Source organism: Gigantopelta aegis, chromosome 3 (assembly GCF_016097555.1).
Source record: "Gigantopelta aegis isolate Gae_Host chromosome 3, Gae_host_genome, whole genome shotgun sequence".
Lineage (NCBI taxonomy): Eukaryota > Metazoa > Mollusca > Gastropoda > Neomphalida > Peltospiridae > Gigantopelta > Gigantopelta aegis.
Window position 1 is genome coordinate 90,928,679 of NC_054701.1, and position 122,917 is coordinate 91,051,595.

General features: G+C 36.3%; 3 protein-coding genes and 1 long non-coding RNA gene across 9 annotated transcripts; 2 read left to right on the plus strand and 2 right to left on the minus strand.

The window, feature by feature from the left end:
• The first annotated feature begins 4,061 nt into the window (after positions 1-4,061).
• On the plus strand, positions 4,062-60,741 carry LOC121369316 (WASH complex subunit 4-like). 3 transcript variants are annotated; one of them, XM_041494296.1, is made up of 29 exons: positions 4,062-4,327; positions 4,970-5,109; positions 14,116-14,281; positions 15,520-15,587; positions 15,703-15,785; positions 16,200-16,242; positions 16,939-17,042; positions 17,418-17,538; positions 20,629-20,746; positions 22,277-22,404; positions 22,674-22,834; positions 25,075-25,080; positions 28,823-28,940; positions 30,268-30,393; positions 30,999-31,106; positions 32,877-32,967; positions 33,759-33,814; positions 39,476-39,555; positions 40,962-41,067; positions 41,463-41,579; positions 49,139-49,307; positions 51,042-51,196; positions 52,075-52,149; positions 52,904-53,746; positions 54,898-54,990; positions 55,450-55,540; positions 56,108-56,155; positions 56,831-56,843; positions 59,098-59,233. In XM_041494296.1, exons 1-28 carry the CDS (start codon positions 4,267-4,269, stop codon positions 56,836-56,838), a joined length of 3,483 nt encoding a protein of 1,160 aa, XP_041350230.1. In that variant the 5' UTR covers positions 4,062-4,266; the 3' UTR covers positions 56,839-56,843; positions 59,098-59,233. The 3 variants fall into 3 exon arrangements, with proteins under 3 accessions (XP_041350230.1, XP_041350228.1, XP_041350229.1); XM_041494294.1 differs by lacking the exon at positions 56,831-56,843 and having other exon boundaries at positions 59,098-60,741; XM_041494295.1 differs by lacking the exons at positions 25,075-25,080; positions 56,831-56,843 and having other exon boundaries at positions 59,098-60,741.
• LOC121369317 lies at positions 35,365-37,790 on the minus strand. The gene is made up of 2 exons (XR_005957602.1): positions 37,196-37,790; positions 35,365-36,534 (listed from the first exon to the last, which is right to left on the minus strand). It is a non-coding gene; the product is annotated as an uncharacterized LOC121369317 (long non-coding RNA).
• Positions 60,742-62,686: 1,945 nt separating the features above from the next.
• On the plus strand, positions 62,687-95,527 carry LOC121369319 (ribonuclease P protein subunit p14-like). 4 transcript variants are annotated; one of them, XR_005957603.1, is made up of 8 exons: positions 62,687-62,818; positions 64,884-64,987; positions 67,776-67,857; positions 69,903-69,979; positions 70,426-70,504; positions 81,043-81,108; positions 88,398-88,444; positions 94,067-95,527. XR_005957603.1 is itself a non-coding variant. In XM_041494298.1 (7 exons), the coding sequence occupies exons 2-6, from the start codon at positions 64,908-64,910 to the stop codon at positions 81,097-81,099; spliced, it is 375 nt and encodes a 124-aa protein (XP_041350232.1). In that variant the 5' UTR covers positions 62,687-62,818; positions 64,884-64,907; the 3' UTR covers positions 81,100-81,108; positions 94,067-95,527. The 4 variants fall into 4 exon arrangements, 3 of the variants coding, with proteins under 3 accessions (XP_041350232.1, XP_041350234.1, XP_041350233.1); XM_041494298.1 differs by lacking the exon at positions 88,398-88,444; XM_041494300.1 differs by lacking the exons at positions 88,398-88,444; positions 94,067-95,527 and adding an exon at positions 84,254-84,452.
• A 926-nt stretch (positions 95,528-96,453) lies between these two features.
• On the minus strand, positions 96,454-114,302 carry LOC121369318. The gene is made up of 2 exons (XM_041494297.1): positions 112,921-114,302; positions 96,454-97,584 (listed from the first exon to the last, which is right to left on the minus strand). The coding sequence occupies exons 1-2, from the start codon at positions 114,206-114,208 to the stop codon at positions 97,568-97,570; spliced, it is 1,305 nt and encodes a 434-aa protein (XP_041350231.1). The 5' UTR covers positions 114,209-114,302; the 3' UTR covers positions 96,454-97,567.
• Positions 114,303-122,917: the final 8,615 nt, after the last annotated feature.

A 122,917-nucleotide genomic window follows, 5' to 3' on the forward strand; every position in this document is an offset into this window, starting at 1 on the left:
TAGCATAAATCCAAAATGGCCGCCAACGAGACCAATATTTGGCTCCGAAATCGAAATATTTGCATAACTTTATAACTATATATGTACTACAGAAATATTATATTTGCATCTATATACTATAAAAGATATCACAATAAGCAATTAAAACCAACTTTTGACTACTCATAATTAACCTTGTAGGCACAGTATATAATGTTCAGCACTTTCTCTGGAGCAACAGGCCTGTCAGTTTCAATTGGAACAAGCAGTCCCTCCCTGTACGGCCATCTCCATTCAGTTGGTGACAACTCTTTCCCCTGTCATTGCTGGACAGTATGGTATGCTCTAAAGCTATGATATTTTCCAGCTACTGAAGTTCGAGGGAGTGATTCTATCTTAACACCAGATGATGATAAAGATGCTTTATGGACAGATCGAAAATACATGACATAACGATGCTTGTCCAGTGACTTCGACCTAACTGCTCCATATAGCTTTAGCAGAAATAACTCTCGAACACTTGCTATATGATTGTGAGAGTGTTAGACTGAAAAAGACACCCAAACAGTCCTAGTTGTCACATCATCAACCTGTGCAAGAGCCTTCTTCTTCCCTTGATTGTAGAGGGCAGACACTGTATCACGCCCTATGATTGCATGTACAAACATCAGTTGTTGTTTGACGTTGCTAAAAGTTGCTTAAATTTCACCTGTACATTATACTTGCAATGGGTTGTGCCCAGAAAGCATATATAGATTCATGTTTGAGGTGGCGTGTGCAACCATCATCACCAGCAAATCAGTGTCAGTCGTCACACCAACAACAGGCGAATTTTGTGTTTGGGCAGTATCCATGTCAGTTGATGCAATCAACCAGTCAGAATCTGCGATGCTATGCTTCACAGCCAGACCTACTCCCTTAAATTTTCCAATCAATGTTTTGGTTAAGCAATCTTTATTTTTGCCATTTCACCAAAAAGCCTGTTTAGATGTTATAGTTTTCATTTCAAAATCAAAGACTATATCAGCTGATGTGTTCTTCTGTGCTCATCGCTGTTGTTCAGCAGATTTTATTGAGGTTGCACTGCCATATCCATCAAACACTAAGACAGGATCTGGCCCATAGTGTTCAAGCACATATGATACATAGTGGTCACAGATTTGGTCATATGTGGCACCAGTACGCCAAGGCAAGCTTTGTAGGAGGCGACCTCCATCAAGGATGAAGCGTGCGTCATAAGAAAGTTAAAGGTGGACACTTACTTTCGACTTTAGGATGTTACCAAGAACACTCTTCGTGTTTTTCCTCATAATCCCTTTATCAAATAAGGAGAGTGGCTATTTGGCAAACTTGTGAAGGAGATAAGCTTCCATCTCAGAATTATCCTTAATCACACATGTAACCCTCAAGAATAACAATGTGCTATTTACCTCCAACTCAACACCACGGATAGTGATACGTTTTTGTTTTTTTAACCACTGATGCTGGTCACTCTGTCGTTTCTCTTCAACTTCATGTTGGCATACATTTGCCCAGTAACAGCCGAAACGGCTTTTATGCCAAGCGTAACAACTTGATCCGCATTAACACACTTCCCAGCAATGACACCACTTGCTACACAGATCAACGAGTTATTGTGCTCCCCTTAGAAGAATGGAGAATCCACTTCCAGCCGTCTTTTCCATATCGTGCTGTGCTACTGACATGAAGGTCCACATGCTTGTCAGAGGTGTTACAATGCACACCTGTAAAGTTTTGAAGACATCACAGATTGGGATACAGCGGGGCTTAACATGCAACCATTTGCTCAGGGTGCTGTCTGTAATTCCTCGATCATGTGCCATACCTCCAGAGGTTTTCAGCAATTGCATCAAATCTTGTTCCATTGTTTGGTCACTGACGTTTTAACTCCAGAATTTATCTGTTCTTCGAATGGTAAAATAACCTCTCTTGATGAAGGTATAATACTGCTTAGCAGACATGATATCCATCAGCCCATTCATCTGATCAAGGTAGAGATGGGCAGATATGCCATATGCGATATGACTAGCAGCATGGAACAAGGGGATCATTTCACTGACTACAGTGTGCTCCGCTCGGATAAAACGCCTAATGAGGGACACTTGTTTCAAATATTCAACCCAAAGTTTACCCGTTCTACTTTGAGTGGCTGCATCTTCCATCAGACTATCCATAATATGTGTGAGCTTTTGGACATATTCATCATTGCCCACAAAGTCAGTGGAACATTGACCATCCAGCAGACATTTTTGTATAGTCTGGAGACGAGTGAGATTTATGCTACTGAGACATCCAGGTGTCTGTAGTAATTTGGACACAATAGCTACTGATAACAAAAGATGGGCGCGGAGTGCACGAGCATACGTATGGCCTGTCATCATATGGATGACAGTATTTGGAGCATAAACAGTTGCCCACAGATCTTCTAAACCACTGCCACCCATTACATATCCAATTGACCCCATATACGACATGAGTAAGTGAAATTGCCAAATTCTTAAAAACAATTTTATTGAGCTCTGGGAAAGACGATGTCACAATTTCGATTGCCTTGATGTACAGGGATTGGTCAAATGTGACAGGACAAACACCGAGTGAATGCTTTTCGGACAACTTTTGTGCAAAACACAAAGCAGAATAGATAGTTTTAGGTTGAGATGAGTCCTGGTTAATGAATGGCAAGATCTGAATCTTACTTTTCTCATGATTATCTCCTCTCACAGCACATTGCATGAATCTACTCCATAATGAACATTGTGAAACAGGGATGCCAAGTGAGAAACTTGCTAACCAGATACTATCCAAGCATTTAGACACTTTCAGGATATGTGGGTTTGGTTTGGGAGGTTCAAGAGGCCCAATCACGATGGACTTCAATCATGGGGCAGTGGGCTTTTTGTACACTTTGATTTGTACTTTTCTAAATTGACCTGTTTGGACAAAAGTCATGACTTTTTGAGTTGACCTAGGAATGGCAGGCTGGTCTACTTTCTCACCTGTAGAGGTAAAACATGCAATACCACCAAGAACGTGCCAAGTGCACTGTAAGGTTCTAACATTGATGTCAGCATTGTCATATATAAAATTTACAAGATCACCCTCAATATCATACAACTGCTCATCTGTAAGAAATGCATGATACAGACGCTGAAACTGCAAATGACAAGCTACTCAATATATCAACCAGTTCTCGAGATTCATACAAGTTGGGGTCTATCTTCTTCATTTATAGTACATTGCATTAGGAAACGAAATGTAAATGACATTTAGCTAATGCTATGCATATTTCCATATTTGTCCTTATATGGGTTGGCGGCCATTTTGTTTATTAAAAATCAAATGGAAAAATACTAGCCAATCCATCAGAAGGTACTCCTACAATGCTAAAAGGGTAAATTATTATTGCCCAACAAATAAATGATAGTGAAATTAGTAACATATTTAGTCCACTGGTCAAACAATGTTATAAAACAAGAACAAGAAAATTTATACGCAAGGTCAAAATTCACTTGCAAGGTCATAATTCACACACATGCTGAACAAAAACAGACATTTTGTGTTTTGCCCTATCTCCATTTATCAAGATTTTGTTTGTAAAACCCCTCTTCAGTTTAATGTATTGTGAATTATGTATTATTATAGCTCTAAAGTAAAGAAATGCCTGGTTTTTTTGCCGATTATTAGCTTTGTTAGTAGCCATCTTGGATTATTTCAGATGGAATTGAAACATATTTGCACACACTGGATTCAGCACACTCCAAACATGGATTTACGTTCTGAAGCCTGTGGTTGAGCAGTTATTGTGCTTCTGGAGTTTTCCCATTTATCGCTGATGGTAATGGCGGCCATCTTGAATTTTAAAAAATGCCACAGGGTATAATTTGCAGAACTTTATGATGTTGGTACAGGTATGACTTTCTGGAGCTTTAATGAAAATTTCAGCTTTCTACTAATTTTTTCCAGGTTATATGCTAATGCTCCTATGGGAAAGGAAAATAAATTTACGAACAAAACGGAAATAATGGTCACATGACGTAAGTCACATGATTTTTATTGTGTACTTCCGTTTTCTGGAGAAGTTTTAAGAATTAAAGTTATGATGTTAATAAATCTAGAAACATGTAGCTAATTATTTCAAATGTGGCATTGCATCATTGGTAATTTTTACACTGTGGTACAATCTGATATATTATTTAAAATCCCCGCTTCGAATACGCCGAGCTGTACGATTAAGTTGACGAAAAGGAGGTGGGGCCATTCATCAACATGGCTGCAAAAGCAACAACTGCAGATTGGGAATTTGACAAATTTGACGACGGTTCATTAAGTATGTGATATGTTGTATGTTGAGTCAATCAGTCATTTAAGTATCATGCTGTGGATAAATTCATTTAGTAACACGAATTAGCTCAACTATTTTCTAATCCTAATCTGTTTTGGTTTAGTTTTTTTAATGTAAAAATATGGCTAGACTGTCCTTAGTGATGAAACTGTCAGTTTTCAAAAGTTAAATTATTACTAAATTCCTGTCATATCGCACTGTAACACATTTTTTGAAATTGATGAATCCTGACCCGTCCGGAGCACTTGCCTGGCAAAATATTAATGTTTAATTCAAGTTCAACTGAATGTGCCCAATTCTGTCGGTCCACTAAAGATTCTACAATAAAAAAAAACCTTTCCTAGTAACTTAAATTATTTGGTTATAATTTTTTATGGGAATATAGTTGAAGGTATAACGTTCTCATTTTAAAGGAAAAGTTAAACAATTGTGATAATTAGCCAAAATTATTGTAATAATCCGATTTTGTTTAGCCTAAATGAGTGAAGTAATAAAAACCCCAACACAGTAACAGTTTATTCAGCTGAGTTGAACCTCGGACTGAGGCTCCTTCTATAGTATTGTTAATTAGACCTCATGGCATCTTATATTTTTTTTAGCTTAAGATGTGATACCTGTTGTTTATAGAAATTGTTGGTGAACTGCAGCTGAGGAAATATGGAAAGTTCCTTGAAGATTATGCATCACAGCTAAAGGAGATAGAAGATGCTCTTGATGAGTCTATTGGAGACTGCTGGGATATGACCCTTGATCCAATAGCTCTACAGGTACACACATCGAAAGCAAAGAAATATTTGTTTCTTGATACATCAGGACATTTTAAAACTTTCTTTATTGTCTAAACAATAGCAAATTTTAAACAACTGGCAAATTTTATTTTAATTTGGTGAAAGAATTTCATGCTACGGTTGATATTTTGTTGAAAATAATGGTGTGTTTCTGCAATTTGTGGAGTACATTAGACCATTTGGCAAAATGTTCTGTACACACAGAGCTAGCCCTGGATTACTGAGCACATTATTTGGTCCAGTTAGTGAGAAAACAAACCGGTTGCCACTACATAAGCTACTCTTACCAAACAGCAAGAAGAAATCTTTTATTGTACAGTTTCATACCTGTAGTCAGAACAGCACATACCCAGGTACCACAGCCTTTTATTTACCAATGATGGTTGGGATTGGTTGCTGTTGCCCATGACATCTAAGGCAGGCTCTCTGCCAACGAGTTACATATTATCCTATGTATTGATGTAGTGGTGGTGTATCTCAGCTGTCGGAAGCACTTGTTAAATACACTGTTTTGAGTGTGCATGACTGAGCAGTTTTACATTAATATATACAAATGTATGTTTTTATATTCATACAGACTTAATTGTATTATCATCTTTAACACTGTGCATTTAATTTACTTTGCCTTTGTTGTCCTAATATAATGGTCTGAACATGTTTATTGGTCTTATCAAAGATGAAAATTCAACTGATTTTTCAGTAGTGTTAAACTTTGGTGCCACTTGAAATCTGTCCCTGTCCCTGTTTTTCTTTGCTAAAAGCTCTCAGAAACTCCATTCTTTTAAAGACCCTTCAATGTTTTTCATTTTTTCCCCTTTCTAATATCATTTTCATACTTGTTTTAATCTAACATAAGATCATAACATACTGATGTCCAAAAGAAACTGTACATACATAAAATTTTAATCTTTTGATAACCAATTTCAAAACCACTGTATTTTTTATATCTAGTTTTCTTCTGACGGTGTCAACATTTAGTTGACGAAACGTTGAGATTTTAAACTTGTGGTTTTAAACAGAGACATTACTTTTATTTTATATATATATATCTTCTGATTTGTACATATAGTATTTGTTGTGTTAAAGAATTCATTGTGTAATGAAATTATATAGGTAGTATTAGCCTTTATCACCCACCTGGTATAGTGGTGTCGTACAAATACGGTACACACCACGAGGGTCGTACCGGATGTACGTCTTTTCATTGGTTGGACAGTAAGTCTACCGGGACTTTTTTTTTCATTCATGACAAATTACGTTGTCAACATTCCACAACTTTTACTATATATTTCATTCATTTTTTTCTGTAATAAAAATATACATGTATATATGTAAAACTGGGACGACCAGACAGGTAGCGAGCTGGTTTGGGGACGAAATATGGATTAAAAAAAAAAACGGAAGTAGAACAAACTATTTTGTTAAGCGGCGACCTTTGGGACATACCGTAGTGCACAGTCTCGTCATATCATTCCGCCACAGTGTAAAATGTTTACATATTCGAAATGCAAGAATTTCTATTTTTTATGACAAATATTCAATTGTTTGAAGGTAGGTAATAAATAAAATACCACACTCGTTTTCGCTAGACATCATTTTTACGAAACTCGTGAAATTCCCAAGGTATCTGACCTCACTTTCATTCGGTCAGATACCTTGGGAAGTTCACTCGTTTCGTAAAAATGATATCTAGCGAAAACTCGTATAGTATTCTATATTGAGCTGTATTATCAGGATTCATGAATTTTATCGATTATTTTTGCACTGTTAAATCATCGACAACGTGAAATTCAATTTGCACGTGCATGCATGGTTCGACATGTTCCGTGTAGTATTCAGTCAATTTGTTTTACTTGTCTTACTGACATTGTTGTCAAGTGAACGAAAACGCTTCAAAATTTGTAAAATAATTAACGTTTTTTACATTGTAGCATTTTTAGTATGCCAAGAATACCCAATAATTTACGCGAACGGGCGATTGGCATGCTTGATGCTGGCATGTCGACAGAAGATGTTGCAAGGCATGTTGGGAGTTCTAGTCGAGTGATACGCGTAAGATTTCGAACGACAGGAAGCACCAACGACTTGCCACGTCGTTGACGTTCGCATGTTACAACGCGTGGTCAAGACCACTATATCATGAACACGCATTTGCGCAATCGATTCCAAACTGCTACTGCTGCTAACACACCTGGCCTTCATAATAACCGAATCAGTGGGCAAACTGTTCGTAATCGTTTGCGGGAGAACGGTTTACATGCACGACGTCCTTACGTCAGATGCGTTTTAACGCAACGTCATCGTCTTAATTGGGCACGTGTACACACTCTTTGAATACGGCGACGCTGGAATACCGTTCTTTTTTCCGGATGAATCCAGATTTTCTTTACAACGTGGTGATGGCAGGGTGCGCGTCTACCGTAGGAGAAATGAACGCTATGCTGACTGTTGTGTTCTTGAACGAGATCGTTTCGGGGGTGGGGTTTGTGTCATGGTCTGAGCAGCCATTGCCCATGGTTATCGTTCACCACTAGTCGTCATTGATGGCAATTTAAATGCTCAACGTTACCGCGATGACATTCTCGCTCATCACGTCATTCCTCTGTTCCATAACAATGCCAACATCTCGATTTTTCAGCATGATAATGCCACATCTCATACAGCTAGAGACACTGTAAATTTTCTTAGGACAAATAACATTGATTTCATTGATGACTGGCCCGCTAAAAGTCCTGATCTCAACCCATCGAGCATGTCTGGGATAGTCTGGACAGACGATTGAGGCGTCGTCCCAACCCACCCGCTAACGTCAACGAACTTAGCCAAGCGGTCATTTAGGAATGGAACAATATTCCACAGGCAAAAATCAACACTTTAGTCAATTATATGCGCCTGCGATGCACTGCAGTGGTCAATTCAAGAGGTGGTCATACCCGTTATTAAGTGGGTTTTTTTTTTATTTTTTAACCCCTACCACATTTGGTCAAAATTTCTCCCAGTTTCTGTTAACCTATGGCCATGATTTTTGCACCAAACGATGCATCATGGAACACTCTTTAAACGCATATATAACAATTATTCGCCCGGTTTGTTTTCATCAAGTTATGTTCAAGCAAAGTTAGCGGAAGTTTCTTATTTTGTTCAGTATATATACGTATGTATATACGTGTGTATATATGTATATATATATATGTGTATATATATATGTATATATGTGTATATATATATGTATATATGTGTGTATATATATATGTATGTATATATGTGTGTATATATGTGTGTATCTATATGTGTATATCTATGTGTGTATATATGTATATATGTATGTATGTATGTATATATATATATGTATGTATATATATGTATGTATATATATATATGTATGTATATATATGTATGTATATATATATATATATATATATATGTATATATATATATGTATGTATATATATATATATATATATATATATATATATATATATGTATGTATATATATATATATATATATATGTATATATATATATGTATGTATATATATATATGTATATATATATATGTATATATATATGTATGTATATATATATATGTATATATATATATGTATATATATATATATATATATGTATATATATATGTATCAGGGGTGGGGAAAAATAAAATTGTCAATCGGTCCCGCTTGATGTCTTCATTAACGGGGGGGGGGGGGGGGGGGAGGGGGGGAGAGGGGGAAAAAGAAAGGAATAAAATAATAACATTTTTTTATCACCTCAGTGGGAAAAAACCACCCCACAAATTGTATATATTTTACATAATGGAATAAATAATATAAAAAAGGAATAAAAGTTATGAATTTAAATCCCATATATGTATAAAAAGTACGAGTATTCAGTACTGTGTCCTGAAAATTCATAAAAGATCGCACCGTTGAAGCGTTTGACAGCCTAAGCTAGCACATGTTTAGACAAAGAGATTAATAACGTCATCACTGATTGGATGAAATCTGACCTCTACTGGCTCTTGAGATAACCAGTACATGTAGCTGTTCTGCTTACTCCCACTTGTTAACAAGAAAGTGGAAACCTTTTGTTAATTTTAAAATCCTTTATAATTATTGGATAGACTACATTGAACAGTCAACAATAAATACATTTATTGATTATTTCAGTATATTTTATGCTATTTCAAGCAGTTTGTATTGCACAAAAGTCTCTTGCTTCCGACAGGGACACTCGACCCGACAAAGCTCCGTACATAGGTGTTGACAGGTGTTGATTGTAACCAGTTGCAAACTCTGGGTCCTTTGTTTTAATTGGAGTGTAATACCTTGATGGCTCTCTCACCAAGAATGGTGTTATTGTTAACGTCTGTTTTATCTCTTGACTGGCTCAGCAACTTTGACAAAATTAATGTTTAGCCTAGTGGCTGTGGATTGACACTACTGTAGGTCCGACTTCAGTGACTGACGATATATACTTAGGCAGACTTTAAAATCACAGACGTCCGAAACACAAGCTATACTGACTACTATTTATTTATTATTTTAAATCATGCATGAGATACCGATGTCTGGGCAGGCCGGTCCACTTGACGGATAAGAATTTGTTCCAATAACAGAAATGGACAGGTGGTTCGGACCGACAAGAATGACAAAAGTGGGACCGGCAAACAAACGTTTTTAAAAAATAATTTCGGTCTCAGAGATCGAGAATCGGTCCCAGACCGGCAGAAAAGGCCTTTTCCCCACCCCTGATATGTATATATGTATATATATATGTATATATGTATATATGTATATGTATATATATATATGTATATGTATATATATATATGTATATATATATGTATGTATGTATGTATGTATGTATATATATATATATATATATATATATATATATATATACTCTTCAAAAGAAGAAACGCAAAACCACATTGTCGTAACATTTGGAGAATTGATTTAATTATTGAATGGTGAGTCCGATAATTACCAAATGTTGCAGGATTGTTCACAATTCACTCTAGTCCATTGTGAGTAAGTGATAGGACACACCACCAAGGTCATCTGGAGTCAATACCGGGTGTGGCCTCCGCGTGTGTTGACAACTGCCTGGCACCGCCTGCCCATTGAAGCAACCAGAGTACGGATGACGTCCCGGGGGATGGTGGCCCACTCGGCCTGCAAGGCTGCTGCCAGCTCGGGCAGGGTCTGGGGTTGTGGTTGTCGCTGTTGGAGGCGTCGGTCCAACTCGTCCCATAGATGCTCAATTGGGTTCAAATCCGGTGATATATCGATGGCCAAGGAAGGACATTAATGTTGTTGTTCTGTAGGAAAGCCGTTGTGAGACGTGCTGTGTGAGGCCTGGCATTGTCATGTTGGAACACTGTGTTGTCGTTGGCCATAACTGGAACGATGTGTGGCCGGAGGATCTGGTCAATGTAGCCCTGTGCATTCAGGTTGCCCTGCACGTGGACCAGGTCAGTTCTGCCAGTGTGTGAGATGGCTGCCCACACCATGACACTACCCCCGCCGAATCTGTCCACTTCCTGCACGCAGTTTGCCACATAACGTTCACCACGACGCCTATACACGCGACATCTTCCATCATGACGTCGGAACAGAAATCGGGACTCGTCACTGAACCACACCTGTCTCCATCGCAGTTGAGGCCATTGTCGATGAATCTGGCACCACTGCAGTCGGAGTCGACGGTGTTGTGGTGTTAAGATGACACCTCGAACTGGACGTCTGGCACGAATTCCTACCTCATGTAGGCGGTTCCGTACGGTCTGGTCGGATATCCTGCGCAAACCTGGTATTGCTGCGGCTGTGGAGGTGGCAGTAGTCAATCGTTCCCGAAGGTGGCGTACCCGGATGTAGCGGTCCTGCCCGGGGGTAGTGACCCGTGGTCGACCGGATCTAGGGAGGTCACATGTTGATCCATGTTGCTGGTAACGGTCCCACGGTCTGGAGATGGTACTTGGGGACACATGGAATGCCGTGGCAACGGCCGTTCTGGATTCGCCTGCGTCTAGTCGGCCGATGGCATTGTTTCTCTGCGGTTCACGGAGACGTGGCATGTCCTGGATTGTCAACTGTTGGCCAGATACAGAGGCCAGGCAAGCGAACACCCTGCACTTTTATACTGTCGGTGTTCATGTTGCACGTGCAGACAACGCACGTGCAGTGGTGACATGGTTTGCACGTGGCTGCGTTTTTGCGAATATTCACATTTTGGAACTTTATTGTACAGTAGATGCGTTTTATCGAATGTAACCGTGGGAATGTGTTTGGGACATGCAATGACCTTATATTCACAAAGCATGAACCGGTAGGAAACATAAAATCGGAGTTATAACCCATTTGTACCCTTTTGCGTTTCTTTTTTTGAAGAGTATATATATATATATATATGTATATATATATATATATGTATATATATATGTATATATATATATATATATATATATATATATATGTATATATATATGTATATATATATATATATGTATATATATATGTATATGTATATATATGTGTATATATATATATATATATATATATATGTGTATATATATATATATGTGTATATATATGTATATATCGTTGCACTTGTCACCTCTCCCCATGACTGTTTAACAAATCTTAACGCCTGTCTCAAGTTGACCACTTGCGCTTCCCATCTTCAACACATTTTAGAAAGACCTCGATAATCCAGACAGTATGGTTTTTTTTTAAAACGTCCGGACTAACGAATTTCCGGAGTACTGAATCGTCCATAGAGTAATCTCCCTTGAATTACAAACCACTAATAAAAAAAGTAAAAAATATAAAATTCAACTACACATTTTATTTTTAAAACATACATTGTATACAGTACACAGCTTTGGTTCCCGTAGTTTCAGTGCTTTATAAAATATTCTGTGATGATTGGTTGTCTAACCGAACAGTTTGATTCAAACGACATCTGCATCTTTAATACAAGTTCTAAGTTCGATTCATCTCCAATGGTTTCAAAGTACCTCACAAGCGATTCAATATGCTGTCTTGCGTCATTTGCTGAAGGGGCTTCGTGTGGTAAAACATCATTGTCATCGTCGTCACTGGGTTCAGCCGGTTCATCTGGTGTTGTTTGTTCACCTACAAGTTGCAGTATGTCGCCATATTCCTCCGCTGTCAGAACAGAACCTCCTTCGTCAGCGGAATTTTGATAGGACTTCAACAAATCACGTAACTCGGAAAGCACCAAATCATCTTCATCTTCGTCAGTATCGGGAAGGATATCTACATGCTTGTAACAGTTGCGAATCGTTGCACTTGTCACCTCTCCCCATTACTGTTTAACAAATCTTAACACCTGTCTCAAGTTGACCACTTGCGCTTTCCCATCTTCAACACATTTTAGAAAGAGCCGAACTAAATACCTTCTGTAGTGAGCTTTGAACACACGAATTATACCGCCATCCATTGGCTGGATGTGTGCAGTGGTATTTGGGGGAAGAAAATGCACTTTCACATGAGACAATGCCGTATCTTTACATGAATGACTGACAGCATTATCAACAAAGAGAATCACATGTTGGCCGCGTGACTTCATTTGCCGATCAAATGCTCTCAGCCAATCACAAAACAGATCTGAAGTCATCCACGCCTTTTTGTTGTTTCGGTATCGCACATACACCAGATTAAAATCACTGCCAAAACAACGTGGCTGTCATGCTTTCGCGATCACAAACAGTTTGATTTTGATATCCCCCGTAGCATTAGCACACAACTCAATTATTATCCTTTCTTTTGAACGTTTCACACCTTTCACTGGTTTAGACACTAATGTATAGTTTGGCCCTAGTTTGAAGAAAAGTCCAGTTTCATCCAAATTGAAAATATCCTGAAGCTCGTAACTTTTCAATACTTCTTTCAGTTCTTCCCTTCCCTTAACAACTGCAGTTTTGTGGGCGCTTTACGCTTCACCTTCATACACACGCTTGATAACATTATGGCGAGACTTGAAACGTACTAACCACCCCCAGGAGTAGGCAAAATCAGTGATGTTTATTTTTTCTCCCAGATTTTTGGCTTTTTCTATCAACATTTGATCGTTAATAGCTGCATTTTTGCTAGACATGTCACTTAACCATAAGTACAACGCCTCTTCTAACTTTTGGTTCTTGGCATTTCGAAACCGTGAGAGTGACGCTTCGTCCTCTGCAATCTTCAGCCATTTTTCTTTATTTTTGAGAATGTCACCAATCGTTGATTTTCCGATTTCGTGACCAAAGGTGTTACCAAAATGTTTTGACATGCTGTCTAGACTGGCTTTCGTATTCGTTAGTTTGTACTGACATATTTCTCGTTTCTCAAATGCTGTAATTTCGTGACGTTTTCGTTTTTTCTGTTGGCTAGCCATGACAATAAAAAGCGATTTGTGTCAAAGTAACATCCACGGATGTTTTATGCAATCTCCAGTTGATTACTGTTGCTCAAACCAGCATTACGAAGCATAAACAATTCCTATTAATTAACTGTTCAAAGGCATGTGTTAACGACCGCAGATAAGTGAACACTACGCAGCCAAGCTTCAAACAAAACCGAGGTGTGATACCCTGTGCAGCCATGTTGACGGCTACGGTTCACACAACAATGGTGCAGTTACTAATTAATCTGCGATCAAACGATTTCAAGTTCTTAAATGGCCTCCGGTTAAACGAAGCATTAAGCTGTTATTTTTTACAGTTCGTTTTGAATAATGGCCGTCCGGTTCCGGAAGCCGAATTTCCGGATTAACGAACACATTTACAACATAAGAAGTTCGTTTTTTGGTTTTGCTGTCCGTAAGGTGGGGTTTCCGGATTATCGAGGTTTCACTGTATATATATGTGTATGTGTATGTGTATGTGTATGTGTATGTGTATATATATATATATTGAGGAATCATATCAGAACAAAAAGTGAATTTAAATATGAAATAAAGTTTTCACTTTATTTGTCAGGTCTTGCCATATGAACAGACTAACCTGTTGCAGTTGATTCGAACAGACAACAAAATCCTCAACAAGGTGCTCACTGTGTTGGCAGCGTTATGTTGTGAGCTGGACGCGTTGAAGCATGAAGCGGAAACTAAGTTCTACAATGCTCTGCTCTTCTATGGTGAAGGTGGTAAGTTCTTCTGTACAGACCGGCCTCGGTGGCGTCGTGGCAGGCCATCGGTCTACAGGCTGGTAGGTACTGGGTTCGGATCCCAGTCGAGGCATGGGATTTTTAATCCAGATACCGACTCCAAACCCTGAGTGAGTGCTCCGCAAGGCTCAATGGGTAGGTGTAAACCACTTGCACCGACCAGTGATCCATAACTATGGTTTGTGCTATCCTGCCTGTGGGAAGCGCAAATAAAAGATCCCTTGCTGCCAATCGGAAGAGTAGCCCATGTAATGGCGACAGCGGGTTTCTTCTCAAAATCTGTGTGGTCCTTAACCATATGTCTGACGCCATATAACCGTAAATAAAATGTGTTGAGTGCGTCGTTAAATAAAACATTTCCTTTCCTTTCCTTTCTTCTGTACAGCTGACAATTCTGTAGGGTTGGCTATGTTTGTCTAGAACTCCTTCTCGCCCTCCCTCCCTTCTTGGTTGGTCACACTGAAGTTCTGGATAGGAACAGTGTCTCTTCCTAAATAAAACCTACTAAATAAACCTGTTAAGCTTAAGCCCAACCTCCCACCTTACCTCCTTAGGGCTAATATTCTTTTTGTTTAAATTTTATTATGTTTAATTTTTGAACTGCCCAATGTAAATTAGTAGTGACTAAAATTATAATAAATATATATATTTTTTTCTTCTCTTTTTTTAATAATAATTAAATGTTTTTTAGCGCTTTTAATTTTTAAAATTATTATTATTAAAGTCCCAATTCCCCTTTTGTATAATAGTTCTAAATTGTCCATTCCTATTCTGTCCCGGACCAGACCACTGGCTATCCAGAGGCCAGACCAGGGATAGACATGTCCCCCCCCAAAACTTAAGTCGTTTTGGGGCATGTTAAAAGGGTACTCTCTCTGTCAGTAAGTAGAAAGAACATCGGTCTGAAATAGGCTATTGAGTACAGATAGATTCCACCACAAATAAAAAGGTGCCAATCACACTGTACCAAGATGGTAAAGCATCCTTTTCATTGGTTAATTGGTTTTAATCTCATCATTCAGGAGGTTAGTTGCTGGTGATTACATGTAACATGACCGTGTTGTTGTTTTTAAATCTGACAACGTTGTTGTTGTTTAAATGTAACATGTCTGTTTTGTTTTTCAGAACCTGAGACAGGGCTGGAGGAAGGAGATGCACAGGTTCAGATGGGGAGAATTATTGTTGTTTAAATGTAACATGTCTGTTTTGTTTTTCAGAACCTGAGACAGGGCTGGAGGAAGGAGATGCACAGGTTCAGATGGGGAGAATTATTCCCCTTTTACAGGTATGTTAACATTTGGATGTTAGGTGTATGTAAGATTTGCAAGATTTAGCATTTTTTAGTTGAATTTCTGTAATCTAACCCCTGCTTGTTTTTAAATCTCTTGATATGTTTTCAGGAACTGTCGTGTTTTGTTTCGCGGTCATATGAAGTTGTGAAGAATGTGGTTCAGCAGTTTTCCTGTCTTTACTCGTTGGCAAGGTTGGGTTTCTTATCACTGGTTGTTCTTTATAAAACTGTTTAAAATTAGAACCATAAAAAATAACTTTATAGTTTTAAATATGATAGATTATGATCACAAAGATATACATTTAAACAAGATGCCAAAACCATTTTCTATAGCCATAAATTTTCATAGTTTTTCTGAATTTGTTTGACTCTTATAGGAACAAGTAAATTTATAATTTTTGTTTATGAAAACATTTTTAAAATTTGCTCCATATTTTAATGCTTCAGTGTTCCTTGAATGTTTGTACGTGTAACTTATTTGGCATCCTATAAACAGGTGCTAATTTTTGTCTTTGAAAATTGAAATATCTTAGTCAAAGAAAATTGACATTTGACCTTATTTTAGGAAGCTGGTAGCCTATCAATAATACACTGATTTCCTTTCAGTGCTGGACCTAAGATGATAGACATGACTGATGTACACGTTCCAGTAAGTTTAATTTAACAAATACAGTGTTCATTTTTAATTATGTGACCACCTCATTAATTAATATGTTGGTGTAATAAGCAGATAATCATATTTAAAGTGGTTAGAACTATAAAATGTGAATTGGAATGATGCATACCCAGAGCACCAACACATACCAATAGTTTAACAGATAAAAGCCTCTTAATTTTAGCATTGATTAAAAACCATGATTATTCCTGCTAGCTGGAAGCGGTCAAATGTCATTCTGGCTGTTTGTGCCCACTCAAGCCCACCCACATCATGTCGAGTAATAAGTGAACTGCAGATAATCCTGTCAGTCCAGGGTATACAAGCATGGAGTAGAAAGAAACTAAACTAAGACCACGAATGCTAAAAGGAGAGCGAGGAAGAGTGTTTTTTAAGACAACTGTTCCAGCTGTTCCAACACAATTACTACTAATTCACTTAAGTTATCTGATTCGTCTTGTATATAATTCACATTAGCTGATCATTTGATTTTTAGTTGTGTTATACATCAGCATGTGGTTAATTAAATATTTTAGTTCAAAAATACAAATGAAACACAGCAATAAGCAAGGAATGCTAACTGTTTTTGGAATGTTTTGACTTGTTTACATTATAAAAGTAATGCAAGAGTTGTTTTTTGACTTGTTTTACAATTATAAAAGTAATGAAGAGTTGTGTTTTAACTTGTAGGTTGTTTTTCTGCATCTTGGTGGTCTGCTAGAAGTCCTGATCACACTGGATGAGATTATTGATAACCATGCGACTCTCAAGGAACACTGGACCCTCTATAAGAGGTGGGTATTAAATTAAATAATGTATGTCTCAAATCTCTTCATGACAGTTGAGCAGTTGCTCCCGCTTGCCTCATACTCGTCAAAAGATAGGAAGCGGTGAGTGATTATACACTTGACTTTCATCATGAAGCTTTATTATTTGTCATTATGATGCTTATTTTTAAATATATCGTCCTGCTCTCCTTATGTGAATATTTCCAGTTGTCCTGTTATTGGTAGAAAAAAAGGTACATATTTTAAAACCATGGGTCTTTAAGATATTGTGTGTATTTCGTTCTTGTCAGTTTGACATGATCCCACAATGTTTTGTAACTATGAGTGATGTAGAGAAAGTTCCATGTTAAAATGTTGTCTCTGCTGTGTTTTGTGTATCAGAATGGTGAAGTCGGTCCGGCATGACCCCACCAAGTTCAGTGCGTCTGGAGATAAGCTGCGTCCATTTGAGAAACTCATGATGATGCTGGAGGGAAGACTGCTCGATGGGATGATCTTTCAGGTCAGCAAATAATCATCCGTTGTCTAGTAGGCCTACAGCATTTGATCTTCATCCGTCACATATCTAGAGATACTTCCTGAACCTGTAATGCAAACATTAAGCTGAAACTCACGTAGATGTAATTATGCATGTATTTGAAACTGTTCTCAGCTTGTGCTTATAAAACTTTTAGAGTCCAGACTCAATCTCTAATGAAGTCACACTCATACAATTTGTATGGCATTGCCATGACGTTAAAGTCTCAGACTCTATTAGAGCAGTCTGCGAAATTAGCCAGGTGCCCCATGCCCGAGACGTGTAGAAATCGCAACAGACGTGTAAATTTTCCAATCTCACATGCCCAACAGGAAATGTTTTTTCCAAATACTTTTAAAGTTATGAATTTTTTACACCGGAAATGAAAGTCGTCTAGAAGCAGACAGAAATTCACATTTTCGCTTTACTGACATCTCGGGTTTATGACGGGTCGGCCGATCGATACCTCGCCCCTGGTATCACTAGATACTGGAAAGGAAATTTTTGTTTCCTCACCCCGGGTCGTTTCATCCTAATTTTTTGTATAGATGTTTATACTACAAGTGCATGCATTAGATCATAAAATTTTGTATAAAATCACGTGTCCTGTTGCTCGGTAAGAAATCTACAATTTTGGAGTGAAACGACCCACCCCCAGACCTTTTTCACACATTCTGCCCGATACCCATATTTATGGCTGGTGCGAACGGGAATTAGGGCGAAACGATCCGATACTGTCGCTTAGGTCATTTCCTGTTAACAAATGAAAACAACTGCATGACAACATGTCGAGTTTCTTGCGATATGTCGAGGGTGCAAAGCCGGGGAAGAAACGGCCATCTGAATGACAGGCGTCATCAAAAACAGAGTATGAAGCAAAAAGAAAACATAGCTTCCAGCCGCTATGGTTGAACAACCGCCAATGGTTGAAATACGACGGCGAGAAAATGTTTAGTACGGCCTGTACTGATTTTGGTACCGACGTAGATTCGGCGTTTGTAAAGGGGTCAAACCACTTTCGACTCGAGTCCATCAAGCAGCATGAGGCTTCAAAAGTACATGGTAGGGCAAATGAAAAATGCATCGCAAAATCTGCCCCTTTATCACAAAGCAAGGCAGCTGAGTGTCTTTATAATTTGAAAAAGGCCGACTATGACAGACTTACAATAAATTTGGCATAAATGGGCATCTAGAAGTTCATTCAGGCGATTAAGTTTTACAAGCCCACTTGCCCAAGGGCAAGTGTCTCAAAAAGTTTTTCGTGAAGACTGTTAGAATATCGAGTCAAGACTCAAAAGGTTTATAAGCATGGTGCCTGGTGAATGTGTTTGTCAATGTGTTTTGTGTTTTTAAATCCCCCACTACCTTGCCTTGTGATGTGACAAGAACATGTTCTTTGTGAACAGTGTTCAATACATAGTCTCTCTTGTTTTACAAAGTAATGGTGCAGTTATCTCCCTTGACCATACAAAAATGTACATAAACCAGAGTCAGACCTGTCAACCTTAAGTCAAGAGAAAGCAGGAGGTGTGTGTTGAAAAAGCAGGAGATTTTGTCAAAAAGCAGGAGATTTTTTAAATTCACACAATTTAACCCAAAATCGCAAGATTTAAAAAAAAACATTATTACAATAACTTATATGAATACTATATAATGTCATATATACTTCTTAACCTTAGATCTTGGCATTAATTTTTTTTTTTTTTTATTAAAAATGTTTTTTTTGTTTTTTTGTTTTTTTTAAGTTTAAAAAATATTATTATGATTTAATGCATACTTAAATTATTATTTTTATTTTTATCCAAAAATGTTAAGAACATGAACAAGAAATAAAAAAATTAATTAGTACATTTCCGGTATTAACTTACAGCCTTACAGGTTGCATTACATTATCATTTGTGGTACCTAAGTACCAAAGACAAATTTATATAAATCTTATAAATTAATATTCAATTTTTACTATAATGAGGAACAGTGGCGTGGTACTTATTTAAAATCATTATAATGATGCAATAAACATTGTATTTTCATTAATCATAAGTAAAACCTCATTACTGACATCGCGTGAAATATACCGGAATTATACCCATTTCCGTGAGTAACTTTATGTCATTGTTAAACACAACATTTTTTAATTGTACAAAAATAATTTCTTGAAGTGTACCCTTATAACCAACATTTTACTGCACAAACATACAAAATTAACTGACACAAGTATGTATATACAGCTAATTGGTCTTTTCGTTGTCTTGTGACATGTGATTTTAACATGCATCGTGTGTATCGCTGTCAACTCGGAGTCTGGCAGTTCAGATTCGTCATAGTTGCATTATGTAATCCAGTGGGAAGATATTTTACAATTCAGAGGTGTTATTAGAACTAAATTGGATATATATTTTTTTTTATATGGCAACACTGAATGTCTATACACAGCCTGTTGAATTAGTGGCAACATGCTTCGTAGCCATTACGATGACAACAAACATTATAATAACACGTCATTTTATAAACTCCATGTGCTTTTTTAACAATATAAATAGGCTATCCCACAATTCTCACTTCGGCAAAGGTTAAACAGTCGGGACAATTCGGCCTGTTACATTCTCAGAAACCGAAAGTAGTCGACATTTTCCGAATGAGAAAAAAAGGCAGAGTTACTTCCCTTATGTTATTTTGACAAAAGAGGATCGATTTTTTTTTATGCTTACAAAAATGTCATTTAACAGGAGAAATTGTCTCCCGCACAGGGAAAAGGAGATTTGATCAAATACCGGGAGACTCCTGCGGAATCTGGGAGGGTTGACAGGTCTGACCAGAGTGATTAATAATACAATTCTTAAATGATTTTAAAACATTTTGTCTTAACACACACATAACTGAAATAATCTTAGTCATTTGATTTCTCGGTCTTGCTTCACATATGATTACACTGTAGTTAGGACTGTTTATTTTTATTAAGGGCATAATTTCCAAAGCACTGTTTTCATCCCATGATTTTAAACACACCCATGCCTAACTCATTCAGTGTACTTTCTTTGAATTCCGTTTTCTAGATCACATATTGTTGTTTTCCAGAACTGCGTGGAGCAGATCTTTGATGACACCAAGGTTAATGTGTCCAAGAATGGGTCGTTTGCTGAAGAGTTTGCCATCAACATTCGAGATATCGTCGTTGATTTGGAGAGCCGAATTGGTAACACTTCATTGGATAGTGTATGGTAGACCTGATTCCACAGTATATTATTAACTAGGTCCCTAGTCCACGAAGGAAGGAAATGTTTTTATTTAACGACGCACTAAACATATTTTATTTATGGTTATATGTCGTGAAACATATGGTTAAGGACCACGCATATATTGAGAGAGGAAACCCGCTGTTGCCACAAAAAGGGCCACTCTTTTCGATTAGCAACAAGGGATCTTTTATATGCACCATCCCACAGACAGGATATTACATACCACAGTCTTTGTTACACCAGTTGTGAAGCACTGGCTGGAACGAGAAATAGCCCAATGGGTCCACCGACGGGGATCGATCCTAGACTGACCGTGCATCAAGCAACTGCTATACCACTTAGCTACGTCTCGCCCCTGTTCCACGATGCAATCTTAGAACTATATAGTCATGCACTTAAGGTGATTTTAGTGTTACGATCACTTGGTGGAATTAGGCACAGGTTTCTGTATGACAGGCTCCTGCTCATCTCGTACTAGCACAAAGATGGAAACAGAAACACCTTTCATTATTTAGCTTTTTTTATTAGGCTGCCTTGACAAAGTAAAAATGTTAGACATAGGTATCACTTTTCCAGTGGAATCAACTTTTGTGTCTAGCTCCAGCATTTAAAAACTAAATATGTTATCAATGTTACGTCACAAATTATTTCTTTATTCACTGAATTAGTTTATTAGTATCCGTTTGTGTCTGGTTTCTGATCTGTTGTTTGTTTACAGGTGAGATGAATGAGGTACCACTTTCTGTCTGGTTTCTGATCTGTTGTATTTGTTTATATGTGAGGTGAATGAGGTAAATCAGAGATACCACTTTGTGTCTGGTTTCTAATCTGTTGTATTTGTTTACAGGGGAGGTGAATGAGATAGATCACAGATACACAAAGATACCACTTTGTGTCTTGTTTCTGATCTGTTGTATTTGTTTACATGGGAGGTGAATGAGGTAGATCAGAGATATCACTTTGTGTCTGGTTTCTAATCTGTTGTATTTGTTTACAGGGGAGGTCAATGAGGTAGATCAGAGATACCACTTTGTGTCTGGTTTCTAATCTGTTGTATTTGTTTACAGGAGAGGTGAATGAGATAGATCAGAGATCCCACTTTGTGTCTGGTTTTTGATCTGTTGTGTTTGTTTACAGGGGAGGTGAATGAGGTAGATCAGAGATACCACTTTGTGTCTGGTTTCTGATCTGTTGTGTTTGTTTACAGGTGAGGTGAATGAGGTAGATCAGAGCTACCACTTTGTGTCTGGTTTCTAATCTGTCGTATTTGTTTACAGGGGAGGTGAATGAGATAGATCAGAGATCCCACTTTGTGTCTGGTTTTTGATCTGTTGTGTTTGTTTACAGGGGAGTTGAATAAGATAGATCAGAGATACCACTTTGTGTCTGGTTTCTAATCTGTTGTATTTGTTTACAGGGGAGGTGAATGAGGTAGATCAGAGATACCACTTTGTGTCTGGTTTCTGATCTGTTGTGTTTGTTTACAGGAGAGATGAATGAGGTAGATCAGAGATACCAGTTTGTTGGACTGTGTGGACTGTACATCCTTCACTTTCAAATATTTCGAGTCCTTGACAAACGTCTGTTCAAGTCTATCTGGGATGTGTACAAAAAGGTAATTTATATTTTTAACATGTATTTAGAATTCTCTGCAAGTAACTCTTAATTGTTTTGAAATTAAGTGTTAATGATTTTTTGAAACAAGTCTTTATAATTATCTTACAAGCTTTATTATATATGTATTAAATGTTTTGATAATCAATATTTTATAATGATTTCTAAATTTAAATCCAATCTGGCTTTTTTCCAATCATATCTGTAGAGAGTGAAATACAATGTTTAACAACAATAAGTGTATAATAATCCGTGTCTCTGTTGTGACAGATTCCTTGTATCCATCTCATTGGCAACGTGGTGTGGTTTCCTAATGACTTCCTCACAAACAAACTTCCCAACCTAGCCCAGTTTCTCGACCGTAAGGCACTGTCGGCAGTTCTCCCCGCCCAGCAGGCCTGGCTCGCCCAGAAAACCCAGATGTTAACCAGGTATTACACACACACACACACACACACACACACACACTATTCAATATCAGTGTTAACTTACAGTTGCATATGTACACTTTTCCTGTCCGTTTTCTGTGAATCTAGGAATATGTGAATTACTGACATAATGTGTCTGTCATGTCTGTGTTTCCATCTTATTCACAAATCGTGTGTGATCACGGATGTTCAGAATCTCACAAGAAATGACGTAATACGTAAGAAAACATCGTCATCAATATTAATTCAACAAGTCTTAAACTGACCCGTGTCCTTTTGAAAGTTGTTTTTATAAATATGCCTTCATGGATGGGTATAAATGCATGTATATGGAAACAATGAACAAAAACAATGGCTTTGCATATATCCAGCAATACATGCATGTGGAAATGTAGCTTCATCTATTATATAATACAGCATATATCTAACTAGATATTACAAATATACAGTTAAAGCCGCTGACACTAGTTATTATGCAGTGTAAATTGATTTCAGTTAATATAGCTTTTTTCCCGTAATCTTAGTCATTACTTAAAGCTTTTGCTTCAGTTGTTCATTTTGTCAAATTCAATGTGTTTCTGGTTATTTAGCTGTTAGCTGCTCAGAATTAGTTTCATATCAAATAAAAAGATATGTATTTTGGAATCTATGTCCATCAGCTTATAAAATCAAGCCAATGCATCGCGACTGGTATATCAAAGGCCTTGGTATGTGCTATCTTGTCTGTGTATGGTGCATATAAAAGATCCCTTGCTATTAATGGAAAAATTTAGAGGGTTTCCTCTCTAAGACTATATGTCAGAATTACTCAGTGTTTCACATCCAATAGCCGATGATTAATAAATCAGTGTTCTAGTGGTGTTGTATGTGTATCAAAATGTGTTCATATGTATAATGCTGTATATATGTAGCAATGTATTATAATAATAAATATACTATTCAATATTGACTTTTTTCCCAATATATAAGACAGCTTATATATAACCAGGTTTTACAGATACTGTATTATTCAATATCAAAGAGTTGTCAAATATACTTGATTGTAGCATACTAATAACCAAACTACTACTGAGAATAAGTTTGTTATTCAATATATAATGGTGAATACTTGTATATATATTCATTATTTTTAGGTTTTTTGCTTAACCTTAAATTACTATTATTAATGATCATTTGGAAAAATGTGACCCTAGCATGAAGTTTGATGTATATGTAACACAGAGGTTTATGCAGCCTTTACATCTCACACCCTTTGGTAAAATCTTGCACAATACACTAGCATATTAACTCTCTGAAATTTATAATCTAATTGTATGTAACAAACTAATCTGCTTTTATAAATAACTGTGAGCAGTATCACTTAAAATGTAAATTGTCACTACCGGTACTTTAATTGGTCAGTTTGATCTGTACCTTTGGGTTTTAGATCTCATTAATTTTGGGCACACCAGATATATTTTTATGTTCTGAGCAAAGCAAGTTTTTTTTTAGTGCATTAATGTTATCAACAACTACTGAAGGATTGTAGATATTCAAAATTTCATTTCAAGTTATTTCATCTCATTAAAGCATAATATTTCAGTTGTTTTGATGTCAACACTTTTATACTTTATTTGAGCATACTTATTTTGATGCGATCTAAAACCCGCATCTGTAAATTAATAGTATGTTTTATATTTTTGTCTCACCTTAACAAAGTATCAGTATTACTTTTCTGATGATGGTTTAGTTTTATTTCTCACAAACCATAAGTCCTAGACAATGAAACTTTGTTTATAGTTGCACTTATATATGATCTTAATGCAATTAAAATTATTTTAATTTTTTTAAATTAAAATACTTTAGTGTTTAGGTCAATGTTAAGAAACTTAATTAAATTTTATAGTTGCTTCTCTGAATCTTATGTTAGTGCATATTTAAAATATTTTGAATTTAAATTCAATTTAATTTCTTTTTAAAACCTTTAAAAAATGTTTATCATGCAATGAGATGAACATCTGTAGATGCAACAATACTTGACATGGAATGTTTATTGTTCATGAAACATGTAATTCCGTGGAATTCTTGTTTAAATTGTTAATCAGATGAATCAGAAATTGTTTTGTTAGTGACTGTAGCTGACTGCGTACTGAATGGATTTTATATTCAGAATGTATGATGATCTTTCAGTACATACTGCAAGTTTTAGCTTGGTACTAATAAATAATTATTCAAATATTTTCTTATTTTCCTCCTTCCCACAGGACAAGGTTTGTATTCTTCCATTGCTAACAGCCTTTATTAGTTTTTCTTACTAATACATGTTTGCTTTATTAACTGGCAGTATTGAAATAAGTATTTCTCTTAACAGTTCTGTTGAAAAGAACTCTCTTTAAGTCTCAATTAGTATTTTGCCATTCCTTTTGTTTTTTAAATTACAAAATTGGCATTTTCACTTTAAAATATTTCTCACCAGATAACTCATTGTGACTGCATGTTATAGGAGACATGTCCATACTGGAGCCACATAATAATTACTCAGTGGTGTTTTGATTATTATGACATTTTCAAATATTTGTTGTCATTGGAAAGTGCAGCCACCCTTTTAAATACAGTGGGCTGAATGAATGAAGTGTGTTTTTCTTAAATGCAGATGTTTAAGCAGGGTAAATGTATGTAGATATACATATATACGAGAAAAAGAGGCTTTGTATAATTTCAGCTTGCTATATTTTATTTGTGTTAAACATTATTTTAAATAACAGGTTTGAAAGTAATTACTGTATATTTGTTTACACTTTACAGCTTGTATTCACTGAAGGGTGGGGTATAGGCCAGAAGTAGAAAGCTGGTCTTAGGTTCAGTGGGTCATAGGATCAAATCCCTTATTGGACCTGTTGGTGTGGAGGTTTTCAGGCATTCAAACCAATGCCCCACTACTGGCAGGCTTTTTGCCAGAAAATAATTTGAATGTACATAATAACAATAAAACTTAGCGTAAGTGCCATTACTAGGTGGATCTAGGTTTGAATGTTTCAAAATTTGACCCTGTATTTTATATACTTTAACACAGTTTTAACAGCAGTTCCCTACTAGTATCTATACAAATATTACAATGTCACACAAACAGTATATCCAGTAATTGCCACGATTTTAGGGTATGCAATTTTACCTTTGGTACCGTACCCTCTGACAAATCCCTGACTGGTACATTAGAGGTTATGGTATGTGCTGTCCTGTCTGGAAAAGTGTATATAAAAGACCCCTTGTTACTACTTGGTAGGAATAGTCTTTGTTGTGGCAGTAAAAGAAACTGACTGGTACATCAAAGGTTATGGTATGTGCTGTCCTGTCTGTGGGAAATACATATAAAAGACCACTTGCTACTACTTTGTAGGAATAGCCTGTGTGGTGGCAGTTGGTTTTGAACACACACTCAATACCATGTATCGAAACACCCGTATGTTAGACTGTGATTAGCCTTAGTTTAAAATGTTACCAGTGACCAAAGATTGCCTTCCTTTCTTCTACTATCACTTCATTAACGATGTTTCTTCTTTTGTTACTGTGTATTGCTTTATTTAAATATTCACGGTGCCAAGCATAGACATTGCTATCGTTCTTTGTAGTGTTTGTTTTGTTTTAAATTCATCTCACTCACAGCCATTAGAGGGCAGTATCTATTGTGTATCATATATTTTACAGTCATCACTTTAAAAATGAACTAAATTTAAAGGGACATTCCTCACATTGTAACCACGAGAGTAATATCTTTATAGGAGAGGGGTCAAGCCTTTTTGTCCATTAAGTTTCATGTTAATTACATTTCTTTCTTGAACATTCATTTATGCATGCTTGTCAATTTATTTTCATGCTTGTATCCAGTTAAGATTCAAGCATGCTGTCCTGGGCACACACCTTAACTATCTGATCTGTCTGTCCAGAACAGAGGGTTAGTGATTAGCTGTTAGTGATGGATACGTAGGTGAAATAATTTTAAACCTCCCTATAATACTGTAAAACCTCACTCTGGGTGGGAGCCGGTATTGGGGTGTGAACCCAGTACCTACCAATGGGTTAACAGCTTGGTCACTGAGGCTAGTTAATTCTGGTCATTTATAATAATATTTGCAGTAACCCGAGTCAAACAAATTACTTTAAGTAATAATTTCTGTGTGGAAAGCAAATAGTACAAAATGATGCTTTCTGTAACTAACTGGTTTGGTTAATGTCTTATAATATTATCCCAGTCAAGGTATTGACAGATACTGAAAAGATTTATAATATATTGCTCGTGCAAATTTATCATAGTAATGGGAGGAATTAAAATTAATACATGGCTTCAATTTAAAAGTATTGCTTTTGTTATCTCACACTACTGGTGGCTGTTAGAACCATGATAATGCTTTTTATTAGTAATGTTTATAATAAATTAGTAATTCAAGATTTCGGTTTGGAGAAACTAAGTACCTAATTTAAGGATGTTGCTTGTTGTTGGTATAATGTGTGTTTGAGCTGGGACGTTTTTAACTTTCCAGCCTACGGGTCGGGACGTAGCCCAGTGGTAAAGCGCTCACTCGATGCACGGTCAGTCTGTGATTGATCCCTGTCGGTGGGCCCATTGGACTGTTTCTCATTCCAGCCAGTGCACCATGACTGGTATATGAAAGGCTGTGGTATGTACTACCCTGTTTGTGGGATGGTGCATATAAAAGATACCTTTACTGCTAATCGAAAAGAGTAGCCCATGAAGTGGCGACAGCAGGTGTCCTCTCTCAATATCTGTGTAGTCCTTAACCATATGTCTGATGCCATATAACCGTAAATAAAATGTGTAGAGTGCATCGTTAAATGAAACATTTCCTTCCTTCCATTCCAGCCTTGAAATATAAGGTGATTTAACTGGTTGAAAAACCTCTCTTTTTTCATTTCCTCATTTAAGAAAGAGGATCAGTTTTGTTTTCATTTTTAATTTAAAAAAACTAATTAATTAAAACTTCCAAATTAAAGAGTGTATGCTTAAATCCTATTTATCAATGTCAGTTTTTGTGAGAATTCAAGACTGGTTACAATACAAAGAAAGTCTTTATTGAAAGGTTAAACATTTTGAGGCTGGGGAAGGTTTGTTGTTATGTATAGAGTACAGGAAGTTTTCATAGCTCCCAGAATATATCCCAAGTACAGAGCCTTAATCCAATGTATACTTGAATATCATTTCAAGGAAATTATTAAATATATACATTGATTATATAGTTGTTTTGCAAATGATAGAAAAAATTATCACCATAACCAAAATCAGAAAATTGCCATATTTTGAGACCTGACTGTTTATTATTGTTAGTGACCATGTTGATTGTTATTAATAGTGGTTTACTTGTGACTCTTCTGTTATTGTTGGTAATAGTTGGTAATAGCCTGAGTATATGACTGTTTTAACTATTATTGTTGGTCATAGTATCTGACTTGTGACTGTTCTGTTATTGTTGATAGTGTTTGACTTGAGATTTTTTTTTTCTTTTTGTTTTAGTGCATCATGAAATTAAACATTCCTTTTATCCATGTGATTGTTTTAACTATTATTGTGGCTAACAGTATTTTGTGACTGTTTTAACTATTGTTGGTAATAGTCTGTGTTGTGACTGTTTTAACTATTATTGTTGGTATAAGTATCTGTCTTGTGTGTCTTTTCTATTATTGTTGGTAATAGTGTCTAACTTGTGACTGTTCTGTTGGTAATAGTGTGACTGTTTTAAATATTGCTGTTGGTAACAATGTCTGACTTAGACTGTTTTAACTATTACTGTTGGTAACAATGTGTAACTTGAGACAGTTTTAACTATTACTGTTGGTAACAGTGTCTGACTTAGACTGTTTTAACTATTACTGTTGGTAACAGTGTGTGACTTGAGATTGTTTTCACTATTACTGTTGGTAACAGTGTGTAACATGAGACTGTTTTAACTATTACTGTTGGTAACAGTGTCTGACTTGTGACTGTTTCTCTGCTTGTAGAGATGTTCAGACGTACAGTGCCCAGGTAACTGCGTGGATGGTGCGCATGGAGTCGAACCTGTCACGAGGATCTACCCTGATGGAGGACCTCAACAACCGGTGTCTTCTCTTCATCCAGGTAGGAAGCAGGATAACACGTAGAGACTGATAGTCCAATAAATGTTAACTTTCTCTGTAGGGATGGGACAAAACATACTTAAAATGTTTATTCTCTTGGCAAATTAATCACTGAGGTCAGTTCCTATTTTGGGAGGTTACAATTTTTATGGTTCTGTCAAGAAATTCTCGGATTCAGTGCAGGATCCGAATGGCACCTATCGCCCATGCAAACATGTCAGGTTTATGGGAATCGAGCACTGTGATTGGCTGAAATACTTTACGGGTCATTGGGATTACCAGCAAGGTGTGGAAACATTTATACATGTATCATTTAAAAAATATAATAACAATAAAAAAAATATTTAATTTTAAATGAACCGCGGTTTGGTAATTGGGAAATGGTGCACCGAACCGTGGGCCTAAAACGGTGATTTTCAGTAACATCTAATAATCGTCCCATCCCTATTTCTCTGGTTAATTTTGCAAATGGGCATGAAGGCAGCATCTTGAACATATAGAGGATAATAAACAAGTTACCAGTTATTATCAAATTTAGTAAACACACTGAGTGCTTATAGTTCAGAGACTGTGTTTATATCAAAGATTGCTCTATGTAGGGCTTCCAAGAGTCCAAAATATTGGACTCGAGTACTCGAGGGTGAAACTCAACTTAGACTCGAGTACCTGATATTTACACTAGATGATAATGAGACCAAGGAATAAAGTAAACTAGCATTATGCATATTAATTCCAGCGCTGAACATGAATGCCAAATCATGTCATTATATTGTATTCCACACACTCCACTTTTGATTTCCCTCCATGTCTCATAGCCCTATAATATAACTGGCGGCAAGCATAATATGGAAAAATTATGTAAACAAATATAATTAAATGAAAGTCTCTCCCTTGTAAGCAGGGGTGCAGAAATAGAAAAACTTTCATTAGTCTGCCAGACCAAAACCAACTAAAATTTACTAGCCCACCAGAATTTTTACTAGTCCACCAGTCTACAGAACAATATATTAATAACAATATTATAATATACAGTGTCTTCACTTCAAATGATATATATGAATTGACAAAACATCATGTGGCAAACGAAATAAAAAAGATAGACTGTTGGGCTGGTAGTTGCATTTTTTAACTCGTTCGTCAGAATATTTACTCTCATTTGGTGAGCGGGTGAGTACTTTCGGCACCCCTGGTATGGGTACTCGAGTCCTTTGAATGAGCTTGAGTCTTGCTAGACTCAGCCCGTGCCCGTGTACTTGAGTACTCATGGTTGCCTGAACTCTTTGCATGTGATCGTGTACATTATGGTAGTACTGTGTTTATTATTCCAGGGACTTTTCTATGCTTACAATTTGAGTCATCAAATCCGAACACTGATGAATCTTCACGTGGCTCTTCAGAAACCCATGACCAAGACAGCCGTGCTGGCGCTCTGTCGACTCATTGAGCTGCTGAAGGTAACCGTTCATTCGTTCATTCATTCATTTATTCATTAATTTCTTCACTATCATTCTCGCTCTGTAAGCTGATTAAAGTACTGAAGGTAGCTATTTGTTTATTCATTCTTTCATTCAGTCATTAATTCATGTATCAAGTCAGTCTCACTGAGTAAAAAAAGTTAAAGTTTGTTTTGTTTAACAAAACCACGAGAACACATTGATTTTTTAATCATTGGTTATTGCTTGTCAAACATTGGTAATCTTGACATATAGTCTTAGAGAAGAAACCCGCTACATTTTTTCATTGGTAACAAGGATCTTTTATTTGCACCATCCACATACCACAGCCTTTGATATATCAGTCTTGGTGCACTGACTGGAACGAGAAATAGTCCAATGGGCCCACTGACGGGGATCGATCCATGACCAACCGTGAACCAGTCAGTCAGTCAGTCATTCTCCTTCATCCACCGTTTCATATGCTTACAACTTAACTTGATTTGCAAACAGATTTTCCAGCTGAAATAATGAACTTGGTTATATTTATATGTAATAACTATTTTTATGATTGTTGTACTTGGTAATAAGTATGTGCGATAAATATTTCCCTTCTGTATTTTCAGGCTATAGATCACACATTCCATCGACGCACCATGCTTGTTGCAGAGTCGATAAATCACATCATTCAGCACCTGAGTTTCCATGCACTGACTGCCATTGGTATAGCCAAGGTATGTTTACAGATAAGTACTGCTAGCAGCCTGTGGGAGGGGAGGGTGCAGATGAAATCACTTTGATTTACCCTCCAGACCAAGAGCCACAGTTACCATGTGTTGGACATCTCTTGATTCATCCATGGGTGAAGCGTAGCCCAGTAGTACAGCGCTTGCTTGACGTGTGGTCGGTTTGGGATCGATCCCCGTCAGTGGGCCCACTTTGCGCTATTTCTTGCTCCAGCCAGTGCACCACGACTGGTACATCAAAGGCTGTGGTATGTGCTATCCTGTCTATGGGATGGTGCATATAAAAGATCCCTTGCTGCTAATTGAAAAGAGTAGCCCATGAAGTGGCAACAGCAGGTTTCCTCTCTCAATATCTGTGTGGTCCTTAACCATATGTCTGACGCCTTATAACTGTAAATAAAATGTGTTGAGTGTATCGATAAATAAAACACTTTCTTCCTTCCTTCCTCTTGATCTATGAAGTCTATGAAGTGGCGAAAGTTGGCTTCCTCTCTCAATATCTGTGGTCTTTAACCACATGTCCGACGCCATATAACCTTTAATAAAATGTGTAGAGTGTCGTTAAATAAAACATTTCCTTTCTCTTGATTCATGAAAAACCATTGTCCTGCTTACAGATGGAGGTTTCTAGTTCAGTCAACCGGTAGAAAGCTGTCAGAAAGCCTTGTTAGAAAAACCGTCTAGCACACGTCCCCATGATGGCAATGAACCCTTTTCATTGGTTAATTGATTTCAATCATTTAGGAGGTAGAGGCCCATTGCTAGCTGTTCATTCCATAATTAAAGGTAGCATGTGACGTCACACTGAATGCATTCCTTCTAGTTATGTAATATGTATATATATATATATCAGCTGTGAGCAGGATCGTGATGTCATGGTGCCCAAAGGTAGCATGTGACATCACACTGAATGCATTCCTTCTAGTTATGTAATATGTATATATATATATCAGCTGTGAGCAGGATCGTGACGTCATGGTGCCCAAATAAAATGCAGTGAATTTGATATACTAAAATTATACCGGTATGTGTGATTGAACTAGAAACTATTTCTGGCACTCATCCTTTTGTGATATCTGACACTCGTATCAAGGAAATCAGTCCATAAAGCTTGCTTTCAACAATTGATTTTCTTGAGTCTTATGTGAGAAAAACCGTCTACAAAAGAATGTATGCCAGAAACTATTATTCCAGAATTCAATTCCATTAAGTGTTAGCTCACGTGGACGTTTTATGAAATCTATTTTCACTAGCTTTAGTGGCTTAGGTGTTCATATCGTGAGTGACTTACCGGCTCCATTGGAAGGTGTGAGGTCACTACACAGAATTCTCTCTCATTAACCCTTAACATCGGGACAAAAAGTCTAAATAGCTGAAGTGTGTGTCCAGGATTGATTGGATATATGCATCAAAATCATGTTAAATGTACAAAATCTATTTAATGTGCACACCAGTTGATGTACGTATCATTGATGATATTGATGGATATTTTATTAATCCAGTTTTATTAGTCCCCTAACTGGAAGAGACTATAGGTTTCATCTCCTTTTTCTATCTGTCCTTCCGTCCATTTATATGTCTATCTGTTCATCCATCTGTCCCACATAGTTTTTCGGATGTTTTTTTCACAATGCTTTGAGATATTGAGCTAACATTTTGTGTATGTATAGCTTTATCATGTTCTATTAGGGATCAAGTTTGATTTTCATGGCAATTTACTAATTTTTCACAGAGTTATAGCCCTTGTTTTGTTTTCAGAAACGTATAAAATCTGACAAGAAGTACAGCGAGCAGAGACTGGATGTGCTGTCCGCTCTCGTACTGACGGAATCCGCGCTGCACGGCCCAGGTGTGTTCACGCAGTTTATAAACATTTTCACTAGTATTGTCTGTGTCCGCTCTTGTACTGGCGGAATCCACACTGCACGGCCCAGGTGTGTTCACGCAGTTTATAAACATTTTCACTTGTATTGTCTGTGTCCACTCTCGTACTTGTGGAATCCGCGCTACACAACCCATGTGTTTTCACGCAGTTTATAAACATTTTCACTTGTATTGTGTGTAAGTTATTTGCTTATTAAAAACAAAGAATTGAAACAGAATTTATATAAAATTTTAATTACAGTTGAAATTATTGCTGTGTGAAACAAAAATCAATCCATATATCCATAAAACCAATTAGATTGAGACTACTCAAATGTACGTTAGTATAGTACCATCTTTTATAGACCATTGGCATAAATTTCATTTGCATTTGTTCAAGTATATTAATGGGTTTGTTAAAAACTAAAAGACTTTGATTGTTTACATATGTTGTTTGATTATAAAAAAGACATTATCAGCCTTAACTAGAACTGGTCTCACTATATATTCTAAACTAGCACGAATTCTGGATCATTTGTGAGAGAATACTACAGCCTGTACAGACACTTTCTTAATATGTGTTTGACATTTTAATTTTTGTGGTTAAAAACAAATAAGGGTAAACCTTTAGCATGACCACCAATAAATTTGAAATTAGTAAAGGCAATGTTATAATGGCAATACTGTTAAACTATTTGCTATATTCTTCAGTGATATGTTTTATTAGTTTAGTAAAAATGTAATGATCTGTTTTGTTTTTGTTTTCTTGTACTGCAGGAACTAAAGAGCGAAGATTAACAGCAAAACTGGCCCTGGCCTTTGCAAAGAAACTGGTAAATACTGTGGAACTGTTTTTAAACAAATGTAAAATTAATTCTAAAGAGAAGTCCTCTCTAATTCACTTTAAAGAACTTATAATATTATTTTTTTTGTATATAGGTGTGAAATATATTAAACTGCAAATGCCATAAAGTTGATCTTTAGTGAAAGTTGCATTTTTCAATAGAGTAAAAATGTGGGGAAAAACAGTTTGTTTTGTTCAGTGACACCACTAATGCACATTGATTTATGAATTATCGGCTGCTGGATGTCAAACACAGACAGGATTGCACATACGACAGTCTTTGATTAACCAGTCATAGTGCACTGGCTGGAATGAGAAATAGTCCAATGGGTGAAAATGTGGAAGTCATATTCACATTTTCACACTTCCAGTTTTAGGTATTGTTGGTAGTTTGGGTTATCCTAAATACTGAAATACTGGCTGTTAATACCATTTAAAAATATCGGAAGAGTACAATCTACTGTTTTGTCTGCACCAGTACCATCCTGTTTTAAAGTTAGTGCCCACGGCTAGTGTTTTCCCTTGGTTAGAATTTAGAAATGTGTTTTTATAGTGACAATGAACCTGATATCGAGTTCCATGAAATTAGAAATGTGTTTTTATAGTGACAGTGAACCTGATATTGAGTTCCATGAAATTTCTTAAATTATTCATGAGATTGATTCAGACAAACATAAATATGAGAAAACAACTCGCTTCAGAATTTCTTAATATGGCTAAGAATGGCAGTAACTGTCGGGGGGGGGGGGGAAACTGGACATTTTACAACATAGACTGTCGAATGTATTTCTGTCAAATCACAGATTACTCATAATTCATTTTCATATATAATGTAAACACCATTTGAAAATGACAAGAAATTGTCTCTATATGTGTCAGTCTCCATCGGTGGGACCATTTGGTTATTTCTTGTTCTAGCCAGTGCACCACGACTGGTATATCAAAAGCTGTGGTATGTGCTATCCTGTCTCTGGGATGGTACATATAAAAGATCCCTTGCTACTAATAGAAAAATGTAGTGGGTTTTCTCTGACTACTAGTCAAAATTAGCAAATGTTTGACATGCAATAGCTGATGATTGATAAAAAGAACCACAAAACTATATGTATCAGATGATTTTCTTTAGTGTCATGATGACAGGTGATGTATCTATAAAAGAGAAAACACCTCAAGTTTTCTCCAATTTTCTATCAATTTAGTGCAGTTAAATATTCATTAATTAATTTCTACTTATTTCTGTGCGTCTATCCACTTAAGGTTCAAGCATGCTGTCCTGGACATACATCTCCGTAAGCTGGGCTGTGTGTCCAGGACAGAGAGTTAGTGGCTAGTAACCATTGGTGGGAGCCAGTACCAGGATTCGAACCCAGTACCTACCAGGCTTAACCACTACACCACAGAGGTCGGTGCAGTTAAATATTTTTTCATGTCATATTTATTATCCAACTGTCCTTCCAGTGCCTTCTGTTTGCTCTTTTCTGCCATCAGAAGTACAAAATGTCAGACTGATCATAGGTTAGTTATGACAAAACTAAAGAATTTAAAGATAAAAATGACTTTAATCAATATATATGTATATCAGCAATTCTTTTATGTGATCATTGGCACAAGTAAACATATCATGTCACTTCACATTTGTGGTGGTAACAGATAAAAAGGAAACTGGTGATTCTGTGAATAAAAAATAATTTAAAAAAATTAAATAAAAAAATCACAAAAACATTCCATATACTTTATATAAAAATTGTGTTTAATTTTTGTGAATTTATTGATGTATAACAGTCATAAATTGTATAAAATTGCATCATGTAGCAAAGCAGTTTTATACTAACTTTGTGACTGTTAGTGTCTACAGCGAAATCTCTCAAAACTGGACCCTCTAAAAACTGGAATTCCCTCAAACCGGACTTTTTACGGAATCCCTTTTTAAAAAATGAGTATAGAACTTAATCTCTCTAAACTGGATACCTCTTGAAACTTAATCTCTCTAAACTGGATACCTCTTGAAACCGGATATTTTTCTATTTCTAAGGGTGTCCGGTTTAGAGAGGTTTCTCTGTACATTGATAATTTCATAGAAATGAGAAACAGTTCTTATAATTACAAACCATAATTCTATTTTAGTTTCTCGAAGGATGAGAAACAGTTCTTATAATTACAAACCATAATTCTATTGTAGTTTCTCGAAGGATGAGAAACAGTTCTTATAATTACAAACCATAATTCTATTGTAGTTTCTCGAAGGATAACATTAAGTTTTTAGCAATGTCATCCAATCAGAATAGAGTTAGTCATACAACAGCAAACAGTTTGTAATTATTACTAGATGTGTGAATAAAATTACACACACACACACACACACAAAATCAGGAATACGTTGTGGTTTTTGTTTTTTATGAACATTCTTTAGTTTTTGTTACACCAGTGCCATGTCACAATCGCTCTGAGCCCTTTTGATTGGGTTTCCACTCTTTACCTTTCGGTACACCAATGCCGCATCACGACGGCTCCCAGCCCTCTGTTTGGTGCGTCGACTGAGAGACAACACCATCGGTACAGTTGTGCATGGTAGGTCAGGTGGTAACCACGGAGACAGCGAACACATTGGCCGTAAAGATCAAGGTCCCAACTGCAGTCGTCATACGATGTTTTAGCAAGTGACAGCGTACACACTGCACTTAGCAGTATGATTACATGTCGCAAATACATCTAAAAAACAAGTTGTAACACAATTATTTATTTTAGAACTAACTTGTTTAAAATTTTAAATCATAAAATGAATATTTCACATCTATACACTCAAACTATTGACATATTACAATTTGCAGAACAATCATTTCAAAGCATACAAAAATAAAGTTTTGTTTAATGACACCACTAGAGCATATTGATTAATTAATCATCGTCAAACATTTGGTATTTCTGACATATAGTCATCAGAGGAAACCCACTACATTTTATTAATGAAGCAAAGGATCTTTTATATGCACTTTCCCACAGAGAGAAAAGCACATACCACGGTCTTTAACCAGTTGTGGTGCACTGGTTGGAACGAGAAAACCCCCAAATCAGTTGAATGGTAAATGGGACAAAGAAAGATTTCATATCCACACATTACAACTGCATGTACCGTTAACTCTGATGTTTTACTGGAATGTACAGAAGTTATACCTTGCTTACCTAAAAACCATTTCTGTCAGTGATATATTTTAACTATAACACATATTCTGAGTTACAAATATGTTGGAACAAAAAGCAATTTGGACAGTCTTCCAAAGTTTTAATAAGACTTATTTAAAGCATGTTTGCTGAAAATGTTTAATATTTATTTTGTTCATTAGGGTATAACGTAAAAACATTAATTCCTTACCTTGTTATTGTGGTAATGAAACGTCAGTTGGTGTAGTCAGTAGAAACTGGTAGTCAACTTGACACGAGTGTGTGGTAGTATTCTGTAAGACCGTTTGACCCAAGATGCAGTCTGCATACACAAAACACTGCCAGGGAGCTGAAACTCAGCTACAGTTAAACCGGTTTAAGTGTACCTGGTGATTCCAATATGCAGTCACCTATCTATAAAGGACACTTAAAATGCGCACTGTTCACCTGCAAAAGCATGAATTTTAGAATGTTTAGAACATGCAAATATGTTAACCTCTATATAAGGTTCCTGTGTATAAAGAATATGCACAGCAGGATTGTTCAGTGGATGAACTAGACAGGTTTCACTGTACAGTGCATTTCCTGCTGCACATTTCCTACACTTGTTTCAAGATGTTCAAGTAGACATTGGAGTTTCCCGTTTTAAACACAAGAGTTGACATGCATTGAAACATATCAAATAACTATGTTGAGAAGAAATTGTAGCTTTTACTTTGGAAGTGCAGTTTTTGTTTAAGTGAAGAAAAACCTAATTACTGCCCGGATGCTTGTGTTTTTTTAAACTGCTACAACTCATTTTTACTTGGTGGCGTCGTGGTTAGGCCATCGGTCTACAGGCTGGTAGGTACTGGGTTCGGATCCCAGTGAGGCATGGGATTTTTAATCCAGATACCAACTCCAAACCCTGAGTGAGTGCTCCACAAGGCTCAATGGGTAGGTGTAAACCACTTGCACCGACCAGTGATCCATAACTGGTTCAACAAAGGCCATGGTTTGTGCTATCCAGCCTGTGGGAAGCGCAAATAAAAGATCTCTTGCTGCTAATCGGAAAGAGTAGCCCATGCAGTGGTGACAGCGGGTTTCCTCTCAAACTCTGTGTGGTCCTTAAAAATGAATATTGATGTACTTTTCATATAGATCCTATCAGATGAATATTGATGTACTTTTCATATAGATCCTATTAGATGAATATTGATGTACTTTTCATATAGAGCCTATCAGATGAATATTGATGTACTTTTCATATAGAGCCTATTAGATGAATATTGATGTCCTTTTCATATAGAGCCTATTAGATGAATATTGATGTACTTTTCATATAGAGCCTATCAGCTGAATATTGATGTCCTTTTCATATAGAGGCTATCAGATGAATATTGATGTCCTTTTCATATAGAGTATCAGATGAATATTGATGTCCTTTTCATATAGAGCCTATCAGATGAACATTGATGTCCTTTTCATATAGAGCCTATCAGATGAATATTGATGTCCTTTTCATATAGAGCCTATCAGATGAATATTGATGTCCTTTTCATATAGAGCCTATCAGATGAATATTGATGTCCTTTTCATATAGAGCCTATTAGATGAATAGATCCTATCAGATGAATATTGATGTACTTTTCATATAGATCCTATTAGATGAATATTGATGTCCTTTTCATATAGAGCCTATTAGATGAATAGATCCTATCAGATGAATATTGATGTACTTTTCATATAGATCCTATTAGATGAATATTGATGTACTTTTCATATAGAGCCTATCAGATGAATAGATCCTATCAGATGAATATTGACAACTAATGCTTACTTTGTTGTTATGTTCATAATTGTTTGTTTGTTGAATGTTCACAAATGTTTATTTTCAGCTATAATGTTTTTGTCTTGCTTGTGCAGTGGTGACAGCGGGTTTCCTCTCAAACTCTGTGTGGTCCTTAAAGATGAATATTGATGTACTTTTCATATAGAGCCTATCAGATGAATATTGATGTACTTTTCATATAGATCCTATTAGATGAATATTGATGTACTTTTCATATACCGGTAGAGCCTATCAGATGAATATTGATGTACTTTTCATATAGAGCCTATCAGATGAATATTGATGTACTTTTCATATAGATCCTATTAGATGAATATTGATGTACTTTTCATATAGAGCCTATCAGATGAATATTGATGTCCTTTTCATATAGATCCTATTAGATGAATATTGATGTACTTTTCATATAGATCCTATCAGATGAATATTGATGTACTTTTCATATAGAGCCTATGAGATGAATATTGATGTACTTTTCATATAGATCCTATCAGATGAATAGATCCTATCAGATGAATATTGACAACTAATGCTTACTTTGTTGTTATGTTCATATTGTTTTTTTGTTGAATGTTCACAAATGTTTATTTTCAGCTATAATGTTTTTTGTCTTGATTGTTGATAATTTTAATCTGATTTCCATTGTTATTGTTTTTGTAGAAATGTTTTAAAGATGACGAGTTGAGCAATCTGGTAGAAACCCTACGTAAACTGGATATTATTTGTGACCTGAGACAAAAGTAAGTCAGTGTGTTATGTTTAAACTGTATGGGACACAGAAAAATTTAATCCTTCGACAAAACTGCATGTTTGCAAACTACTCTATTGTAACTTTAAAACAAAATCCCAGTGGTAAAGCACTCACTTGATGCACGTTTGTTTTGAAATCGTTCTCCATCGGTGGGCCCATTGGGCTATTTCTCATTCCAGCCATTTGCACCACAACTGGCATATCAAAGGCTGTGGTATGTGCTATCCTGTCTGTGAGATGGTGCATATAAATGATCCCTTGCTACTTATGGTAAAATGTAGACGGTTTTCTCTCTAAGACTATATGTCAAAATTACCAAATGTTTGACATCCATTAGCCGATGATTAATAAATCAATGTGCTCTAGTGGCGTCATTAAACAAAGCAAGCAAACAAAAATTAAAACAAAATGCTGTTAAACACATCTGAGATGTCAATTTGGCCATTTAATTTACAAACATTATTTACTTTTGAAAAATGATGAAGACTATATTAGTAAACTATGGTTCAGTGTTTATGATAACTGTTAATAAGTTGAATTGGCAAATGAAAAAGAGCACATAGATTTATTAATCATCGGCTATTGGATGTCAAACATTTGGTAATTTTGATGTAAAGTCTTAGAGGGGAAACCCGTTACATTTTTTCATTAGTAGCAAGGGATCTTTTATATACACCATCCCACAGACAGGATAGGACATACCACAGCCTTTGATATACCAGTTGAGGTGTACTGGCTGGGAGATTTTGTAAATGAATAAAAAATACAGACCTTGGTGGTGTAGAGGTTAAGCAGTCTGCATTCATTCGTTTCAGTTTATTTTTATGCTTATATCAATTACGGTTCAAGCATGCTATCCTGAGCACACACACCTCAGCTGTCTAGGTAGGACAAGCTGTATACTCTAAGACTAGTGGATGATGGGTCTGTGTCCCACTCAGAGTCCGGTTTAATGGCTCGGTGGGAAGGTATTAGGACACTACGTCGACTTTTCCCCATTAGCCCATTAGGCTATTTCTCGTTCCAGCCAGTGCACCACGACTGGTATATCAAAGGCTGTGGTATGTACTACCCTGTCTATGGGGTGGTGCATATAAAAGATCCCTTGCTGCTAATCGAAAAGAGTAGCCCATGAAATGGTGACAGTGGGTTTCCTCTCTCAATATCTGTGGTCCGTAACCATATGTCTGACGCCATATAACCATAAATACAATGTGTTGAGTGCGTCATTAAATAAAACATTTCTTTCTTTCTTTTATCCCCATTAATACTAAACAATCAAGATAGCTGACGTATGTACACAGGACAGAGTGCTTGCATATGAAAATACATTTTAAGCCAGTAATATTTATAAAAAACCTATGATGTTTGTGTAATGTGTGGAGTTTGTTTCAGGTTACGAGGGGCCTGTGACTGCAGCTTCTTCTACTGGCATCGAGTCATCATGCCCATCTACCTGACAGACTTATGTGAGAACGTCACCGATACACACAGGATACACGTAAGATGTCAGCGTTTACTGTCACAGTCATACAGTCATGAATGTGTGCTTTCTTGTCATGCCTTAACCTGACCTCACACATATTCATACCTGTTTGCATTTTCCCCCCTCATTTCCCATCAAAAAAAAAAATTCAGCATCAACAAAAAACAAACACACACTTAGTCTGACCTAAATAGTATAATGTTCATTTTGTCAAGGGTATCTGGTTTCAGTTAAATATTATGATTTATGAAACAGGGTGAATGGGGTAATTTTTATTAATCACACTTTCATAAGATGTAGATATTTTGCAGTTTGTCTGAGTGTGGTCCTACATTATTTATGATTTTATCTGATGTACAGTTAATGGACTGTAGACTTTTTATTCATGTTTGATGTTTTCACCATTTTAGTACATGATTGGAGCATTACGAGATTGTGTTGTGCCGATGAAGTCTGTTCGACATCTTAATTCACCACAGGACCTACTTAATGCCTTCAACAAGGAAATCACTGGACAACTTAATGAGGTAAGGAAATCACTGGACAACTTAATGAAGTAAGGAAATCACTGGGCAACTTAAAGAGATAAGGAAATCACTGAACAACTTAATGAGGTACGGAAATTACTGGGCAACTTAAAGAGATAAGGAAATTACTGGACAACTTAATGAGGTACGGAAATTACTGGGCAACTTAAAGAGATAAGGAAATCACTGGACAACTTAATGAAGTAAGGAAATCACTGGGCAACTTAAAGAGATAAGGAAATCACTGAACAACTTAATGAGGTACGGAAACTACTGGGCAACTTAAAGAGATAAGGAAATTACTGGACAACTTAAAGAGATAAGGAAATCACTGGACAACTTAAAGAGATAAGGAAATCACTGGGCAACTTAACGAGATACGGAAATTACTGGAAAACTTAGTATGATAAGAAAATCACTGGATAACTTAGTATGATAAGAAAATCACTGGATAACTTAGTAAGATAGGCAATCACTGGACAACTTAGTAAGACATGAAAATCACTGGACTATTTAGTATGATAAGAAAATCACTGGATAACTTAGTAAGATAGGCAATCACTGGACAACTTAGTATTATAAGGAAATCACTGGACAACTTAGTAAGATAAGGAAATCACTGGACAACTTAGTAAGATAAGGAAATCACTGGACAATTTAGTAAGATAAGGAAATCATTGGACAATTTAGTAAGATAAGGAAATCATTGAATAACATAGTAAGATAAGGAAATCACTGGACAACTTAATAACATAAGGAAATCACTGGACAACTTAGTAAGATAAGGAAATCACTGGACAACTTAATAACATAAGGAAATCAGTGGACAACTTAATAACATAAGGAAATCACTGGACAACTTAATAACATAAGGAAATCACTGGACAACTTAGTAAGATAAGAAAATCACTAAACAACTTAGTATTATAAGGAAATCACTAGACAACTTAGTATTATAAGGAAATCACTAGACAACTTAGTATTATACGGAAATCACTGGACAACTTAATAAGATAAGGAAATCACTGGACAACTTAATAAGATAAGGAAATCACTGGACAACTTAATAAGATAAGGAAATCACTGGACAACTTAATAACATAAGGAAATCACTGGACAACTTAATAACATAAGGAAATCACTGGACAACTTAATAAGATAAGGAAATCACTGGACAACTTAATAACATAACGAAATCAGTGGACAACTTAATAACATAAGGAAATCAGTGGACAACTTAGTATTATAAGGATATCGCTGGACAACTTAGTAAAATAAGAAAATCACTGGACAACTTAATAAAATAAGGAAATCAGTGGACAACTTAATAACATAAGGAAATCACTAGACAACTTAGTATTATAAGGAAATCACTAGACAACTTAGTATTATAAGGAAATCACTGGACAACTTAGTATTATAAGGAAATCACTAGACAACTTAGTATTATAAGGAAATCACTAGACAACTTAGTATTATAAGGAAATCACTGGACAACTTAGTATTATACGGAAATCACTGGACAACTTAGTATTATAAGGAAATCACTAGACAACTTAGTAAGATAAGAAAATCACTGGACAGCTTAGTATTATAAGGAAATCACTAGACAATTTAGTATTATAAGGAAATCACTAGACAACTTAGTATTATAAGGAAATCACCGGACAACTTAGTATTATAAGGAAATCACTAGACAACTTAGTATTATAAGGAAATCACTAGACAACTTAGTATTATAAGGAAATCACTAGACAACTTGGTATAAGGAAATCACTGGACAACTTAGTATTATAAGGAAATCACTAGACAACTTAGTAAGATAAGAAAATCACTGGACAACTTAGTATTATAAGGAAATCACTAGACAACTTAGTAAGATAAGAAAATCACTGGACAACTTAGTATTATAAGGAAATCACTAGACAATTTAGTATTATAAGGAAATCACTGGACAACTTAATAAAATAAGGAAATCACTGGACAACTTCGTAAGATAAGGAAATCACTGGACAACTTAGTATTATAAGGAAATCACTGGACAACTTAGTATTATAAGGAAATCACTAGACAATTTAGTATTATAAGGAAATCACTGGACAACTTAATAAAATAAGGAAATCACTGGACAACTTCGTAAGATAAGGAAATCACTGGACAACTTAGTATTATAAGGAAATCACTGGACAACTTAGTATTATAAGGAAATCACTGGACAACTTAATAAAATAAGGAAATCACTAGACAACTTAGTATTATAAGGAAATCACTGGACAACTTAATAACATAAGGAAATCACTGGACAACTTAGTATTATAAGGAAATCACTAGACAACTTAGTATTATAAGGAAATCACTGGACAACTTAATAAAATAAGGAAATCACTGGACAACTTAATAAGATAAGGAAATCACTGGACAACTTAATAACATAAGGAAATCACTGGACAACTTAGTAAGATAAGAAAATCACTGGACAATTTAGTATTATAAGGTAATTACTGGACAACTTAGTATTGTAAGGAAATCACTAGACAACTTAGTATTATAAGGAAATCACTAGACAACTTAGTATTATAAGGAAATCACTAGACAACTTAGATAAGAAAATCACTAGACAACTTAGTATTATAAGGAAATCACTAGACAACTTAGTATTATAAGGTAATTACTGGACAACTTAGATTAAGGAAATCACTAGAAAACTTAGTATTATAAGGAAATCACTGGACAACTTAGTAAAATAAGAAAATCACTGGACAACTTAATAAAATAAGGAAATCACTGGACAACTTAATAAGATAAGGAAATCACTGGACAACTTAATAACATAAGGAAATCACTGGACAACTTAATAAGATAAGGAAATCACTGGACAACTTAATAAGATAAGGAAATCACTGGACAACTTAATAACATAAGGAAATCAGTGGACAACTTAGTATTATAAGGATATCGCTGGACAACTTAGTAAAATAAGAAAATCACTGGACAACTTAATAAAATAAGAAAATCACTGGACAACTTAATAAAATAAGGAAATCACTGGGACAACTTAGTACAATAAGGAAATCACTGGATAACTGTATCAGGGCGACCAACTTTCCAGAATTTTCCAAAAAATCTGGAATTTTTAACCCGTATTCGGAATTCCGGAATTAATGCCATATATCCGGAATTTTTTCCAAATTCGGTATCATTATTTTTTGGGGGAAGCAACCAATTCTGAATATATTGTAAATTTTCTATATTTTTAAATCCTGAGTTTAGTAAACAGTTTATCATTCTGCATTCTCCATTTCAACCTGAACTCTGTATTATCTACAGTTTTGTGCTATTACTGAGACGTTTTTAGCCCTCTTTTTGATAAAAATTCCTATTTCCCCCCTTTTTTTTTTGCACTTTTGACCAGTTTCTTTTTCTTTTTTTCTTTTTTTTAGCGACACCATATTTTTTCTCTTCACACTATTTGCTCTAGATGACTTGCTATGAGGCATATTGTGATATCTGTGGCATAGTCATTGAAATCTGAATATGCAGTTGGGATGCATGGTTACAGGCTTCCAGTTATTAATTTTCACAATACAATATAAAGTCCTCTTATTTATAATTTCTGAATTTATGGATATGTTTCTGTTTTTTGGTAATATCTGATCTTGTTGAAAACTAGAAGGTTGAAAGGATATGGCAACCCTTTAAGTCTAGACCTAGTGACTTTGAGCTACATACTAATTATTTCTTTAGTTCATTATCTGCAGGTAATGGTGCTTTTGAGTTAGCTTGCATGCAGTTGCTCCAGTGAAGCCTGATAAATGCTCAGTTTAGCTTGCTAGCTGGTGGATAGTTGTGTTAAGCTATGTCTCCATGTGCGCGTATGCGTATGCACGAACGTGTGCGTATCTAAAAATTTGCTTATATGTATTTAGATTGTGGTGTGTCCATGTGTACGTATGCATATGTGTGAGAGTCTGCGTAAAACTTACGCACAGAATCGGTACATGTAGCGAATTTTTCTCTACGCTCACGCAGTACGAACACGTAAATTCCATAAAATTATGTCATCGGTGAATTTCCCGCTAAATTTGAAGCTAACATTGTGTGCATCTTTTCGTGATTTCAATCTTTTCAACATTATTATTATTATTATTATTATTAGGCCCCTATTGTTATTATTATTATATATTTATTATTGTTGTTGTTATTATTATTAACTTTTTTATTATTATTATTATTATTAACTTTATTATTATTATTATAACTTTTCCCCTACTCATATTTTGGTGGCCACTTCCTTAACTTACACGTTGTGACGTCGTGCCAAACAAATTACGCATTCTTCTACGCACACATGGAGACAGTCATTACGCATACGCGTACACACACGTTCGCGCATACGCATACGCGCACATGGAGACATAGCTTTACTGTGTGTGATGCATTGAGCTACATACTAATCATTTCTTGTTTTAAACATGTATAGTTTCTGGTGGTGGTCTGCATGTGATGCTGCTTCCTAGATAGTATAAAATCTATTGATGTAATTGCATTGTGTATATACATGTATGGTATTATTTAAAGTTTTCAGCAAACACATTGCAGTAATTGGACTGATCTGTGATTGACCATGATCCTTTTTCAAATTAGACATACTAAATCATTCAAGGTTTCATTATGGGTGGGCAGGGTGGCTATTAGGGGAGTGAGAAGGCCATTAAAAACTTAATTAACATAAAAAAATTAAAAGCTTCGATCTCGGATGATACTAATATATATTACCAATGCAGTACAATACTTCTCATAACCAGTTGATCATAAAACAGAATTTCCTTCTGGTTACATACTTTCAGTTTATAACGTGGTCATTAACTGTTTTAAAATGTTTAATACCACTGGAGAGGATGGCTGTGATAGGTTAAGGTCTCCTTTAAACAAGGTTAAATAAAATGAAAAACAATTACAGTCATCATTTCAGTTATCTGCTCATTGTATATTGGTTCCTATATTATATAAAATATTGAAGAATGATCATGAAAACAGTCAAAACAACTGCTTCACGTCTAAATTGTACAGTCAGGCTGAAGCTGTTAGGGTTACCTCTGATATACTGGTGCATGGTGTCTAAGGAAATAGGACTCGGTGCTCATTTGCAGGTTGTGCTTTGCTTACCGTAACAAGTATTCTATTAAATGTGCACACCTGCAATATCATAATTATTTGACATATTTCTACCAATTCAGTTAGCACACAGCTACTAAATCCAGCTATATTATCCAGTTGATCACATACACACACACACACACACATTGCCATTGCTACTGTTTTTTACGGTCACTGGGCCAGCAATGCCTTGTTGTTTTTTCAGTCAACAGTGATTAATAATACAATTTTTAAATGATTTTAAAACATTTTGTCTAACACACACATAACTGAAATAATCTTAGTCATTTCAGAGTTAAAATTTGACCTTGTAACTTGTATTATTCAATAGCATAAAAAGAATACTGCATTGTGTTGCTTTTTAAAAGTCTTACTCCAAAGAACCAAATTCAACCACTGCATTGTCTGAATAAAAAGTGGTGGATCGGGATGGCTATAAGAGGTGTTGGGAGGTCATCTTAAAACAAAATAAGTGCCTATTTTATTCCTATGATATACACATTGTCTTATTTTCCTGTATTATCTTTTCAATGGTGTTCTATTTCCATATTTAGTTTTTTGAGATGGCTCACTCACTTGACCCCTGCAATATTCTCTATTTTGGGACATTAACTTTTATACAAAATTCCTATTTTCTTCCTATTTTGTGGGCAAAATTCCTATTTTAACCCTATTTTTAGGCAACAAAAATTGCTATTTTTCTATTTTTTTTACTCACTGCTTCACTTGACGGCCTGCTATTGGCTGTATTTGTCAACAGCCAACCAATGAAAATGTTTTTGACAATCGAGTAAACTGAAGCGATGTATGAAATTGGTCTTACTTGTTATGTACATGTAGTTTATGTATTCATTTTAAAGATATTTAAAATATCATATAGTAATTACTACGGGGCAGACATCAGTTCTATGGCAATGCATGCAACTTCGCCACAGTGGGTAAAACTTGAATATATAACAGAACACATGCGATCGTACGAAAACAAAAGAAACAGATTTACAATTCTCTTCTTTTCGTATGCTTTCACATGCAATATTTCCCTAAATAATATTTGTCTACCAGTAATCTGTGACACATTCTTTACATTAATATACCTACCGATCTTGTTTTATTCAAGTAAGTTAAATTATAAACAATATAAAGTTTTACAAACCATTGTTATATTTTGCCGTGATATTTTTCTTTACACTGGCACCCCAAAAGAGCTACTCTAATAGTAATGTAAGCGTAATACAGAACGATAGCCAGTCTTTATGTGGGTACCAGACGTTCGTCCCCAATTTAGTTACCACAAATTAGTTTGACCCCACTGATGAAATAGTGCAAATGTACCTACATAAAAATAACATTGGTCCCAAGTTTTTTTGTCACTTTATTACTAATCTGTAGGTGGGAGTGAAACTGTGCTACACTATTTGCTAATAAAGTGAGGCTTTTAGGGGTTTTTTTTGTTGATGATTTTTTATGTTTGGTCTGTGTGTGTGTGCGTGCGTGCGTGCGTGCTTGTGTGTGATAATGCTGTTAATTGCTGTATTAGGTATAGTAACTTTATTTACACTGATGAATATATTTAGTATGTTTTACTAGACAAGCCATGAAGTAGGCCTATACCTAAAAAGGAAGTAGAAAATTCTGCCACTTATGTGGATTGATTTATACTTTTTATTATTGAATACGTAACATTCCAATAAATAATACAATTTTTTTTATTGTTATGTATCTGTTTGGTTGTTATTTTTTAAATATGTCAAACATGGCACTGTTTAAATTAATTTTCTTATTTTTGCGTGGTTTAAACTATTGTTTTGAAAGGGGCATTTGTGTGCTTAAAAATGAAAATCCCCGAAAAAATATTTCCATTAAGTTGGTGTAACAGTAGGTTTTTCTTCTTCTAGTATTTAATACAGCCTATAGGGCCAGGACATAGCCCAGTGGTAAATCGCTCACTTGATGTGCAGTCTGTTTGGGATCGATCCCTGTCAGTGGGCCCATTCAGCTATTTCTCGTTCCAGCCAGTGCACCACGACTGGTATATCAAAGGCCATGGTATGTGCTATCCTGTCTGTGGGATGGTGCATATAAAAGATCCCTTGCTACTAATGGAAAAATGTTGCAGGTTTCCTCTCTAAGACTATATGTCAAAACTACTGTATAGGTTTAACATCCAATAGCCGATGATTATTAAATAAATGTGCTCTAGTGGTGTTATTAAACAACATAAACTTTTTGATAGATCCCATGTGTCAGGTTATAAACATTGCCTAACATATTAACTATTAATTGTTTTTGGTTTAATAGTGATATACTCAATGATATATCCTCTGTTAGATTGCAGATGTCGACAGTATTTCATATATTATTGTTTTATTTTTGATGTACTAGTAGAGGTTGTTTTTTACTAGTATTTGATAGATCCTTTGTGTCGGGCCATCGAGACTGACCTTCGCCTTCAGATTCACCTTCACCTTCAACTTGATGACCGAAATCCATTCAAGGTCGGCCTGAAGGACTTGTCACATCTGCTCAAAATCCGACCAATCAGGTTCTTTGACAGAGATATCAACATCAAAGGTTTGTAATTTTTTGATAATGTCTTGTTTTAATATTTAGTTGTGATCAATCACTTCAGTGGCTATGTGTCAGGTCTTATTTTTAATATTTAGTCATGAAAATAGCTCCATGTTAGATTACTACATTTCATTATTATTATAATTAATATTTATTATTGTGAATGTGTTGTTTTTATTTATTATTGTTGTGAATGTTTTGTTTTTAATACTTATTGTTGTGAATATGTTGTTTTAATACTTATTATAGTGAATGTCTTGTTTTTAATATATATTATAGTTAATGTGTTGATTTTAATACTTAGAATGAGTTGTTTTTAATACTTATTATAGTGAATGTGTTGTTTTAATACTTATTATAGTGAATGTGTTGTTTTAATACTTATTATAGTGAATGTGTTGTTTTAATACTTATTATAGTGAATGTGTTGTTTCTAATACTTATTTTTGTGAATGTGTTGTTTTCAAATACTTATTACAGTGAATGTGTTGTTTTTAATACTTATTATAGTGAATGTGTTGTCTTTAATACTTATTACAGTGAATGTGTTGTCTTTAATACTTATTATAGTGAATGTGTTGTTTTTAATACTTATTATAGTGAATGTGTTGTCTTTAATACTTATTATAGTGAATGTGTTGTTTTTAATACTTATTATAGTGAATGTGTTGTCTTTAATACTTATTACAGTGAATGTGTTGTCTTTAATACTTATTATAGTGAATGTGTTGTTTTTAATACTTATTACAGTGAATGTGTTGTCTTTAATACTTATTATAGTGAATGTGTTGTTTTTAATACTTATTATAGTGAATGTGTTGTCTTTAATACTTATTATAGTGAATGTGTTGTTTTTAATACTTATTATAGTGAATGTGTTGTCTTTAATACTTATTACAGTGAATGTGTTGTCTTTAATACTTATTATAGTGAATGTGTTGTTTTTAATACTTATTATAGTGAATGTCTTATTTATTATGGTATGGCCTTGTTCGTCTGTATGTCCGTCTTTTAACTTTTTCTTGTCCAGACCATATCTTGCATAGAGATGCATATAGGACCATCAAACCTCACATGTAGGAACAACTTGGGATGGCAGTGTGTCATGTACCATTACTAGGTCACTGTGACCTACTTTTCACAGTCTACTGCAAATAACAGTAAATCCTTGTCCAGATCATATCTTGCATACAGATGCATACAGGACCATCAAACAACATGTAGGAACAACATGGGATGGTGGTTGGTCCAAAACAAACTGTTCATCCATCCCATTGCAAAAATTTCACATAATTAGACTTGAATTGTACAAGGTCCTGTAACATATTGATTAATATAGATATGGTTTTCCATCAAACTCCTGATGGGCGTTTCATGTACCTCACCGATACTCTTGTTAATACTTATTATTGTGAATGTGTTGGTTTTAATACTTATCATAGTGAATGTCTTGTTTTTAATACTTATTATAGTGAATATCTTGTTTTTAATACTTATTATAGTGAATGTGTTGTTTTTAATACTTAGTATAGTGAATATCTTGTTTTTAATGCTTATTATAGTGAATATTTAGTTTTTAATACTTATTATAGTGAATGTGTTGTTTTTAATACTTATTATAGTGAATGTGTTGTTTTTAATACTTAGTATAGTGAATATCTTGTTTTTATTGCTTATTATAGTGAATATTTTGTTTTTAATACTTATTATAGTGAATGTGTTGTTTTCATTATTTAGTTGTGGTGGAGCACTACCTAAACCGGACATTCTACAACCTGACCACTGTTGCCTTGCATGACTGGAAGACGTACGGCGAGATGAGAAACATGGCGGAGCAGAAGTACGGACTCAGTCTGATGGAGTCGCATCTTCCCAGTCAGACTCTAGAACAGGTGGGGACAGACGGACAGAGATTTTCTTTTTGACAATTCACAAACAAAAACTGGTTATGTCCAGTTTCATTATTTTTAGAAAAAACAAGTTGTAAGGTTTAAAAATTCTGGACTTATGGACTTCAAACCATCCCCACCCCAAAAAAAAAAAAAAAAAAAAAAAACTTTTAAAAAGACCTGACCAGTTAAGCCGAATGTCGGTCATTGAAGTTTGATAGTCTTAGGTACAATGTTTCAGATGTTAGCTGTTGGTGGGTTCTGGGTTCACATCCCATTACTGGCTTCCACCCAGAATGAGTTTTAGCAGTTCAGTGGATACACCAACTTGTCTATTACAAACCCTAACCATTAACCCCTGTCCTGGACAGACTGTCCACATAGCTGAGGTGTGTGCCAAGGAAGACTTGTTTGAACCTTAATTAGATATATGCATGAAAAATTTAATTAAAATTTAAATGAAAACCGATTTTCGTTGTTGAAAGATTAATCTGGCAAATAATAAGTAATTACAAGCCATAGTGTTTTTATTTATATAGGTAGTCAGAATATGTTGTTTGCCTGCATCATATTGCAATATATTGTCTAGGGAACGTGTTGTTTAAAATATTGCTGTGTATTTGCAGGGTTTGGATGTGTTGTTTCCCTGCATCATATTGCAATATGTTGTCATGGGAACGTGCTGTTTAAAATATTGCTGTGTATTTGCAGGGTTTGGATGTGTTGTTTGCCTGCATCATATTGCAATATGTTGTCATGGGAATATGCTGTTTAAAATATTGCTGTGTATTTGCAGGGTTTGGATGTGTTGTTTGCCTGCATCGTATTGCAATATGTTGTCATGGGAACATGCCGTTTAAAATATTGCTGTGTATTTGCAGGGTTTGGATGTGTTGGAGATTATGCGAAACATCCACGTGTTTGTGTCCAAGTTTCTCTACAACCTCAATAATCAGGTACTTTGACTTTTGTTTATGCAGTGACCTGTGTCTTTGAAATGCAGATTAAATTCCTTTAATCTTAATGTGGGTTTAACAAATTGTTTTGAGATTATTTTCATATTTTAGGTCTTTGATAAACAAATACAATTGTTGTTTGCTAAAGTTTCTCCAAATATTAAACTTGTTGACAGATTGGTATATAAATTGTCAAATTACAAAATTATTTAAATTGATTTGGTCAGTTAGCAAAGCAAAATATACTAGTATTGGATGTGTTGGCACATTAGTTCACATACTGTCAGATTTGAAAAGTGTCAGTTTCATAATTATGGATGCACCTCATAATATGTAGATTAATATTGGTTTTATTGGATTGAGCTGAAAACAAGCACTGGCTCAAAAGACGCTGACAATGTTTACTTTAGGTGGGATATATCTCGGTGGTAGAGCACTCACCTACGTTGTGATGGTCCTTGGAACAATCACTCTCTGTCACTCAGGTTTTCTGTCATCTCAGCCAGATCCCCTAACTAGTGCATCAAAAATCATCATGTACTATCCTGTCTAAAAGATTCAAGTGCATATAAAAGATCTCTTGCTGCTTTTTAGTAGAAGTAGCCTTTATGATGGCAGTTGATTTCCTCTCTCTCTCTCTCGCAAACCAAGTATCGAAATGACCACACTTTATTCACCAAACAGCTTTGTTTTAAACATTTTTAATAATAAAAGGTGTTACTAAAGACACATTCTTTCCTTTTTTAACTTTCAGATATTTGTAGAAAGAACAAGTAACAACAAACACTTGAACACCATCAACATCCGGCACATCGCAAACTCGATCCGGACTCACGGAATTGGCATCATGAACACCACGGTGAACTTCACCTACCAGTTCCTGCGGAAGAAGTTCTTCATCTTCTCACAGTTCATGTACGACGAGCACATCAAGTCGCGCCTCATCAAGGACTGGAAGTTCTTCCGGGAGAACCACATGCACACCGACCAGAAGTATCCCTTCGAACGGGCAGACAAATTCAACAAGGGGATTCGTAAACTGGGCATGACTCCCGATGGTGAGAGCTACCTGGACCAGTTCCGAACACTCATCACGCAGATCGGCAATGCGATGGGCTACATCCGGATGATCCGGTCGGGAGGACTGCACTGCTGCAGCAACGCAATCCGGTTCATCCCAGATCTCGAGGACATTGTCAGCTTCGAGGAGCTGTGCAAGGAGGAAGGACTTTCTGCCGAGTGTCAGTCTGCGGCCAGGAACCTTGATAACGTTATCGGAAACCTGGCGAAGAATTTTGCAGAAGGAACTGAATATTTTAAGATGCTAGTCGATGTATTTGCGCCGGAGTTCAGGAATCCAAAGAACATGCATCTTCGGAATTTCTTCGTAATTCTTCCGCCTCTGACCATCAACTGGATTGAGCACTCCATCTCCTGTAAGGAAAAGATGAGCCGGAAGAATAAAGTGGGGGCAGCATTCACAGATGACGGGTTTGCAATGGGTCTGGCATACATCCTGAAGCTGCTGGACCAGTACCACGAGTTCGACTCGCTGCACTGGTTCCAGTCCGTGAGAGAAAAGTTCAGTCAGGAAAAGGTGGTTATTTCATGTCATTGTGTCATTTTTATTTCAGTTTGCTCTCTTTTTAAAGTCACAATCTCAAGGGTGTTTTTAAATTATTTAACCAACTAGAATGTATGTTACAATATGGTGAGGTGAGATTTCAGCTTTAATTATTTAATGATGAGTTGAATGATATACCAATTTAATTAAACTTAGCTCCACTGGTTAATTACTATTACCTGTGGATCTAACAGCACCCGGTTGGAGCTCATGTCCAATTGATCTTTCATTCGACCAATCAAAACCTTACTTGCAAAGTCATGCCAGTGATTTGAAAAGAATTTGAAAACATTCGGGATTATGCTGAAGGTATATGAAATGATTCGGGTGAATTACAAAGTATGCTGGAAACTAATTTCAATATAAAATTTTATATAAAATTTGTTTCAAGACAAAAAAAAAGCCCCATGATGGTATAGCCATAAAATCTGTTTATACTAGTATACAATCCAGAGTTTTTTACTGCACTTTCCCACCTGTTTTTTAATGTTGAAATAGACCAACAAGTTCGCCTATTGCATAAATAGTCTCTCCCGAAATTTTTAGAATTTGTATGCTCCCGAATAACACTATAAAAGGCGAAGTGTAATTGGTTGATATTTAAATTGTTATTTATAGATAAAATGTCACCTGGACATGGGAGTCCACACAATTCTGTTAGATCTACTGGTAGACCAGTAGAGCTAATTTTAATCAGATTGATGATATACGTGATATGTATCTCACGGGAAGACATGAGCCAGGTCATATTTATTTTTAATAACTTCAGTTAAGATGCACCAAGGTGCTATTAGCCTGGAATATGAATAAACATGGGCAAATAGTAGCTTAGGTTACCGGGCATTAGAATGTATTCTTTTCTTTTATAAATTGTCTTGTTTTAAATGTTACCATAGCATCTAATTATAAATAATTAAAAACATTGTGGCACATTTTTTATACTTTACAAGACTTTGAATTTTAATTGGTTGAAAGCATTTAGTAAAAATCAATAAAGTTTAGTTTGATATAAAATGTCTTCTATCGGCTCAGATTTTAATAAATTAAAATCATTTTATGTGCAATACCTAAATAAATATTTTTCACTGTAAACAGTTTTTATGATTGTAAACAATGTGTTTCAGGCTCAAATAATGAAACAGCAGAGTGGTCGTGCAGATGAAAAATTGCAGCAGACAATGAGTTTGACAGTGAGACGACTAGATCAATCACAGCAGGTTAGTACAATGAGTTGACCAATCACAGCAGGTCAGTACATGGAGTTGACCAATCACAGCAGAATAGTACATTGAGTTAACCAATCACAGCAATTTAATTCCATGTTCCACATATTAATGTTACAATGTATATTTGTAATCATTAAATATCATAACTTATGATCATACTGTGTGCTAAACTTATTTTGACATTCAAATCTTTGGTATAACCCTTTTGGTTAGACTGCTATATGTAGTTTTCCTGATTTATTTACAATGTTCTTTATAAAACTGTTTCTTTAGCCACTTAAATTTATGCTCAACATTTCAGCAGCCTTCCACTGCCTTCATAAATTGGATTGCAATTCTCTGGTATAGATAATGTCCATACATTGTGATGAAAGCGATAACACGTGTAATTTTTTCCATTTTGGCATTTTCTTTATCATTATGACTTTCTGCTTGTGTCATATTCTTCAGGAGTTTGAGCTGCTGTATTACTCTCTGAGCAGTGCCAGGATTTTCTTCCGTGCTGATCTGACGGCCGCCGAGGAAAAGAAAGAAGATAAAGGTAGAGTAACTTGTTATGAGTCTGTAGTGAGGATAAGTCTTAATGCGAATCTCATGACCATTCTAGAACCAGCCTCAGTGGTTTAGTGGTTAAGCTGTCAGACTTGAGGCTTGTAGGTACTCACTTCACATCCTGAAAGGATTACCAGCTTAGTGGATAGGTGTAAGGCCACTACACTGACTTTCATCTCACTAACCACTGACATCTTACCATTAACCCACTGTACTGGACATAGAGCCCAGGTGGCTGAGGTGTGTCCCCAGGAGAGAGTTCTTGAACCTTAATTGAATATAAGCATGAAAATCAAGCTATAATGAATGAATGAATGAATGAATGAATGATTGAGCCATTGTAGAAAGTGTTAATGTTACTCTTAAAAAAAGAGAAGGTTTTGTCAGACCACAAAGTGTGTTCACCACTCGTTGACTCATTTTGATTCCTTATACTTGTATTGAGGAGTTTGATAATAAAAATGTATTAACATGTATAATATTTATTCATTAACAATAGTGGAGCGTAATTGTTGTTTACAAGTCTTAGACTAATATTTTTTTCTTTTTCATGTAGTGGAAGAAAGTGCTCCATCATCTACAGAAGCAACACAGAATTCTACAGGTTTGTAACTGAAGACATGATGTTTAGTTTAAAATAAATTAGACACATATATTTGGCACCTTAATCAGTCGGTTGATGATTTCTTTCTTCTACCTGTTTGTTAAGTAAAAGATCTCTTGCTGCTAATCGAAAAATGTATCCAGTTTCGTCTGAAGACTTCGAGTTCGAATTACCAAATGTTTGACATCCAATAGCTGATGATGAATTTATCACTGCTCTAATGGTATTGTTAAACTATTAGAACTTAAGCAAGCAAGCTCTCTTATCTGCACATATTCATGGTCATTATTAACCTTCAATATTTATTATCACCATACAAAATGAGCAGCTTTGAGATTGGCCAACAGTCAAAAGTGTACATTGATATTTATTATCATAAGAAAATTAAAATATTCAGCTTGTAACACTTAGTGTTTATAAGCAGCTCCAATTAGTAATACAGATATGTAATATATTGAGTGTAATGTAAATACATATATAATGTTTGAAATTTGGAATGTAGTATAGATAATCAATATATTGTTTTTTCCAGGTCATAATAAAATTAACAAAAATCATCATCATGTCAGTTTGTCTAGAAATAAATATATAATCTCTTCTACAGTTTTTGTTAGAAATATCTTATTCATATCATTTGTTAAACAAGACTTGAACTTGTATAATTATTTCTTGAAGCTTCCTGATGAAGGTAAGCTAGCTAGTAGCAGCTGCATGTTCACCAAGTTCTGTACCTGTTCATATTGGTTCATGGTCATTCACCTTTGTTCTCATTCATTCATTGTGTAATTTAAATACTTGTTACTCTCTTTTGTGTTCATGCATAATATAATTTCTTGTTAGTATTATATGTATTCAACCAGCCAGTTTAGTGAACACATACGCCCTTTAATTTCTGTCACATCTATTGTGGGCATGAGCCTCAATTTTCTAAAGCCTGTCGTATTTAATTACGGAAACAAAGGCTCAGGTTTACAAATTTCATTCACTTTGGACAGGTAATCCATAAATACTTGTAGCTGATTTGGCTTTTTCCAAAGCTTCTTTGGACATATCTGATGTTTTACACTGTTAATTAATATCTCAGCTAATCCCAGATGTGATGACATCCTTTCCTCACCGTTACTCATTTATTAACATTCTTCTCACTCATCTATGGAGTATACCTACTCAGGTATTTGTTATACTCTTCCATTCATGTTCACTTGTTTTTGTTCATATTGGCATTGTAATTTTCATTCTGAAAATCTCTTCCATGTATTTCAAACCTCAATTGCTAATTGTTTGACGTTTTTAAAGACCGTTTAAGGTGATTAATTGTTGGTTTTAACATGATTAATTTATTATGATAAATGCATGAAATGTCAATCATATATTATTACAACATGCATGTAGGCCTATATATATTTTTGTCACATCATATTGTATTGCTTCAGCAGATGCCCATTAGTCCATATTAAGTGGTAGATAACTCAAAATCACAATTGTGTTGGAAATGGTGCCATTAGGTTAAGCTGCTTTTTTATTATTATTAATTTGTTTTATTATTAATATTATTTATTTTTATTTTATTTTTTTATTTTTTGCTTAGCTGTTGTGTATTGGTTCTATAGCTGGGTGTATTTACATATTTATAGTAGTATTTATAATAGCTTGCATTTGTATTAAGACAAAAACAAAACAAAACAAAATCTCTTGGACATCCCCTTCCTTCACTGTTAGTAATTCTTTTTTACCTTAATATTTCTTTCACATAGATAGGACTCATACAAAAATATTTTGCAGTTGTTATGGCTAATACTGTTATATAATAATTAAGTTTTTCTTGTATAAATATATTGTGAACTTTATGCTCCAGCTGTTATTTGTGATTTCATATTGGAAATTCTGATATTCTTTTTGGTCTAAAAATTTTTTTTATTTTCGTTACGTTTTGTCAACCATAATTTGGAAAACATTACATATACTCAGTTGAAGTCAGTGTTATGAATGGGCATTATATTTTTGCTAAAAGTTCTTATTAGTCCCTACCAGTCCAACTGGAGGGGACTATAGGTTTTGTCACTGTACTTCCTGCTGTCTGTCTGTGTCTGTATCCATCTTGTCTGTCTGTCTGTCCATCTCACATACAGATTTCTGAATGTTGTTTTCACAATGCCTTAAGATACTGAGCTTCATCATGTATTTTTACAGATCAAGTTTGACTTTCATGACGATTTACCCATTTTTCACAGAGTTATGGCCATTTGACTTAAGATATATAAAAATGTGTTTTCCAGACTTTTTTGGTCAAATGCCTGAAGATATTGAGATTAAATTTTGTATATAGCTTTATTGTTTACTGTTACAGATCATGTTTAACTTTTACGGCAATTTACCAATTTTTCCCAGTGTTATGGACCTTAAACTTAGGAGATATGAAAATGTATTGGGCCTGTTAGGGGACATGTATTTCTTTAGCAGTACTCCTGGCTTTTTGTGGATAGACATCTCTGTATTTCAGTAAACCATAAATGTATGGAGTATTTAAACAGTTATTTAACAGTTTTAAAATAGACCATGTTACTTTTGTTACCATTGCACAGCATACTTTGATATCCTTTGGCCACATAAAAGTGTTTTTATTCCTCATTTTAACACTTGGAGGTGATCACTCACATTCCTCAACTCTCACCTCGAAAGAGATTGGCAGACCAATTTGCACAAGTTGTATTTGTTGAAAACTAGTAACCCTAAGAAATAAATATTAAACTTTTGTCATTTTAAATAGTAATGAATTGCAAATTTCATTTTACGAGGAGAGTAATTGCTCACTTAGAACCCTTTTGGGAAAAGAGTGATCTGCAGGTTTTCTCTCAATTCAGACCAAGTGTGAAAATAGTCAGATGTTAGATCCTTTCTTTTATTGAAAGTACTTATATATGACTTATTATATTTCACTTCAGATGTTCCTGTAGTCGCGGCTCCTGCTTCAGACGGAGGTGCCCCAGCACCACCAGCACCCCCTCCTCCACCGCCCCCTCCCCCACCTCCCCCTCCTCCACCAATGTAAGCTGAGAAGAGGACTACTAATGAATGCTGTATTAAACAAAGGACAGCGTGTCAGTGTTATATATTAATCCAAGAAGTGTTGTTGGTCAATATTGAAGGTGATAACTGAAAAGTGTGGTTTTGAAAATATTGGTTACCTGACAAGCTGTAACCAAACATAGTATTGGTGCTAATTTCCCAGTCAGTATGTACAAATAATATATTGAAAATCATGTCTTTAGTTTAAAAGAGAGATTAGATGTTAACAATGAGCTGAAGGACATTTGTACCAATGTCATTATACAGCAGACATGTTTATAAATCATGCGTCATTCCCTGTATTAAAAGTATGGAATTGTTTTACAAAACTACATATCAGTGATATTTTGGTGTTGTTGAACATACATAATTAGTGATAGAAACCGAAAGTAATATAAAAATAGTTTTCAGTTATATTATTATTGTGTGGGTTTTTGTGAGGGGGGATTGGTGAGGGGGGGGGGCGGAGTTACTCATTCAGAATCCAAATTTTCTTACAAGATAATGGGTCATGGTGTCTTACTTTTGTGTGCAATTGCTTTCATTAAGATGATGCTTAAAGATGGGTACACCCACCAAATACCAAATACCAAATTGGGCAGAGCCTCCTTTTACAAATAAATATTAAATGTTCCATGTTACGCATGTAGTAAAAATGAATGAGTTATGGAAGGACAAGTCCAGTTGGTATTGAAATATCAATTATAGTCGAATACTTTATCATTTGTCATGTCAGCTACCTAATCTTGTGCTGTGTTGTTGTTATCTGTATACTGTTTCTGTGTCCTATAAACCAGTATTTCGCAAGCCAATGCCCCGTTTTAGACCAAAAACACACCAAAGCTGGGTCTGGGTCTGGCGAGTGGTAAAGATGCAATGTCTGGTGTACTTTGACGTCTGTTACTATTTTTCAATATATGTATATTAACTGCATTATATCTTTAGATTTTATATCTTCTTCTATAAACACCAACAACAATTATAAGAATCCTACTTTGATTAATCTTTCCAGTTGTTTATTAAGATGAAAAATTAAAATATCAATTTGGGAACCAGTCAAAATAGTTTGCAAATGTTAGAGAAAAAATGCTGGCTGAACTTGAGACAGATCCCCCCCCCCCCCCCCCCCCTCCCACACACTCCAGTTACAACCTTTGTATCTACTCCTCTGAATTTATCATGTAAACTAACTGAATATCTTAACGGATATACTGATTATTCGTAACAGACAGACCTGTGTTCAGTTTTACACTATGATACTGAGAGACCTTTCTAACCTACAGAATAAGCTAACTTCATCCTATATAAGTACTGGGTACTGTTATGTTGGATACTACTACAAACAGGACCAGTTATGAACAAATTAACCAAATATGTTACCATATTTCATAGTTTTCACAGTTTCTGTGAATATATTTGTGATGAATATATGCATTTGTTCCAATATTGTTTATTATTTTGTACACTAGAAGTGTATTGGTACATGTTTTATGATGTATTAATTAAAAGGCTCCTGTTTATGCTTTGTTGTGTTGTATGTTTGTTACTATAGATAGATAAACTGGTATGTTAAAGGTACAATGTGGAATATATACATGTATTTTGGTTCATTTGCAAGATCACCCTGTTCTGTTTCATTCTCATGAGGCACCATTTGTCAGTTTCATTTGGCTGCTATGTTTCTGAACTGTTTACATGGAGGTGCAGTGGGTTTTTGTTTTGTTTTTTCAATAATAAAAATAAAAACGCTGGTCTAAGACTCGTCTTATCTAGATGTGGTATAATTTGAATAGACCTACAATAAAGGTTAAGGTAGGAATTGGGCAGATGTAGAATTTCTCTTTGGATGAGATGCAGCTTCAAAGATGGACACCTACGGAAGGCTATTCTAAAGTGTTTGTTGTTGTTTTGCATACTTCCAACAAAAGTTCAGGCACGCTTTACACCACTGAGTCATTAAACTCGCTTTGGTTGGGTGCCAGTATCGGGATGCAAAACTAGTACCTTCCAAAGTGCATTAGAATGTGTTGTATAATAATTATAATATAAACAAGTCTTTTTCCAGAAACACTCTGCCAATCAGATATTCCCCAAATGGTAATAAAATTAATTCAGCGTATATCTGTAACACTGGATTGCAGGGGACCATGAGTACACCTCCACAACACCCCTGCATCCTGGGAATACACAGCTCTCTAATTGCAAGCATTCTACAATTCGAGCATTGAGTTGTTATTAGTATTTGGCAAACAGATCATGCACATTCTGCATTTGGTCAAGGTATTATATTGACAATAAAACTGAAGTTACAGGGCCTATTCCTGTCACATAATACATTCTGAAAACTGATGACCATATAATTTATGTAATATAATTCTTGATTATATTTTTACAATTAATTAAAAAAGAAGAGTACATTTGTGATTCCTGAAAACCTACAAACATTTTGGTCCTTTTTTTTTTTTTTTCAAATTTACTGAGGTTATTAAACTATAACAGCACAATGTATACCAGAAATAATGTCACGCAGTCTCAACTAATAAGTTTAGAACTGAGGAACAATTAAAATTGTTTTGTTTAACGACACCACTAGAGCACAGTTTATTAATCATCAGCTGTTGGATGTCAAACATGGTAATTTTGACATGCAGTCTTAGGAAACCTGCTACATTTTTCATTAGTAATAAGGGATGTGTTACATGTTCCATCCCATAAACAGGATAGCATATACCACAGCCTTTGATATACCAGCTGCAGCAAGAAATTCCAATGAAGAGGTACCGTGGCAGATGAGGACAGGTATATACAATATGCACACATGCACACCTTTTTTTAAATCTAATCCAATCCATGCTTTTGAAAAAAAGAAGAAAAAAGAAACCAAATATATATTTGGGTTTTGGGGCCGTATTGGTAAAATTATGCCTTGATAGCCTGACCGGCCTCGGTGGCGCAGTGGTTAAGCCATTGGACTACAGGCTGGTAGGTACAGGGTTCGCAGCCCAGTACCGGCTCCAACCCAGAGCGAGTTCTTAAGGGCTCAATGGGTAGGTGTAAGGCCACTACACCCTCTTCTCTCTCACTAACCACTAACAAACTAACAACTAACCCACTGTCCTGGACAGGCAGCCCAGATAGCTGAGGTGTGTGCCCAGGACAGCGTGCTTGAACCTTAATTGGATATAAGCACGAAAATAAGTTGAAATCAATCAATCAATCGATAGCCTGACAGGGAAAGTGATGTGGGAAAGAGGTTGCTCGCCCTCCAGAATACACCACTAGTGTATTTGGTGTGATGTGTTTTCGTTTTAATGTCGTGGACACATATTGTTATCAGCTTGGCCCATTACAACTACATATTTATATAATTATTTCAACATAAAAATAATTAAGTACGGTTTACATCATTAAGTTAACTATCGGTATTTGTACTGTGGGATAGGGTGCTTCCAACGACAGGGGAGGAATGTACAATGCAAACAATCTGTAACTTTTCCCGTGAATTTTAGGTTCTATCTTTTAGCAGCAGTTACTTTGCAAGTAACGCATGGTAGGCATCTCCAGTTTGATACATGTAAAAGGATACAATAACCCCAGGTAGAGCTAATGACACTGTTAAATTAAGCTTGATGTGAAACGTAACGCATGGTAGGCACTAGCCCGAGTACTCTGACTGTAAGAGAGCTAGACGGACATTTGGACATAAACACGCGTGTTTATGTCCAAATGTCCGTCTAGCTCTCTTACAGTCAAGAGTACTCGGGCTAGGTAGGCACCTCCAGTTTGATACATATAAAAGGATACAATAACCCCAGGTAGAGCTAATGACACTGTTAAATTAACTTTAAGCTTGACGTGAAATGTAATGCGTGATACGGTTGTTGTAGGGTGCATACCAGAAAATCAAATCCCATAAATTTATTATCATAAAACACTTTTGACAGTAGTGTAAAAGACCCAACTAACTTGATGTTCTAAAACTTGGTAAAAGGCAGACTTACAGTATGTTTTGGTCATGTGTCAGCAGTTGTAGGAATACCATATACACGGTGACCGATGGTAATTGTAGTTTAAATCAAATTGCAAAACAAAAAATTCAGGGTTAAAAAGTGTTTTGTATAACGACACCACTAGAGCACATTGATTTATTAATCATTGACTGTTGGATGTCAAACATTTGGTCATTTTTAACATATATAGTGGTAGAGAGGAAACCTGCTACAGGGGTGCACAAATTGGTTGTCTGTGCACCCGGGACAACCAAAATATGTTGCGGCCAACCATTCATTGTCAAACAGTTGCCGAATGGGCAACCAAGAAAATCGTAAAACAAATATAATGAAAAAAAAAAATTCACGACACTCGGACCGTCACGGGCAATTCAAAAGTATCGGTACTGACAACATGACTGACATGACATAAATATCCACCTTAACGCTGCCATCCACTCAGCATCCACAATGCATGATTTTGGCAAGAGGCATTTGGAAAAGCCATATGCCAGATATTTCGTCCCCAAACTAGCTGGTTCCTACCAATTCTAGCTACGAAATATTTCCTATTCATCGTAAAACCCTTGTTGACGCATCCCAATACTGACGACTTGTGCTTACCAAGTGTGAATTGTTTAAACACCATCTGGCAAGCTTTAGTCTAATTAATAATGAAATATTTCTTAAATGTTGTCATTATTGACTTTACTTCAAAACGAGTTCTGCATTTTGTAAAATGTGTTTTTAATGTTTTAAGTTCTTCATATTTTTATGAATTAAATTGTATATTTGTTAAATGGGTTAGTAATATCGTCAATATAAAATATGTATTTGGTGGCGAAATAATCTGGTAGGGACAAACTAGTAGTATTAAGTAGGGTCGATTTGACATGAGACAAAATGTTTGGTATCACTGAAAATGCGGATCAGGCCTACTACTCGTGATCATCATGTGTACACTGTTTTACAGAGTATTCCGGCGCTTTCTCACTCTAAGGAGCCGTTCAACAATTAAGTAATTCCTGCTGCATTTTTTCATCATTGGAATTGTAGGCATTACTGAATGGTGGGGGTTGTTTGTTAAGAATTATGTATCCTTTTAAAAACAATATCTTGTAATATTACTCGTGTTTAATTTGTTTGATCTCCTACACAGAGGTTAAGCAGTTGTTAAAAATTGCGCTGAATAATGTTGGCTAAAGTATGTCACAATCTTTGGGAATGGTGACAGTTCAAAATTATATTCAGCAACCATCACAATTTCACATTTGCGCATCCCTGCCTGCTACATTTTTTTCATTAGTAGCAAGGGATCTTTTATATGTATCATCCCACAGACAGGATAGCATATACCACAGCCTTTGATATACCAGTCGTGGTGCACTGGCTGGGACGAGGAATAGCCCAGTGGGCCCACCAACGGGGATCGACCCCACAGCGACCGTGCACCAAGCAAGCACTTTACCACTCGGCTATGTCCCACCCTTTTTTTTCAGGGTAAGTCCTGTCATAATAATCTATAGTCCGTCCCACCAGGAATGCCTTTTTTCATAAGTACTATGGAATTTACTACAAGTTATTTATTTTTGAGCCGATTGTTTTGGACTATTTGTTATTGGCTATTTTGATTTTTTGTTATTTAACATGTACCTGTGTATGTTATGTTTTAGTTCACATGAGGACTAATGTGACAGATGTCAGCCATGGCCAACATCACCTACCAGAGAACTGTAAACAAAGGCCACTTGCCATACATGTATCTCAAAGTGAAACTGTAAGTGTTTTTACTCTTTAACAGTTAATCATAATGAACATAATTTACAAAGCCTGTTTATGTCTTACACGCATGTAACTACATACATTTTCAATGCTTAAACACCTACGTTTAAGAAAAACAGGCTTCGTAAATTCGGCCCAATGTGTCATTGTTAGTATTAATATTAAAATAACACTTGTTGGTCAATGTTTCATTAATGCGTTTGTGTGCTTTTCCATATGTGTATTTTCGCAGGCAGATTACTATACAAACTTTGACGTCATTGAAGTGTACTTTTATACTGAAAGTAATTATTTTGCATCATGACGTCACCATGCTGAATAAAACATGCATGAAACATCTCTAATCGGTTAACTTGTTTTCAGTGTGCTAAATGCATGCCCAAATGCTAAATCAGGTATATATGGAAACTGGTATTTGTCTGTACACTGTTGATAAAATTGTGTTAATACCAAGCATTCCTCTGTCAGTCGTGAGTCTATACTCTTTTAGTTCAATTATAAGTATGGGGCAAGATCTTTAGGTCTCTTTCAATATATCTAAATAAGACAGTTACAGGAACAAAGGAAATGGTTTATTTAATGACACACTCAACACATTTTATTTACAGTTATATGGCGTCGGACATATGGTTAAGGACCACACATATATTGACGTAGGAAACTCGCTGTTGCCACTTCATGGGCTACTCTTTTCGATTAGAAGCAAGAGATCTTTTATATGCACCATCCCATAGACAGGATAGCACATACCACAGCCTTTGATGTACCAGTCATGGCGCACTGGCTGGAGCAAGAAATAACCCAATGGGCCTACTGATGGGGATCAATCCCAAACTGACTGCACATCAAGCAAGAGCTTTACCACTGGGCTATGACTCGCCCCAAGACAGTTACAGAGTTATCATATGAGCTTTCGATGACCTTTTGTTTGACCTATAAAAACACTGCAGGCATGAGGTCGTCATAACTGTAAATAAACTGCAAGAATTTGTCTCTGCACCCGCACCATGTTTTTTTAAATTTTTATTACTGATGCATTCCATCCTAGCTAACTAAGGTAAGTCAACTAGGGTTCCAGAAGCAAAGACATGCAGGAAAACCGATACCCAACTATCCAGATAGCCTGAAAACAAACCAAGTAAGCCTACTAAAATCCTATATTTAGGGGGCGGGAATCAAAATTCTTCAAACTAAGTACCTAGATCGGTGAATATATGTATACAATTGCTACTTGCCACCGTTAGTTTCATTTTATTGCATTGGTAATAAAGTTAAGTATGCCAAGCACTAGGCTTTTAAACCAATACCTACACTATAAGGGTTTAACCCTTCAAATTAGATAGCTAGGCTAGTTTAACTCCCCCTCCGTCATTGTATTCAATGCTATACAAGGACGGAGGGGGATGGGTGGTAATGAATGACCGTTGAACTCACTAGAATTGGGACTTAAGACAATAGGTACAACTGTAACACAAAACTAGGATTCACACACAGACTACATGCTCACTGCATCAGTACACAGGGTGCATTGACTAATGATAATGCACCCACCCCCATTTAATGGCCCAGCACGTACTCTAGTAAGGAACCGGACAAAAGAATACCGTTCCGAGTACACAATTGCAATGCAACCGGGGGAAGCTGAACAAAAGAATATCGGTCTCCCCCACCCAAACCCCCAATACTTTCTGCTGGTAATAACTTGGTACTTGGTGATGCCTCGACCAGAAGCGGTCCTATGGGCAACCTAGGGAGACACCACAGCATCGTAAAGGTCTAAAATTAACGAGCTACTCTCGATTCACTAATATCAAAACCTATATTAGCTCGGCCATTTACCTTTCGACCGACCGTTCAAAATTGCGCCAAATTCCCTCAATCAAAATTGCGCACCCTTTTCTCTTTGGCATTTAACTGCTCCATTCAAATTCCATAGCACCACCACTACCCCCACCCGCCTGCTACCGATTTGATCGGGCTGCTGGTGCTCCCTTGCACCTGCCAGTGCAGGCGGTCCCTCCTCTCTCCTCCCCACACCTTTCCTGTCATGGACGGAGTAGCCGGCCAAGGCCGGCTCTTGTGCCCACGACAGGCGTGCGCTATAACAGCTTGTTCTGAATGTGCACGTAAAACCCTATGACATGACATGACAGGTCGTCATTCTTAACTGTGATCATTCCTGCACTACATCATGCTTCCAGCTTCATCTTTAGGTGGGTGGGTTTAGAATGGCTCTTCTGTAAAATGACAGTGTAAATTACAATATGGTGTAAGTATTTGCATTTTTCAAACTCACTCCCCTAGTAAGTCTCCTGATAGTGGTTAGCATCATTTGTTTCTTGTTAAAACGTTTTGTTTGTATTTTGTTTCTACCAATATACTCTAGGCCTACCAAAAAGGTTCGATTTTTATGTACAGTGTACACGCATTTAGTTTTCAAAGTAGCAGTACATAGTAGGCAGTGTTTCTGCCAGAACAAAATTTTGGGGTATGGCGCTATGGAATTCAGTGCAACTACAGTCAATAAAGGGTATGGTGGGCCTCCCCCAGAAAGAAAATTGGTTACGTTTAGGGTTAGGGTTAAGAAAATCATACAGTAATGATAAAGAGTGATTAATTTTGTCAAAATGTTAACTTTAAAAAAAATCGGCACAACAAATTGGGTATGGCGCCATATCCATTTTACCCTCTGGCAAAAATCCTGTTTGGTATAGTTCTGTATTTTAAAAAGGTTACATCATATTGAAATTGTAACACTTATTTGTAATTTGATTGTCTTGCAGTGAGCTGGAGTCTGATTGTCAAGTGACAGTTCTGTATTTTAAATCTACCATTGTGGCTGCCGTAAAGCAAGTGTTTGGTGAGGTAAGTACTTTGTTACTTACACATTGTCACAGGCTGTGTCAAAGATGACCCGTTGTAGATCAATATCGTCTCCAGCATAAGTTGGAGATACTTCTGAGACATGTCGCTGGTCACTAGAGCCATACCATCCAATAAACTAAGGCTGTGTGAAATAGATTGTACTGTGACGTGTGAGTTAACCCAAAACTAATTGCTCTGTGACACATTAGTTAATTGCTGTGCAAGTGCAGTAATTATGTTTTAGGTTTTTTTAAATTGGTTTTTTTTTTAGGATATATGTAAGAAATAGAATACTGTAGAATACTTTATTTTCGCGTTTTTCGCATGTGAATGAAATTCGTGAAAATATATTCCATGTGAAAATAAAGGCTGACAAAAAAAAAAAAAAATATGTAGTCTCATTCAACTATACCACATTAGTTTCCGATGTACGAGGCTAGTAGTAACAAAGCGGTGCTCCCTCCTGTCACGGAACAAACTACAAAACACAAAAGCTGTTTAAAACTTTAAATCAAGAACACGATAAGTACATACATGATAATAAAACAATACTAACACTAAGAAAGCTTTATGCTGTTTTCCTTCACATGTGCTAGCGATCAGTTCATCGGACAGAGTCTACACATGTTCAACGACAGAAGTAAACATGCATTATCACAGTATATTAAAAATGTGGAAGTGAAAAAAATCCGGACTGGGCTATAACAATTATAAGGATTAAGAAAAACTGCATGCGGTAAGCACCTTCTGTAAGCTTATTAACTTGTAAACAATAAAGTCTGGATTGGTTAAAGCAAGAAAACTATTGTTTTATGTGTATAGCACTCGTGTGTACATGTAGGATTAGTTCTACAGATTAGCGTAACAACCAGCAAAACTAAGTTCCGTTTTTAAAACAAAATTATTGACATCTATACATCGGGTTTTTTTATTGATGGGGGTTGGGGGATTCGCGAAAATAAATGTTCGCGAATTGATCCATTTTCATTAAATTGCGAAAATTTGATCACGCGAAAATAAAGTATTCTACAGTACTACAGTCGTGTCCCTTGGATACCATTTATCTTAAAACTCATTGTTTAAAAATGTATCCAGCTCGCATTTACTTGTCAGATACATTTTTTTACACATCTCATAAAATAACTGGTATTCTAAAAGCCACTGATGTAGTATTCTCTATTATTAACCCAGCAGGCACTCATAATGGGGAAAATAAAAATCATAATTTCTCACTGAGAAATTATCATGCATTGGTTTAACGTACACTACTATTGGACGATTTGATGCCAACAAACCAATCACCTTGTTGGTACTAAATATGATGTCATCACAATTTGGCAAAGCACACACAATGACGTCACATAGTTTAAAGCGCTTGCGTTTACGTCTTTCTGGTTTCAGTGTTAAACTTGTAACAAAATGGTAGTTTAATGCAATTCATTATAGATTTGTTTTTTTACAGAATCTATAGAACTTTGGGTTTTGAAAATTATCTATGAACCGTGAATAAAATACAAAGATAAAGTAATATCCAGAACAGTAAATTAGTTTACGTTGTTTCTATACACATGAACGTGTAGCCGATGTAGGCTATATCGAAAATAAAGACTTTTAAAAAACCCAAGTAGCTGGAGTAATAAATAGAATAACAAACTTGGTGCCAGTTATTATCAAATTTATGTCCCTCATGAAATAATTTTTACTAAAGCTCGTGACACTCGGGATATAAATTTGATAGTAACAGGTAACTCGTTTTATTATCCTCTATTTAATTTTAATACAAGATGATGTGTTTTTATAGTTAACTTTTATGACCCAAGCATCTCAGTAAACATAATATATTAATATCTATCTTAGAAATATTTGATATCTATATGATAATAAGGATTTCGATATTAGTATTTTTTAGAAAAATAATAAAATTGGTGTAAATATTGTTGCATGAGAAAAAAGTATGTATTTGTACGTGTATTTATGCTTACAGGAATACACGAATTGTACTGAAGTTATTTTTTTAATAATGTCATTGCGCTTTATTATTGCAGATTGGATCAAGTTTTGTGTTTGACATTCTACAATACTGGGAGCAGAAACGAGAGGCTATTATTCGGGTTCGATACAGGTAAGAATTAAATAAAGTGACCAGGGTTGATAGGTGTCGATTGATTCATGAAAATGTGATAATTTTGAAATCTAATCTTGAAATCAGTCTTGTTAATTAGTCCATTTCTTTGTAAAAAATCTCAGAGGTAATATTGGGTGTAACCATCAGGGAACATTTTGTTTTCAAAATCCTGATTAGCAATATTTTTGGTTAACTGAAAATTGATTAGCAATTACTGTTTAATGTTTTAAAATAGTGTAGCAATCACTGTAACTTATGTAACAAAATATTAAGTTCTTTTTCTTACATTTTGATCACACCACCAACACTGTTATGCTTGTAACTACCAAAAGATTTCAAAATAAATTATGTAGGTCATACGTGGCTGTTTATAGTAGCACTGTTTGAAGACCCAGGTTTTGATTATGAATTCTTGGTAATGTAGATTTCTGTAATTTTTACAGTGATTTTGTGAAGCTGCAAAGTTCATTGACAATGTGTGGATTTTATTCCGGGAAACCTTGTGCCTTCAGACTATTGCAGGTGAGACTGTTTAAGTTCAGGTGTAACTGAAGTTTAGTGTTAGTTTTTTTTATGAACAATGGGAGATAACTCAGTTATAGTTCTAGTTTTTGATGGGATGTATGTCACAAGATTTAAGTCCCCATTGATCGATTCTCGCATCCCGGTACCGGTTCCCACCCAGAGTGAGTTTTAATGACTCAGTGACTGGCCTCGATGGTGTCGTGGTTAAGCTATCGGACAAAAGACTGGTAGGTACAGGGTTTGCAGCTCCAACCCAGAGCAAGTTCTTAAGGGCTCAATGGGTACTATAATGTGTAAGGCCACTACACCCTCTTCTCTCTCACTGACCACTAACCAACTAATAACTAACTTACTGTCCTGGACAGACAACCCAGATAGCTGAGGTGTGTGCCCAGGACAGCGTGCTTGAACTGTAATTGGATATAAACACAAAAAATAAGATTAAATGAAAATGAATAATAAAATGTAGTAAACTGTTTCTTCTGACAATGTACTGACACATGTTGGAAGTGACGTCGGTGGTGCAGTCATTCAGCCCCCAGATGGGAAGATTATGACTTGCCTCCCACCCTACCCTCCAATGAAAAAAAACCCTTTGTTTTGTTTAACAACACCACTAGAGCACATTGATTCATTAATCATCAGCTATTGGATGTCAAACCATTGTTAATTTTGACAAATAGTCTTAGAAAGGAAACCCACTACATTTTTCCATTAGTAGAAAGGGATCTTTTATATGCACCATCCCACAGACATGATAGTATGTACCACAACCTTTGATAATGTTTATTGGCGGTGTTTCTGTACATTATAAGTTGTAGAAGCATCACGAGGGGTATATGGCTTTTTATGTACCCTCTGTTCACACAGAGGGTACATAAAAAGCCATATACCCCGAGAGATGCTTCTACAACGAATTTATCTAGCCGACATGTTAAACCATATAGCCAAATAATCAAAATAACGCCAGACAATGATTGTTAACAATTTATTAACGGAGCAGTACCACGCGGACGCGAACGAAACCACTTGCCAGTGACGAAAAATAGTTCCATCAATAAATGAGTTTTTAACTTCAAATGTTTGTAATACAAAATTGTCTGAAACAGATATTAATAAAAAAAAAAACAACAAAAAACTTTTTTTTTATCAGAAATGTATGTAGTAAAAAAAAACCAAAAAAAAAACAAACCCCACAACTGTTGCTAATCGCGCATTAATACAATAACACCACGACCGTAATTAGGTGGCCGAGTTCAACATTGCAGCTTTTAAAAGTATTGAAATAGTGTATTTTATAGTAAAAAAAAAAAAAATTATGTATACTTGATTGATTATCAATGTTATTTATAATCTAATTATTGCTTTAGCATTAACTGGGGTGGCTGGAAACTGTTAGAAATTACAGACGGGGTATAAGAGAATTTGGCTCCGCCCACAGGGGTATAAGGGATTTGTCCAGCGGCAAACAATCAATGAGATTAATGAATTTTACATGAAGACAAGATAAGTTTATTTGTCTACATCAGTCAGCTGATGTGCATTTTAATTGTCAAAAACTTGAACTGGTCCCAAATTTAATAAAAAGTGGTCACAGCATGCCCACAGTTGTTTCGTTTCTTCATCAGTAGCTGGTAATAAAAATGGTGAATACACTGTAACTGTTTGTGCCACTTTTCAAATGGACCTGCTCAAGTATCGATACCTTGTTTATATCATGAATAACAAAAAAAGAAAGAAAATTAAACTGTAGTCAAGATGTGGGGTCTTTCAGGCATCTGTGATTATAAAGTCTGCCGTAAGGATATATCCCTTGTCACAGAAACCGGACCTACGGCTACAGTAGTATCAATCCAGTGCCACTAGGCTAGACATTTGTACATAGTCGCCGAGCCGGTCACAGGATTAAACAGTTGTTAACAATAACACCAATCATCTTGGTGAGAAATCTATGGAGGTATTACACTCTAATTAAAACAAAGGACCCAGAGTTTGCAACTGGTTACAGTCATTGTCCTGTCTCAGCGGAAGTGTTGTTACAATCAACACCTGCGTATAGAGCCCTGTCGGGTTTAGCATCCGAGTCCGACTATGTTGTCAAGAGACCTCACTGCTTGCATAAAATGTACTGAAAAATAATCTATAAATGTATTTATTGTTGACCATTCAATGGAATGTATCCAATAATTATAAAGGTCTTGAAATTAAAAATTGTTTCAACCTTTTTTTGTGGTTGATGAACAGAATGGCTACATTGGTTATTTCTAGAGCCAGTACTGAGTAGTGGTCAAATTTGTCCAATCAGCGACAAGTTATTAATCGTTTACCCTTAACACATGCCTGAAGCTGTCAAATTCCCTAATGGTGTCATCTATTAATAGTATTATTAATTGTGTGGACACAGTACTGAATTATTGTACATTATATACATATTTGGAAGTAAATATTTTTAACTTATGTTCTTTTTAAAAAAAATATTTATTGCTTATCTTAAATGTACTCCTTTTTTTTTTGCCGATGTGATCAAACTTCTTTTTTTTTCTTTTTTTTTTATGTTTTAATGTTTATTGTTCTGCATTCATAATTTTAGAAAAAACTTACAAACACCACCATGATAATAACTTTTTACAATGTATTTAGCAAATATCACCTTTTAAATTTTAGTTTATATGGTATATACATGCATATTATTTTTTTCATTCATTTTTTTTTTCTCCCCCACCCAACAAATATTGATGACATGTGGAACCAATTGACATTTTTATTTTCCCCACCCCTGGTAGGAACTTTTTATTATATTATTATTATTATTTTTTTTAAATCAAGAAACCATAATCGGCCGAGGTGTTCCAAATCTAGTTTGCTACATAAAATTAGGGTAGATCAGGAAACCGGAAAGACACATATATTTGTTTTTATGTCTTACTACTATGGTAGTTACAGAAATGTGATGTGGGATTGAATGTTTGTACTGTGAGATTAACATGATTAACTTTCTGCTAACCATGGACAAGGGTTTTGGTTTCAGTCAATGTTTTCTGTCACTGTTTGTGCTTCCTTACTTGTTTCCACCAGTATTACATTATATAATGTAACAAAACAATCAGTTACCTAGGCAAAAATCACATGAACCAATGGCAGGTTACCAAAGATTTAGAAATGTCGTCATCTGATTGCGCCTCTGAATTAGCATAGTTAGCTGAGTGACACACACATGAACGACCGACCAGCTGTCTGTATTGATTGCCTGGTACAGTGAGGGGACATGTAAAACCAGTTGGTCCAGGCTGGGTCTCAGACCTGTGTTTAGTAGTCCATGTAGATACATACACTCTGTACCTCAGGTACGTATTGATTGCCTGGTACAGTGAGGGGACATGTAAAACCAGTTGGACCAGGCTGGGTCTCAGACCTGTGTTTAGTAGTCCATGTAGATACATACACTCTGTACCTCAGGTACGTATTGATTGCCTGGTACAGTGAGGGGACATGTCAAACCAATTGGTCCGGGCTGGGTCTCAGACCTGTGTTTAGTAGTCCACGTAGATACATACACTCTGTAACTCAGGTACGTATTGATTGCCTGGTACAGTGAGGGGACATGTCAAACCAATAGGTTCAGGCTGGGTCTCAGACCTGTGTTTAGTAGTCCATGTAGATACATACACTCTGTAACTCAGGTACGTATTGATTGCCTGGTACAGTGAGGGGACATGTCAAACCAATTGGTCCGGGCTGGGTCTCAGACCTGTGTTTAGTAGTCCATGTAGATACATACACTCTGTAACTCAGGTACGTATTCATTGCCTGGTACAGTGAGGGGACATGTCAAACCAATAGGTTCAGGCTGGGTCTCAGACCTGTGTTTAGTAGTCCATGTAGATACATACACTCTGTAACTCAGGTACGTACACTCTGTAACTCAGGTACGTATTCATTGCCTGGTACAGTGAGGGGACATGTCAAACCAATTGGTCCGGGCTGGGTCTCAGACCTGTGTTTAGTAGTCCATGTAGATACATACACTCTGTAACTCAGGTACGTATTGATTGCCTGGTATAGTGAGGGGACATGTCAAACCAATTGGTCCAGGCTGGGTCTCAGACCTGTGTTTAGTAGTCCATGTAGATACATACACTCTGTAACTCAGGTACGTACACTCTGTAACTCAGGTACGTATTCATTGCCTGGTACAGTGAGGGGACATGTCAAACCGATTGGTCCAGGCTGGGTCTCAGACCTGTGTTTAGTAGTCCATGTAGATACATACACTCTGTAACTCAGGTACATATTGATTGCCTGGTACAGTGAGGGGACATGTCAAACCAATTGGTCCGGGCTGAGTCTCAGACCTGTGTTTAGTAGTCCATGTAGATACATACACTGTAACTCAGGTACGTATTGATTGCCTGGTACAGCGAGGGGACATGTCAAACCAGTTGGTCCAGGCTGGGTCTCAGACCTGTGTTTAGTTGTCCATGTAGATACATACACTCTGTAACTCAGGTACGTATTGATTGCCTGATACAGTGAGGGGACATGTCAAACCAGTTGGTCCAGGCTGGGTCTCAGACCTGTGTTTAGTAGTCCATGTAGATACATACACTCTGTAACTCAGGTACGTATTGATTGCCTGGTACAGTGAGGGGACATGTCAAACCAATTGGTCCGGGTGGGTCTCAGACCTGTGTTTAGTAGTCCATGTAGATATATACACTCTGTAACTCAGGTACGTATTGATTGCCTGGTACAGTGAGAGGACATGTCAAACCAATTGGTCCAGGCTGGGTCTCAGACCTGTGTTTAGTAGTCCATGTAGATACATACACTCTGTAACTCAGGTACGTATTGATTGCCTGGTACAGTGAGGGGACATGTCAAACCAATTGGTCTCAGACCTGTGTTTAGTAGTCCATGTAGATACATACACTCTGTAACTCAGGTACGTATTCATTGCCTGGTACAGTGAGGGGACATGTCAAACCAATTGGACCGGGTGGGTCTCAGACCTGTGTTTAGTAGTCCATGTAGATATATACACTCTGTAACTCAGGTACGTATTGATTGCCTGGTACAGTGAGGGGACATGTCAAACCAATTGGTCCAGGCTGGGTCTCAGACCTGTGTTTAGTAGTCCATGTAGATACATACACTCTGTAACTCAGGTACGTATTGATTGCCTGGTACAGTGAGGGGACATGTCAAACCAATTGGTCCAGGCTGGGTCTCAGACCTGTGTTTAGTAGTCCATGTAGATACATACACTCCTTACCTCAGGTACGTATTGATTGCCTGGTACAGTGAGGGGACATGTCAAACCAATTGGTCTCAGACCTGTGTTTAGTAGTCCATGTAGATACATACACTCTGTAACTCAGGTACGTATTGATTGCCTGGTACAGTGAGGGGACATGTCAAAACAGTTGGTCCAGGCTGGGTCTCAGACCTGTGTTTAGTAGTCCATGTAGATACATACACTCTGTACCTCAGGTACGTATTGATTGCCTGGTACAGTGAGGGGACATGTCAAACCAATTGGTCTCAGACCTGTGTTTAGTAGTCCATGTAGATACATACACTCTGTAACTCAGGTACGTATTGATTGCCTGGTACAGTGAGGGGACATGTCAAAACAGTTGGTCCAGGCTGGGTCTCAGACCTGTGTTTAGTAGTCCATGTAGATACATACACTCTGTACCTCAGGTACGTATTGATTGCCTGGTACAGTGAGGGGACATGTCAAACCAATTGGTCCGGGCTGGGTCTCAGACCTGTGTTTAGTAGTCCATGTAGATACATACACTCTGTAACTCAGGTACGTATTGATTGCCTGGTACAGTGAGGGGACATGTCAAAACAGTTGGTCCAGGCTGGGTCTCAGACCTGTGTTTATTAGTCCATGTAGATATATACACTGTAACTCAGTTACGTATTGATTGTCTGGTACAGTGAGGGGAAATATCAAACCAATAGGTCCAGGCTGGGTATCAGACCTGTATTTAGTAGTCCATGTAGATACATACACTCTGTAACTCAGGTATGTATTGATTGCCTGGTACAGTGAGGGGACATGTCAAACCAAAAGGTCCGGGCTGGGTCTCAGACCTGTGTTTAGTAGTCCATGTGTTTAGTAGTCCATGTAGATATATATCCATTTTTTCATCCATCAATCCATATATCCCCAGTCAACTCTATTCATCCATCCATCCATCTTAAAACACAAGGAAAGCTTGTTCCATAAAAACTGAGGTTGTTGTTTTAAGTGGGTTTAGCTGCAGATAATGATGGCTTTATATGGAAAAATATCCCATGACACTGTCTTTCTCCTTAACTTTATTATCATTAATGTATGACTCCATATAGTTCTTGTTTTTCATGCTGGTGTGTCGTTAAACATTCATTCATTAATTCTTATGTTCTTGAGTGAATATATCACTTGGTCAAAAGCTGTCTCTTCTGTCAAAAACTGAATTTGCATACATCTATGTAATGAGTTATCTCCTAGTTTCCATATGTTTTCAGTTTTATTTACAATACATTATGTAATTACTGTGTTTTAATGCTAGTATTCAAACATGTAACCAAAGTTAGAGAATGATGCTAGTTCCCCTGGCCATTTAGGTATGATTCATGCTTTACGCAGTTGTACTGAGATTTGGTTTTCTAGATCAGCCACAAATGTATATCGTAGTCACTGGTTTAATTCAGACAGTAAGGATAGACGGGTGATATTTTGTGGGAACTAGTAACCTTTTTAGACTACAAAATTCCATACCATTGGAAAAATTTCTTAAGGATGGAGTTCCGTGTCTGAACACTGGAACAATCAGTATATAAGGCCATCACAACTTCACACCCACTGGTGCTGGGTACAGCATGGAACAATCTGTATATAAGGCCATCACAACTTCACACCCACTGGTGCTGGGTACAGCATGGAACAATCTGTATATAAGGCCATCACAACTTCACACCCACTGGTGCTGGCTACAGCAGGCCTCTCTCTGAAAGGTGATCAGTTCCCCATGCTCATCAGACTCACACCGACATGGAAAGTAGGGTTTCTGTCGGTGTAGCCAAGATTTTATACTGAGGAGTCACCTGCAGTGTCTATGAGTCTTGGCAAATATAAAATGTGGGACAGAAAAAGGTGCAATTTGTGTGGAATGGCACCCATGCTCTCCTCCCCCGGCTGCAAATGAGTATTTCTGCACCTGCCTTTTGTCATTTTGTTTTACTAACAGTCCGTACAACACTGGATAAATGTCACATGTTGTCCTATGTAAAGACGTATGGCCAAATTTACAATGCCTGTTTATGTCTTATACATGTGTAACTACATAAAATATACATTTACAATGCTTAAACACCTGCGTGTTTTTAACAAAAGCAGGTTTCATAAATTCGGCCCTTAATTTGTATTACACTTGACAGCTAGCAGTCCATGAGACCACCGTTCTTTATGAATTCTATTACCTTGACTGCCAAGTCTTGGAATTCTGTTACCATGACTGCCAAATCTTGGAATTCTGTTACCATGACTGCCAAATCCTTGTATCATGCTTCTGTTGTCCCCAGTAATTACTGGTCACTGATATACACGAGGATGTAGGTCTTTATTGCAGCACGATGACCCAAGCAAGAATCATTAGTCTACAGTTGTGTCTGTATGGATTGGCAAATGGCCATTGTCTGCTGGTGGTAATGTGCAGTGTGTTGTTCGGTGTCAGTGAGGTGGTTGGAGAAATGATTATCTCTGTGAACAGGCCTCTCTTAGAGAAAACAGCCCTTTGATTACTGGGTTCAGTCACCCGCTATTAAAGCTGTCTGTCGTGTTCCCTTGGTGCCAATAAAGCCACCGCGTTGCTGTGTTGTTGTAATTATAACGTGGAAATTGCACCATTTTCACCAACACTTTGTAGCTGCACTACTTCAATTGTAAAGTGTGTGTACGTGCTCGTAGAAAATTGACTGGTGATTGTCAAAAAGATAATGTCAAACATTGCTAATTTAATACAGGATTATGTCTATTACCTGTGTTAACGTGGCATTACTATAAAGCTACTAGTAGAGTTTATAATACAGGATTATGCCTATTACCTGTTTTAACATGGCATTACTATAAAGCTACTAGTAGAGTTTCTAATACAGGATTATGCCAATTACCTGTTTTAACATCGTATTACCATAAAGCTACTAGTACAGTTTCTAATACAGGATTATGCCTATTACCTGTTTTAACATGGCATTACTATAAAGCTACTAGTAGAGTTTCTAATACAGGATTATGCCAATTACCTGTTTTAACATCGTATTACCATAAAGCTACTAGTAGAGTTTCTAATACAGGATTATGCCTATTACCTGTTTTAACATGGCATTACCATAAAGCTACTAGTAGAGTTTCTAATACAGGATTATGCCTATTACCTGTTTTAACATGGTATTACCATAAAGCTACTAGTAGAGTTTCTAATACAGGATTATGCCTATTACCTGTTTTAACATGGCATTACTATAAAGCTACTAGTAGAGTTTCTAATACAGGATTATGCCTATTACCTGTTTTAACATGGCATTACCATAAAGCTACTAGTAGAGTTTCTAATACAGGATTATGCCTATTACCTGTTTTAACATGGCATTACCATAAAGCTACTAGTAGAATTTCTAATACAGGATTATGCCTATTACCTGTTTTAACATGGCATTACCATAAAGCTACTAGTAGAGTTTCTAATACAGGATTATGCCTATTACATGTTTTAACATCGTATTACCATAAAGCTACTAGTAGAGTTTCTAATACAGGATTATGCCAATTACCTGTTTTAACATCGTATTACCATAAAGCTACTAGTAGAGTTTCTAATACAGGATTATGCCTATTACCTGTTTTAACATCGTATTACCATAAAGCTACTAGTAGAGTTTATAATACAGGATTATGCCAATTACCTGTTTTAACATCGTATTACCATAAAGCTACTAGTAGAGTTTATAATACAGGATTAGTTATTTAGTTAGGTGTGCTTACGTTAACATGTACTATAAGATTAATGGTATTGAATTACCTGTGTATTTTGTAACACAGCATTAGCTGTACTATAAGATTAAAGGTATTTAGTTAGCTGTGCTTACATGGTGTTACATATACTATAAGATTAATGGTATTGAATTACCTGTGCATGTGTTAATGTATGTTTATGTAACTCCTATATTAAACTTGTGCAACCTGTAGTAGATGGGACAGGATGTAGCCCAGTGGTAAAGCACTCACCTGATGTGCAGTCGAGATCGCCATTAATAGGCCTGTTGAACTCTATCTCATTCCAACCAATGCTGCACAACCTGTCTGTGGGAAGGTCCATATAAAAGATATCTTGCAGCTGATAAAAATGAGTAGCCCATGACATGTAGATGTGGGTTTCCTCTCTCATTAACGATATGTCTGACACCATATCTCCATAATAAAAATGTATGGAGTGCATATGTCATTAAATAAAAATGTATGGAGTGCATATGTCATTAAATAAAAAAAATATTGAGTGCATGCGTCAATAATTAAATTTCTGTTACATTCGTTACAATTTAACATCATGCTATTGGTTCAGATGTAGCAATGTGAGTTTGTTCATTTCTCGATGAACATAGAAATTACATCGTCAGGGAAAGTCATATCTGATGACATCATTTTGTATGAGCAAGTTGTCTTATTGAGTGTTATTGTTTATGGATACAAAATAATTCAAACTAAAGTATGAACTTCTAGTGTTATTATAGGCAAGTGTGATTCAAATTTAATTATAAGTATTGTCTGTTATTTCTTTTACATTCATCTGGGTATGAACAAAAAAACCCAACATATCTGCAAACTTATGTGAGAATTGCTTCACTGATTGACACAGTTTGCGGATGATTTGTTTTTGTTCATACTCAGATGAACGTAAAGAAAATAACAGACAATGCTTAATTAAATAAAAAGATTCATCCTTCTTCCTTTCGTGTAGTGGTGTTAAGATTAAAGAAATGAAGACATACAAGTGCATTGCTGTAGAAGTTGAACAGCAAACTGTTTTTAATTATATTGAAGACAGGTGCTGTTCTATTGGAATTAAGCTTGATTTATCTGTAACTAATGTATTTTCACATTTAGGCTCGACCTGCACACATTCCTTTTTGGACTTAATTCGAAATTTAGTTTGCATTTGATATTAATCTTATTTTCTTGTTAAATATCTTTTATGGTTAAAAACAAAAAGTTGAAATGTAAAATTCCATAGCCTTTATACTCCTCCATGCTTGAAAAATTGGAGGTTGTGCCTATGACAAATGTGTAGAAAACCTTCAGTTGATGTAAGTACATATCAAATGAAAATTGGAGGCTGTGCCTACAACAGATGTGTAGAAAACCTTCAGTTGATGTAAGCACATGTCAAATGAAAATTGGAGGCTGTGCCTACAACAGATGTGTTGAAAACCTTCAGTAGATGTATGCACATGTCAAATGAAAATTTCATTTTCTTCCTGTTCAGGTGTCTTCCCATTTGATTGGTTTGGCTGTCAACAGTCGAGAACTGACTGTAACGTGATAATAACAGGTGAGATCTCTTATCTTTGTTTTGTTGGTAAATTAATGATCTTTAGGATTTAGACATGTTTGATACTAGATCAAGACGGGTGGTGGTGGGGATCAGTGGGTGGGTGGGGGTCGGGTGGGATGGATGAGTGGGTGGAATATAGCTCAGTGGTAGAGTGCTCGCATGAGGTGCAGTATTGACTAACCTTGATCCCAACCAGACCCCTCACCCCCTGTGCTTATAAAAATTTTTTTACTCAAGACTCTTATAGGATGTATACTACCAAATCAAATCCCATAGAGAACAATAGTAACATATGTGGCTAAAACTCCTACCTGCAACGTATCAACCGACATAAATGCCACGGATATAAATACTACCACCCCTTACACTTAAAGTGAATCATAAAAAAATGGGGGTCAAGCTGCTCGTTTCTGAGATAACAGGTAGCGTCTATGACTACCCTAGTTTCGCACAAAATTCGAGTACTTTTTTTTACAGGTACCCCATACATGTTTCAAGCACAAGGCTAATTGACACATTGGTACTAGATGAAATAAAATTGCAATTTTTTTTTACCCAGATGAAACTATTATTTTTTACAACCAACACACTCACATTTATAACCAATCACAGGACTTGTGGTGTTCACTTCTCTATCAAAAGTTGGGTGCACCTCGAACTTTGACCCAGCCGGAAGTTATTTGGTTTAGTACTACCTATAAGAGTCTTGAGACTTTAACATCACAATAAGGCCATACAAATTGTATACATGTGATGTCATTAGAGATTGAGTCTATAAAATATCCATTTTTAGTGCTCTTGTTTAAGGAGAAGCCTACATGTATGTGTGGCAGTGGGTTTCCTCTCTCTCTCCAAACCAAATTTTAAAATAACAGAGGTTCTGTACACCAAAATAGCCATAGTTTAAAATATGTTGAGATGTTGTTAAAAAATATTCGATGTTGTAAAATCAAATATTAAATTTACATTGATTGATGGCATTTGCCGACACAGACAGTTTGGTTAAACTGTTTAACACACACTTTACTTTGTTAGAGAATAATCTGGTAGATGTTATTAGTGTAGCCAATGAAATACTAAAATATATCGACACCACAGAGATTGGTTGATTAGAGAAAGGGGAGATTACTCTCAATGATGCTAATAGTTGACACTAGAACAAAGAGTGGTGCACGGTAATGGACTACGTTACAAGTTTCAGTGCAGATTACTTTTATTCTGCATTACTAATTCATATATTTATTGTAATTATTATTTCCGATTGCCGTTAACAATATTATTAATTAATAATAATCCAAGTAGGAGGTAATGTTATCAGTTTCAATCTGGTTTTGAGTTAATAACATTAGCAATACTATATGTATACTAGTGTAAGAATTCCATCCATCCATTCATTCATATATTATATATAATTATATATCTCTATATACAATGAAACCTCTCAAAACCGGACCCTCTGTAAACCGGAATTCCCTCAAAATGAGGACGTTTTTTATGGTCCTTTTTTAAATATCTGTGCAGAACAGAATCTCTGTAAACCGGATACGTCTTAAAACCGGACTTTTTACTTGGTCCTGAGCGTGTCTGGTTTAGAGGAGTTTCACTATATAAACAAACTTAGTATCCATGGGTAGTGAATGAATGTTTAGTTAACCACCTGAAGCGCAGTCGGTTTAGAGGAGTTTTTCTGTATAAACAAACTTAGTATCCATGGGTAGTGAAGGAATGTTTAGTTTAACAAACTTAGTATCCATGGGTAGTGAAGGAATGTTTAGTTTAACAAACTTAGTATCCATGGGTAGTGAAGGAATGTTTAGTTTATCAAACTTAGTATCCATGGGTAGTGAAGGAATGTTTAGTTTAACCACCTGAAGCGCAGTCGGTTTAGGATCGATCTCTGTTCGTGGACCCATTTGTCTATCTCTCATTCTGGCCAGTGCACCATGACTGGTATATCAAAGGTAATGGTATGTGCTATCCTGTCTGAGATGGTGCATATAAAAGATCTCTTGCTTCTAATGGAAAAATGTAGCAGATTTCCTTTCTAAGACTGTTAAAAATTACTAAATGTTTGACATCCAATAGTTGATTAGTAATCAATTTGCTCTAGTGATGTCATTAAACAAAACAAAAATTACCTTAACTTTGTTATACATATTTAAAGACTTAACATTAAAAAATTTAAAGACACGACATGCAAACTGTTTTGTGTACGTTTAAAACTGAACAGTGTTTTGTGTGCAAGAAAACTTGCAGAGATTTTATAAAATCTTCACTAAATACTTGAAACCAGTTATTTATTTGTAAAAACTAAATTTAAACTAATTATATTTTTTCAATTTTTTTGTCTATAAAATCACCCAATAGTCGATGTGTATTTTTGTGCTGGGGTGTCGTTTATCATTCATTCATTCATTCTCTCATGACGTGACCATGACCTTTATGATTGTAATGACTTATGATTGTAATGACCTAAAAGGTCAATGCTGAGTGCCTTCACTGCGTTAGGACAATTGAAGAGTTAGTTGACATGATTTAAAGAGATTTTCTTTGCGGAAAGTTTCTGCTTGGATCAATAACCCGTAAGACAGGAGTGGTATGTCAAGTAAGCAGTCCCTGCCAGTCCTGAGCTCTCTTCAACCCAGCGACATGCTGGGCAGCCATTCACAAATTAATGGGATTGCTTTTTACTTCCACGTTTTCCAGTGATTGGCAAGCACCTCTTGGAACGAGAAACATGCTTCATGCTGCAAATATCGTAGTGGGTAATAAAAAAAACTTGAGGAATTTTGTAACTGATCTGGGAGGTAGCCAGTGTGTAAGATTCTGTTTTATTTCTCATTTTACTGTCGGTATAAATGATTGATGTTCATTTGTACATGGGGACAAAATTATTTAAAAAACTATAACTTTAAGATTGATATTGATGAGAATGCTGGGGAAATAAGTGTATCTGTGCAGCTGTTGAATAAATTGCACATTTCAAGTAAATTGGATGGATCGATGGAGGGATATTTTATTGCATTTAAAAAAGAAATAGATTGGATTGGTTTTCCAGCTTAATGGAACTGTTCCCTGAATACATACAATGTTGACAGTTCATGTATTTTGGGTGGGTTTGTTTCTTTGGGTGGATGGACAGACAAGCAGATGGTCAGACAAGTGAATGGACAGATGGAGACAAGTGGATGGACGGTCAAGTGGATGGACGGTCAAGTGGATGGACAGATGAACAGTCAGATGGATGAATGGTCAAGTGGATGAACAGATGGACAGACACCTAGATGGACAGACAATTGGGTGGATGGACAGATAAGTGGATGGAATGATGGACAGACAAGTGAATGGATGGACAGATGGACAGACACGTGGATGGACAGACACATAGATGGATGGACAAGTGGGTGGATGGACAGAACAGACAAGTGGGTGGATGGACAAACAAGTGGGTGGACATATGGACAGACAAGTGAATGGATAGACAGACAAATGGATAGAATGACGAAGTTGATGGATGGGATGAATTTTAATGAAGCTGTGTAAAATAAAAATCACTGATGTGCTTTTATTATTTTCCTCTGTTTAGTAGTTTATATTAGAACATGGCTGATTGTCCAGGCTTAAAACTGAGTTGGAGTTATTGACAGAGGTCAGGCAGCAAACCCTGCTCAAAATGCACAGTATACTTTCTGATAAACAATTTCACGTTATTTTTGACAGTATTTCAAATACATTGAGGAGCAATAATATACATGCCAATCATAACCTTTTATCTATGTATCTCTTCTCCATTGCTAGTGAAAAAGGTTAACCCTATAAGTCTTGTTTCACGACTGATATCTAGAACTGCTTTTTATTTGTTAACAGCAACATTTGATTCCAACTTAAACCTTAAAAAAAGCATAGATTACTTTCCTGTCCAGAAAATGTAATTTCTCTTCTCTTCGTGGGTTGTAATGTAAAATGGGTGCTATTTTGTTTCTCACCAGTAGGTTTGAATTATTGCACTTGCAGCATCATGGCAGTTCGATCTTGGTAACATCATCAATGTTCCAGGTCTGATTTCGTCGTCATACTCTTCTCAGAATCGATCTCTCCCTGTTATGCATGATGCCTGTATGAAGCCGTCTTTGATCACACACCGTTGAATACATGTACCCAGTCATGTAATATTTATGATTGTCAATGTCAAATTACATTGTGATTTGTGAATGTAGGTTTTAAGCTGGACCATAAAACATTGTTAGTGTCTTGATGAATTCTCTTTGAAGACTTCCAGCCAAATTCAATTTGTTGTAGCCAACACAATTTGGCAACATAAAAGGCATATTCAACTATATTCATAAAATTCAATTTGATGTTTTAATTTGTTATTTGGTTAACATCGATGTGACCCCTGGAATGTTGTGTATTTGACCTGCACACACAGTATTTGTATCAGTTATTCACCAAGTAGAAGTTGATGTATTCCTTTGAGTAAATGATGCTTGTTTTCTCTCCTTGAGTTTAAATGGTCTCTTTCTCTCTATAGAGGCAGCGGTAAAGCACGCACCTGATGCGCAGTTGGTCTAGGATTGATCCCCGTCAGTGGGCCCTTCAGGCTATTTCTTGTTCCATCTAGTGCACCACGACTAGTATGTCAAAGGTCATGGTATGTGCTATCCTGTCTGTGGGATGGTGCATATAACAGAACCAGCCTCAGTGGCGCAGTGGTCAAGCCATCAGACTACAGGCTGGTAGGTACAGAGTTCGCAGCCCAGTGCCGGCTCCAACCCAGAGCGAGTTCTTAAGGGCCCATTGGGTAGGTGTACGGCCACTACACCCTCTTCTCTTTCACTAACCAACTAACAACTAACCCACTGTCCTGGACAGACAACCCAGATAGCTGAGGTGTGTGCCCAAGACAGCGTGCTTAAACCTTAATTGGATATAAGCACGAAAATAAGTTGAAATGAATGAATGAGTATATAAAGATCCCTTGCTACTATTGGAAAAATGTATCGGGTTTCTTCTCTGAGGGTATATGTCAAAATTACCAAAGGTTTGACATCCAATAGCCGATGATGAATAAATCAAGTTACTGTAATGGTGTCATTAAACAAAACAAACTTTAACTTTTAACTTTGTCTCTGTTTTGAGTTGTACCTCTACAGTGTTTACGTGATTCAGTGAATATGGTGAATAAGTTACCTTGCAGTTGACTTTTAACTTTGGCTCTGTTTTGAGTTGTACCTCTACAGTGTTTACATGTTTCAGTGAATATGGTGAATAAGTTACCTTGCAGTTGATGTTTAACTTTGTCTCTGTTTTGAGTTGTACCTCTACAGTGTTTACGTGATTCAGTGAATATGGTGAATAAGTTACCTTGCAGTTGATGTTTAACTTTGTCTCTGTTTTGAGTTGTACCTCTAGTGTTTACGTGATTCAGTGAATATGGTGAATAAGTTACCTTGCAGTTGACTTTTAACTTTGTCTCTGTTTTGAGTTGTACCTCTAGTGTTTACGTGATTCAGTGAATATGGTGAATAAGTTACCTTGCAGTTGACTTTTAACTTTGTCTCTGTTTTGAGTTGTACCTCTAGTGTTTACGTGATTCAGTGAATATGGTGAATAAGTTACCTTGCAGTTGATGTTTAACTTTGTCTCTGTTTTGAGTTGTACCTCTAGTGTTTACGTGATTCAGTGAATATGGTGAATAAGTTACCTTGCAGTTGATGTTTAACTTTGTCTCTGTTTTGAGTTGTACCTCTACAGTGTTTACGTGATTCAGTGAATATGGTGAATAAGTTACCTTGCAGTTGACTTTTAACTTTGTCTCTGTTTTGAGTTGTACCTCTAGTGTTTACGTGATTCAGTGAATATGGTGAATAAGTTACCTTGCAGTTGATGTTTAACTTTGTCTCTGTTTTGAGTTGTACCTCTACAGTGTTTACGTGATTCAGTGAATATGGTGAATAAGTTACCTTGCAGTTGACTTTTAACTTTGTCTCTGTTTTGAGTTGTACCTCTAGTGTTTACGTGATTCAGTGAATATGGTGAATAAGTTACCTTGCAGTTGATGTTTAACTTTGTCTCTGTTTTGAGCTGTACCTCTACAGTGTTTACGTGTTTCAGTGAATATGGTGAATAAGTTACCTTGCAGTTGACTTTTAACTTTGTCTCTGTTTTGAGTTGTACCTCTAGTGTTTACGTGATTCAGTGAATATGGTGAATAAGTTACCTTGCAGTTGACTTTTAACTTTGTCTCTGTTTTGAGTTGTACCTCTAGTGTTTACGTGATTCAGTGAATATGGTGAATAAGTTACCTTGCAGTTGATGTTTAACTTTGTCTCTGTTTTGAGTTGTACCTCTAGTGTTTACGTGATTCAGTGAATATGGTGAATAAGTTACCTTGCAGTTGATGTTTAACTTTGTCTCTGTTTTGAGTTTTACCTCTAGTGTTTACGTGATTCAGTGAATATGGTGAATAAGTTACCTTGCAGTTGATGTTTAACTTTGTCTCTGTTTTGAGTTGTACCTCTACAGTGTTTACGTGATTCAGTGAATATGGTGAATAAGTTACCTTGCAGTTGATGTTTAACTTTGTCTCTGTTTTGAGTTGTACCTCTAGTGTTTACGTGATTCAGTGAATATGGTGAATAAGTTACCTTGCAGTTGATGTTTAACTTTGTCTCTGTTTTGAGTTGTACCTCTGGTGTTTACGTGATTCAGTGAATATGGTGAATAAGTTACCTTGCAGTTGATGTTTAACTTTGTCTCTGTTTTGAGTTGTACCTCTAGTGTTTACGTGATTCAGTGAATATGGTGAATAAGTTACCTTGCAGTTGATGTTTAACTTTGTCTCTGTTTTGAGTTGTACCTCTACAGTGTTTACGTGATTCAGTGAATATGGTGAATAAGTTACCTTGCAGTTGATGTTTAACTTTGGCTCTGTTTTGAGTTGTACCTCTAGTGTTTACGTAATTCAGTGAATATGGTGAATAAGTTACCTTGCAGTTGATGTTTAACTTTGTCTCTGTTTTGAGTTGTACCTCTAGTGTTTACGTAATTCAGTGAATATGGTGAATAAGTTACCTTGCAGTTGACATCTGACATTTTACACCACACAGTGGTTACCAAACAGCATTATGTTCAACATCCAACCTCATTTGAATAATTGGCTTATTTAAGGTTCATCTATCATTTGTCAGAACAGCAATACTTTAGTGTCGATGGTTATCATTACTCTATCAGAAAAACAAAACTAGTCTGTCATTAAACATTCATCATTATGGGTTTCTTTTTAGGTGGCTTTTTCAATGAACATACTGCAGTTTCCTGATACTGTGTTATGGTAAGCAGTATTGTTTTTGACAGTGACTTTTCCAGACATGTTAAATCTAAGGTAATGATATTGTGTGTTAGTAAGCAGTATTGTTTTTGACAGTGACTTTTCCAGACATGTTAAATCTAAGGTAATGATATTGATGTGTTTGTAAGCAGTATTGTTTTTAGCATCTGACTTTTCCAGACATGTTAAATCTAAGGTAATGATATTGTGTTTTTGTAAGCAGTATCGTTTTTGACAGACTGACTTTTCCAGATGTGTTATATTTGAGGAAATGATGTTGTTAACGGAACATATTTTGTTCAGTATTTCTGTGGAAGTTTCAGAGATTGCTGCACTAACTTTCCCGGCATGTAAAATCAGAAAATTGTATATTCACACAAAAACACACATTTTGTTCAGTATCCTGTGGAAGTTTCAGAAATTGCTACACTAACTTTCCCAGACATATTAAAACAGTTTTTATTCGGTATCACTAAGTTTCAGAGATCACTACACAGTTCTAAATTGCTATTTTGAAATTTGATTATCAATTGTGGCTAATGAAAATTGTGAACAAAATGTTGTTTGGCTGATTGATTTACCATTGTTTGGCTGCTTCAGTAATGAGAAACAAGAAGATGGGTTGTCACCATTGTTTGGCTGCTTCAGTAATGAGAAACAAGAAAATGGGTTGTCACCATTGTTTGGCTGCTTCAGTAATGAGAAACAAGAAGATGGGTTGTCACAATTACACTTCAAATGCAGAAACTGGGATGTATCTCAATGGCAGAGCATTCACCTAATGTGTGATCAGTGTTTGATCCATATCACTGGACCCATTAGATTATTTCCAGTTCCAACCAGTGCTCCATGACTGATATATCAAAGACCTTGCTATCCTGTCTGAAAAATTATGAACAAAAATATATAACTTTTATAAAACTATCATTTGTAAGAGTTTTAGCAAACTAAAATTACTTTTTTGATAGTTAACCATATGTCAATTCGTAAGTCAGAATTCTATTAATACCATAATATTTTTATTGAGGTTAACACGAAATTAAATTAAGAAGAAACTTGCTAATGAGATTGAAATTGACTTCCATAAATAAATGCATTGGCTCACTCCATTATGGGAAATATTAGCAGGAAGTGAATCCCATTAACGTAATAGATGGTAGTTTCCGCATCATGTCTGGGATGGAATTTAGTATCTCCCACACAGTCCATTATGAATGAGATGTGTCTTGATAAGATAAGTTACTCCATCTAAAACTCAATCAGGGCTGTTAGTGAAGTGGACAAGTATTTCGGGAGATTCTATCAGGCCATTCTTCAAACACTACTCACAACTTAGCAGATGGTACACTTTAATTTTTATTTTTGAAGATGTATATATTTCATCAAGAATAAAAAGAAGAAAAATTGTGGTTAATGGAAAAAACAAACATGTTGGAGCAATTTTTATTTTATTAGTATCAACCAGACTACTCCATACATAACAGTTCTGAAGTTTGGCACCAAATTCATCGTTTAGTTGTACATATGTCCATGTAATTAATAATGAGGTCATGAGATGTGTGTGGCATGGATGGGCCACAAGAGGAAAGCAGCCATCAGTTGGGGAAACAAGGACTGGGATGTGAAAGTTAATAGCAGACGAAGGCTAGGAGTAGTATTTACATCAGGAGAAAATGATATGAAATCAAAGAATTCAAAGGGAACAGTGCTATACAAAACATTCTTTATCACCGTCGGCTATTATTGCAGGGATTCCACTTAAAGGGCAACTAAACTCAAATATGAGCCTTATGTGTTGGAAAGATGCATACCTGGACCACCAACACATACTGACACTTTAACAAATGAAAAATGTGTAATTTTAGAGTTAATGAAAAAATGTGATTATTCCTGTTAACTGAGGACAGCCATTTTCTTTTGTTTTTGTTGTATCCGGTATTCTAGCTTGGGGCGAAGTGACATAAGCTCTTACGTGCAGTGTAAACAAACGCAATAATTTATGACACAGCGCTTTGCTTTCATCAACCTGATTTGTAAAACAACATAAATGACTTGATAATATAACAAACTATTTAAAGGAAGGGACAATTAAAGCATTTGGCCTGGTATGCATATTCATTATTCATTATATGCATTATTGTTTAATATCAACAAGTATAATCGTATAGTTAATTAATAAAACGCTTAAATGTGACGGATATTATATATAACGGGCGCAGCCATTTTGTACCATCCCAGTGAATATGCCCTCTGGCGAGCTGGTGGTTAAGTAAAACCTAACGTGTCACGTCAGGAATTAGTCTTCGAACTGAAGAAACAAAACATACCTGATTTTTGCATATGCATTGCAATGTTCTGTAATAATATCCATCCCAGTAAGCCGGCAACATAATACAGTTATTTCAACACTTTGACAGTGGTGGCTTATTTTGTATTGAAAAATAATATATACTTGTTTTGCACATAAATTAACCCACGTACTGAAATAATAATCGGAGTGTGTTCTTGGTTAATTGGTATTTTCTTTCCGTGGCCTGTACCTGTGGTTTCTGATTGGCAGGTGTATATTTAGACGGTCCCCAGACACTGTGTCTAGACACACTAAAAAGACGTGCCTCTTTTATTAAGATCACAAGGTATTGTCTGTTAGCCGCGCGGACGCCCCTCAAATCGTATTGGACATTATCACTTTATTACTGTAAGTAATTCTGTAAAACCCTTGATTAAGTAGACTTTCCCATCTAAAATCACAAAACTGACCAATTACGTAGTCCCAAAGAAAAGAAAATGATCACTTGGGTATCGTGAGTGGTTGTTTTTGCTCGAACGTACCCTACCAATAGGCCTAATAATAAGCATTTTTTCTTTGGATTTTTTTAAAGAGAAAAATACTTTAACTTCATTTTGTTCTACTGATGCAAACTGAAATATATTTAGTTAAATGGTTTATTATACTATCAAGTCATTTATGTTGTTTTACAAGTCAGGTTGATGAAAGCGAAGCGCCTTGTCGTAAATTAGAGTATTTGTTTACATTGTGCTTAAGAGAAGTTGGACGGAGCTGACGAAACAAAATAGCTGCCCCCAGTTAGAAGGAATAATCATGTTTTTTTATTAATTCTAAAATTATGCGTTTTTCATTTGTTAAAGTGTCAGTATTGGTGTTGGTGGTCCGGGTATGCATCTTTCCAACATATAAGGCTCTTATTTGAGTTTACCCTCCCTTTAACTAAATATATTTCAATTTGCATTAATAGAACGAAATTGGGTTATAGTATTTTTCCCTCTTAAAAAAATCCAAAGAAAAAATGCATACTAGTAGGCCTATTGGTAAGGATACGTTGAAGCAAAAACGACCACTCACGATACCAAAGTGATAATTTTCTTTTCTTTGGGACTACATAATTGGTCAGTTCTGTGATTTTAGATGAGAATGTCTACTTAATGATTTACAGAATGATTTACAGTAATAAAGCATGACGGCTGGTAAGGATGGCAGGTAAACCTATTTCCCAATACCCTGTGATGTTAAGCCAGAACATAATTTTGTGTCTAGATGGCGGTAATTAATGGCTTGTCTACCTACCAAATATACACCTGCCAATCAGGAATCACAGGTGGAGGCCACTGAAAGTATAGACCAATTAACTAAGAAAACATTGTTTATCATTTCAGTATGTAGGTTATTGCATGGACAAAACATGATACAGTTATTTCTACACTTTTGATGGTGGTGGTTTATTTTTTATTGTAAAATAATATATGCTTTTTGCTGGCTTACTGGGATGGATAGTATTACAGAACATTGCACAAAAATCAGGTATGTTTGTTTCTTCAGTTCTAAGACTAATTCCTGATGTGATGCATTAAATATTATGTAACCACCGGCTCGCCATAGGGCGTATTCACTGGAATGGTACAAAATGGCTGCGGCCATTATATATAATAGCCGTCACATTTAACCGTTTTATTAATTAAATATAATAATATACTTGTTGATTATAGGGTGTATACTACCAAATGAAATCTCATAGATGACAATAATAACACATGTGGCTAAAACTCCTATCAATCGACATAAATGCCACGGATATAAATACTACCACCCCTCACCTTTAAAGTGAATCAGTAAAAAATTGGAGGTCAAGCTGCTAATTTCTGACATAATGGGTAGCGTCTATGACTACCCTAGTTCCGCATAAAATTCATGTACTTTTCTTTTACAGGTACCCCATACATGTTTCAAGCACAAGGCTACTTGACAAGTGGTACTAGATGAAATAAAATTGCATACATTTTTTGCCCAGATGAAACTATTTTGTTTAACAACCAACACACTCACATTTATCACCAATCACAGGACTTATGGTTTTCACTTCTCTATCAAAGTTGGGTGCACTTCAAACTTCGACCTAGCTGGAAGTTATTTAGTTTAGTACTACCATTAAGCAATAATGTGCATTATATATCATTGAATATGCATACCAGTCCAAAAGCCTTGTGCAAGCATTCTTTTAAGACTTTGTTGCCTACAGAAATTTTGAAAGGTTTTTGCCATAAATAAAATACTGACCAAAATGAATTTTTAACCAGTAACTTGCAACAAGATAAGAACCAAAAAGAATTCAAAAGAAAATGTGATTTAATTTTTTTTTTTTATTAATGTTTCAAATTTTATTATAAGGATTATTGACTATTTCTTTTGGATTCATCTGGGTATGAATTAAAAATAAAAACAAAATGGCTGAGCTGATTCACACAGGTTTTTTGTGTGCGTGTTCATACCCTGATGACTCATAGCTCTTTATACTGGTTTTTTGTTTACATAATTATATAAGTTTTATTTTTAATTTAATCCTATTTATGTACTTACTTTTGTTTGACACCCAACAGTTGATGTGTATTTTTGTGCTGGGGTGTCATTAAACATTCATTCATTAAACAAACAAAAAACTATTAACAGACAGTCCTTAATTGGCTCCTATATGCCTGAACCCTATGGGGGCTGCAGTTCATCACAGAGCACCTTAGCTGTAAAGAGAATCGTGGAGTGCACAGATTCGTGACGTGTGATGTCTGATGGTGTCTGCATCTGTGTGACTCCTCAGTGTCCTGGATGTCCCCAAGCTGAGATTGCGGTAGCAATTCATCGCTGCTCGACTGGGCAGGACAGGAATAAACAGCTACTCATCCATTTTGATCAACTTGATTGCACTGTGTATGGAATCCTACTGCTTGCTGTAAAAATTTCATCAGATTTATTCTGGCTTGTCCGTCTGTGGGCTCACTGATTGAATTTCCTTTCTGTGATAAATGTCTGGGGCAGCAGAACAAATGGAGGAAGGTAGGGGGTAGGTTAGCTAGTGTGAAATTCTATGGAGCAATTTGTATGCATGTCAGTTGTGTGTGTGAGAGAGGGAGGGGGGGGGGGCAGGAAGGAAGGAAGGAATGTGTTGCTATATACTTGTGTAAAATACAGTGGAGCAGACTGAAAGATGGGGTGTTGGGAGAGGAGGGGGGGTGGACAATGTTAGTTCTCATACAGTAATGTGCGTAAAATTTAATGAAGCAGATTGTATTATAATTTTTGCATCCAGTGTGAATGTTGTTGTTTTTTATTTGCAGAGTAATGGAACAGAATGTTTGGGGATATGAAGTTAATATGCTGGGGATGCTAAAAACTTGGAGACAAGATGGAAATGCCAATAACAGAAAGAGGAGAGAATATGTTGGTTAATAAAGTATATTTGCAGATACTTGCACGAGAACAAGGATGTGTTTGAGATAGATAGGAGCAGGATGTAGCACAGTGCAAAATATGGCAATCACAGAACGAACCTTCCTAAAGATGGGATTATTTCCCCAGGGCAGATGATACATACTGCCAGTGATCCTAAGAGTTGCCTTCATGATGGCTGTAGATGTTACCCGAGTCTGACAGTAGACAGTGTGTCAAAATTACCATACATTTTTGACAACTAAAACTATCTGCAGAAACTTGATGGAATTGGTATGGGTATAAACATATTTTGATGCTAGCTGGACAAGATGAAAATGGGCAAATGGAAGTCTGTGGTGAGGACACTGACATTACTGTTTTAGACAGTAAGACAACAATGAGGACACTGACATCACTGTTTAGACAGTAAGACAGCAATGAGGAGGACACTGACTTTATTGTTTTAGACAGTAAGACAACAATGAGGACACTGACATCACTGTTTAGACAGTAAGACAACAATGAGGACACTGACATTGTTTTAGACAGTAAGACAACAATGAGGACACTGACATCAGTTTTAGACAGTAAGACAACAATGAGGACACTGACATCACTGTTTAGACAGTAAGACAACAATGAGGACACTGACATCACTGTTTAGACAGTAAGACAACAATGAGGACATCAGTTTAGACAGTAAGACAACAATGAGGACATCACTGTTTAGACAGTAAGACAACAATGAGGACATCACTGTTTAGACAGTAAGACAATGGGGACATACTGCATGTTATAACATGGTACTATTTTAAGTGTGGTACCAGAGGGCTCTAAAAATAGCACCACAGGTTACTTTATAATTATTTTGTTGTAGTTAAACAGGCACAAAAGAGTATTGATCACAGTTTTTGTTGGTATACTGTATACATTGTATAGATAAGGCATTTCTTACACACCCATTCAAGAAATATTTTGTTCAGTGTCACGTTTCAAGCTTCAGAGAGATCGCAACACAATAGTAACATGTTAAACAGAGTTGTTGCTTCCATATTTTCAAGTTGATCAGCAATGTCACTTCACTAATCAAAATGTAAAAAACAAAATGTTCCCTGCCATTGGAGAAAACATTGCGAGATTGTTGTTATTACATGGTGATCTCTCATTTGTGAACTATCGATTTGAAGACATTTGATTGGCTTCTCCACAGTGATAACTCAGAAGCCAAAGCTATATCATCCAATAAATACATGTAAGCACAACAAAAATTGCTTGCTCTGTGACATAGGAGTTAAATTCAACCTGATTGCTTTGTGTTGTCAGCATGTACAAGTGTCATAAAATAAATAAATTGTATTTGAAAAATACATTTAAATTTCATTTTAACCTTGTTTTTAAGATGTATAAAAAAAAAACCCAAAACCAGTTATGTCTATTACATACTATACCATTTATCTGACAAATTAAAAATATATATGCATCTCATGTTTGCTCATAAGATACATTTTGAAACATCTGCCATGATAAATAGTATCTAACAGCAACTCCTGTAGTATTGTTCATTTCTAACCCAATATTTTTATTTTATTTTAAACCTAGGCCCTCACAAAAACATGTTTTCTCTTGGTTGGGAATGTCTATTTATATCTCACAACTGTGATGGATTCTGTTACTGTTCGGTAGTATAGCAGGTATGGACTGCAGTTCAGTGATGCATGAACTTGTGACCTAGGACAAAATTGCAACATCCAATTATATACCATCACATTTCATAATTATTCTGTGAATTATTGAAAATATTTGTATGCATCATTGACATAACAAGGAATATGTTTTGACGCTATAGTGAACAGTTTCCCTTTTCAAAGGTTATAATCACCTGAAGCTTAGGCCCCGCACCTTCAGTGTTGATCACACTACACATGGCAACAGCCAATATATTATACCATCCATGCATCATAGGAAAATACTAAGAGAATCCCCTGATGAAAACAATACAATTACAATGTCATGTTGCCATACATTTACGATTTGATACATCTAATATTGCTTTATCTCCTCGTTTTTTTCTTATATAAAAATGTTTGCTTACTTTAGAAATGGAGAGAGAGAGAGAGAGAGAGAGAGAGAGATTGATTTTGATCGATTTTGATTTTTATCCAGTTACTACATAGGGGTTGTAACATAATGTGTGAACGTTCAAAACAACATCCCTTGCAAACAGGAGTACCAGTGTACTATAATCATAAAGTGACATTTCTTGGCAAAATCTTGTCATTTACATTCCATTTTTCTAACCACAACGACTACAATTTAAAAGGCAGTAACTTTATTATATTTTTGACATCTATTCAAATGTATTCATACATCATCATTGCCGTCGTATTTACAATTCGCAAAAATACGTTCTGTAGGTTCAGCGTGAAAATCTCTGGGTTACTTTGTATTCAAGCAGCTCTGGCGTGTTGCCGAACACGTTGCTTATTTATTGATCTCCAATATCTTTTCTCAATGTTCATCACCCATTGACAAATAGCTATTAGAAATTCAACCATATTATCTTCTGGGTTTTTTCCCCATGCATTTCAAAATCCTGATGTAAGACATTAGACTTTATCAAAAACTGATTACAAACTACATCCCCGCCAACAAGAACCAATTCCAGATGACTAAGAATCGTTCATCGCCGCCGGTTACTCTGGGCTCGACTTCGGATCTCGCCATGAGCTGCTGCTGTCGATGTAGTTTGAAAAATAATATGCTGGCATGTTACAGAACAAGCGATTGGTTTATTGATCGCTTCCTGCGCAGCATACAAGCTTCCAGATATGTCGGTGTGGAGTAGTCGGTGCACTGGTGCAGATATTCAAGCGATCGCGTGGTCTTCCACCGACGAGTTTTCAGATATCACGAGTTGGGCATAATATGTGACATATTAAAATATTAAAACGACAAAATAAGGAACAAAGCCGTGTCTCTTTAAAGACATTAAACTCTTACAAACAGTTTTGAATTCTATACACGCACAAAAACAAGGAAGAAGAAAACAAAGTCGCTGTCCAGATATGTAAGCCAGTATTATCTTTAGCTGTCTGTGTATATGGCATGAATCTAAACTATACGTCAAATTTATATATTTAAAAACCCCAAACATTATTCCTGTATCTGTTCCTGTATTTAGTGAGTTACTAAAGATGTGCTAGAATCGAGACGTTCCGTTGTCTTGGTCCATCAGTGAATCACAGCGGCTGGTGTGATGGTATATTCAGGAGTCGCAGAATCACAGCCTCTCATTCCTTCAGTGACAAATTGTGGACAAAAGTAGACATGACTGCCAAGCTCAGATGGTGTCTGCATTTCCTGACTATATCGCATAGTCCGATTATTGTACTATTTATAATTCGTTGTCAGAATCTGAAAAAGACTGGAATAAAGATTTCTTTTTAATTAATGAACGTATTAGAAACAAACTGGGTACGACGATTAATAGGCATGTTATATATCAGAAGAGGATTTTTTCCCCCCTTGCCACCAAGGGTCGTAATAGTGAAGATGGACACTCAAGAACCGTAGTTTAAAACTATTTGAGATGTAGAATAAGTATTCCATTTATTTCCATCACCATAATGATTTCAGTCATACAGTATAGAATCTCTATATTGTTCACCATGATCAAGGTTGCACACCAGCATTTATTTTTACATTCTTTTCAAGTTTCTGTCGGAATATATTCTGTGAAAATATAGGACAATGTCGACAAGGCTACGTGACTACTATTTGTGGGAAGTGCATCATAGATTGCCAATGAACATTTTGAATTCCCCCCCCCCCCCCCCACCCCCAATGCCAGAGCACCGCTTTCTTTTGCTAATATACCAAGTCATTTATATAAGCAACTTGGTGGCAGCATACCACTTGCACAGTTGTCATTTAATACTGAAGAGACCAGTAACTGTAAACGCATGGTTATTTTAAAAAATACAGAGGTCAACCTACTTGTAGGCTTATTGTCAAAGAAACATCTGAAAGGGAATTTCAGTATTATTTATTTATTTTATTTTTAATGAAGGACTATATCCTAAACCGGACTGTCAATATTATTTTTTAAGTGAAGGACTCTATCCTAAACCGGACTATATTGAGCTGCTACAACAAGTATCGGCACCACAAATGATGGCGTGGTACCTCACTGTTTTGGCCCATTATATGTTACTTTTACGTAAATTATGGCCTTACGTCCATTAAAGTTCTGCGTGTTACAAACACACACACACAAAAGAAGTATATAATTATAATTATACATGTGTATATATATATATATATATATATATATATATATATATATATATATATATATATATATATATATATATATATATAGGGGGTTACTGTACATTCAAAGATACGTTTCGTACCCACGTACTATATTTAGTACCCGATATCAATCAATAACAATCCGATATGTCAGCAGGTGAATGTTGATTAAACAGACTTGAGAACTTTGCAACTATGAGTCAAAATGTGCTTATACGAGTCTTTTTAATCACTATGTAAAAAAAGTTCTCTCTTGAGCACTTGAGTTAGATTTTGACCGGCCTCGGTGGCGTCGTGGCAGGCCATCGGTCTACAGGCTGGTAGGTACTGGGTTCGGATCCCAGTCGAGGCATGGGATTTTTAATCCAGATACCGACTCCAAACCCTGAGTGAGTGCTCCGCAAGGCTTAATGGGTAGGTGTAAACCACTTGCACCGACCAGTGATCCATACCTGGTCCAACAAAGGCCATGGTTTGTGCTATCCTGCCTGTGGGAAGTGCAAATAAAAGATCCCTTGCTGCCTGTCGTAAAAGAGTAGCCTATGTGGCGACAGCGGGTTTCCTCTAAAAAATAGTGTCAGAATGACCATATGTTTGACGTCCAATAGCCGATGATAAGATTAAAAATCAATGTGCTCTAGCGGCGTCGTTAAATAAAACAAACTTTTTTTGAGTTAGATTTTGATATAACTACTCATTTAAAAAAATATTATTATACTATGCCTTGACTTTTAACTTTTAACAGCTTATAAAATCTGGTAGCCCTCGTTAAAGTTTGCTAGTTCTAAATTTCAGTCAACAAGAAATAATGGTAATGCCACGGACTCTGAACTCTATTTACATGCCTCTATACCACAGCGGTTTCAGGCACGACTGCCCCAATCTAATTAAAATTAGCTCCACTATTACCAGTAGAGCTAATTTTAATCAGATTGCCAGTGACTTGACCTGGGATAGAATGGTGAACCAAACGAACAGTATTCTGTTCAATCACGTTCCTTTCCAAAAATAAAAACCTCGTTTCCAATATTTTAACTTGGCATGCGTGTGGAAATTCAAACGTAAGAATGTGCTTCAGAAAAAACACAAACACATATACTTTAAATAGAAAGATGTGTTTTATATGAATTACAGTTTTGGTTGTCTGTATAAGTTTTGTAACTGAGTGGTACAATTTTTCGTATTCGGCACATTCCTGGGGTATTTAAAACGAAATGGAAGAACGCGATTAACCTTTAATTACACCCAAGCAAAACTAAAACTAATTGGAAACTAACATCACAGACAGCTGGTCATGGTCTTCCCAGAAAGAATATCCACACCTTGGATAAAAACAAGAACATTAAAACACACACACACATACACACACACACACACACACAAATACCCAACAAACAATAACAAAATTAAGTTAAGCGTCTTATAATATTTGCAACATTGTATTAGGTAAATATTGTTTAGATGGCACCTATAAATTATAGTATACGTGAAACCTGTCTAAACCGCGTCCTGTGGGAGACCTAATATTTATCCGATTTAGACAGGATCCGGTTTTTAGAGAGTCGCGTTTTAGAATTCAGAAAATTCGGGACCATGAAACTTAACCGATTTTGACAGTATTCCGGTTTGTTTTTATTGTCCGGTTTAGACAGGTTTTGCTGTATATCTACCAGGTCCTTTCCCATTAACTGTTTTCATTGTCTAATCATAACGTTTGTTTTCTTTTGTGTGGGTTTTTGAAGACTTTATTTTTGTTTAATGTTGTATTAAAATGCGTCAGAACGTTTCACATTTATGTTATTTACCTTTGTTTGACGTTCAATGTTTAAAGTGGTTTTGGATCTGGGATGTCGATAAACATTTGTTTATCTCTCTTTATATTCTAAATTGTATCACTGATGACTGCGGCAGGCAATACTTGTGATGGACGTTCCTGGATGTTGAAAGCATTGAGACACGCAATGCTTGTTAGTGACGCCTCACGCCGTATAATAATTACCGTAAGTCCTTAAACAGAAGCCTGCCTCGACTGAAGATGTTTACCCCCCCCCCCCCAAAAAAAAAAAAATATATAAAAAAATAGACGTTTGCCTTTTTTCTTTCGATGAACCGTTAAAAAATGCGCCAAAATTCCTCCAAGAAATTGCGCACTACTTTCCTTTTTAACTTGATCCTACGGAATATTCAAAATTCAATAGCACCAAAATTGCCCCCGCCCGCTACCGATTCCGGTCAAACTGCTGGTGCTCCCTTGCACTTGCCAGCGCGGGAGGTCCCCTCTTCTACCCACCCCAACCCTTTTCCTGTCCTGGACGGAGGAGCTGGCCGAGGCCGGCACCTGCGCCCAGGACAGGCGTGCGCTACAACAGCTTGTTTTGGGTGTACATGTAAAACCCTATGACCTGACCTGACCTGACGTTTGCCTTGTATAAAGATCTGTAACTTTGTCAGGTTAATGGCCACGTGATATAATACACGTCACTTATGTTGCATTACGAGAACAATTGGAAATGAGAAGGGTTTTTAATTTTTCAGTGAGGTAATACGTTTCCACAGGTACAAAATAAGTTTGGAAACATACATTAGGCGCCAAATCTCCCTCATGTAAACGCGCACCTCTTTCTCTTTGGCATAATCCTACGGGACACTCAAAATTCCATAGCACCAATTACACTCCGCCTGTCACCAATACTTGGACTGCTGGTGCTCCCTTGCACTTGCCAGTGCAGGCGTCCCTTCTCTACCCCCCCCCCCCCCCCCCCCCACACACACACACGCACACCTTTTTCCTGTCTTGGACAGAGAGATCCGGCCAAGGCCGGTCCCTGTGCCCAGTATAGGCGTGCGCTACAACAGCTTGCACTGAATGTGCACGTAAAGTCCTTTTAGCCTTTAGCCATACAATAGGCGATCATCTTACAGCAAGACTTTTGACTGAAAATATTTGAAGTTTACTCTGAATAGAGACCGGATCGTGAAGAGAAAAGAAAAGATGAAACCTTAGCTTCTGTTCTAGGATTTACATAAACAAATATCTGAATCATGGTACGGATCAATAGTCTTCGTCCAAGATCTGCTTCTTGTTGACAACATGCTGCGCATGTCATTACTGACAGCACTTACTGACACAAGTCTTCGCCATCAACACCAAATGTCAGAGTCCGAGTTGTATGGCCCAAAGTCATTTGTGATTAATACATCATACATTATCTCTGTTATTGCACAGCGGGTTGGTAAGTGCTAGGTGACTGGGTACTCCGATCAGTGGAAAGGTTAAAGTTAGTGTATTTTGTTTGACGGCACAACTACAGCATGCTGATTAATTAATTATCAGTTATTAGGGGTCAAATATTTAATAATTCTAACACAGTCTTCCAGGGGAAAACCGCTACATTTTTCATTAACTACATTTTCAAACAGACAGGATAGCACATATCACGGTCTTTTGGTATACCAGTGGTGAGGCACTGATTCAGCGGACAGTGTAAGGCCACCATGAGAAGAAGAAATCATATGGTTGTTACTTTATGACCCGCCAAAACGGTCACCCGTCCTAAAGCCCAACGCACACAGCTGTGAAAAACCGGTTTTCCCGAAACAAAAACATGATTAGCTTAATTTTGTTTGCCGTGTGCGTTGCCGGAAAACAAGAAAATGCGTTTTGCGAATCAAATTTGTTTGAGCCTTTTTTGTCACATTAATGTTTGCCATTATAACCAAAATCTAATATAGAGTTTGTACCCAATCCGTCAGTTAAAATCAAATTTTGTTTTCTTTCACGACACTACTAAAGCACATTGATTTATTTAATCATCAGCTACTGGATGTCAGACATTTGGAAACCCGCTATATTTTTCAATAATAGCAAGGGATCTTTTATATGCACTATCCCACAGAAAGCATAGTACATACTACATCCTTTGGAATACCAGTTATAGAACACTGGTTGGAACGATAAATTGGTCCAGGCCGTCCGCGCATCAGGCGAGCACTTAATCCCTTTCTGTTAGATGCAAGATACATTTTCTTTGTCCATCTTGCTGTAAGTGTACTTGTTGCCATGCTTCCATCAAAGAACTGTGGACTGACGCCTGAGAGTTTTATCCTTCTCCGACCTTTCATACTATGTTAGTCATGGTGTCAAAGAACATATTTATATTCATTGGTATTGTCAAAATAAGGCATCAGAACGTATGCTAATATGTCGTATTGAGAGGGCAAAGTTAATTTGTCTACAGGTAATAAAGGCTTCCGTCACTTAACGAGCCAGGACAATTGGTATTCATCGAATATACAAACATCTTTGCCGGCCATTCGCACATCACTAATTTCTATTCACCCCGAATCAGGCTGCCAGCGCGCTTTCAGTTTGGCCGGACAACCAAGTTGATCGGCTTCACCAACAAGGATGCCGCCGAGACATCTGGTCGCAGGGGTGTGGAAAACACCGAATCCGTTCTGTTGATGACGAATCCCTGCGAGTCTGCCAGCACTAAGCTGTCTAAATATGTTTGATGGAGACTTGAGCTTCTAGTAAGCCTTTCCTCTTACCCGAATGGACGGCATCAACACAAACTACTGCAGCCAGAAGCTTTTTTGCACGCGGTCAAACGGCAATCGATAGCCACATTAACACTGAATAGTCGGTCATTTACTCGTCTTATTTGCGTGGAACGTACAGTGGCCACACTCTCGCGATGTTGCATACATAATCACAATGGCGTGGCGCAATCGGCGGACACCTTCATCTTGCAATGATTATGCTAGACTATTTTTGTTTTTTAAAGGTAATGAGGGTTTTTTCTTTGGACATTGTAAACATTTTTTTTTTTTTTTTACTAAAAAGTTTTATCTCCACGTGGTTTTCGATCACGAACACTCCACAGCCTGTGTATCAATATTCTATGCTACGTCTGTGCTGGAACGAGTCGACCTCCGAAATGTTTTAAGTCGCACAAATTGGAATGGAAAGTAACACATTTAGAACTGTTTAAGGACTATTTTGTTTGAAGAGGATAGTTATTAACTAATTTTGATGGATTTTCAATTTATTTTATTTTATTTTATTTGTGCATCCCACAATCCAGTTTCATGTCGAACGTTCGTTGCAGTTAAGACGGACTCTTGGGTTATATCTAATACGACTATTCCATTAACTTGTCTATATCCAATTAAGTTTGAGTGTTATATTCATTTGTTGAACATTTACTTTGTTAGGATTGAATATAAACCCGCTAGACCTCGATCTAGCTCTAAAAGGGGCGGGACGTAGCCCAGTGGTAAAGTGCCCGCTTAATGCGCGGTCGGTTTGGGATCGATCCCCGTCGGTGGGCCCATTGGTCTATTTCTCATTCCAGCCAGTGCACCACGACTGGCATAGTAAAGGCCGTGGTATGTGCTATCATGTCTGTGGGATGGTGCATATAAAAGATCCCTTGCTACTAATGGACAAATGTAGCGGGTTTTCTTTCTAAAACTATATGTCAAAATTGCCAAATGTTTGACATCCAATAGCCGATGATTAATAAACCAATGTGCTTTAGTGGTGTCGTTAAACAAAACAAACTTTTTTTCGATCTAACTCAGGCTTAAATAGCCTACCACCTAGCGAAGTATCGGTATTATGTAGCGCGTGCAGTGTGTGCCAATTGAACATCTTGGATCACGCAACTGTCATTGCATATGGAGCGTATTCACCATCTGTCTGGCAGATTCACTGATTCTACATCAGTAATTCACTTCCATTCACGCGCTGCTGGGTCCGCTATTTCAGACATGCACACAATATTAGCTGGTAATGAGAACGGCCGATCGTTCGACTGGTATTTCCGCTACAATAAACACGGAGCCGAGAAAACGTGATGTAAGGGAATCCAATCAAGTCGTTGACCGGGCTTCTTTATCCTACCAACAAAGCAGCCTAGAAAGGGTTAATGTGTCCATTTCAGATATCAGTATTCTGTAACAATATGTGCGTGGGTATATATACTTGATGGATTAATAATGATATACACCATAATCGGAAGCCGTGTGTGTGGGCTGGGGGTGGGGTGGGGGGGGGGGGGCTGTCATACTCTGCCTCATCAATTTTGATGATAATGCATTGCTTCCCCTCCTGGGTAAAAATCAAATTGATATTTAGCAGTACCAACCTTCAATTATCTTCCGACGCCTATGTGCATCTATTTCAGCACATCTCCATTTCATACATTTGTGTTTTCCATATAATGATAACTTACGCTCGCGTTCCCCTGCGTGTGCTGTAACCTCACCGTGGTGCAGGGGTGTAACATTCTCTTTGAGAATGGCCAATACAGCACAAAATTGAAGTTTTGAGTAAAATTCAGTATCCGTAAAATTCTGTGATATTTGTGTTTTTGAACAGTTCTTTACACTGTTTTTGTTTAAGTCTTGAATTTTTATATTGATGTTGATCATCACTTTATTTATTTGCATTACCATAGTTTGACACCCAATAGCCGATGTATTTTTCGTGCTGGGGTGTCGTTAAACATTCATTCATTCATTCATTCATTCATTCATTACGCTCGCGTTATATTAAGCTATATAATATCCACCAGCGTGACGCGTCATATTAAGCTGCTGTTATTGTCGTTATTTCCAGAACGAAACGTAACCTTATTACACTCACAGCCATCATTCGACAGTATCAGAGAATTAACACATTTACAACATATTAAATGAAAACAGCACGAACGTGGCAATAGTCTGGAACAACCAACAATTTGTTTGTATGATTTTATAATATTTAATAAAGTAAAAAAAAGTTTGGTGGGGGTGGCGGCATGGCCTCCGTGGCCCCGCCCTTTGCTACGGCACAGTTAGCAAGGCTTTTGGTGTACCAGTCAAGAGGCACTGGCTGGGAACCCAACAGAAGGACATATGGTTAAGGACCACACATATATTGAGAGAGGAAACCCGATGTCGCCACTTCATGGGCTACTCTTTTCGATTAGCAGCAAGGGATCTTTTATATGCACCATCCCACAGACAGGATAGCACATACCACGGTTTTTGTTACACCAGTTGTGATTCACTGGCTGGAACGAGAAATAGCCCAATGGGCCCACCGACGACGATCAATCCCAAACCGACCGCGCATCAGGCGAACACTTTACGACTGGGTTGCGTACGTCGCCAATATTTAGGCTCTTTTGAAAACTTTTTTTTTAACTTTTAACTAATGTATTGTGAATACAAAAACAGTTTTAATATTGTTGATAGTTTTATTTTTCATTTCTTTTAATTATTATGATTTTAATTTTCTTTATTTTGTTTTGTTTTGTTTTGTTTGTTTTGCTTTGTTTTTTCTTCTTTTTAAATTTCATACGAGTGGCTTTTGTACTTTTTATATACATCGTTGAATTATTTGCATCGTATTTTCTACACAAGATGAGACGTAACTATCGGATTTATCGGTCCGTGTGGTGTCTCCATTGTTACGTGATCTGTTTTCCCGCCAGTCGACCTATTCACCATCTCGTTATGCACCTTATTCCTTCCTCGTCAGACGTCTGTCGTGACGAAGTGCTCGGCTGAGGTGTGATGAGTCACCGACTGTCCACTATATCCATTATGTTTCCCCGCCATCTCATCTTTTTAGCACGCCTGGTACATTATTTTTTATTTTTTTTGGTACATTAAAGGTCGTGCAGGCCCGAGGACGAAAATGTAGACCTTCGGGTTTTTTTAGTTGTCCTACTATGTAAAAATAAAGATTAAAATATGGCTGTGACCCCTCCCACTACTGGAGACTATGGCCCCTCCGACCCTCCACTAGAGACTGTGACCCCTCCCACCACTGGAGACTATGGCCCCTCCGACCCTCCACTAGAGACTGTGACCCCTCCCTCCACTGGAGACTGTGACCCCTCCCACCACTAGAGACTATGGCCCCTCCCACCACTAGAGACTATGGTCCCTCCGACCCTCCACTAGAGACTGTGACCCCTCCCTCCACTGGAGACTGTGACCCCTCCCACCACTAGAGACTATGGCCCCTCCGACCTCTACTAGAGACTGTGACCCCTCCCTCCACTGGAGACTGTGACCCCTCCCACCACTAGAGACTATGGCCCCTTCGACCCTCCACTAGAGACTGTGACCCCTCCCTCCACTGGAGACTGTGACCCCTCCCTCCACTAGAGACTGTGACCCCTCCCACCACTAGAGACTATGGCACCTCCGACCCTCCACTAGAGACTGTGACCCCTCCCTCCACTGGAGACTGTGACCCCTCCGACCCTCCACTAGAGATCGTGCCCTCGACTACAGATGTTATTCCTACAGGCCTGATGTCATATGATTTCAGTTCAACTTATGTTCGTGCTTATATCCAATTTAAGGTTCAAGTACGCTGTCCTGGGAACACACCTTAGCTATCTGGGCTGTCTGTCCAGGACAGTGGGTTAGTGGTTAGTGAGAGAGAAGTCGGTGTAGTGGTCGTTAAAACTCGCTCTGGATAGGAGCCGGTACTGGGCTGCGAACCCAGTACGTACCAACCTTATGTCCGATGGCTTAACCACGACACCACCGAGGCCGATAACGACGTCGTATGTTCTGTTCTATTACAGATTTCTCGGCGTTGAAGGTGAGCTATCGCTCCCGCTCCCCATGAATCGCCTAAAACTAGTTCGAGGAGAATAATGTTTAGCTCCCTTTAGCATTTAGATATATATATATATATATGTTACAGTTAATCTGTATAATCAGGTAATATGTATATTACCCGATTTTTTTCAGCTAATATGTATATTACCTGTTTCACTCAGGTAATATGTATATTAGCTGAAATATACTTCACTAATTTATACAGATTACCTGAAACGTGCAGAATGGTATTGACAAGGTTGTTATTTGACTGAATGAATAACTAACTATAAACAATAATATGCTGGCAATCTTTATTGGCTTAAAACACATACCATTTGCAACACACTACTGCAGAACAAACAACAAGATCTTTTCATCAATGTAGTCCAAATTTTTAATTAAAAACAAGTCTATTGATCAATGTAGTCAAAGTTCTCAGTTCAAAACAAGTCTATTGATCAATGTAGTCAAAGTTCTCATCAACAACAGTTCTTGTTTATGCATGGCAGGCTGGAATGGCAGCGGGAATTGCACACTAATCTGGCTTTGAAGAATTTACATCGATTTGTCTGACACCTCTTACTTCCAGCACAGTTACATCTTGTGAAACCTTGTCCACCGCATCTTGACTCCAGTTGCACAGCTTGACGCAGGGAAATGTCCTTATCTGTACAGACATCATCGGGTGAATACAAGGTCGTAGCACACACATCGAATTGGTTTCTAGAATACTTTCGATCCAATATTCCTCCTTTTACAGCAATTGTGTACAACTCGTTGTCACTGCACTCTGTCACAACTCCGATGATGTTCCTAGGATCTGCACGTCCTCTGTCAACTGAAGGAATGGGCACTGTCACATTGCTTCCGATTTGCACACTAGAAAACACAATGTGACTTCGTTTGACCATTCTTTCTGCCTGCTGGAACTGGGCATCTCTGGCACTCTCTCTGCAGCCTAATTTCCTCCTGACGTACAGAGATGGGTGAGACTGGTACAGGTTCTGCTTCCTCGCTGGATTTCTCGATTGGGTTTGGATGGGATACTGCAGACAGGAGGTCGTCTTCAGTTTGCAACCTTGCAGTGACATCTTGGGGGAGGCTGGATGATGTCAATCCTACCTTTGCATCGGCACCAAACAGAGCAGCAAAGGGAGAACGCTTGATTCCAGTGTGATGGCTCGAGTTCTTTTGAAATTGCACAAACTTGAGTCCAACAGTCCAGTCCCGTGTGTCACTGTGAACACCATTCACCAGGTTATTTATACCTACCAATCAAATGAAGCCAGTCAAAGGAAATCAGCAGCCTAAATCAAGCATTGTTTTCCCAACTAATCCCATCTGCGTCCTAGCAGGCTGGCACAACTTTATTGTGCTCTACAGACAGGATTAGTTAAAACAGCAGTGGTGGATTATACAGATTAATTGTAACATTGTCTATGAAATGATTTAACAATGAACATGTACATCAAAGGTATTGTGACAAATCAAGGAGAATTTGGACTACATTGATCAAAAGACTTGTTTTGAACTGAGAACGTGGACTACATTGATCAAAAGACTTATTTTGAACTGAGAACTTGGTCTACATTGATCTAAAGACTTGTCAATACCATTCTGCACGTTTCAGGTAATCTGTATAAATTAGTGAAGTATATTTCAGGTAATATGTATATTACCTGATTTTTTCAGTTAATATACACATTACCTGAGTGAAACAGGTAATATACATATTAGCTGAAAAAATCAGGTAATATACATATTACCTGATTATACAGATTAACTGTAACATATATATATATATATATATATATATATATATATATATATATATATATATATATATTTATCTCGCCTTCATGTAAAATTCTTTAATCTCATTGGTTGTTTGCCGTTGGACAAATCCCTTATACCCCTGTGGGCGGAGCCAAATTCTCTTATACCCCGTCTGTAATTTCCAACAGTTTCTAGCCACCCCAGTTAATGCTAAAGCAATAATTAGATTATAAATAACATTAATAATCAATCAAGTATACATAATTAATTTTATTTTTACTATATTACAAACATTTGAAGTTAAAAACTCGTTTATCGATGGAACTATTTTTCGTCACTGGCAAGTGGTTTCGTTCGCGTCCGCGTGGTACGGTTCCGTTAATAAATTGTTAACAATTATTGTCTGGCGTTATTTTGGTTATGATATTGGCGATACCGAAACACACGAGGGTAATAATCTCTTTATCATATAATCTCAAGCTTAATACAAAGAGGATAATTCATGTTTTTTGTCAAATATGATTTATAACTCATCGAGTGAAGTTTGCAATCATATGTCACGAGTCACGCTTTAAATTTTCTATTTACTATATAACTTTTGGCAATTTACCTTTAGTTTTAAAACGCCAGCAGCAAAATAGTTTCGGCTTTATTGCAGTGATGATAACACTTTCTACAGCGATGATAACACATTTTAGAGCGAAATAGTGAAATGTGTTATCATCACTGAGTGACTGATAACATTTTTATTTGACTGATATTCCCCACCGTCACCTTATCTTATTCTTTTCTCATTAGTGAATTATCCCCATCGTCACCTTATCTTATTCTTTTCTCATTAGTGAGATGTCCCCACCGTCACGTTATCTTATTCTTTCCTCATTAGTGAGATGTCCCCACCGTCTCCGTATCGTATTCTTTCCTCATTAGTGAGATGTCCACATCGTGACCTTATCTTATTATTTCCTCATTAGTGAGTTGTCCCCACCGTCACCGTATCTTATTATTTCCTCATTAGTGAGATGTCCCCACCGTCACGTTATCTTATTCTTTCCTCATTAGTGAGATGTCCCCATCGTCACGTTATCTTATTCTTTCCTCATTAGTGAGATGTCCCCATCGTCACGTTATCTTATTCTTTCCTCATTAGTGAGATGTCCCCACCGTCACGTTATCTTATACTTTCCTCATTAGTGAGATGTCCCCATCGTCACCTTATCTTATTCTTTCCTCATTAGTGAGATGTCCCCACCGTCTCCGTATCTTCTTCTTTTCTCATTAGTGAAATGTCCCCATCGTCACCGTATCTTATTCTTTTCTCATTAGTGAGATGTCCCCACCGTCACGTTATCGTGTTCTTTTCTCAGTAGTATGTCTCCAACGTGACGTTACGATGACGGAGTGCCTTCCTATCTGTTTCTTTCGAACCTCGGCGCAGTGATTGATTTTCAGTCGGAGTAATGTTGCAACAGAATGTCTTCTCAGGGAAAACAACAGAAGTAACTTTTTTCTTTATTCAAATTTCAAATCGATTGAAGATGGTGGTTAGGGATATTAACCATGATAACTCGCGCGAAAGATATGAGATTTTTTTCATCTTCTTGTTTCTTTGTCCTTTTCATCATTATTAGTTATATCTATTCCAAAAATGATTAATGGACGAGGCAAGCGCATAACGGTAACTAATTATGAAGCAGACGAAAGTCCACCCTACCAAATCCCACCCCCCAAAATAGGAAAAAAGAGTGCACTCTGTGGTTTAGAAGTGCTGTTGTTGTTTAACAGAAGACGGGGACGGGACGTCGCCCAGTGGTAGAGCGCTCGCTTGATGTACTGTCGGTCTAGGATGGATCCCCGTCGGTGGGTCCATTGGGCTATTTCTCGTTACAGCCAGTGAACCATAACTGGTATATCAAAGGCCGTGGTATGTGATATCCTGTCTGGGATGGTGCATATAAAAGATCCCTTGTTACTAATATTACTTACTCTAGAAGACTATATGTAAAAATTACCAAATGTTTGACATCCAATAGCTGATGATAATATATCAATGTGTTCTAGTGGTGTCGTTAAACAAAACAAACCTTATTAGTTAACAGAAGACGATGATATATTACTTTGGAAAATAATATTAACATATGCGTTTCTGGTATCTTATTTAGTATTACTATGACTAGTTTTACTGAAACATTTTTATGGTGGTGCGTCGTTTGTGATTACTTTAATAAGTCTTTATAATTATAATTATATATCGTTATTTGTTTGAACTTATTGTTGATGGAATACTGGTACTTCAGAACTGTGAGGGAAAACCTTACAAATCAACAAGTAGATGACAATAAATCTGATACTGATTGCCGAAAGTGTGCACTAGAAAACAAATTTACCTCGTATAGTTTAAAAGATAACGAAGTTTGGGGCAGTGACGATATATAATTATAATTATAAAATCTTATAAAAAGTATATATTAATTTAAAACATTTAAACCCCAAAAACCTTTAATTTTACCAAGACATTTTTATGTATTTCTTAAAATTACCAATATCAGGTCCACATTGACAATTACAATTGCGTTTTTAAAAAAAGGAATGTAGAATTAACATTCGGTACGTGTCAAATGACCTTGTGCATGCCAGATCATCAAGGCCAGATGATTTAATTTTTATATGTTTTACTATCCTGTTGTTAGAGGGTTTTTAAATTTAAATAACTGAATTTTTTTTAAAAGAGTAATCCTTTTGCATGCGCAGTACACACGTTTTGTTGTGACCCTAACGAAACGAAGTTTGGAGCATAGATCGTATTGGTGTGCTAACCTTCGTTTGACACTTAATAGCCGACCTCCATTTTTGTACTGGGGTGTCGTTAAACATTCGATGGTAAGCGTGATTAAATGAAAACATCTTACGTATACTTTAACTTACAATGTTTCGTACTTGAAGTTCTATTCACATGCGTGTTCGAAACCCTAGTGGTATATGAGCACGTTAAACTAGTTATCTATCTATCTATTCACACTATGTACGCTTAAATCTAAGTCAGTTACAAAACAGCAGCAATGGATGTAATTCTACACCATGAAATTACACGTAGTTTCACAAGTATATCAATATTCCCACTGGTGCTGAGTGCTTGGCACGTGATACTGCTGCTCTTCCACGTCCATATTTGAACAGCGTGGGGAAATGGAAAATATATTAAAGACAACACCACCATTCAAAGATCGTATCATTAATCAAATGGTTGACGTCTGACATTTCCCCAGGGAGGGAAGGCCCGTGTGAAATGTTTGTCCTCGTCACATCACAATGAAATGGAAAGAGATTACCACTGTATGTGCTGTTCGGAATGATCAACAACATGCATTATAAAGAAAACCATTTTCTAGCCAATGGCAGTATTAGCAATAAAATTAGTAAAAAACGGTTTTAAAAATAAAACAAATTTGTATGGCATGTATTCTAGTGGAATACGTTATTGCTGGCAGTATTAATGCGTAAAATGTAGAATATCTAAAGAAATAGCGAGTTTAAAAATATTTTATCTTTTTTTTCATTCTTTCTTTCTTTATTGTATTATTGGTGTGGCATGCGGAATTCAAGGTTTGCATTTCACAATTAAATTATTGGTCTATGATACACGGCTATTCCTAGGATTATTAAAGTATGTCAGGCGCGTTAGCAGAAATGTTAGAAGGGAGGCGGGCAAGATTGGCGAGCGAAGCTTATCGGAGGGTCGAGTCATGCTCCCTCGGAAAATATATTGAAAAAAGAAGAAACACACTTCCTGCACACGCGCCCGGTCACACCCACACTATACCGAACATTTCTGTCTCTATAAAGCTATATTTCATGGTTTATATTTATTTTTCAATGATTTGTCTATTTTATATTTATATCTTATCTTCAGTGGCTTAGAGAGAGAGAGAGAGAGAGAGAGAGAGAGAGAGAGAGAGAGAGAGAGAGAGAGAGAGAGAGATTCGGTGTACACCGACACGCACCCTTCCCCTGACACTTGTGAAGCTAAGTGAATAATCCAGGCTTTACTTCAACTTACCGTTAATGAAATCCCGCCGCCCCTGGGGGGCGTCATGATCTGGCAGAATTAAATCTTTGGCTGCTTCGTGTACACGGCGTGGGACGCGCCTGGAGACCACGCTCGGGGAGTACTCCTGTCCCATGTCCGGATAGTCGTCCTCGTACAGCCCGTCGTCATACAGACCACACACGGACAGCTGGTCCCGCGAAGTGGCCGGAGACAGAGAAATATTCAGCGTGGGGTTGGAGCACTCGTACAGGTGTCGGATATCACAGTCTGCCCACTGGTCATCGTGCAGGTCGTTGGTCAGCATGTCCGTGTGGGACAGGGTAGATGCTAAAGTCTCGGCCTTTTCAAAGTGGTCACTTTCGGTGGCTGGAATGCGCTCGTAAGCACTGTTTATATCCATAATGTGGTCGTTCAGCTGAGTTTTATAACAGTGAAGGATCTTGCCCATACTGTATTTGAGTTTGGTACATCCATCCATCAAGTTGTTATTGCTAAAATCTTGATTTACGTGGTCATTGTGCAGGTTTAAAGCACTGATTTTCCGATGAAACTCTACGTTTTGTAACTGAGAATTGAAGTTTTTATTTATTTCATCTTCCAAAAGGCACGTGCATTCGCTAATGCCAACATCGGCGCATGTGCACTGGGGAGATGTTTCAAAATTCATATTTGTAGCAACTTGAGGTGGAGCTCCGTTCATTTTCGTTGCCTCTTCTTGTTCAATTTTTAATTCTGTCCCATTTATTTCGCCGATTTCTTCCACAGTTATCTGGCTACAATTAACTGTTTTTATCGTATTAAAACTGGATTCACGCGAATGACCACCAAAACCTCCAAGCGAAAAGGGTGTCATCTGGGCTGCAACTGTAAATGTCTTGTTGATATTGTTTTCCAATTTTCCCTTTCTACATCCAAGACACGGCGCACTTTCTGATCTCTGTATGGAAATATCTGCTGGAATTTCGCACTGTTCAATCTGCAGCGTCGATCCATCGCTTGACAACCGCACGGTGATGGTTGAAGTCTTCGAACCAAACTTGTTGTATGTCGCCTTGGTCGTACAGAAATCTGAAAACTGCAGCTCTTTTGACGAGGCATTGTCCGAGGTTTCTTTACTAGTCTCTGGTGTTTTTAAAACTGCCGTGGAATTCCACTGACCGGAACTCCAGCTTGTCACGGATCTGATTTTTTTGGAAAAGAGTTTTCGCGAGCTGGACGTTACGCTGTTGGTGCCAGAACGCGCCGTTTCCGAGACTCTCACCTTACTGAAACCATGCTTGCTGGAGCGACATCCCATGCCGCCATGTCAGACTCTGGAACACTAAGAACGAGTGATTGCCAATACCCAACTGCTTAGATTTCCAGCCGCGATAGACAGACGTCTCGCTGAAGCCTCTCTCTATCTCCTTACATTTCTTTACAGAACCAATCAATAAATATTGCCCGACTGTAAGAGGCGCAATTATCTCCCCTGTTCATTTCTGCGACGTGTTTGCAGACGAGCAATCGGAATGGACTGGAAGTGGTTTGTGTTTACCAAGGACACGATAAAATATCGATTGTGCCAAAACACAAGAACATTATTACTACATAGTTATGTACGTCATCTCAAAGTCTCGTTTTATTACAGAAATGGCTAATCATGACTACATCTCCAATAGAAGAGGCAACAATAAAATCGCACACTTAATGTTTGAGGCAGTCAGGAACAAATTTATAACATTGAGAAGCTGTCGAGAGTCTCCTCGTTACCCAGTGCACTCAAGATGTCAGCATACACTGTATTGTTGGCAACATACTATTCCAATAATATTATGGAATACAAAGAGCTCAGCACATACAATAAAATCTTGCCTTCTCCTATGTTCGTGCTTGGTTAAAATAGTTTGACAGTTTGTCAACAAAGAATTCACCATTTAAAATAATTATATTTTGATATAACTTACAAACATTACAGTAATAATAAAAATGTATTCGATGAAACAGCGAATACACATTCGACAATACAGATAGGAGTACATTAGATATATATATGTGTATAAATTATGTTTAGTTTTATAATTATTATTAGGTCTGTGTATTACGTTTATGTTGGAGGTGCTATTCAGAATCTGGAAAACAAATTGACCTAACGGTGAAGCAAAATACGAGTGTTTGCTAGCGGTTATTACCCCCCCCCCCCCTCCTCCTTCCCACCCCAACAAAACAACTAGAAATAACTAACTAGACATTCTTATGTTGTTAACACTCTACGAATAATCAATATATGTGAACGAATTTGATCTTCTTTGAAGATTGCAAATGTTTCTTAACTCCCCGAAGTGGTCAGACTAAGCCCACAGCTAAAAGCTGATAGGGAATACCAGGTGTGTGGCACAGATAGCCACAAGAGACAAGCACATGCCGCGGTTGGAGAGACAAGGACTTGGATGTGGAGGTGGACAGCGAAAGAAGTAGAAAGATAGGAGAAGTTGCCAGATCGGAAAGAAATGAGATGGAATTCAAAGGAGAGAAAGGAAAGGGGGCAGTGGGATAAAAAAAAGGGGGGGTTGGCGTATCTAACGAGGTGGACTTGGTAGTCCGGTCCCCGCCATTCTCGAAATGATATACATGTATAAATATTTTTGTAGTTCATTTTTATTAAAGGACTGACATTTTCGACTGCGGGAATTATTAAGCATAAATCGGGCAACATTTTAAATAATATCCTGCTTAACTGGCGAATCCTAGCGGTTCCAAGAGGTCCCGTTTTAGAATACTCGTCCCTCTACCTCACATATTTAAGATTCGCCTTTGCCCACTTTTCATGTCTTTCGTTGTGTGGTCTTTGCTGCTGTTAAAAATATATTTTATAACAATTAAAAAAACCCTTAAAATTCTTGTCAGTACATGAGAGTGAGTTAGATGTACTTTACATGTATGTGGAAGAAAAGAAACATTTGTAATAATCTTCTCTGGATGCACGAAGATTGCGAGTCGACCCATAGTCCACCACCACCAGAAGGGAATACGCTTGCTACGTGCCAAGTCGATTTCAGTTTATTTTGATATTCGTGTTTATATACAATTATATTCCAAGCCATTCTCCAGGGCATATTTCTCAGCTATCTGTCCAGGATTTTAACCATGGACGTAATTAACTGATCCAGAAAAGATCAGGACCATTGATGTTATTATTACAGAGGTGGGGGTTGGGTGACCGAGTCAGATGTATGGCATGTAAAACAACATACGCTTCAATCATAGGCCTGTTGCGTGTGGGCGTTTTGTTGTATTAAAAAATTTATATATCTTAGTAAATGAAGAAATAACACCACTGTAGTTACTTTCATTTATATTTTCCATTTATTCACAATTTGTAATTTTTGTTAATCTGATTAAAATCTAGTTGTGTGACTTGTATCCTAAATCATACTGAACATTATCAACACACATACATATGGGAACGCATGGTAAACACAATCATTAAAATACCACGGTCAGATCATACGTCTGTGATACAAGTTATAAACCTGTAATAGTTGCTATGTCAGGAAGCTTGTACACAATAGCACTGAAAATACAAAATATTCTGTGTATAACAAATATATTACAGTATTATAATGATACGCCAGTATAGATTATGACCGACTGATTCAGTTCAACTACAGAATAATTCAATAAACTAGTGTTGGGAATCGGTTGGTCTTTCATCATTTATCATCAATTATAATCAGTTTGCACCAACTAATGAATGGAATTATTAGAACTATACATGTATGGTCATGTTCACTGATTTTACCTTCATTAAATATCGGTTTTCTTTTATATACACATGGAAACGAACACAAACTACAGTATATCTTTTATCAACTCCATCATCTAAACTACAGAATGTGTTTGTTTTTTTGGTGTTTTTTTACATATCTTTATAATCGATCATCACAACGGTAGATCCCAACTGATCGATTTATCCGAAACATTATTGAAAGATGGTGCTGTCGGGTTTCTTTCTGTAGTGTGTGTATTAGTGATTAATATGTCAAGTATTTATTATTAGTGAAGTGGAAAATGATCAATATAAAGGTATTTATCCGAAACATTATTGAAAGGTGGTGCTGTCGGGTTTCTTTCTGTAGTGTGTGTATTAGTGATTAATATGTCAAGTATTTATTATTAGTGAAGTGGAAAATGATCAATATAAAGGTATTTATCCGAAACATTATTGAAAGGGGGTGCTGTCGGGTTTCTTTCTGTAGTGTGTGTATTAGTGATTAATATGTCAAGTATTTATTATTAGTGAAGTGGAAAATGATCAATATAAAGGTATTTATCCGAAACATTATTGAAAGGTGGTGCTGTCGGGTTTCTTTCTGTAGTGTGTGTATTAGTGATTAATATGTCAAGTATTTATTATTAGTGAAGTGGAAAATGATCAATATAAAGGTATTTATCCGAAACATTATTGAAAGGGGGTGCTGTCGGGTTTCTTTCTGTAGTGTGTGTATTAGTGATTAATATGTCAAGTATTTATTATTAGTGAAGTGGAAAATGATCAATATAAAGGTATTTATCCGAAACATTATTGAAAGGGGGTGCTGTCGGGTTTCTTTCTGTAGTGTGTGTATTAGTGATTAATATGTCAAGTATTTATTATTAGTGAAGTGGAAAATGATCAATATAAAGGTATTTATCCGAAACATTATTGAAAGGGGGTGCTGTCGGGTTTCTTTCTGTAGTGTGTGTATTAGTGATTAATATGTCAAGTATTTATTATTAGTGAAGTGGAAAATGATCAATATAAAGGTATTTATCCGAAACATTATTGAAAGGGGGTGCTGTCGGGTTTCTTTCTGTAGTGTGTGTATTAGTGATTAATATGTCAAGTATTTATTATTAGTGAAGTGGAAAATGATCAATATAAAGGTATTTATCCGAAACATTATTGAAAGGGGGTGCTGTCGGGTTTCTTTCTGTAGTGTGTGTATTAGTGATTAATATGTCAAGTATTTATTATTAGTGAAGTGGAAAATGATCAATATAAAGGTATTTATCCGAAACATTATTGAAAGGTGGTGCTGTCGGTTTCTTTCTGTAGTGTGTGTATTAGTGATTAATATGTCAAGTATTTATTATTAGTGAAGTGGAAAATGATCAATATAAAGGTATTTATCCGAAACATTATTGAAAGGTGGTGCTGTCGGGTTTCTTTCTGTAGTGTGTGTATTAGTGATTAATATGTCAAGTATTTATTATTAGTGAAGTGGAAAATGATCAATATAAAGGTATTTATCCGAAACATTATTGAAAGGGGGTGCTGTCGGGTTTCTTTCTGTAGTGTGTGTATTAGTGATTAATATGTCAAGTATTTATTATTAGTGAAGTGGAAAATGATCAATATAAAGGTATTTATCCGAAACATTATTGAAAGGTGGTGCTGTCGGGTTTCTTTCTGTAGTGTGTGTATTAGTGATTAATATGTCAAGTATTTATTATTAGTGAAGTGGAAAATGATCAATATAAAGGTATTTATCCGAAACATTATTGAAAGGTGGTGCTGTCGGGTTTCTTTCTGTAGTGTGTGTATTAGTGATTAATATGTCAAGTATTTATTATTAGTGAAGTGGAAAATGATCAATATAAAGGTATTTATCCGAAACATTATTGAAAGGGGGTGCTGTCGGGTTTCTTTCTGTAGTGTGTGTATTAGTGATTAATATGTCAAGTATTTATTATTAGTGAAGTGGAAAATGATCAATATAAAGGTATTTATCCGAAACATTATTGAAAGGGGGTGCTGTCGGGTTTCTTTCTGTAGTGTGTGTATTAGTGATTAATATGTCAAGTATTTATTATTAGTGAAGTGGAAAATGATCAATATAAAGGTATTTATCCGAAACATTATTGAAAGGGGGTGCTGTCGGGTTTCTTTCTGTAGTGTGTGTATTAGTGATTAATATGTCAAGTATTTATTATTAGTGAAGTGGAAAATGATCAATATAAAGGTATTTATCCGAAACATTATTGAAAGGGGGTGCTGTCGGGTTTCTTTCTGTAGTGTGTGTATTAGTGATTAATATGTCAAGTATTTATTATTAGTGAAGTGGAAAATGATCAATATAAAGGTATTTATCCGAAACATTATTGAAAGGTGGTGCTGTCGGGTTTCTTTCTGTAGTGTGTGTATTAGTGATTAATATGTCAAGTATTTATTATTAGTGAAGTGGAAAATGATCAATATAAAGGTATTTATCCGAAACATTATTGAAAGGTGGTGCTGTCGGGTTTCTTTCTGTAGTGTGTGTATTAGTGATTAATATGTCAAGTATTTATTATTAGTGAAGTGGAAAATGATCAATATAAAGGTATTTATCCGAAACATTACTGAAAGGTGGTGCTGTCGGGTTTCTTTCTGTAGTGTGTATTAGTGATTAATATGTCAAGTATTTATTATTAGTGAAGTGGAAAATGATCAATATAAAGGTATTTATCCGAAACATTACTGAAAGGTGGTGCTGTCGGGTTTCTTTCTGTAGTGTGTGTATTAGTGATTAATATGTCAAGTATTTAGTATTAGTGAAGTGGAAAATGATCAATATAAAGGTATTTATCCGAAACATTACTGAAAGGTGGTGCTGTCGGGTTTCTTTCTGTAGTGTGTGTATTAGTGATTAATATGTCCAGTATTTATTATTAGTGAAGTGGAAAATGATCAATATAAAGGTATTTATCCGAAACATTATTGAAAGGTGGTGCTGTCGGGTTTCTTTCTGTAGTGTGTGTATTAGTGATTAATATGTCCAGTATTTATTATTAGTGAAGTGGAAAATGATCAATATAAAGGTATTTATCCGAAACATTATTGAAAGGGGGTGCTGTCGGGTTTCTTTCTGTAGTGTGTGTATTAGTGATTAATATGTCCAGTATTTATTATTAGTGAAGTGGAAAATTATCAATATAAAGGTATTTAACATCAAACATACAACTGTTGTTGTATTAGAGTGGGAATCTTTGACTACCATTTGGTAGGCACAGATTGTGTACTTTTGATATACAGTTTTCTCTGGCCGTAATGAGGACATCATAACTGTCCACATGTCCGTCTGCTTCTCTTACGGTCAGAGTACTTGGGCTATACTAGTATAAACACCTGAGTTTCAAAAAATATATATACATGTATTGGTATATACAATTAAATCAATTCAATTAGTCACAAGTAATAATTAGTCACTTGTCAAAAGCATCCACATTTCCCCTTCTGAATGACTTTCTACTAATCAGGGGTGGGAATTGGTGAACTGTAAAAAAAAAAAGAAATCTAGAGGGGTCCCAGAAATTCTTTAAATCCTTGGTTAAAATCTGTGCCATCCGACACATTTTGGAGGAAAGGACGATTAAAATGCGAGGAAACGCTATGTTCCATGAAAGAAAAACCGCGGATCTGAGGAAAATTCCCAGCCCTGACTAATATACTAATAAGCAGTTATCTGTTCAACATGACCTGCAGTCATCTAAATTGGACCCCAAACTGTACAATATCTTGTTAAACAGTCGGTCATTAAGTCATTAATGGAAACTGATGTTATTTTCAAACAATTACTGCTATGCACCACTTAAAGAGTTAGCTCTAGTTAATACAATAACAATAGCTACTGGTATTAAGACAGCGATGAAATCAGAGCCTGTATGTAGAATGGACGTACCTGAACCACGTGTCCACTGGGGTATTGTTTTTTTCTACTCCCTTCCTAAGATGTGTAAACAGTTACACAGCAGTAAACAACAGTGGCTAATTAGCACTGATTGGACTCTAAAGCAGAGATGAAAATTAACTTTCAGGCCTTTAATCTCACTAATTTGGGCACCACAGGCTTTCTCTCTGTTCTGAGCACACCAAGGTTTTTTTTTACTGCAGGAATATTAATTAAAGTTGGTAAAGAGTTGTACATATTCATTTCAAGTTATTTTAATCTAATTGCAGCTTAACATTCCATCAAGTTTAAGGTGAAATATTTTGAGGTTAGCATGTTTGTACTTAATGTGGCTTGTTTATTTTGGACATACCAGTACTAAAGCCCAGACACAGAAATCTTTGCAATTTTTTTTTTTTTTTTTTTTTTTTTTTTTTTTTTAAATTTATAAAAAGTGACAATAACAGTCTTTGGGTAGCACTAAAACCCAGATTTCTAGAAATATCCACAGGTTTTCACCTCTGGTAAACAACTACATATATATATAAAATATACAGTGAAACTCCCCGGAACCAGACACTGGAATTCCCTCTAAACCGGATGTTTTTCATGATCCCTTTTACATACCTGTACAGAACATTAACTCTCTAAATCAGATATCCTGTAAAACCAGACTTTTTATTTGGTCACATGCATGTCTGGTTTAGACAGGCATCATTGTATATGTATCAACATTGGAATGTTATTAATATAACACCATACACTATAGTCACATTGTTCAATATTGCAATATATTTTCTACCTATAAAAACATACTAAATCATATACCACAAGTTACAAATATTTATATATACATGTGTATATATATATATTTTTTTTTAATTTATTGTCCCCAGACACAAGTATGGCAGTGTCAGGGTTGGGGACCCTGATTTCACTACCTTACATCCATGTTATAAGTACATATGAACATTATTTATATATATAATATAGTGTAATTAGAATCACTATAATAATATTAATAAGCATGAATACATGAAAACATGGAGTTCACTAATATGTGGGGTTAACAGTGAAGATAGAGGTAGAGGAAAGATTTGAAGGAAATGGTAAAGGGAGAAAAGAGAAGGTAAGGAAGGAAGAAGGAAAGAAAGAGTGAATTAAATACTTCAATTTCGAAAGAGAAAACATATTTGTATTGAAAAACCTCTAGAACATTGTATTGCCATGTCTTGTTTCTAGGTATCTGGACCAAGGTGCCCAATATTCCTCAAATTCTTGAAATTGACAATTTTTGAGAAGTATATATTTTTCAATTTCTATTTTATCTTTTAAAATATTTAAAAAAGCATATATGTTAGGTCCATGTTTCTGCATTTTAGATCTATATATATAGTATTTAACATTGATAATGAGCCAATTAATAAATACCATCTTGCTTTTTTCCCTCTTTATGATTCCAAACAAGACTGTCTGTTTATCGAGTTGTGTATGTTCACCTTTGTCCTGAATCCATTGTTCAATTTCCTTCCATAAAAGAAAGACTTTAGAGCAGTCATAGAACAAATGCTCCAATGTTTCTGGTTGTCTATGACAAAAATCGCAAACATTTGATTCTATGTATTTTATTTTATATAAGAACGTGTTTGTCGTGATTATTCGATGTAGAATTCTATATTGAAACCACTGTAAAGTTGTATCTTTTAAACATATAAATGGTAAATTATACACTTTTTCCCACTCCTGTAATGATAGTATGAAACCTAAATTGTAATATTTTCTTTGGGAAGTTGGCACTATTGTCGATTTGTTTAAAATATTATATATTTCTTTGCACCCTTTAGTAGTTTTAAAAAATAACTCCAATTTAAAAGGGAATATAGGATTTAAGGTGTTAACCTGTTGGTTGTTGATACTTGACAATGTGCAATGCATAAAGGTTTTAACTGCTTTGATTAAAGATGCATGTTCTAAGAAGTTTGAATGTATGTGAAATTTAAATCTAAATGTTTCATACGTTAAAAATCTACCATGTTCATCCATTAAATCTTGAATAAATTTTACTCCATTTTTAATATAGTTTTCATAATATATAGGTTTGTGGTCAATAGTTATTTTACTATTAAACCAAATATTAATTCTAATTATTTCATTTTTACATTCGGGAATTAGTTTTTGTTGAATTAGCCACCAACTATGTAAAACATTTTCCCAGAAAGAGTTACTTTTTATTTATTTTTTTATTTTGATAAAATAACCCCCACACGTAATAAGTTGTTGCACAGATAATTTTGTAGTAACTTCAATTTTTTTTTTCCATTTTGCGTTAGTTGAAA

Excerpts from the sequence above, each read along its gene's own strand:
- LOC121369319 (XM_041494298.1), top strand. The coding sequence starts at position 64,908 with ATGTCAGCCATGGCCAACATCACCTACCAGAGAACTGTAAACAAAGGC. Across the intron at positions 67,858-69,902 it reads TAAAGCAAGTGTTTGGTGAG|ATTGGATCAAGTTTTGTGTT; the intron begins GTAAGTACTTTG and ends TTATTATTGCAG. Across the intron at positions 70,505-81,042 it reads GTGCCTTCAGACTATTGCAG|GTGTCTTCCCATTTGATTGG; the intron begins GTGAGACTGTTT and ends CTTCCTGTTCAG.
- LOC121369316 (XM_041494294.1), top strand. The coding sequence starts at position 4,267 with ATGGCTGCAAAAGCAACAACTGCAGATTGGGAATTTGACAAATTTGAC. Across the intron at positions 4,328-4,969 it reads ATTTGACGACGGTTCATTAA|AAATTGTTGGTGAACTGCAG; the intron begins GTATGTGATATG and ends TGTTGTTTATAG. Across the intron at positions 32,968-33,758 it reads ATCCGCGCTGCACGGCCCAG|GAACTAAAGAGCGAAGATTA; the intron begins GTGTGTTCACGC and ends CTTGTACTGCAG.
- LOC121369318 (XM_041494297.1), bottom strand. The coding sequence starts at position 114,208 with ATGGGATGTCGCTCCAGCAAGCATGGTTTCAGTAAGGTGAGAGTCTCG.